Here is a 131,246-nt window from a genome sequence, read left to right as displayed (position 1 = left end):
ACAGCTGGACGCTTTAAAACCGATTGCATTCAAAAAGAGTGATCCAGAAGAAAATTGAAAATCCAGACAAATTAAAGTGGAAAAGGGATTGTCAGCTCGCTACTATTCAAATAGGAAGGCTTAATGGAAATATGGTGCAATTATTCAAAAATATGGCCATCTTCATGATTCAGTCAACTCGATGACGGATTCGAATTTTAACGGCACATTAACCAGTTGATAGTAACAAACATCCCAAAACCAATAACAGATTTTTTATTTTCGTTATATGTTGTTGTTGTAGTAGCAGTGTGTGTGTGGTACACTGAGGCGGCAGCCCTTGCCGATGAAGGAATTTATCGGGTCAATCCGGTACATACAACCGGCTGCCATGGGATTGCTCGTTATATGTTAAGTTTATAATGTTAATGTTAGAAAAATTCTTTAATCACCCGTTCATACGATTAAAAAGTGTGTTTAAATTCTAAATTCATATCTATTTATAAATATTTTTTTTTATTTTGCGTAATAAGAATTCCGTCCTATCAATGTTGTTCTTGTGATTGATTAATTGCAAACAAAAATAAAATAATATAAAATTCCTTTAATTAATATGTAAAAATTTTAATTACGAATCGAGTAATGCTTTAATATTTGTTTCAACAACTATTTTCTAGACTATGATAATAGCCACTCGTAGAGATGGGGAAAGGGGTGGGGTGATTGAGAGAAACTGTCAGCAACACAGATGCTCAACAAATTAAATGTATCACATGTTTACAAAGAGCAACAAAAAGTGTGCATACGAACTTGCCGTACTCTTATTTTTCAAGTAAGCCATGTGTATATTTTATGTGATAGCTAATTATATCCCGGGGGTTTTTTATGAAGTCAGGATCATTCAATACTTTCTGATATGAAGTAACTTGGCGCACAAATTGTTCTCTCCTCAGCTTGAGTTTTCTTTTTGAACTACATTTTTGTCCTTTTGCTCCATTATCAAATTCTTGTATACCAGTTTTTAAATGGTGTTTATCTTCTTTGCTCAGCTTTATTATTTCGTCTAGGGATGGCAAAGCATCTTTAAGTGGCTTTAGGTCTCCAACCAAAGAAAAGGCCTTCCTGCGATTTGCTTCCTCCTTCTGAAGTTGTTTGTAAAGACCTACTTTGTTTACAAGTTTACTTCGCTTCTGGATATACTTTTCCTTTTTGCTTTTTATTGTAGTACTCTTCTCATTATCCAACTGCAGCTTTTTCTCTATTTTGCTGTTATTAAATTTAATTTTTGAATCAGATTTAATTTTCGCCTTCTTGTTAACCTTTCCCATAATTTGTTTGGAAATAAACGTTCCTTTTTGTGTCACGTTATACAAAATAATAAGCAGACAAATCCAATGATCGAAGCCGAGGCCGAGGCAAAAACAACGGCTTGGCCAAATTCTTGACCGGCGGCAGAATCCTCCTCAAATTATCATTTCTCCTGATTTATCGTTCAATTTTGTTGGTGGAAAAATTAAAAAAAGAATACACAAATTCGTATGGCTGAATTATTTAAAGGTTGTCTGATTTGTATAACAACAAAAAAATATATGGAGAAAACACCATCTTGTCATCAAACTGATCGATATTTTACTATTTTTTAGGGGAAATTCCATAAACATAGCTTTAAAACTACCGTTACCGAAAATTTCGGTCGTAGCTTAAATTACATTTTCTTTGCGTAACAGAGTGATGTTAAAGGTATGGATGAATTTATTTTTTTTTTTTGCAACTACGAATGAAAACTTATGTTTTGATCGATCCATGGAACATGTAATAAAGTTAATTGCAATTAAAAACGTTTATTTTCAATACATATGTACTTTATTAGCCCAAAATGATTAAATATCAGGCAAAATGATAAATCTGTGTTTGTTGCCATCTTGTGGTCTACACAACTATTTTCCAGATTTTCCAGTGAAGACATAAATGTCTTGGCTGCAACCGAAAATTTCGTTTAAGGTGCGTACTCCATTTAACTTGGAATGAAATGTTGTATTACTCATGACATAACTGCCATGTAGTGTACAGCTGAGTACAATTTTTTTCTCGCGAAGTGCACTATCTGTCAACGAGTTTTGGCTGTGTGTATGTATTATGGTTAAGAACCACAACTCACACAGAAAACGAAAAATAACTCGAACTAGTACCATACTCAAAATCAGAGTTGCACTAATCACTTTTTTTTAACAGGTAGTGCACACAATATTTTGTTGTTGGGCGACTGCCACTACCTGAAAATGAATATATCTTGAGTAGGAGCATTTGCCCAACAACAAAAAATTGAGTGCAGCGTTGTTGTTCTTCGGTCGGGTTACTGCAACTTGGACTCCATTCTGATCATCAGGGATTGGTTCTGCGGTATCCTCTTCCCCACCCACGTCGGACACTACCAGTTGGGTAAAATGTTCTTTCCATATCCTCAGTATGCTATCTGTGTCAGTACCAGATTTCCTTCTTTGTCTCTGCAGAAGGATGTGCCTGCACCAAAGCCATCGGTTTGATGTTGAATTCTTTGGTAGAATATCCGGACTTCGTTCTGACTCCTATACGTCTCAATTCGCTAACACTCACGCCTTTCCATTTCGTTTTTCTTTCTGCGGAATAGACATCCGGAGAGAGGAGTTTTTTTTCTCCCGATACTTCCTCTTCATCTGGCGCATTGCTACTGATTGCAGGGTTGCCGCTTTCTTTAGTAGCATCTCGACACTCTTGGTCGTACTATGAGTTTTTCGCGGCTTTTTCATCGAGTGGGCAATGATTTCCCACTGCGCCATTATATCATCGGAACAAGGAGTGCTTTTATCAGCAGTTTGGTCAATCGAGTGGAGTATGCCGTTGCCAAGCATTTGACATTTAGGTTTATTGGAAAATCAAAACAAAAAAAAAAATTATTCAGCTGTTCGCTGTAGTGTGCGGCCTAATGTGCGACCCTAGCGACATCTGTTAGCGGATAGAAGACCGCCAGCGCCATCTGATGGTTTTAATTCGCCTCTGTCAACGAAAGAGACAGCCAGCTGACACCAATTGACAATTATGGCTACCACCATATGTTTTGTTGGTGCCCGCTGGAAGTCAAATTTGATGATGGAGGCGAATCCAAGCCAAGCCGGCCGGTGACCCAAGGAAGCTTCTTTCTTTTTCGATTGGGACTTGGCAGCGTACGGAGGTGGAGTGATCAACAAGAAAAATACGTAAAAGAAAAGACCAGAAATAAATTTGGTAAATGTGTTTTATTTAAATCCATATGAATGTGAAAAAAACGGATTTAAACAAAATAAAAAGGACAGTTTTTTAAAAAAAAAAAAGAAATAGAAAATTTGAAATGCCTGAAAAGTGAAGAGACGATACATAAAGAGCCAATTGAAATGGTAACGTAAAAAAAAAGAGAAGAAAAACTTTGTCAAAAATCTGAAATGAAATGAACGTTAAATACCTGAAAAAGGGAATATATTAAAAACCTGAAAAGAAATAGAAATTAAAATTAAAATAAACAAGTGGACATTTCAAAACTAAAAGTCAAAAACATAAAAATCAAAATCCACGCCTCCTCCACCTCCACTGCCGCACAAAGAAGAAGGCTTCCATCACCAACCGCTGCATCAACAACCGCCACATCGGCTACCGACACCCTGGTCACCGCCACACTGGTCACCGCCACATCCGCAACGCACACCATCCACCAGCGAGGGATCCAGACGCTGTTGCATTCCCCAGCGTTCCTAAGGTACTCTTTTTAGTTTCTCCAGACTAGCAAACCAAACTGCTTTACTGACGTTCGACCCTTGGACTGCTTTATTTTTGTTTAAAAAAGGGTTTTTTTGTATTAAAGTATACAATCGAAATAGATTAGGTAGGGGCAACATTAGTGCTTTTTTTTTACTCACCCGTTGTTTGGGTTACAGGCTATAACCAAACATGAGCTCATGGTTAGGTTAGGTAGCAACGCAGTTAAAGGACATTTTCGTCCTCCAATCAGCCGATGTTGGTCCTACGGTGCTAAAAAGGTAGCACAACAAAAAAAAAGACCCTAAAAGAAACATAGAATACTTTTTTAGACAAGAAAAACAGACTGCGACAAATACACTTAAAACTTGACAATACTCACCGAAAACCAGACGGACGGACCGACGAGAACTTGAAGAGACCTTATTGGCCGCAGAGGCCAGCATCAAGGCCGCAGTACCGTTTTGGCGATTCTTGGTCATCCATCTAGAGCTGACGAGGCGACCGACCCATTCTTCTGAAAATAGAGAAAAATTTCAAGATTGTTAATATTGTCTTTGTGAATGGCAATGTGTAGAAGCAGTGTTAACGTTTGCCTTCAAAATCTAATATATTTCATGTTTGCTTGAAAACGATTCTTTATATTCTAAATCTTGTTTTTTTTTGTAATTGAATTTTGCCTTTTTGATTATTTGTTTTTTTTTACATTATTTACCATGTGAATATTCTTTTACTTACTCAATAAAATACTGAAATCTGTACAAGAATGATTATCAAAAACACTTGCCTTGGTGATTTCTAAAGGATGATGGAAGGCTAAAGCATCGGAATATGGGGTAAGTGACTGAGCAGCGGCAAAGATAGACAGGTGATGGATTACGGGGTACCCTTAATATTACAGGACGAGGGGTGCCATGGTTGGGGTGGGCAAAGTCCTGAGGCGCCATGAAGGATTTTAGGCGCCAGGCAATTCCACAGCCGTAATGTCCTCCAGTTCGTTCCAGTGGGTGTTTTGTTAATGTTCTATTGTCGTCCGTTTCGTACCACCGACAGCTGGTTGTTTATTTTGTTTTTTTTTTGTCACCTTGCCAGAGGGTTGGATTGGCAAAGAACCGCGCCCCAAAGACTGAGCCAAAAGCCGGTGCTCGAATGCCAGCGACCAGCGCCCGCCAGTCCGACTCCTCACTCCAACGGCAACGTGGACCCTTGGGTACACGACAAAAAATGGCGCCCGCAACATGGGGCCCGAGCAATCGGGTTGACCGTTTCAATTGTGTGGCTGTTAATATTTGTGTTTGTGGTTTTCTTCTATGTTTTGCGTAAGTCCCGACAGCAGTTTGATTATAAGACAAGCTAGTCGAGTGCGACGTCTAAGCTTGAAGAGGCACTGATACTTTGTATTAACAGAGTGTCGTCCAAAGCCTCCATGGGAAGTAAGTCTGGTGTCGAAGTGGCTGTGAGTCCAGATGAGCCATGCGACTTCCTCGGGAGACAATGGTAGACACTTTCCACCTTCTTCCACAATAGTTTTAAAGCCAATAGCCCAAATTATGACTTTCTGCCTGTCCGTCCGATTCCGAATAAATTTAAATCCTAGCTCCTGTGAGTCCTACATGGTAAAGACTTGCAAAGCTTTATGTAGTCGCCATGGAGCACAGTCCGAAGGCAGCAGTCACGATCCCAATTACCAATCAACAGCAATGGACAATATAGACACCTGAAAATTTCAAGAATGATTAATTTTTGGAGAAATTGATTGTTTTGAGTGTATAGCCATTACCTGTTATGTGTGGAATTGCCAATTTTTATCAACTGTTTATGAAGCCGCAGCTGTAAGTCACTAACCCCATCCGTGATAACATATTTTGGATACGAACCTAGAAGGATATAATAGAAGTTAGTTCTTTATTTTTTGAGTTTTTGGGGTATTATATTTTGAATTTGCATCATTGGATTTTTAGTTTTTAAATGGTAGTCACTAGAGCGAATAGTTATTCCATTGAACCTTCTGTTCCGAACAGCCTTCAAATGGAAACGACAACTACGTCAACAACTACAACTACACAGGCTACAGCCAGCACAACAACAACAAGCGTAGCCAACGCAATGATGGTCACTTCAGCCGTTTCAAGCCCAGCTGTGTCAGTAACACAGGTGTCAGACACATTGAATTCGACGCCAACTACGCCAGAGTTCAGCAGCCTGACAGCCCGAAATATAAACCTGGAGAGGCAAGAGGCGGTAAGGCAAAACCAAGAGGCCAGGCGTGAGACGCATGCAGACGAGCATTTGCAGCACGTTATTGATTCCGCGATTGGTGTAGGCCAAATGGAGATGATTCGTCTGCTCGACGAGAAATTAAGATTATTGGTGCCACAACTGGTACAGCAGAGCATGGCCAACTTAAACAGTGCAGCTAATCGGAATACGTTGCCAAGCCCAGTTCAAGCACGTGCAGAAGCGCAGGTTATCCAGCAAGCCCAGGATTTGCCTAGAGCCCAGCCCGGAGCTAGTGACCACCAGCAACCGCTTAACTACATGGGTTCGAATCAGCAACAGCCAGCGCCACATGCTTATGCACCTCCGTCCCAAGGATGGTCGCAACCCCAATATCAAATGGCATCAAGTAATGCTTACTTGCCGCATGAGCAACCGCTCGACCGATCGAGGCCACTAACGCAAACGATGGGGGTAGGATTACCTCCGTCGCAGCCGGCATATGGGTACCAGGCGCAGGCAGCACAGTCACCTGCAGCTACATACCGGAGTGCAGCGAGAAAGTTCGATGTCGAGAAATGGAGGCTAAAATTTGATGGCACTTCGAAGACGATTGGGGCTGAAGATTTCATGTTCAGACTGGAGCAGTTAAGGGCCGATTACCAATGCGATTGGGAAGAGATTCTGGTGAAGTTTCCCCAGTTCCTAGAGGGGCGCATAAGGGCAAAGATAAAAGTGAAAAAGTCTGAAGAGGAAGTTACATTCTTTTTAATACCAACTTTGGGTAAAGCGTTATACCTTGGTGTTGACTTCATGAAGAAGTTTAAACTAGTAGCCACCATTGAGAGCTTAAGCTTGGAGGAAGAAGAAGACAAGCCGAAAGACCCATCGCAACACTGCTTGAGGAGTGAAGAGAAGCTACGCCTAGACGAGGTCATCTCTATGTTTCCGTCATTTGAGGTGAGGGGCCTGGGGAAGACACTATTGGAGGAACACAGTATCGATACCGCAGAGGCTGAACCCGTCAAACAGAGGCATTATCCCGTATCTCCTGCCGTTCAGCAACTGATGTATTCGGAGCTGGATAGGATGATTGCCATGGGAGTCATTGAGCAGAGTCAAAGCCCGTGGAACAACCCGGTTACCTTGGTGCGCAAGGGCGCTAAAAACCGATTGTGCCTCGATGCGAGGAAGCTCAATGCCCTCACGGTAAAAGATGCCTACCCACTTCCGAATATTGAAGGCCTGCTGAGTAGGCTGGGAGACACGCATTTTATCTCGAGTGTGGATCTGAAAGATGCGTTCTGGCAGATCCCTCTCGAGATAAAAAGCCGGGAGAAGACGGCGTTCACCGTGCCGGGAAGACCCTTGTACCATTTCACAGTCATGCCTTTTGGGCTGTGTAATGCGGCCCAAAGGTTATGTCGATTAATGGACAAGGTCATCCCAGGGCATCTGCGGGAGCGAGTGTTCGTCTACTTGGACGACTTACTCATAGTGTCACCCGATTTCAGGACCCATTTGGAGCTGTTGGCGCAAGTGGCGAAAGCCTTGACGAATGCCGGACTTACAATCAACGTTGCCAAATCGAAATTTTGCTTTCGGGAGCTCAGATATTTGGGCTACATTGTCGGGGAAGGAAAATTGAAGCCAGACCCCGAGAAAGTGTCCGCCATACTGGAGTGTGACTACCCCAAAACTGTGAGGCAGGTCAGGAGATTCACTGGCATGACCGGATGGTATCGCCGATTCATCCCGGACTATGCGACAATAGCAGCACCGATATTCCAAACGCTCAAAAAGAGTAAGACTTTTGCGTTCGGTGAGGAAGCCAGGGTGGCCTTCCGGAAATTGAAGGACGCACTCACCCAAAGTCCCGTTTTACGACATCCTGATTTTGCCAAGCCGTTTTTCGTCCAGTGTGACGCATCGGATGTGGGAATTGGGGGAGTTCTCTTTCAGAAGGACGAAGATGGAGGCGAGCACCCGATTGCCTTCATGTCCCAGAAATTAACACCGGCGCAAAAGAATTACTCTGTGACCGAGCGTGAGTGTCTGGCTGTGGTGATGGCCATAAAGAAGTTCCGACCCTACATTGAGCTAATGCCATTTACTGTGATTACGGACCACTCTTCGTTGAAGTGGCTAATGTCCAACAGAGAGCTCGGTGGGAGATTGGCTAGATGGAGCTTGTTGCTCCAGGGTCACAACTTCGGCATAGAACACCGCAAAGGAAGCCAGAACGTGGTGCCAGACACTCTATCGCGATTGGATTTGGAGGAGCTATGCGAAGAATTTGCCAGCCTTGTGGATCTCGACGCAGACGAGTTCAAAGATGACGAGTATTTGGACAAAATAAAAACTATCTCCGACAACGGAGAATCATTGCCAGACCTGATGGTTAAGGACGGCCTCATCTACAAAAGGACAATCCCTGTGACTGTGGACAGGCCATGCGAGGATTATGTTTGGAAGCTATGGGTTCCATCACGGTTGACGACAAACACCATAGCAAAGGCACATGAACCGACTACGGCGGCACATGGAGGTTTTCATGGAACTCTGAAAAGGTTACGAGAGCTGTACTACTGGCCAAACATGAGTGCACAGGTCCGTGATTTCATAAAGAGGTGTGAGATCTGTAAAGGGGCTAAGCCCAATTATCAAAATATGCAACAGCCTATGGGACCAGAGTACAAAATAGACAAACCTTTTCAGAAGATTTATGTAGACTTCCTAGGGCCGTACGTCCGGTCGAAGGCCGGTAATTCATACATTTTTATAGTCCTTGATCACGTCACTAAATTCGTGCTGTTGAAGCCCATGTCCAAGGCCACCTCGAGAAACGTAATTAAGTTTTTGACCGGTGAGGTGTTTCACAAATTTGGAGTTCCAGAAATTGTCATGTCGGACAATGGAAAACAGTTCGTGGGGAAAGATTTTTCCAACTTCTTAGACGTGCATGGAGTAATTCATTATAAGACTGGACTGTACTCGCCGCAGGCGAACGCATCCGAAAGGGTAAACCAGTCGATTTTGGCGGCTATTAGGTCTTATTTGGATGGCGACCAGAGGGAATGGGACCAAAACCTATCAGCTATAGAGTGTGCTTTGCGTTCATCTGTGCACTCGTCAATTGGAATGACGCCTTATTTCGCGCTTTTTGGCACGAATATGGTGACACATGGAAGTGTCTATCGCTTGGCTAAGCAATTGTCTTCAATGAGGGACCCAGAATTTAACGCTTTGCCCAAAGCTACTCATTTGGAGTTAGTCAGAGAAGAAATTCGAAAGAATCTCGAAAAAAGTTACAAAGAGCGGTCTACAAAATACAATACCCGCGCGCGAGAGGTAAAATTTTATCCAGGCCAGGAAGTATTTCATCGCAACCATCAACTTAGCGATTTTGGGAAAAACATAAATGCCAAGCTTTGCCAGAAGTATTTGAAGTGCAGGATTGTGCAGGCAATAGGCCGTAGTCTATACGAAATCGAAAACCTAAACGGCAAACCGATAGGGGTCTATCACGCAAGAGACTTGAAACAATAATGGCAACGACACATTTTCACACTCTAACACTCACAAATGGTCAAGGGGTTCCTTCTGAGCCACATGTAAAAAAGAGTGAAATTCTTTGGCCAATAGAGGCAAATTTTCGGTTGACAGCTCACACAAGCATTAAATCACTCACCTGAAATTCCATTTCCGTAGCTGGGAGTTTCCAATATTAAGCCATGGTCTAATGTAGGTTTAGTTAGTTTTAGTTGTACCCTATGGGGAAATAGGTTAAGATATGATAGATATGAATTGAATTACATACTCACCTGTGATAGATAGCAGAGGAATTAAGTCCCAGGGATCTCTATAGCAGTAAGGAACAAGCTGTAGAACAGCCGTCGTCTTGTGGTAAACTGTAGCATAAGATGACCTAAATGAATTAGAAGAGAATTTAGATTTGAATTGTATTTTATGATTTATACTTAACTTAAGTGGTGATCGTTGCAGAGGTCCGAATGATTTTTGCCTCGTGCCCATATTATACCTCAGGTTCATCTCGAATGGTGGGTGTGTGTGTGTGTTCAAGGCAGTAGTGGGCAAATATACAAGTGTGCGTATATTTCCAAGCCATGGGCTTACATCCTTGGGCGAGTGCACAAATTGTGCAATGGGGTGTATATTTGCAATTTTTGATTTAGGGTGGCGCTGTAAAAGGGTGTTAATACTTACCATGGACTTACCCGTATGGTCCAGGTGAGGTTGTTGGAGTGGACTCGTGGTCTTACGCTCTCGCGAGTGCTGAACCGCCAAGAGGGGTCCCGTGGTGTGATGTGCGCAAGATTACGCGCTGATTCGTGCTACTTCTCTCTGCCAACCTCTGGGGTGCCTCGACCGCCGGAGAGCTCGCTGTCAACCTCGCAATGGGTGACCCGTCTTTCTATCACTATGGCATCTTGGACATGGAACGCGAGTTGCGGCGGAAGGCGTTTTGTCCGGACGAGAGATTGTCATCTCTCGATGCCGGCCCCAGGAGATCACTCAACCACGGTAGAGCCTCTTGACGACCTCGGTGTATGTCGGGTCGACCCGTCTTTCTATCGCTATGGCATCTTGGACATGGGGCGAGGGATGCCGTGGTGAGTGATGAGAGGCGGCTAGGAGAAGTCATAGAGGATACACCAAGGTGCACCATCTATTTGATACTTACCAGTTCGTTTATCTTGGGCACACCACAGCGTTAGACCACAAATGGCATGGCTCATGCTCTCAAGCGAGGCAGCCGTTGCGAGTTCGCAGGTCCATGACGTGGGTTTCCTGGAAAGATAGACAAGAAGAAAAGATCAAATTAGTTATGAAAGTGGTTTGTTTTGTTTGAAGGATTTTTTTTGGATAAATTTCTTTTTCACTTTAGTGTTTTTTAAGATTTTCTGATATTTTAAAATTCCCTCCTATTGGCCCTGTTTTTTTTGTTTTTCGAATAGAACACGCAATTTTATTTTAGTTTTTCATAAGTTTTTTTTGCTTGTTTTTTTTTTGCCAGCTTAAGGAAAAGACAAAAACTTTTTTGTTCTGCATTTCTATTTAAAATTTTGTTTTCGGCTATATTAATATCGCTCCGTTTTCAGAGAAATTTATTTTTCTTTGTTCCGTTTTCCTTATTTTTATTATTATTTCTTTTCTTTTTTTTTTTTCAAATTTTCACACAAAATTCTTAATTTTTTTTTTGTTTTTTTCATTTTCTTGGCAGAATTTGGTTTTTTCACATTTTTCGTGCATTTTTGTAATTTTCCTCATTGAGTTATTTTCCATAATTTCCCTTCTTATTAATTTTCTTTTGGTAACTTTGCCGAACTAAGTTCACTTTTGAGTTTTTATATCAAGACCATTTTCTTTTGTGTAGAACCATGACACTTTAAATTCAATCACAATAACGTCACTTCACCTTTTTCGTTATGGCCACCGAAAATTTTTGAGGACATTTGGTTTGAAAGTCATTGAGTCACTTCTTAGTACCCCCACCACCATTCATGAATTGAGTGGCTTACACACAGTGGCAGGGGTACCGTACGATCATGTGATTTCATTATAACACACGCACTCATATTCATGGAATCACGCACACTGTCACATAATGAACCGTTTCTTTTACCACGTTGGTTGGAGTTTTTTTAAATTGTGGTTAGGATTCTTTTTTATTTCACCATTCGAACCGCAATTATTTTCACTTTACCTTTTTTTTAAATTTTTTTTCCGATTTGCAAGGCGTTTCATTTGGAATATTGTTTTTTCACCATTTCATTCATGAAATCAGATATACGCCGACGCCGGTGATTGTGTTTGCCGGTTTGTTTCTTTCAATCACACACACAGGGCTCAGAGCACATTTAATTATTTTTGCATTGTTTTTTTTTATATTTTCACTACCACTGGCGACAAGGGGCATGTGGCATTGATGATTTCTTTTCATTTTATTTATTTTGTGGGCCAGTACGTTGTAAAAGGCGTAGTTTTTGTTTTTTTACTTTGCCGTTCATTGGCACACACACACAAACACTTTGGCCCGCCGGTCACAATTTTCTTGTTATTTATTTCTATAATGTTGGGCACGCACTTCGGGACACTGAACAATCATTTTTTTTTATTACTAGCTTTTGATTTAACACATTTTTTTTTTACAATACTTACCTTTTTTTTTTGCTTTGTTGGTGAAAATTATTTCCCGCGTCGTCCGTCTGCTGCAATTGCTTCCAATTAATTTGATGAAGGTATATCCGTAAGGTATAAAAATGGTTAACTCAAGGTATACTAGTTGAGGAAGACTTACACATTATTAATGGGACCTACACACAGTGAGATAGGTTTGGCGTAAGGAGCATATACACTTTATGGCATGGAATACACTGAGAGAAATTGTTATCTTTCTCCCTCCCATCCTTTAACAGTGATGTTCAAAGGATGGTTTGGTTTGTAGTGTGCGGCCTAATGTGCGACCCTAGCGACATCTGTTAGCGGATAGAAGACCGCCAGCGCCATCTGATGGTTTTAATTCGCCTCTGTCAACGAAAGAGACAGCCAGCTGACACCAATTGACAATTATGGCTACCACCATATGTTTTGTTGGTGCCCGCTGGAAGTCAAATTTGATGATGGAGGCGAATCCAAGCCAAGCCGGCCGGTGACCCAAGGAAGCTTCTTTCTTTTTCGATTGGGACTTGGCAGCGTACGGAGGTGGAGTGATCAACAAGAAAAATACGTAAAAGAAAAGACCAGAAATAAATTTGGTAAATGTGTTTTATTTAAATCCATATGAATGTGAAAAAAACGGATTTAAACAAAATAAAAAGGACAGTTTTTTAAAAAAAAAAAAAGAAATAGAAAATTTGAAATGCCTGAAAAGTGAAGAGACGATACATAAAGAGCCAATTGAAATGGTAACGTAAAAAAAAAGAGAAGAAAAACTTTGTCAAAAATCTGAAATGAAATGAACGTTAAATACCTGAAAAAGGGAATATATTAAAAACCTGAAAAGAAATAGAAATTAAAATTAAAATAAACAAGTGGACATTTCAAAACTAAAAGTCAAAAACATAAAAATCAAAATCCACGCCTCCTCCACCTCCACTGCCGCACAAAGAAGAAGGCTTCCATCACCAACCGCTGCATCAACAACCGCCACATCGGCTACCGACACCCTGGTCACCGCCACACTGGTCACCGCCACATCCGCAACGCACACCATCCACCAGCGAGGGATCCAGACGCTGTTGCATTCCCCAGCGTTCCTAAGGTACTCTTTTTAGTTTCTCCAGACTAGCAAACCAAACTGCTTTACTGACGTTCGACCCTTGGACTGCTTTATTTTTGTTTAAAAAAGGGTTTTTTTGTATTAAAGTATACAATCGAAATAGATTAGGTAGGGGCAACATTAGTGCTTTTTTTTTACTCACCCGTTGTTTGGGTTACAGGCTATAACCAAACATGAGCTCATGGTTAGGTTAGGTAGCAACGCAGTTAAAGGACATTTTCGTCCTCCAATCAGCCGATGTTGGTCCTACGGTGCTAAAAAGGTAGCACAACAAAAAAAAAGACCCTAAAAGAAACATAGAATACTTTTTTAGACAAGAAAAACAGACTGCGACAAATACACTTAAAACTTGACAATACTCACCGAAAACCAGACGGACGGACCGACGAGAACTTGAAGAGACCTTATTGGCCGCAGAGGCCAGCATCAAGGCCGCAGTACCGTTTTGGCGATTCTTGGTCATCCATCTAGAGCTGACGAGGCGACCGACCCATTCTTCTGAAAATAGAGAAAAATTTCAAGATTGTTAATATTGTCTTTGTGAATGGCAATGTGTAGAAGCAGTGTTAACGTTTGCCTTCAAAATCTAATATATTTCATGTTTGCTTGAAAACGATTCTTTATATTCTAAATCTTGTTTTTTTTTGTAATTGAATTTTGCCTTTTTGATTATTTGTTTTTTTTTACATTATTTACCATGTGAATATTCTTTTACTTACTCAATAAAATACTGAAATCTGTACAAGAATGATTATCAAAAACACTTGCCTTGGTGATTTCTAAAGGATGATGGAAGGCTAAAGCATCGGAATATGGGGTAAGTGACTGAGCAGCGGCAAAGATAGACAGGTGATGGATTACGGGGTACCCTTAATATTACAGGACGAGGGGTGCCATGGTTGGGGTGGGCAAAGTCCTGAGGCGCCATGAAGGATTTTAGGCGCCAGGCAATTCCACAGCCGTAATGTCCTCCAGTTCGTTCCAGTGGGTGTTTTGTTAATGTTCTATTGTCGTCCGTTTCGTACCACCGACAGCTGGTTGTTTATTTTGTTTTTTTTGTCACCTTGCCAGAGGGTTGGATTGGCAAAGAACCGCGCCCCAAAGACTGAGCCAAAAGCCGGTGCTCGAATGCCAGCGACCAGCGCCCGCCAGTCCGACTCCTCACTCCAACGGCAACGTGGACCCTTGGGTACACGACATCGCATGGCCTCACCTTATAAGTGCATCCTCATGGCGAAACAATTAAAAGTGGTCTCATTTGTACAACAGCCACAAATCATATGGTGCAATCCGCCATCTCGCCATCAAGATGCCATTTCAAAATTGGCATTGTTCTGAACACACCCAAAGAAAATTGCCCTCATGTCATGGCGAAACAATTAAAGGTGGTAATTAAGTCCGTCTTGGGTTGCAGCCAAGACATTTATGTCGCCACTGAAAAATAGTTGCGTAGAAAACAAGATGGCGACAAACATCGATTTATAATTTTGGACGAATTATTCCTACTCCTATGTGCTGTAACTATTCGTTTTTATTTGGAAATAACTTTATTTCATGTTGCCTGGAGCTATTAAATTAAATATTCGTAGTTGCAAAAATAATTCACCAATGCCTATTATGTCACCCTGTTACACAAAGAAAATTTCATTCAGGGTTCACTTAATTCAACTATGATTTCATTTGAGCTGAGCACTTGAAATTTTCGGTAACGGTACTGGTAACGAAAATTTCGTTTAGGATATGTCAATGCATTTCTTATGGTAACGAACATTTCGCCAGAAGTGTAAACTGAACATGTGAAATAAATAATTGCATTTTTTAAGCTAATGGCTTAAAAGATGCACTTAAAAACGACTAATCCCCGTGTGATGTGAATGTTAGATTGAGTTAGTCCAAAAAATTTCATGTAATTATGCTTTAAAATATATTCTGCTTATCCTGCTCATCCTGCTTAGCATTCATATCACCAGCATTTTCCTCACATTTTCTGCATTAATATTCCCTCCACTTTATCAACGAAATCGAGGACCCTGCCGCCCTCTTATCCTCCTTTCCATTTATGGTCACTATTACGGCCAACCACCAACTTCAGAAAAACCACTCACACGATACAAACACTGCTTTTCATTGTGAATGCCGGGCTGACTATTTTGGCCGATGGAAAATTGATTTCGACCATCAAGTGTCCCAAAATACTTGGCGTCACATTTGACAGCTCTAACACATTTTTCCCACATGCCACAGCAATTTGCGATAAAGTCGAAAGTAGTCAGTTGCAATAAAGGATCAAGAAGTCAAATCGGGAGTCGGTTTATATGGGAGCAATATCCGGTTATAGACCGGTTTGAACCGTACTTGACACAATTATTGGAAGTCATAACAGAACACTACATGCGAAAATTTCAGCCAAATCGGAAAAACAATTGCAGCTTGTAAGGGCACAAATCAGGGAATCGGTTAATATAGGAGAGCTACATCAAGTTATAGACCAATTTGTACTGTACTTGTAACAATTGTTGTTGTTGTAGCAGTTTATTGTGTTCTATCTTTCGTCTGACCCAGGAAATCTGCGACTAAGATGGGGTGCGTCCACAGGGATCTGGGTCTGAGTCGAGTGGGTCTGGAGGGGCAGTTAAACACGTGACGTGCATCGTGCGGTCCTGGTTACAATCGGGACATACATCTTGCACGTCGGCATCAATCCTAGCTCTGTGGTAATTGAGGCGGCTGCATCTGCCGGAACGTAATTAAGCCAGAACCACTCTGGTTTGCCGGGGGAGGTCGATTTCTTCGGGTTCAATGGGTGGCGGTCGTTCTCCAAGGACGTTCTCTTGTAGCGCTGAACCTCACGCTCTAGATCATGTAGATCTACCTTAAGGCTTCTGGGCGGTGGGTATTTATCCACAAGATGATGATTTGGATGGTTTCTGCGATAGCAGCCCAAAAGGTATTGCTTAGACAGCATGTAGTTATGTCTTCGCACTGGTGGGATCTTTGTCTCCTGATAGAGATGGTCCACATGAGAACTGAGGAGACACCCCGTCGCAGTTCGGAGCGCGGCATTCTGACAGATCTGAAGACCGAGACCACACTGGCGCTGCATAACTTAACATCAGGTGGGGGGCCTGATGCCATGATCGTACAATCGTCCGCATATGATACGATCTCTATGCCGTCTGGAGGGGGTGGGATGGAGGATAGGTAGAGGTTAAACAGAGCCGGAGATATCACCCCACCTTGGGGAACTCCCTGTTTCACTCTACGGTGTTTCGACTTCCCTATATTCCACAAATAACTGGCGACCACACAGATAATTCGCGACCCATCGTTTCAGGACTGGCTGAAGGGACGTGTTGGCGATGTCCTCAAATAATTTGGCATGGCTGACCCTGTCGAAAACCTTCGATAGGTCCAGTGCCACGAGGACCGTCCTATCACATGGCCTGGGTTGATTAAAGCCACGGCAAATGTGTGTGGTGATGGCATGCAAAGCTGTTGTTGTGCTGTGCAGTCTCCGAAATCCATGTTGATTCTCGGCGAATGGAAATTCTCCTACGAGGCTCGGGAGGAGTAATGCCTCAAGCGTCTTTGCCACTGGTGAAAGAAGGGAGATCGGTCTGTACGACTCCCCCAAACTCGGGTCTTTTCCAGGCTTCAGTAGCGGGATCACTCTGCCCATTTTCCAGACATCTGGAACTATAACAGTGTTCAATGACAGGTTGAGGACAGTGGTAAGGTACTAAACTCCAGGTGAATCCAGATTCTTCAGCATCAATGTAGAGATTCCGTCGGGGCCCAACGCCTTGGAAGATTTGGCGCCAAGGATGATATTCGTAACTTCGCCCACGGTAAATTGTGATGGCTGTTCATCGGCTCGGAGACCACGAATACGGCGAATGGCTCTCCTCCTTGCCCTGTCTCTCTCGGGATGCACAATAAATTGACGGTTGAACAACCAGGCGCATCTCTTCGGATCAGTCACGGTTATCTCGCCAAAAGTGACTGAGGTCCTGTCGTCCCGTCTACCGGGGTTCGAGAGAGACTTAACAGTGGCCCACAGTTTGCCTGCACCGGTGCCTAAGTTACATTGCTCCAACTGTTCCAGCCACAAATTCCGCTTATGTTCGTTGACTACCCTGTTTATTTCCAGATTCAGCTCGCTGATTCTGGGGTTAGCGGGGTCCATAGCCCGAATCCCATCACGCTCGTCTGCGCGTACCACTGCTTGCGCCGGGAAATTGGGTCGCACTTGGGGTATTCGACCGGCTGGTATAAAGCGAGCGGCTGCTGCGTTGATGATGTCTCGGAATTTTCTCTCGTCCACAAGCACATCAGAGGGGGGTGGCAGTTCACTGAAGCGGCGATTGGTATACTCTCTGAAGCCAGTCCAATCGGCCTTCTTATAATTGATGAACGTCCGGCGCTGAGAGGTTATGAAGTCGGGAACAATTGTTGTAAGTCATAACAGAACACTACATGCAAAAATCGGAGAAAAATTGCTGCTTGTAAGGGTTCGAGATGTCAAATCGGGAGATCGGTTTATATAGTATCAAAAGTATCTGGGCAAAATTTCAAGCGGCTTTCGGATTTCGATAGACGGACTAACATGACTATATCAAGATTATATATACTTTATGCGATCTTAGTCGAATAGTTCGAGATGTTACAAACGGAATGACTATATTAGTATACCCCCACTCTATGGTGGTGGGTATAAAAGACTATAAAACACCACGATGCTTCACAATAATAAAAATAATTTGTTCGCCAGATCCACAACTACACGCATCAAGTGTCGGACATATTATACCCGAAATGCTGAGGATGGATACCAACCGATTTCAATATAAAAATATCTTCTTCATTATATGTACCTACACTTTATAGAGACAATTGTGTCAACTACCTGTAGACTAAGGCGTATTTATAAGGTGGCCGCGTCGGCGAATTGCTACAACAAAGCATCTTTTTTGGGAACTTGATATGTCAAAATTTGTTAGACGCGTGCCATTATATAAGGGTTTAAACCATAAAACACAATTTATAAAATATTAATATTTTTGTACGGCGAATTCAAAAATGAGTTGACTTATCAAATTCTCTCAGCTGGGTTGATGCGGCCTTGCTGTAGACTTGGGTTGAACCCACATACTTCGTTCAACAAAGGCAGCAATTAACAAGTAAGGAGGGCTAAAGCCGGGCGAAGCCGGCTTGTTGATATCCTACACCACATTGGATACGCAGGCTAAGTAGGCGAATTTACAATTTTCTAAAATTTAATATTATTTAATAATAATTTTTGAGAAGATCGATTGATAAATGCGTTAGCAAAGGCCTCAAAAATGAGAATCGGGAGATGCATATAACTGAAACAGAACAAATTTCTATGAAACTCATCAAAAGGGTTATAAGAGAAATCTTCCGAGCACGGGATAGCTGTGAACACCACACAGGCTGGAACATTGAGGTCCGATCTGTGTTGTGTTCATTGCTGTCACGAGAAGCTTAGCCGCGAGCTACCGGGCGCGACCACAGGGTGCGGGTGGTGGAATGCTCCATACGGAGTAGCTGCAACGGTAGCCGCGGACAATCAGTCTCAATGAAACTCTTACACATATACTGAGTGCCTATGATGCTAGATATGACAAGGCGAATTATTGACGCCTTTAAATAACCAATGGAGGTGACTCCACATGAAAATGTGGCTACAACAACAAGAGAATAATACATGTGAGCTATATCTCAATCTGAACCGATTTCTATTAAATCAACAGGAATACCGGCAGTCATAAGCGAATTCTTTGTACCAATTTTCGTGCGAGTAGGTTATCAAATGGCCAAATTATTGCAAAATTGGTTAAAATCGGACAAACAAATATATGGGAGCTACTATACCTAAATCTGAACCGATTTCTCTGGAATTCATTATTCATTCATCCTGCAAAATTTCATGAGAATCGGTTTACAAATGACAAAATGATTACAATTTTAGTCCAAATCGGACGAACATATATATGGGAGCTATATTGAAATCTCAACCGATTTTTTCCAATATCAATAGGTTTCGTCCGAAATCAATCAGAAAGTGATTCTGAGTCGATCGGTATAATTATCTATCTCTCTTCCCTCTGGGTGTAGCAATCAAATTCACTAACTTATAATAGCCTGCACCACACGTACACGTACGTAACTGTCTAAGCAATACCTTCTGTGCTGTTATCGCAGAGACCATCCAAACGATCATCTTGTGTATAGGTATTCACCGCCCAGAAGCCTTAAGGTAGATCTACATGATCTAGAGCGTGAGGTCCAGCGCTATGAGAGAGAACTTCTAGATCAAGCGGCATATCAATTGGGTCTAGGCAATATTTATGCAGACACGGAAGCAGATGCGGTGAATAGCTGCCGGGTGAATGTGGTCCTTGGAGAATGACCGCCTCCCATTGCAACTGAAGAAATTGACCTCCCCCGGCAAACCAGTGTAGTTCTGGCTCAATTACGATCCGGCAGACGCAGTCTCCTCATTTCCTACACAGCAAGGATTGATGCCAACGTGCAGGATGTATGTCCCGATTGTGACCAGGGACCACACGACACACGTCACCTGTTTAACTGCCCAGCCCAGCCAGACCCAGATACCTCTGGACACACCCATGTTAGTCGCAGAGTTCCTGGATCTGGACACTCAACAGAATAAAGCAGACGAAAGATAGAACACAACACACTGCTACAACAACAGCAACCCTGCACCAGAGTAGGGGTTGTAGGGTATAAACAGAAGGCAATCACGGTTGAAAAAGTTGACTTGCATTTTTTGGTCATCTATCATAGTGCCCACGCAACACTGTACTAACTAAAAAATTTTGTTAACCAATGAGATCTATATAGTTGTAAAAAGACAAAATATTTTTAAGCAAAACATGTCATTCTGTATTCGCAATTAATCCAGTTAAGTAAAAACGGTTTGTTTTTGCACTGGGCACTGGAGACTATTCTAGATATCCGACCCATTGACATACAGATTAAGTGTTGTTGTTGTTGTAGCAGAATGTGGTACACTGAGGCGGCTGCCCTTGCCCATTGACATACAGATTAAGTGTGAGACAGCCACATGCTATACTTAAGGCGATGGCAAAATGAACAGAGGATGGGAGCAGGTCATACCATCGCTGTATAAGATGACACTTGAGGTCGAGTGCGTGGCACTGCAGAGGCACAGTGTTGGATTGACGGAACTCTGGTATTGTCATCTGGGAGATCATGCTATACAGGTGGATCAAAGCTAGAGGATAGAGTGGGCCTGGAGGTCTACATTGAGAACCCAAGGACTGAAATCGACTGCCTGACCATAATACGATCCTGCAGGTAAAGATCCAGGCGATCACGGAATGCGTGAGGTGTTCACTTTAGGACGTCGAGTGTGAGTATTTTTACGGATAGTAAACTGGCCATAAGGGCAACAACAACCATGGCGGTAAGATCACGAACAGTCTTGTAGGGTAAGAAGAAGATTAACGACTTCTCTGAGAATGGTACAAACCGCATCGTTTGGATGCCGGGGCATGGCAGAGTAAGGGGGAATGAAAGAGCAGGCGATTTGACAGTGAACTCCGGCCTTCACTGTCAAATCGTCCGCTCTTTCTGCCGTCAATAAACTTGGTTAACCCGAAAATCCTATGGGGAGAACCGGACCATGGGAAGACGTGGCTATTACTGAAAGAAAGTAAGAAGGAGGTCCGTATAGCTTTAGGTATTATAACAGGACACAGGACTACCAGCTTACTTATGCAAAATCGGTGCGGCAAGTGATAGCTTGTATAGGGCATGTGGGGAAGATGATGAGACGTTGGAGTATTTCCTATGTCTTTGTCCGGCTTTCGCGGGGACACAATACCAGACATGAACCAACTTAGGGACGTTGAATGGAAAACAATAATGCCTTACTTAGATTTTCTTTTTTGAGGTTACTTTTTAGTATTTAGAGCGCACAACAAGCCGATTACTGGCTTAGGTGTAAGTCCATAGTGGCAAGGGGGGATTAATATCCGCACCCTCTTTTCAACCCAACCTAACCTTACCAAAATCTGTTTTTGAGAGAATAAACAACTTTTCAATATATTGGTTTATTGAATTGATAACCGCTTTAATCGAATTCAGTTTGTCATAAATGGGAATTGTAAAATCAAAATAAAAAAATTTAAAATTTCTTTATAGAACCAATTTCAGGAAGTTTTTTTTAGTTTTGCTGACACAGACAAAGCTGCTCTATTAGACATCTGTCCACTCATCGGAACATCTTACGCCAACTCTTGGTTACAATTCCCTTTAGCAGTAAAAGAACATAACCAGGATTTTAACTTTTTGAAGGCCATGGAGGCATACGAAAAAACCGACAAAGATATTTCAAGAGCAGCTTTACACAGCCGAGATTTATGGTATTTGACAGATATGTCCTGATGGTAAAAAAGAAGACTTAAAAAATATATCGGACGAATTTTGTAGTTACGACCTTATAGAGTAAATCGTGCGATACGTATATATGGAAACTATATGTGAATCTGAACCGATTTTGATCAAATTGAGCAGAGGTGTGAATATATTTAATAAAACAATAGATGCCAAATTTCGTGAAGATCGAAAGTTGTAGCTACTATGGCCTTATAAGTGTAAATGAGGCCATACATTGATATGGGAGCTATATCAAAATCTGAACCTATGTTGATGAAATTTAACCGAGGTTTTCAGATAGGTAATACTCTCCATAGCAAATTGCATGCAAATTGGTTAAAAATTGGGTCAACTACGTGCATTTAAGTGAATATCGGGCTATATATAATATATATATATATATATATATATATATATATATATATAAATGGGAGCGGATATACGGATTCGCGGCCAGACAGACTTGGCTACGTAATTCTGAGTCGATCTAGATATAACTTGTGTTTTATTGACAATAAGTGTCATATAAATGTGTTTTTTGTGCCCAAATAAAATACTAAGGCATAAAATCCTCCAATGGATCCCAAAAAATTAAGTTTTTTCAATTTTGGACGCGATTGCAGCACGTTATACCATTAATCTATTATGATAATTTGTCGTATTTCACTTATTGGGATCAAAAGGAAAAAATGAAGTTTATGCAGTGATGCAGGACCCTCCAGTTGGCATACACCTACGGACATTTGTATATGAATCGATATTCCATTTGATAGAAATATGCATACGATGTAAATTCAAAAATGTTCCGTCGACGACTCAATGCATTCTTGTAATCCGCTAAAAAAGCTTACACATTCAAAAGATTTGATTTTGTAATTAAAATGTACATTTTATGTTCATGGAATACACATCACATATTTTGCATGTATTTCTTGAAGTGGGTATGCAATGTATTTTTTTGTTATAGATTGTAGTTGCTAAGAGTTAGTACGAGATTGCAAGTGTTTAGTATTTCTAAAATATAGTAAACATAGTCATAATCTTATTAAAAAATGGCTAAGTGGAGTTTGCGGGTAGTAAGTCATTGGACATTTGCTGTGTGGGGTTTAGTTTAAAATATTGGTGTGGTGTTGTTCTTACAGTGTTTTATTTAGAAGAAGATGCAGATCTCTTTCTAATGAAAAAGGATAAAATTATTTCTAATAGCGTAATATGCGTAGTTTGTTGTTTTATTATTTTAAATAGGTTAAATATAAAATATTTGGTTAGATCAATTTATGCCTTTAGTTTATGGTGAAATTGAGATCTATACTATATATGTAATATTATATCCTTATGTCTTTACATATACTTTTGTAATTGCTTATATATAGTGAAAAGAATTTAAGAAGAAATTTTGTATTTATTATTAACCACCTTTCGTTATGTACTGAAGTGGTAATTTTGTCTTCGTGTTTGTGTGAAGTTTATCTCACGTCACTTTTTTTTGTTATTGAATAGAATAGAATTCAGTAATTCAGTGTACTATGGGTAATTAATTAAAAATGTCAACAGAGGAAAGGACAAATGCAGTCCCAGCACGTTGCAAATATGGCGCTCGCCACCTAAACTCGGAGAAGCCAAGTTCAGAAGGGCTTCAGCGGTATTTTCTTAGTTTTGTGTAAATGTTAAATATAATACTAGTCTCATTAATGTGTCTTAATTATAAAATCGTCGCCTTTAAAACCGTGCGTAGAATTCCGCTGTCCGCCTCCCTAATATCAGATATCAGCAGTTATTACAGTCTAGTATTAGAAATCAAATTGAATTTTTTTTTTAATGTTTTTACATGTAAAAAGTAAAGAAATATCGAAAATCAATAAAATATTTAGAATAGTACATAAGTATGTAATTGTAAAAACGGCTTATATTAGAGATTAAGTTGGGTTTAGTTTTTCTAAAGTGTATACTGCACGAAAATATAAATGAAAAAATCGAACGAAATGTTAAAAATAGCTTAACTGAGTAACTACCTACGACTACAACTGTATTTTTATATATATATATATATATATATATATATGTATATATATATATATATATATATATATATATATATATATATATATATATATATATATATATATATATATATATATATATATATATATATATATATATATATATATATATATATATATATATATATATATATATACATATATATATATATATATAGTAATGATGATAAAAATTGAAGCTACGCTAATACGGATTTACTTATTTAGCAAAAACATTAAGAGCCTGGGGAAGAAAGAGAATGCAAACATATTCATTAGAACAATAGTCGTATTTGATGGCATGCATTGTAACTGAAAACTTGCCGGAAATTAATGCCTTTATTCGACAATAAGCGATTGCATTCATTGCTATCAGGTAATGGTAGCACATAGTAGTCGCTCTCGGTACTCTAAAAAACAAAAAAGCAATTCAAGCATTGAGTTTTTCATTGCGGATTCATTGTGTGGCTGTACCTGTTCTGTGAAATCGTGTTTGCAGATTTGGGTGCCAACCTTCATATCGGAGAACGGTCCTTTAAGGGCAAAAAAATGTATACTCATTGGAGTTGTGGTTTTGGTTTTCAAAATGAGCTGGAAGAGACAAAAATCAAAGCGATAAACAATATAAACGTGGGGGTGCAGTATACTAACCTGGTAGGTGATATTTCGCTCATTTGATTGATGGGGATCACGTTGACTGTTATTAATTCTCGCCTTGACTACCCATTGGTGGTTGAAGGCCGAAAACCTTGCAGTCTCGTAAAAAAGTTTATGAACATATTCATCTGTACGATAGGGCTTCATTTGTAAATCTAAGTAGAAAAAACGCATTACAGTTTGATTTTAATCTAGAGTTAGAGCATAGGTCGATTGATGGAATTACCGTTAAATATTATTTTCTCATAGCTCAAAAGATCGATCAGCGTGTTAAACATTTTCTTTTCCTCCTTGATTTTGGCATCGTGTGCTTCAAGTGCAGCCATTACATCATATCCGGATTTGTTTGGATGCAAGCAGTTAAGTTCGTGTTCCGAAGCTGTAGGGAAAAATCATAATTAGTGCAGTCGAAACTATTTGATTTTTAATTTTTGGCGTTGTTGTTGTTGCAGCCACATTTAAGGTGAGCAAGCTCGTTCCAGTCCATATAACCGATAGCCGCGGGAAAATGGTGGCCATTGTTTACTTAACCCATTATCGCCTGAGCCTAGATTTCCTTGCCCGATTTTGATGAAATGTCATTTATTCATTATTTAGGGTATTCAAACTGACTTGGCAATTTTTTTTTAAACAAAAATTCAATTTTTTTTGATAACAAAATCATTTTCTTAATTCTTTTGAGGAGATGTTGGCTGTTGGATTATAATATTTTCTTACTGCGCCATAAAAAAATTGACTAACAAGACCCAACGTTTCTATCGAAAGGCATGCTTCTACCGTTACACACTACGCACTAATTAGTGGGTAAGTGAATGTAATCTTTTAGTGGCATCACAACCTGATGAGGCCCTAGTAAGGCCGAAGTCGCAATCGTTGTAGCCTGTCCTATACACTATTGTCGATACTCTTTAAAAGTGTTTTTGTTGTTTTGTTTTTCTATTTGACAATAGAAACACTAACACACATCGTCTAAGTTGAAAGCAAAAGTCCAATAACAAAATGAAACAGTTATTTTTTTAATAAAGAAACCATCGAATGCGATAAGACACTGAAAGGTTTCCATAAACCTCACTCCTAAGAATGTAAAGAACATTTTTTGTTTGATTTTTCTGGATATCAAAAAAATTACCGACCCCCAAAACATGAACTTATACGACGGGAAAAATGTTTGTAACAAGTTTCATTCGACTACTTAATGCCAATCCAAATTTTATTACAATAGAATACCTCTTTCCTTACTCGAGCCAGAATTTTCCAAGACACCACTATCCTAGGGAATTTGTCTACCCATTCGTCGTTAATGGGTTAAAGACGCCAGAAACTCTCCTTGTCATATCACGCATCATAGGGAATCATTGTTATTCCGTGCCGGCCATTTTTGGTGATCAATAAATCCACTTTACAAACAAAATACCTTGGCTAAAAACAACATTTAACGGAAAAAGCTTTGACAACCCAATCTTTTTTATTTTTAATGACTCTGGAAAACTATTTGATGACTCATTTTTAAGACAATTTTGCTCTAATTGGAACCTCTTGAATATCGGCTTTTTCAATGCTCAATCTTTGAAACCTACCCGTCACGCTCATATGGCGCTCGTTTTTTTGCAGATTCCACAGATTCGAGAGAATTGTGTTCTAAAATACGCTCTACCGGCAGTCTTGATTCAGTTATATGTGATAGCAACTGTGATATAGATTCTAGTTTGTTGAATAACTATTTTACTTCTTCTACTTCTAACTACGTACCTGATTTTAGACAAATAAATAGTACTTACTCTGATAGCCGTAACAACACCCTTAATAATGTGCAATATTTAAAATTAAGTCGAATGCTTTGGGAACAGCAGCATATACTACATTTTTTTAATACTATCCTAATGACGAATGTCTTTCCTGTTGCATAGAAATTAGCTAGAGTTACTGCCCCACTGAAAAAAGACACTACCGGTCAAAGTTGTTCTGATTATCGTCCAATCTCCATTCTTCCAGCATTATTGAAGGCATTTGAAGGGATTAACTTAATCGTTTTTCATTGATTAAGCCTTGTGAATCGGGTTTTAGAAAACACCACGGTACCACATCTCTTATGGTCAAACTTACTGATGAGATAAGACGTGCTGTTGATAAAGGCAATCCATGTATTCTGGCCGCACTTTACCTTTCGATTCTGTCGACCATGACATTGTTTTTTTAAAACTCTAACAATTTCAATTTGTCACATACCTCTTGTAGACTTCTTATGTCATTTTTGTCAAATCGCCCGCAGTATGTAGTCTGCCATGATCGTGTTTCTAATGTTAATTTTATTTCTACTGGTGCACCCCACGGTTCTGTCTTGGGACCTGTTTTGTTTATGCTCTATATTAATGACGTTCGTTCTCGTGTACAACATGTAGACTTAGCAATATACATATGCCGATGATTTTCAGTTGTTAAGTACAACCGACTCTGGTACGTTAGAAAGTTGCATTTCGAACCTTGATGAAGATATTGGACGAGTTTGTCAATGGGCTCGGTCGAATAACTTAACAATTACTATTGGTAAAACAAAATGCGTGGTATTCAATGGCTCCCGTCATCAATACTCTCCTCAAAATAATGCTGGCTCATTCGTTGCTGATGCCTCATATGTATGTATGGTGCTGAGGTATATTCCGGATCCAATAGGACTAATCTGGTTAGGCTTCAAAAGTGTTTCCATCGCATACTACGGGTTGTTTATGGTCGTCGTTGTAGACGAGACTACGAATATTTGCGAAACAATTATTTGAATGTTCTCTTGGGTACTTTCTCAATATCAGATGCCTCTGCTTTTTCTTCAATATCCTTAAGTACCGTGAACCCAGTTACCTTCTTCCTTACTTTCAATTCTTGCATTCAACCCGGAACTCTCAATGCTATGGAATACTCTTCCTACTAGTCTTAAAAACATCTCGGTATGTCAACAAACTTTTTAGTCAAAGCTAGTCCAACATTTCTTATAGGCAACTCAACATTGAATTCGTTCTCATCACTGATGATATCTCACATTTGCAGCTTTTTCTTGGTGTTTGAACGGATAATTGTGCGATTTTTTTTTACACTCAATAAATTTGTTAGTTATTTTATTGATAGTATTATATATTGGATTTTAATTTCAAATCTATCATTGTAAAGCACGGGTGGGCGATGTTTGATTATTGAAAACGAACGAATTAAACGAAAAAAATCGCTTCATCCAAAAAATTTCAAAAACATATCGTGTTATCTCTCTATCAAATGTCTCTTACCAAAAGCCAATTAGAGAATGAGACTGGGATGGCGTTTCGATTGTGTTCGTCTTAACATGGATAACACTAAAGGTGTCATCACACTATATGTTCTTGTCTTATGACATTGCTATCGTTAGAGTGGCACACATGTTTGATAGCAATGAAACTAACACATGAAAATCACTCTTCAACATAGCACTGTTATTTTCGATTGGAGTGTCGTTCAATTCCTTCTGACAAAAACATTAAGAAATCTGCTGTTTTTGTTGTAAATTGAATGACAACAACTCCAAATAAAATTGTTTTCACAACTTGAACAATTTGTAGCTATAAAAAAAATCTGTATATCGCAAAGTTTTTAAAGAAAAGTGTCAATGTTTATTTAATATAAACCTTGGCTAATTTTTGCAAGGCCAAGAAAAAGGGTTGCAGGGCCAAGTGAAGGTAGGGTAGAGTGGACACTCGACGAATAATTTAAAAATGAAAATTTCTTGTTTTTGTACCCGCGGAGGGAAACGATGAAAAAAGTTAATTGACAAAATTCTGATATTCCTCCTTTGGAAGACTATGTGTGACCTTAAAAGTCAAATCTATTCTAGTTATTCGGAATAAACACAAGCCATTGTTGAAAAGCAATTTTTTGTTATGTTAAGACCAATTTCTTTATATACTGCGTTCCTTTAAAATGTAGGTATTCCTTGTTTATAGATTAATAAATACCCAAGTTGAAAGAAATCAAATGGTCCTATCTAAATATTTCTGGTAGCGATTTAAATTGGATCTAATTGTATCTGCCACATCCAACTATATTTGTTGCCAGATATAATATTATATCATACTAGATATAATTCTGTCTGGCTCTAAAAATATATTTGCTACATAAAATTATATCCAAAAAGATATGGCCTCAGATATAATGTATCTTACGTCATATCTAACTATATTTTGCTCTGAATTCTATTCTTGAAATGCCATTTCCTACAAAAGTTAAGTGATTTCAAGATATTAGTTTTCGCGGAAACCTGGCTTAAACCTGGCCTCGGTAATACTGAACTTTTTTCTGATCAATATCAAGTTTATAGATGTGATACACTAGGTAGATTTGGTGGGGGTGTTCTTATTATTTTTATGATGACATTGAGTTTTTATGAGTCAAGACGAAATATTTGTGACACATTCCCATTTTAACGTGCTCCCATATTGTACCGAATTCGAAGATAGATCTTTATCTCAGTCATTCGGAATTGATAAGGGAGGCATCGGATTTGCATGTAGATTCCGAACTTGTTTGTTTCAGTGACTTCAATTTACCCAGATATCGTGAGTCTCGAAAGAGAACGCCCTTGGCTATGTGCCTGTTTCATCAACAGTTTGTGCAATCGACTTGGATACATTCTGGGAGAACATTTTTGATCAGTCCTTTTTTCAGATTAATAAAATTCACAATGTAAGGGATAGGATTTGGATCTGGTGTTTACCTTGATCGTGGGCGCTTATTAATGTAGATATTTGTCATTTGCGTTCTTAAAGTTCCCTGAGGATGGATACCATCCGACTTTGACTGTTGAAGTTCAGTTGCAGAGATATTTGGTAAAAAATGTTTCAGTAAGACCCAGGAACTCTGCGAATTGTAATACTTTATTGAATTATACCAGTTATTCGAGAACGAGGGCTCAGGACGATACTGAGAATATGAGATGTTATTCTGATTTTCTTGCCAGAATGAGGAGTTGTCTTAACAGTAATCCCAGTAGCTTTTGTTAGTTTGTGAATTCTAAGAGAAGGGGTTCGGGAGTTTTCTAGTTGCATGAAGCTTAATGCAGCTATACTAAGTTGTCCTCCAGTTGCACCCGTGCTTATGACATTGATAGGTTGAATTATTTCCAACGGATTATTCTTGCTGAGGATGGGGTGCTGAATGGTTTAAAGTGGTTTAAAAAGTTTCAAGGCACCAGGGCCGGATGGTGCACCGGCGATTCACTTCATTCAGGATGTTTTTCTCATTCCTGGAGGTCAAGTTCCTTTACATAAAAATGATAGCAGATGTTTTATTAAGAATTATAGGGGTATTGCGAAATAAAGTGCAATACCAATGCTGTTTGAAATGCTGATTTTTCGAAGGATATCCCATTTCGTCACACCAATTATTTCACCCTACCAAGACGGCTTTGTCAGGGGGAGGCCGACTTTGACCAATCTATTGGAAATGACGTGTCATGTATATGATGGTTTTGTGAGCAGATGTAATTTACACTGACTTTACTAAGGCTTTTGATACTTCGGCGCACGATTTATTACCGTTTAAACTTAAAATGATGGGTTCCCTTCAGTTCTTTTGAATTGGATAACTTCTTACTTACAAGACCGTACACAGAAAGTTTACTTCAATGATATTCTTCTCGTGTTTCACAGGACAGCCATTTGGGTCCATTCTTTTTTACTTGAATGATCTTCAGTCTTCAAGAATTTTAACGTTCGCAGATGATGTGAAACTGTTTCGTAATTTGTATTCTCCGATTCGGCCACTGTGCTTGCAGAGCCATCTGCACTCACTGATGGACTGGTGTAGTGTTAATGGAATGACGCTTAATCTTAAGAAGTTGTCTTTTTTCAGGGCTAGACCTGTTTTAGGCGACTATTATATAGGTTCTTATAAATTGGATAGCGTAGATTCCTTTACTTATCTTGGACTATGGGGTGTACGCATCACTACATAATGGGAGGTGGCCCCCCTCTGCAGGGCGTGGGAGCGAACGCAAAAAAAGGATTAATAATACGCCATGACCCACTAATATGAGTTTCTAGAACTCTGTTTTAAACCTATTATTGAAACACTTTGGAATATAACACTCTAATCAATGTTAATTAATTTATAGAATGCCTTGAACATTGTATTGTATACTACTTTTATTCAAATGAAAATTTTCTATTCATTCTCAATTGTACTTCCAATAAAATACGTCGTTATCAAAATATATTAAATTACAAGAGGTTATGGGCGACCAAAGAAGGGAAATTCCTCATGGAATAGTTCAATTTAATGGAACAAACTACGAAAACTGGAGTTTTCGTGTAAGAATGTATTTGGATGCTGTTAACGTTTTGGAAGTAATTGAATCGACTTTGGAAAGCACCGCTACTAATGACGAGAAAATTAAGTATCAAGAAAAGGATAAGAAAGCAAAATGCATTATAGTAAGCTGCATTTCTGATGATTGCCTGGACTATGTTAGAGAAAAAGCGTCTGCAATGCAAATGTGGAATGCCTTGAAGAATGTATTTACGGTGAGATCATCCACAAATCAAACAATACTGAGGAAGCAGTTAGCAAAATTAAAGTTAACGGAGGATACAAAGATGATGGACCATTTCATGGAGTTCGATAGTCTTGTGCGGCAGTTGAAGTCAGCTGGAGCTAAATTAGATGAATGTGACCTGGTGTCGCAACTCTTTGTAAGTCTTCCTTTAATAACAGCTTTGGAAAATATGAAAGAAGACGACTTAACATTGTCAGTAGTAAAGCAGCGTCTACTAGCGGAAGAGAAAAAACGAAATAATCGAAATGGGGACAACGATAGTGAAAAACCAGGTGCTGTTTTTGTGGCTCGAAAGAGTAATAGAATCAAATTTAATGGAAAATGTCATAATTGCTATGTTATATGTTTTATGGTGAATGCACATGGCAGTGAGTCGAACAAGATGAACTTTATTTTGGATTCAGGATCGAGTGACCATATTGCAAATGATCGAAGCTTGTTCTATAAACTGACGAAAATGAAAGCGCCTTTAACAATTAGCATCGCCAAAAATGGAGAATTATTGACTGCAAATGAAATGGGCGACATACATGGATATACCTTCAACGGCCAACATGTACTTCTTAAGAATGTTCTTTATCTACCAAACTTGAGGGAAAATTTATTATCAGTCAGCAAAATAACTAAATCGGGCTTAGAGGTTGTTTTCAAAAACAATACAGCTGTTATTTTGAACAAAGGTAGAGATTTAGTCATGGCTGAGCCAAAAGGTAACATTTTTGAAGTTAAATTTATTAAATGTATAAACTGTTCTTTATTGTGTTCTCTTGATGATGGAAAGCTTTGGCATTGTAGATTAGGTCATGTTAATCAGAAAAGCCTTGAGTCAATGCATCGAAATGAAATGGTTACAGGTATGGGAAATGTGAAATCTTTTGGTATGTGTGACACATGTTTGAAGGGTAAGCAGAGTAGAGAACCCTTCAAAGGTGTCCACTTCCGCAGCACTCGTGTCTTGGAAAGAATTCATAGTGATGTATGCGGCCCAATATCTACGAAAACACACGATGGTTACAGATATATTGTTTCGTTCGTCGACGATTTTACACATTTTGCTGTGATTTATTTGATTAAAAGCAAACATGAAGTGTTTGAAAAATTTAAACAATATGAGGCTTTTGCAGCAGCTAAGTTTTCCACGAAGATATCCATTTTGCGTTGCGATCAGGCTAACGAATATCGTTCAAATGATCAAATACAGTACTATAAAATTAAAGGAATACAACTTGAAGAAACCATAGCGTATACACCGCAGCAAAACAGAGTAGCTGAACGGTTTAACAGAACGTTGATTGAAAAAGTTCGGACGATGTTGATTGGGTCAAATGCCCCAAAGGAAATGTGGGGAGAAGCAGCTTTATCTGCTGTATATTTGCTTAACCGATGTGAAACTAGAAGCCTTGATAGAGAAAAAACTCCAGCGGAGCTGTGGTATGGAAATAAACCAGATATCAAGAAGGTACGAATTTTCGGCTGCAAAGCATATGTTTGGATACCGGACCAAAAGAGAAAGAAGTTAGATCCAAAAAGCATAGAAGGAATAATGGTAGGTTACACAAACAATGGTTATAGAATCTGGAATGTTGAAACTAGAAAAATAATTACAGCCCGTGATGTTAAGTTTAATGAAGAATTATTTCCTTTTCAAAATACTGTTGTCAAAAATCAGTATTATATGGTTCCAATATGCAGCAATGAGCAAGAGAGGGATGAAGAGAATGTCATAACTGCAAATTTGGACAGTTCAAAAAAGGACGAAAGTGGCGAAAAAATAATGAAAGGAATGTTATATCTGTAAACTTGGATGATTCTCAAGAAGATGAAAGTGACGAAACAAATATAAATGTGGACTGCAGTTTCCAGAAAGATGCAGACGGTAACACCCAAGTAGCAATGTGCAAGACACAATATCAGAAAATGATAGTCAGAGTATATTGAATGCACAGCACGACGAATCTACGTTAAGAAGAAGTTCCCGGGGTCTTATACCAAAGGTTTTTAAAGATTACTTCACATCCTACAATGCAGATATTAGTGATAATATAGACGGCGAACATCCAGATACATACGCAGATATTTTAAAGAGGCAAGACAAGAATAAATGGTTGAAGGCAATAGACGATGAAGTTAAATCTATGGAATACAACAATGTTTGGTCTATAGTCGAAAGGCCTACAAATGTAAAACCTCTAAAGTCAAAGTGGGTATTCCGAATAAAGAGAGACGAAAATGAACGTGTCTCAAGGTATAAAGCGAGGTTAGTAGCAAAAGGGTTTTTACAAAAATATGGTATAGATTATGAAGAAACATTTGCACCTGTGGCTAAACTTACAACAATAAGAATACTTTTAGCAGTTGGAGTTCAATGCGGATACCATTTCCATCAAATGGATGTAAAAACTGCATTTCTTCATGGAGATTTAAAAGAACAAATATTTATGGAAGCGCCTGAAGGAATTTCTCTTAATGACAATGAAGTTTTTCAACTTAATAAGTCTTTATACGGTTTAAAACAAAGTCCTCGTTGTTGGAATGAAAAAATTAATATGTTTCTATTAAAGATTGGATTCGTTCGATCAAATCATGATTACTGTCTGTATGTCAAAAATCACAATTCGAGTGTAGTATATTTACTCCTATATGTCGATGATCTTTTGATTGCAAGTCCCAACAGGAATGAAATTGAATTCTTGAAAAATGAATTATCCAAAAATTTTAGTATGTCAGATAGTGGGGACCTCACATATTTTTTGGGTATTAAAGTAGACTATAGTCAAAAGGATGGAGTTATGAAACTGTCACAGGAAACCAATATTACTAGAATTTTGGAAAAATTTGAAATGATTGATTGTAAACCTGCTGTAACACCCTTTGAAAAACTGGTGCAAATACCGAAATCAGAAAAAACAAACAAACCGTACAGGCAGCTATTAGGAAGTCTTATGTATGTAATGTTATATACACATCCTGATATTTGCTTCCATATTGGCTATATGGCTCGTTCACAAGAAAATCCAACAGAAATTCATTGGAAAATGTTGAAGAGAATTTAAAGATATTTAAAGGGCACGAAACATTTGAAATTGATGATAAAACGAGAAGAAGGCCGTGAACCATTGATTGGATACTCAGACGCGGACTGGGCTTCCGATGTATGCGACAGAAAATCAGTGAGCGGATTTGCATTTCAGATTTTTGGAAATACGATTTCGTGGTCAAGCAAAAAACAAGCTACAGTGGCGACATCCTCTTCAGAAGCTGAATATATAGCATTAAGTGCGGCTACCTCAGAAGCCATATGGATAAAAGGTGTTCTTGAAGATATGTATATTGTTGACCATGTATACTCTGTACCTTTATATGAAGACAATCAGGGGTGTATATTCATGTCAAAAAACACGGAATGCAAAAGATCCAAACATATCGATATCAAACATCATTTCATTAGAGATCATTTGGCTCAAGGAAATATTGAAGTTAGATATGTTAAAACTTGTGATCAAATTGCTGATATTTGTACCAAAGCATTAGGAAATGTAAATTTTCAAATATTCAGAAGTAAATTAAATTTAATAGAGTGAGAGAGGGTATTGAAACACTTTGGAATATAACACTCTAATCAATGTTAATTAATTTATAGAATGCCTTGAACATTGTATTGTATACTACTTTTATTCAAATGAAAATTTTCTATTCATTCTCAATTGTACTTCCAATAAAATACGTCGTTATCAAAATATATTAAATTACAAGACCTATAGATATCTAGATTTGTTAATTGAGTTCATTTTTTATTTTTGACTTATTTGCTTCAGCCTGTTTATCGATGTCGAAAATTAATTCCATTCGAATGGAAGACAGTCACTCTGACTGTATGTTATTTGCAAAAACTTGCGAATTGAGAAACCCATTTATATATCGAAATGCATCCTTACTTGCTCGAATTGCCAGTCTTCGAGATCGACAAATAGGCCATAAGTCTTAAGTTTGGCATTTGAAGACTTATTTTTAACCGAATCAACTGAAATTGGGCAGAGTACATTGACATAAAATTCAAAACAATCAAGTAAATTAGAAGATTATTTTATCTGAAAAACGACATTTTAAAACAACACTGATGTCAGCCTTTGACACCGAACGCTTGGGTTCAAATCTAGGCGAGAACATCAAAAAAAATATACAGCGGTGGTTATCCCCTTCTAGTGCTGTGTGAGATAAATACCGTAGGTGTCGTATGATTGTGGTAGATTGTGGTATGCTGTTGTTCAAACGGAACTCTTACATACACTTCTTTACCTTTATGTCGGCGACCCTATTAACAACGCAAATCGGGGCTCTAGACTATTATAATGTTAGTTAACTCACTTTCATGATTTGGTCCACGCCACTGGCAACCAATGCGCGAATATTTGCAGTTTGTTGGACGTTCAAAGCACTCGTGCTGTTCATGTCGATCCAGGGATTTATATGGAAACTCTTTACTGCAAAACTGTGAAAAGAATAAAAAATTGTTTAATATCAACCATTAAGATGATGAGCATCTATTATTATGGTAGGTAACATTTAAGAACCTGGCATTCGCTGGGAAGCTCGCTGGCAGCCTTCTCCACGGCCAAATTGCGAGAAGCTGTACTTTTCGATATCTCAACGCGACAATTGGGACATGTAGCAATTTGGTCTCTCAAGCTAACTCAAAATAAATTTAAAAATCACTACATTATTTATACAAGACCATTGTAACAATTACCGTCCATCAGCCAGTAAATGAGTAAAGCATGCTGCACACATCAGATGGCCCATTTGACACTAGAATAAATGAAGAAAAACAATTCCAAACATTAGAACAGACTGAGAACAAGATCAATGGAAAATTATGTTTAAAACCTGAAAGTGAAAGAGAAGAACAAATATAAAAATTAGTTTAACACAGTCTCAAAAAAAGGAAGGTGAGTGTGTCCTTCTTCTAATGATGAGGATGAGGAGTTTGTGAATTGTGAGTTGTGAATTTTAAGGGCAATGGTGGAGGGAGTGTGTTTTGTAAAATTTTGAACAAATCTATGCAGAAATAAATAAAAAACATTACTTTTCAATTTTTCAATTTGTCGATATTGCCTTTATTGAATTCTATGTAACATTTAATACAATGTAGTAACTTTTATATATACTATATATATTTATATATATATGTATATGTATATATATATATATATATATGGTTGCTAATAAGTATATAACAGTGGTATGTATAATAGGATAAGTTTTATCTAATAAAAATGAATTAGAACATAACTTAAAGCGTACAAATTATCCAAGAGAAGACATCGAGTAGTCTAGGGCTATACAGTTTTGACACAGTTAATTTAAGAAGAATTTGTATTAAAACTTCACATATATAAAAATGTTTCTCTTATTTCATACTTTTCGGAATGTTTCAATAAAGCTACAGTTACCATACCATGAGGAATGATCAAATTCTTGGATAAAACATTCGAAATTTTTAAAAATAAAATTCCTTTTTATTTTGTAATGCGAAACAAATAAAAAACTAACATATATAATAATATAAAAATTTCGCTGTAGTATACTGTGGATAAAGAGAAGATATTCATTTGAAAATTTAGTAATGCATATATTCTCTAAAATTATAAAGAGAAAAAATATATTTATGTATACACCTTAAAAATCATTTAAGCAAGAGCACAATACTAAATCGCAGAACAAAAATATATGAACATTTTAATTTAACAAGACAATATAAAAAAAAAACATATTAATCGCAATTATCGCGCATGGCTTGAGCTTCCTGTTAATTAATAAAATAATAAAAATATATTTGGTGTGGCATCGTGTATACTATGATCCATTTTCCAATTAATTAAATTCATTTAATTATTTCTGCAATGAAAAAAGCTTCAGATATGGCAATACTATAGATTTAATTTAATTTTGCATTGCCACACACTTGTTTAAGCTCGAGGTAGCATTGTGAGCTTTTAAGAAGAAAAACAACGGGGTAAAGTCGTGAAATTTTTACAAAACCGGTTAAATCGGTTTAAGTTTATATGATGTCAAAATTGAATCTACATATGTCTCTATTGCGGTTTTTGAAAGGCAACATTTTAATACATTATTCTCTAAAGACAAAATTTTAGTATTTTTTTTTTTCAGAAGTCAAAATTTACATGAAATTTCGATAAAATTTTCTTTAAAAACTTCTTTCCAAAAATCTTTCTCTCAGGCAAAATTTCGAAATTTAATTTTTATGTACTCTATTAGAGGTAATACATATTTAAATTTTCTCAGGGTAAAAATTTTCAACTAAAAATTATTCAAAGAAAGATTTTAAGATTGTAAATAAATTTTTAATTAATTTACAAGACAGAAGTTAGTATCCCGAGTAAAAAAATGGATATGGTGAGATCCAAATATATCTGGAATAAGAAAAACTTGTATCTAATTAGATCTGCCATATACAATTATATTATCTGCCATATACAATTATATATAATTATATCTGCCATATACAATTATATATAATTATATCTGATGCTATATATACCCCTATATCTGGTAGTAGATATATAATTGGATATGGGACCAGATATAATTATATCCAAAGGGATATGCTATATATACCTACATCTGGTCTTGGATATAATTATATCTGCTGTAGATATAATTATATTTTGGGCTATATATATGCATATCATGCGCTACAAATAACTGAATTTTGTTCTTTCAGTGTTTTAACGTAGAAAGGCGTATATTTTATTTTAAATTATATAGCAAATATTGGGTTGCCCAAAAAGTAATTGCGGATTTTTTAAAAGAAAGTAAATGCATTTTTAATAAAACTTAGAATAAACTTTAATCAAATATACTTTTTTTACACTTTTTTTTTAAAGCAAGCTAAAAGTAACAGCTGATAACTGACGGAAGAAAGAATGCAATTACAGAGTCACAAGCTGTGAAAAAATTTGTTAACGCCGACTATATGAAAAATCCGCAATTACTTTTTGGGCAACCCAATAGTTTATTCACATTAGCAATCCTAAAGTAATAAGCATTTTACTCACAAAGTTTCGGTTCAACTTTAGATGTCGGTCCCGTACAAAAACGTACCCCCAATTTTTGGTATTTTGGCTCTGGAACCCACATTTTTGTTACAATTTTTTGACACATATATGCAATAAAGTTTGACGTGGTAGTTGTTGTTGTTGTTGTAACAGTGTTTTATACACTGAGGTGGCAGCCCTTTCCGATGAAGGACTCCATCGGGTAAATCCGGTACGTACAACCGGCTGCCATGGGATTGCCGTAGTACTTGTTTTTTTTTAGCTGTGAATATAGCACTACTTGAGTATCGTCTTTTTTAGTATTTTGGCTGTCATGACTTCATTCATAGCTAGGATATAGCGAGACATACCTTAAATTATTGGAAACATTTCAAGCTTTAGTTCAGGTTCAAAAAGTGAAAAATCCCCGTGGAAATAATGGCAACCTGTTCTTACGGCGATCGGTCCTTGAACCGTAACGAGCTGGCTCACCTACTGGAGCTTGACGAGGATCGCCGCCTCCACATGAAAATGTGGCTACAACAACAACATAAATTCTTTATGCTTGTTTTTTTTTCATTTTATATTCTCTTTTCCAAAAAATAATAGTCATAACGAGCTGGCTCACTTACAGGAGCTTGACGAGGATCGCCACCTCCACATGAAAATGTGGCTACAACAACAACATAAATTCTTTATGCTTGTTTTTTTCATTTTATATTCTTTTTTCCAAAAAATAGTCAAATTTTTGGGCAAAATAAAACAGCTGAGGCAAAGCAGCTGTTATCGAAAATTCGGAGTTCCCTCTCCCCAATCAGTAAGAACAGGAGGATTTAGCTCGAGGGAGAAATTAATTCCCTGGGAGTTTATTCCTAAGGAGTTTCCAGAATGGGGCTGATTAGGTTCTTAGCAAACAGACGGAGGCGGCAGGGCATCTCCAATATTATGCCAATGGTTGTTGTTGTTGTTATTGTAGCAGTGTGTTGTTCACTGAGGCGGCAGCCCTTGCCGATGAATGACTCCATCGGGTCTATCCGGTACGTACCACCGGCTGCCATGGGATTATACCAATGGTAATACCCCGTTCTGACGGGGAAGAGGCAATGGATCAAGGGTGAACACCTTTTTGTCCTGTCTGGACACGCTCCACTTCTTCTGTTGTTCTAGAATACTGTATAACCACGAAGTTTCTCTCCTTTCTCTGACATTACACTGCTATCTACACTATCGCATTCCATTTTCTACTATCTAGGGCAAACCCAATTGATTTAAGGTCTCCGAGTTAAAGGGAATCGCCCTTCAACCTTACCTAGCAAACAACTCTATAGTTGGCAGTTTGGCAGTTTTTATAGCATGCACACGGTGTTTTGAATTAATCCGGTAAATGGTACTTGTAATTGTTAATCGACCACTGGTGTTTTGATATTACATGCTGATAGATAAATAAAAGTACCTCTGAGTAATGTATTGATTTGCTAGAATTTAACGCTCATGTCCCATTGATTTTTGAAGAAATCAAGAGACATTTCAAAGAAACCCTCGTTGAAACGTTCTTTAGCATGCAATATACGGTATATAAATAAACTATGTATATATGCAGTGGTGGAAAAAATAATAGGGACATACCGCTTTGTCAAATATTTTGTTTATTTTTTCTTTCTTTAATATTTCACTACTGATGCCATTTAAATTAAAAAAAAAAAAGTTTTGTGCCTCATTGAACTACAAATATATAAACGGATTTTTTTGACATGGGTTCATTTCGTTCGATTTGCAGTCTTTCGCTTCCTTCCTTTATTTTCCACAGGAGTTATTGATTGTTTTGTTTCTCCAAGAAGTCATCATAGATATTTGTAAGTTTCTACGAATAATCTGGTTCAGCCTTGAAAACTTATACATATTTTCTTATTCTTTTTTTGTTGAATATTATTCTTAGTAACTATTGTCCCTATTATTTGTCCCACCACTGTATGTGGTATCTTTGTGTATTTTGTTTCTTATTTGTTACGAATATTAAGAAAGCAGACGGAAACAAAGAAAAGAAAAATTAGACATAACACCTATTTTGCTTCTCTTAGTGGCCTTAGGAAAACATGTACTATTTAGAAAATATGAACAAGTAAAACCAGTTCAACATGTGCAATTCAATGTAATGTGCGCTAGAAAGGCAACATCATTTAGAAACGAAAGCGAGCCATGCGATTGACTTGCGTGTCTATTTTTCTTAGCAATTCATCAAAACTCAAACAGCTGACTTCTTGTACAAGCTTGCAGATGCAACATAGAAACGAAACCTGCCTATTCCCTTCGCTGTTTGTTACCCTTTTACAGGAAATTTTTTGAGAACGTACATGTGGAAGATGTTGCCCACGTAATAGTTACGTATTGAACGTTTTTTTGCGAAGCTTTCCAGAAGAGAAGTGCGAGGTGAAATCACAAGAAATTAGCCGTATTTTGCTAATTTTTAGCCAACATTAGACTCAATCCTAAAACTTAATAGTACTTACTTTTATACTGTAACTTTTTAAACTGTAACGTTTGAACAGAAAGATATGTTTTAAACATTCTTTTAAACTCATTAAAACAACGGCTAAGCAGTTATTGAGAAATTTGGGGTCAAAGTTGAAGTTTTGATTTTTTTAAAGAACGTATCTAAAATTTTTTTTTTATTTTTGCTTTTTTATAGTTTACACTTATTAAAAGAATGTGATACGTTGGTAAATAAAATACTTACAAGAAAAAATATTCACAAATATACAAAACAAAATTGTTTTTTTCTAAATTTTTGAAATTTGTTAACTAATGTATGTATGACCTTCTTTTAATAAGTGTAGACTACGAAGAAAGCAAAAGAAAAACTTGTACATACGTTTTGTTTAAAAAAATGGTAAGTTGTTTTGGTTGGTCTATAACCAACTGAGCTTGTATTTTAAACCTTTTCTTTAAACTTAAAAGGTTAAAAACTGAGCAAAATACGCCTAAAATTTTATAAATATTGATAAACACACCGCTGGCGATTGTACGATCATCACCTTACCTGCGATAGGTTAAACGCCTACCTCAACGAACTTGCCTCTTATTTCTCTGCTAGAGATTTTAAGATATCTGCCAACAAAATTGTTCACTACAAATGCGCGTGAGGTGAATAATGTGAAAGTCGATGAAGAAACGATTCCGGCCATCAAGAGTCCCAAAATACTTGCCGTCACATTTGACACATTCTTCCCACCTACAGCAAATTTCGATAAGATCAAAAGTAGTGAGTAGGTCCTTCCGTCACTTGCCGGCAGAACTTAGGGTGCTTACAAAGAAACCTTGTAACCCTACCTTAGTCGGAGAGTTCCTGAATCTAGATATTCAACAGATTCAACATAGAGTTCCGTACAGGTAAAGAGGGCATTTTCACCTTTTCGATGCTAATACTTCTTGACCGTAAACGGCACAGTTATAAAGTAAATATTTTCTTAAATATAACCCTCCTACCTACATCCTAAAAAATTTGCCAGATATCGTTTAGAGTTTAAAAAATTGCAAATGCAAATTTTGCCCGTGAACATTCCAGTAAGGAACAGGGGCAAACTTCTCACATATCAATGAGTGCAGTGTTTAAGCTCAATGCTAAGGGTCCACCTTTTTATAGCCGAGTCCGAACTGCGTGCCGCAGTGCGACACCTCTGTGGAGAGAAGTTTTACATGGCATAGTACCTCACCAATGTTGCCAGCATTAGAAGGGGAAAACCACCGCTGAAAATTTTTTTCTCATAGTCTCGCCTGGTTTCGAACCCAGGCTCTCAGCGTCATAAGCGGACATGCTAACCTCTGCGCCACGGTGGCCTTTTACACAAAAAATTAAAATACCATAAAATGTCTGGTTTCAGCATTTTGATCCAATTTGTGGCTTTTCGTGGTTTCAACATATTTACTATTGAATGGTATTACAATTTTTGAAAACGGTGACTTTTGGCCAGTGAAATTGAATGCTGCACCACCGTGTGTCGCATGTAAAGAATATATTAGCAGGTCATAACGATATATAGAAGGTAATAAGACAGCCGATAAAGCAGCAACATTGGCGGTTAACCGGCCTCTGTCTCTCATTTCCATTTTCGCAACACAGAAAGTATAAATTGGAAAATGTTGTAAAATAGTAGAATTATCTTCTTCTACAAATACAAAAATAAAAGATCATTTTAGTAAAATGTAAGGAAAGCAAAATTCGGAATGTGGCGACTATATAATATCCTACCCCCAACACTAAGTATTTATTGGGTATCATAACATGCACAATATATATTAATCTATACCGATTTTGTGGACTTTGGAAAAATTTACCATTGGGGCAATAGCGACGAAAGCCTTATAAGAAAATACCGTGCGATATATATATACCATTTTTGTGGAACTTAGAAAAAGTGATCAATAAAACTCGGTGTAAAATATTGTGCAGTTGCGTTGCCAGGAGATAAAACCTTGATATAAAATTAGTATAACGTTGGAAATTGTTGTCAAGTGCAGTCAATATCAGTGTTTTGAACATTCAGTTACTAAACAAATTGTAAAAAAGTATGAAATTCTATAAAGAAATGGAAATTTTTTATAACATATTTGCCTGTTGGCAATGCAACTGAAGTTGGGTTGCTACAACACCAACAACCTCAATGATTTCAAAGTATAAGGCTTAGAACATATAGCGAAACAGTTCTTACAGTTTGAGCGAGCACTATTCATATCTGAACTCATATGAATAATGAACCTAAAAAGCAATTGGTGATTAAAAAAGTTTTCTTACCTTAAAAATCAAAACAAAACATATAAAAATAATTTAAATAAAAAGGAAATATCTAACGTACATTTTCCGGTGCAGAAAAAACCTTTTGTCAGGTAGACTTAAATAAAAAGTTTTAAAATATAAAATAATAACATCTATGTAATATGGAGGCCATCGTAGCGCAGAGGTTAGCATGTCCGCCTTGACGCTGAACGACTGGGTTCGAATCCGCGGTCGTTAACCCCTCCTAATGCTGGCGACATTTGTGGGAAAACTATATCATTCGAAAAAATTGTTTGGCAGCTATGTAAAAACTTTTCCCCAAAAGGTGTCGCATTGCGGCACATCGTTCGGACTCGGCTATAAAAAGAAGGCCCTTCTCATTGAGCTTGAACTTGAGTCGGACTGTTCCTTAATTGAATGTGTGGAAATCATAAACCGATTTAAGATCTTAAGCCCCTAGAAGCCACAATTGTAGTCCGATTTGGTTGAAATTGTGCACGTAGTGTTCTGTTGTGACTTTGAACATTTTTTGTAAGTATGTTTCAAATCTGTCTATAACCTGATATAACATCTATTTAAGCTGATCTCCCGAATAGTCTTATTTTCGATTTTTAACTGATTCGGCAGAAATCGTGTGCGTAATGTTCACATGTGCCCTTCAACTAAGTTTATTTGTAGAATCCGTGCTGGTGGGTTTCCAAATTCGGCCCGGCCGAACCTAGTACGTTTTTATTCGTTATATTCAAAGCCCAAATAGGTACATATATAGAGGCCAATAGCGTTATGTACACGCTTAACAATAAGCTCATTGCTGTTGTAAATCGTGGTTTTTGTTTTGCACGACAGTGTATGCTCCTTTTTTATATTTTTCATACCTAAATTGTTAAATGTTGTCTAATTTATTATGATGAGAGTTTTTTTTTTAGTTTTACATACCTAAACTAATACTCGGTATATAAAATTGCCATAATATTCTTTGTCTTAATTTTTCATTTATGTAGAAGCCCTAAGTGTGGTTTTTATTTATATGTACATACATACATGTAGCAACCAAATTTGATATTTTATAACAATGTTAGGCGTTGAACTTTAATGAAAGCGTTAAATTGATAAGAATTGTCCCTACATATGAAAATTTTACAGATCTTTTTATATACATAGCTATCTGTTAACGAATGCATTAAATTGTATTTTCTTCGCCATTGAAATCCCAAAGTAAGAAAATAAGTATCTCAAATGAAAAAATGTAAACAGAGAATAAAAGGCACAAGGAGAGAGCGAGAGAGAGAGAGAGCAATTCGTTTCAATGAACTGCCCAAAGCAATGTGCTTGTTCTTTCTAATGTCTGTCTTTGTTTTTGTCTTTTCATTTATTACGAAGTAGTGTGAAAAGGACAGAGGGGAACTAGAAACAAAAAGGCAATTAATGTAGGAAATATACATAAACACAATCATATGTTTTTTACATTGTATCTGCAGATACATTTTCTATTTACGAATGGAATTTTTTTTTGTTTTTTTTTTCCGTCATATTACATTACACGAAGGCGAAGGGCAATACGCTGCGACGTCACAGCAAGAGGAAATGAAGTTTAACGACGGACGGCTGCTATATATGTGTGTGTAGTGGTTGGTTGTTGCATTACTACCTAAATATAATGTGGAACAATCAATGGAGTATGTAAATGAAAATCAGTATAGGTTTTGTTATTGTATGCATGTCGAAAAAACTACGTCGTAATGTGATTTTCCCTGTGTTCATTGTTCGTTCGTATCAAATACATATATACGAAGCATATAACAAACTATCTGCTAGGCTATTCTATTTTCGTATATGTTGATATAATTTTTAACTTAAAATTAATAAAACAAAAATCAAAAAACTAAGAGATTCATCTAGGGACCTTTGTTTACAACATGTATACAAATATATGTGCATACATGTGCATGTTCGTTTAAAAAGATAAAGCACCCGTAGCACATAAAATGAAATGCAAATATTTACTAAAACAAGACTTTTTAACAAAGTTATAAACCAGTATATTATGTAACTACTACTTTTTGAAACGATTCCAATATGGATATGGGCGCGCTAATCCCTTTTGAAGCAATGATAATATTTCTGATTATTTGGATATCGATTCATTTTCCAATTCTCTGGTTTTTAATAGTATACCCACACATGTAGCCCAATACATATGTATTTTTGTAGGCATGGCTTATGTACTTATGTATGTACATATGAACACGCTCAGAAATATTTTATACGTGACAAATCGAATAAACAATCAAAGGGCTCTCTATGATCTACTATAAAACGTAATAACAAGTATATTACGTTCCAGTTGGACCAACCACCAACCATGCTGTTAGCCCATTGAAAGTTCTTATTTTTTATATGAATAGAGGAAATAATAAAATGTCAAGAACTGATAAGGGATAACGACATTCTGCCTAAGCGCCTTTAAAAAATGCCTCTTGTATATCCAATTCCACATGTTTTAAACCACCCATGTTTGGGAAAACACTCACCTGATACATAGCGGTCTTGGGTAAATCCAAACAAACCGCACAACACAAAATACCTCCCAAACGGCTCTCTAGCTTTTCGTAAGCAGCCGATGGTGGAACGGACAAAGATGACGAGGTTGAAGGATGGTCCAGCATTTGTTTTTTGGCTGGAGGTTCATCTACATTGGGGGTTGTGGTAACAGTCATGGAAGTGGTAGTAGACGAACTATTATTTGATCCACTGTTTTGCTGACTCAAATTTGAGGTGGAAGCTGTGGCTTGTTGCGCAGCATTATTATCATTTAATATTTCAGCAGCAGCCAGCAAAGGAATAATATGCCCACTCGTAGTCGAAGATGGAGGCTGCACAGCACTTGAAGATTCAACGTCAGCCATCGCTAGCAAATAAAGAAATCAAAATTGGGGTATCTCCAACCAGAAATCTATGATTGCCTGTGGCAACTTATAATTATTGTTTTTATGTGTATTTTACTATTCTTTTTTAACAATAATTTTTTTTCCACACAGATTCGGATTCTGCAGTATTAAAATTCACGGTCGTCTGTTCGTCTGTCCGATAATTAAGAATAAGGATCGACGTTATGATGACGTTGTTGCTGGTTTGATGGTTCCACACACATTAACTACACTTGGGATCCCAAAGTCGAATTTCGACTAATTGACTAATCGATTTTTTTTTGTAAAAAAGTCGAAGTCGACTTTCAAAAAATAAAAAGTCGAAAAATCAGGTTTGAAGTCGAATAGTCGAAAAGAAATATTCACAGAGAAAAAAACAGAGAGCTTTGCTAATGTTGCTGCCACAGACAGTAAATGAATACTAGATAGACCACCGACTATTTTAGAAGACACCAAGTACAACGATTGGAAATAAGCGAAGAAAACTAAGAGAAGAGAGAATTTCAACAGATCTGTGTATGAACGATGAATCCGATTTAGTTAGTTTTCAATCGATTGTGGATACTTTGCTTTTAAGCTTTAAACAATTTTTACAAAACATTTTTTGACTTTCTTATTAACTTTAATTTGTTAATTAACTTGTGTTTTTCCACCGTATTTTTGTTCCTCCAGTTCCTTTTTCACCTCTTTTACGGCTGGTACTATGTTTGGTTTTCAACGGTGAAAACAAATGTTTTTCAAGGTTACTTTTTTGAAATTATACAAAAACTCAGTGATAACATAATACTTTAAAGAAAAATTTTTCATATGTAAAGCCTGGTACTAGGTTTTTTTTGGGAAAATTTTCCCTTATTTACCACATTTGATTTTTTGGGTTTCTTTGGCTAAAATATTGCCATTTACATATAAAAATTATTATGGCACCAACCAATTTATCAGATCACACGAACAGCTGTTAACAGCCGATCAGATTTGACGGTATTAAGATGACAGATTTTTGTTTGCGTTCTCTTTGTTGTTATCTTCTTTCTCGCATATTCTCTGCTTATGTCGAACAAGTATCCACTCACGCATACAAATTTCTTTGTGTGTGTTGGCATAACGTCGATCAGCTTGATGACAAGATGGCGGATTGCACCATATGATTTGTGGTTGTTGTACAAATTAGACCAACTTTAATTTTTTCGCCATGCGAAAGAACGATTTTCGGAATTTTTTCGCAAAAAAGAACGTAGTACCAGGCTCTAGAAAGGGAAAATTTATCTATAACAATCTTGTCTCTGGTTCTTCTTCCTCAATCTGACATTCACTTGGTATGTCAGAGTTTATTAAAAAGATAGTACTAGACACTAGGTCGTCGGCACTATCTATGTTTCGTTTCTTTGACGTATTATTTTGTCTTTGGTTGCTGTTGGGTAGATCGATAATCTATCGATAATCACAACAATCGAAATTTTCGAAATTTCTAATAATAAATATCGATACTATCGTTAATTTTCCTTCACCTATATTACAAACGAAAATAAGAAGTCATAATACAATTAAGAGGTAGTGTCATTAACACAACAAAAAAATACCCTCAATGAATCTACCTTGATTATTGACGTAAATGCTTATGTCAAAATGGTTTTAGAGAGAAACGTTGTTTTACAATTTTTCTTCTTCCCCCGGCACGGGATGAACTTTGCTTTGTTGGGAGCTATCGGGCGGAGAGTGAGAGGCCGGGTGGTACCGGCTCATGCTTAAATAATGAGTGCATATGACGGTCGTACGACAAGGTGAGATATTGGCGCCATTTAATAACTAATGGCCATCGTGTTTCCGCGGCGATCGGTTGTATAGACCGGAACGAGCATGCTCACCTATAAGCAATCTAATGCACCGATAAGCGTTATTTTGGTTGAGTGACAAACCACGCGCCTTTTGCTGCGCACGAATTTCTAAAAATTAGATTATTTATGTCATTTCCAAAGCTAATTTCAATGGAAATTGGCAATAATGTGGTTTAATATGATTTTAATAAAAGAATTTCTCTAATTTACGTACTGCAAAACAATTTTTGAACAATAAACATATCCAATTCAAATGTTTTGCGCCCTGAAACGCGCTCCAAGTTGAGAGTTTGCTAATTCATTCCGTCAGTTGCTTAAGAGCTTTTGTTGTGTAACTCACACAATACAAACCAACCGCTTTTAATTTTTCTGGCATGCTTAAGTGCTGCGCGAGGTATGTAACTTCACCTTAGAGGTGGAGTTACATACTATTCGCGTGCATTAAAACTTTTTAAAATGCAACTCTGCCAGCAAATCTCACAAAAGCAATGCACAAAAGTTAAAGAATTTCCAACTTTAGCTGAGTATCTGTTCAGCTTTTCAAGCGAAATGCGGTCAAACTCCATATAAAAAAACGTAGTATTCTGCTTATAGTGAGCAAAATGACAAAAAAAAGGCAAAGTGGCAAATCTTGAAACCATAACATAATTACCAGGTAGTGTACCGCAAACAGCTGAGTAAAATTTTTTCTCGCGAAGAACACTATCTGCCAACGAGTTTTGGTTGTGTGTGTGTGTATTATAGTTAACAACCATAACATACACGAGCAACGACAAATGGCGCGAACTAGTAACATTCTCAAAATCAGAGTTGCACTAATCACTGATTTTGACAGATAGTGCACTCAATATTTTGTTGTTAGGCAACTGCCACTACCTGTAAATGAATATATCTTGCTTGAAACCAATGCCGGCATCATTTTTGTATGTTTCATTGGTTTCAATGGTTAGGTTTTCTTCATTTATTTGCGAAAAAATAAATTAAATGGAGAAAACAATAAGTGCAGATAAAAAAACGTGTTTTGGTATGGAAACAAAAACATTTGATTGCTGTCAAATTTCGCTTGCGAAACAATTAAAAGTTTCAGCGACTATTCCGAAAGCAAAATGGAATACCAACCCTTTGACCCTAAACGCTTTATTGGGACTCAAGGCGGATTAAAAGAGGTGGTCTCACGCGAACAGCCGTTAACAACTGGCCATTAAGGTGACAGATTTTTATTTGCATTCTCTTTATTGTTATCTTCTTTATCGCATATTCTCTGCTAATATATACAAACACTCACACAGATTTATTTGCGTGTGTTAGCAAAACTACGATCAGCTTGATGACAAGATGGCAGATTGCTTCATATGATTTGTGGTTGTTTCGCCATGATTGCGACTATTGTTAAAAATATATAACACGAGGTGATTTTTAATTTGCAAGTAATAAATTTAGTAACTGAAACTAAATTTCTTTACTATTTACATTAATATGCTGTCGTGTACCCAAGGGTCCACGTTGCCGTTGGAGTGAGGAGTCGAACTGGCGGGCGCTGGTCGCTGGCATTCGAGCACCGGCTTTTGGCTCAGTCTTTGGGGCGCGGTTCTTTGCCAATCCAACCCTCTGGCAAGGTGACAAAAAAAACAAAATAAACAACCAGCTGTCGGTGGTACGAAACGGACGACAATAGAACATTAACAAAACACCCACTGGAACGAACTGGAGGACATTACGGCTGTGGAATTGCCTGGCGCCTAAAATCCTTCATGGCGCCTCAGGACTTTGCCCACCCCAACCATGGCACCCCTCGTCCTGTAATATTAAGGGTACCCCGTAATCCATCACCTGTCTATCTTTGCCGCTGCTCAGTCACTTACCCCATATTCCGATGCTTTAGCCTTCCATCATCCTTTAGAAATCACCAAGGCAAGTGTTTTTGATAATCATTCTTGTACAGATTTCAGTATTTTATTGAGTAAGTAAAAGAATATTCACATGGTAAATAATGTAAAAAAAAAACAAATAATCAAAAAGGCAAAATTCAATTACAAAAAAAAACAAGATTTAGAATATAAAGAATCGTTTTCAAGCAAACATGAAATATATTAGATTTTGAAGGCAAACGTTAACACTGCTTCTACACATTGCCATTCACAAAGACAATATTAACAATCTTGAAATTTTTCTCTATTTTCAGAAGAATGGGTCGGTCGCCTCGTCAGCTCTAGATGGATGACCAAGAATCGCCAAAACGGTACTGCGGCCTTGATGCGGGCCTCTGCGGCCAATAAGGTCTCTTCAAGTTCTCGTCGGTCCGTCCGTCTGGTTTTCGGTGAGTATTGTCAAGTTTTAAGTGTATTTGTCGCAGTCTGTTTTTCTTGTCTAAAAAAGTATTCTATGTTTCTTTTAGGGTCTTTTTTTTTTGTTGTGCTACCTTTTTAGCACCGTAGGACCAACATCGGCTGATTGGAGGACGAAAATGTCCTTTAACTGCGTTGCTACCTAACCTAACCATGAGCTCATGTTTGGTTATAGCCTGTAACCCAAACAACGGGTGAGTAAAAAAAAGCACTAATGTTGCCCCTACCTAATCTATTTCGATTGTATACTTTAATACAAAAAAACCCTTTTTTAAACAAAAATAAAGCAGTCCAAGGGTCGAACGTCAGTAAAGCAGTTTGGTTTGCTAGTCTGGAGAAACTAAAAAGAGTACCTTAGGAACGCTGGGGAATGCAACAGCGTCTGGATCCCTCGCTGGTGGATGGTGTGCGTTGCGGATGTGGTGGTGACCAGTGTGGCGGTGACCAGGGTGTCGGTAGCCGATGTGGCGGTTGTTGATGCAGCGGTTGGTGATGGAAGCCTTCTTCTTTGTGCGGCAGTGGAGGTGGAGGAGGCGTGGATTTTGATTTTTATGTTTTTGACTTTTAGTTTTGAAATGTCCACTTGTTTATTTTAATTTTAATTTCTATTTCTTTTCAGGTTTTTAATATATTCCTTTTTTCAGGTATTTAACGTTCATTTCATTTCAGATTTTTGACAAAGTTTTTCTTCTCTTTTTTTTTTACGTTACCATTTCAATTGGCTCTTTATGTATCGTCTCTTCACTTTTCAGGCATTTCAAATTTTCTATTTCTTTTTTTTTTTTTTTAAAAAAACTGTCCTTTTTATTTTGTTTAAATCCGTTTTTTTCACATTCATATGAATTTAAATAAAACACATTTACCAAATTTATTTCTGGTCTTTTCTTTTACGTATTTTTCTTGTTGATCACTCCACCTCCGTACGCTGCCAAGTCCCAATCGAAAAAGAAAGAAGCTTCCTTGGGTCACCGGCCGGCTTGGCTTGGATTCGCCTCCATCATCAAATTTGACTTCCAGCGGGCACCAACAAAACATATGGTGGTAGCCATAATTGTCAATTGGTGTCAGCTGGCTGTCTCTTTCGTTGACAGAGGCGAATTAAAACCATCAGATGGCGCTGGCGGTCTTCTATCCGCTAACAGATGTCGCTAGGGTCGCACATTAGGCCGCACACTACAAACCAAACCATCCTTTGAACATCACTGTTAAAGGATGGGAGGGAGAAAAATAACAATTTCTCTCAGTGTATTCCATGCCATAAAGTGTATATGTTCCTTACGCCAAACCTATCTCACTGTGTGTAGGTCCCATTAATAATGTGTAAGTCTTCCTCAACTAGTATACCTTGAGTTAACCATTTTTATACCTTACGGATATACCTTCATCAAATTAATTGGAAGCAATTGCAGCGGACGGACGACGCGGGAAATACTTTTCACCAACAAAGCAAAAAAAAAGGTAAGTATTGTAAAAAAAAAATGTGTTAAATCAAAAGCTAGTAATAAAAAAAAATGATTGTTCAGTGTCCCGAAGTGCGTGCCCAACATTATAGAAATAAATAACAAGAAAATTGTGACCGGCGGGCCAAAGTGTTTGTGTGTGTGTGCCAATGAATGGCAAAGTAAAAAAACAAAAACTACGCCTTTTACAACGTACTGGCCCACAAAATAAATAAAATGAAAAGAAATCATCAATGCCACATGCCCCTTGTCGCCAGTGGTAGTGAAAATATAAAAAAAACAATGCAAAAATAATTAAATGTGCTCTGAGCCCTGTGTGTGTGATTGAAAGAAACAAACCGGCAAACACAATCACCGGCGTCGGCGTATATCTGATTTCATGAATGAAATGGTGAAAAAACAATATTCAAAATGAAACGCCTTGCAAATCGGAAAAAAAATTTAAAAAAAGGTAAAGTGAAAATAATTGCGGTTCGAATGGTGAAATAAAAAAGAATCCTAACCACAATTTAAAAAAACTCCAACCAACGTGGTAAAAGAAACGGTTCATTATGTGACAGTGTGCGTGATTCCATGAATATGAGTGCGTGTGTTATAATGAAATCACATGATCGTACGGTACCCCTGCCATTGTGTGTAAGCCACTCAATTCATGAATGGTGGTGGGGGTACTAAGAAGTGACTCAATGACTTTCAAACCAAATGTCCTCAAAAATTTTCGGTGGCCATAACGAAAAAGGTGAAGTGACGTTATTGTGATTGAATTTAAAGTGTCATGGTTCTACACAAAAGAAAATGGTCTTGATATAAAAACTCAAAAGTGAACTTAGTTCGGCAAAGTTACCAAAAGAAAATTAATAAGAAGGGAAATTATGGAAAATAACTCAATGAGGAAAATTACAAAAATGCACGAAAAATGTGAAAAAACCAAATTCTGCCAAGAAAATGAAAAAAACAAAAAAAAATTAAGAATTTTGTGTGAAAATTTGAAAAAAAAAAAAAAAAGAAATAATAATAAAAATAAGGAAAACGGAACAAAGAAAAATAAATTTCTCTGAAAACGGAGCGATATTAATATAGCCGAAAACAAAATTTTAAATAGAAATGCAGAACAAAAAAGTTTTTGTCTTTTCCTTAAGCTGGCAAAAAAAACAAGCAAAAAAACTTATGAAAAACTAAAATAAAATTGCGTGTTCTATTCGAAAAACAAAAAAATCAGGGCCAATAGGAGGGAATTTTAAAATATCAGAAAATCTTAAAAAACACTAAAGTGAAAAAGAAATTTATCCAAAAAAAATCCTTCAAACAAAACAAACCACTTTCATAACTAATTTGATCTTTTCTTCTTGTCTATCTTTCCAGGAAACCCACGTCATGGACCTGCGAACTCGCAACGGCTGCCTCGCTTGAGAGCGTGAGCCATGCCATTTGTGGTCTAACGCTGTGGTGTGCCCAAGATAAACGAACTGGTAAGTATCAAATAGATGGTGCACCTTGGTGTATCCTCTATGACTTCTCCTAGCCGCCTCTCATCACTCACCACGGCATCCCTCGCCCCATGTCCAAGATGCCATAGCGATAGAAAGACGGGTCGACCCGACATACACCGAGGTCGTCAAGAGGCTCTACCGTGGTTGAGTGATCTCCTGGGGCCGGCATCGAGAGATGACAATCTCTCGTCCGGACAAAACGCCTTCCGCCGCAACTCGCGTTCCATGTCCAAGATGCCATAGTGATAGAAAGACGGGTCACCCATTGCGAGGTTGACAGCGAGCTCTCCGGCGGTCGAGGCACCCCAGAGGTTGGCAGAGAGAAGTAGCACGAATCAGCGCGTAATCCTGCGCACATCACACCACGGGACCCCTCTTGGCGGTTCAGCACTCGCGAGAGCGTAAGACCACGAGTCCACTCCAACAACCTCACCTGGACCATACGGGTAAGTCCATGGTAAGTATTAACACCCTTTTACAGCGCCACCCTAAATCAAAAATTGCAAATATACACCCCATTGCACAATTTGTGCACTCGCCCAAGGATGTAAGCCCATGGCTTGGAAATATACGCACACTTGTATATTTGCCCACTACTGCCTTAAACACACACACACACCCACCATTCGAGATGAACCTGAGGTATAATATGGGCACGAGGCAAAAATCATTCGGACCTCTGCAACGATCACCACTTAAGTTAAGTATAAATCATAAAATACAATTCAAATCTAAATTCTCTTCTAATTCATTTAGGTCATCTTATGCTACAGTTTACCACAAGACGACGGCTGTTCTACAGCTTGTTCCTTACTGCTATAGAGATCCCTGGGACTTAATTCCTCTGCTATCTATCACAGGTGAGTATGTAATTCAATTCATATCTATCATATCTTAACCTATTTCCCCATAGGGTACAACTAAAACTAACTAAACCTACATTAGACCATGGCTTAATATTGGAAACTCCCAGCTACGGAAATGGAATTTCAGGTGAGTGATTTAATGCTTGTGTGAGCTGTCAACCGAAAATTTGCCTCTATTGGCCAAAGAATTTCACTCTTTTTTACATGTGGCTCAGAAGGAACCCCTCTAGGAACTGGGGAAACTTCACCAGAATCTCTTCCCAATCGCATTGGTAATCGGCCCTTAACTGCTCCAGTCTGAACATGAAATCTTCAGCCCCAATCGTCTTCGAAGTGCCATCAAATTTTAGCCTCCATTTCTCGACATCGAACTTTCTCGCTGCACTCCGGTATGTAGCTGCAGGTGACTGTGCTGCCTGCGCCTGGTACCCATATGCCGGCTGCGACGGAGGTAATCCTACCCCCATCGTTTGCGTTAGTGGCCTCGATCGGTCGAGCGGTTGCTCATGCGGCAAGTAAGCATTACTTGATGCCATTTGATATTGGGGTTGCGACCATCCTTGGGACGGAGGTGCATAAGCATGTGGCGCTGGCTGTTGCTGATTCGAACCCATGTAGTTAAGCGGTTGCTGGTGGTCACTAGCTCCGGGCTGGGCTCTAGGCAAATCCTGGGCTTGCTGGATAACCTGCGCTTCTGCACGTGCTTGAACTGGGCTTGGCAACGTATTCCGATTAGCTGCACTGTTTAAGTTGGCCATGCTCTGCTGTACCAGTTGTGGCACCAATAATCTTAATTTCTCGTCGAGCAGACGAATCATCTCCATTTGGCCTACACCAATCGCGGAATCAATAACGTGCTGCAAATGCTCGTCTGCATGCGTCTCACGCCTGGCCTCTTGGTTTTGCCTTACCGCCTCTTGCCTCTCCAGGTTTATATTTCGGGCTGTCAGGCTGCTGAACTCTGGCGTAGTTGGCGTCGAATTCAATGTGTCTGACACCTGTGTTACTGACACAGCTGGGCTTGAAACGGCTGAAGTGACCATCATTGCGTTGGCTACGCTTGTTGTTGTTGTGCTGGCTGTAGCCTGTGTAGTTGTAGTTGTTGACGTAGTTGTCGTTTCCATTTGAAGGCTGTTCGGAACAGAAGGTTCAATGGAATAACTATTCGCTCTAGTGACTACCATTTAAAAACTAAAAATCCAATGATGCAAATTCAAAATATAATACCCCAAAAACTCAAAAAATAAAGAACTAACTTCTATTATATCCTTCTAGGTTCGTATCCAAAATATGTTATCACGGATGGGGTTAGTGACTTACAGCTGCGGCTTCATAAACAGTTGATAAAAATTGGCAATTCCACACATAACAGGTAATGGCTATACACTCAAAACAATCAATTTCTCCAAAAATTAATCATTCTTGAAATTTTCAGGTGTCTATATTGTCCATTGCTGTTGATTGGTAATTGGGATCGTGACTGCTGCCTTCGGACTGTGCTCCATGGCGACTACATAAAGCTTTGCAAGTCTTTACCATGTAGGACTCACAGGAGCTAGGATTTAAATTTATTCGGAATCGGACGGACAGGCAGAAAGTCATAATTTGGGCTATTGGCTTTAAAACTATTGTGGAAGAAGGTGGAAAGTGTCTACCATTGTCTCCCGAGGAAGTCGCATGGCTCATCTGGACTCACAGCCACTTCGACACCAGACTTACTTCCCATGGAGGCTTTGGACGACACTCTGTTAATACAAAGTATCAGTGCCTCTTCAAGCTTAGACGTCGCACTCGACTAGCTTGTCTTATAATCAAACTGCTGTCGGGACTTACGCAAAACATAGAAGAAAACCACAAACACAAATATTAACAGCCACACAATTGAAACGGTCAACCCGATTGCTCGGGCCCCACGTTGGGCGCCATTTTTTTGTCGTGTACCCAAGGGTCCACGTTGCCGTTGGAGTGAGGAGTCGAACTGGCGGGCGCTGGTCGCTGGCATTCGAGCACCGGCTTTTGGCTCAGTCTTTGGGGCGCGGTTCTTTGCCAATCCAACCCTCTGGCAAGGTGACAAAAAAAACAAAATAAACAACCAGCTGTCGGTGGTACGAAACGGACGACAATAGAACATTAACAAAACACCCACTGGAACGAACTGGAGGACATTGCGGCTGTGGAATTGCCTGGCGCCTAAAATCCTTCATGGCGCCTCAGGACTTTGCCCACCCCAACCATGGCACCCCTCGTCCTGTAATATTAAGGGTACCCCGTAATCCATCACCTGTCTATCTTTGCCGCTGCTCAGTCACTTACCCCATATTCCGATGCTTTAGCCTTCCATCATCCTTTAGAAATCACCAAGGCAAGTGTTTTTGATAATCATTCTTGTACAGATTTCAGTATTTTATTGAGTAAGTAAAAGAATATTCACATGGTAAATAATGTAAAAAAAAAACAAATAATCAAAAAGGCAAAATTCAATTACAAAAAAAAACAAGATTTAGAATATAAAGAATCGTTTTCAAGCAAACATGAAATATATTAGATTTTGAAGGCAAACGTTAACACTGCTTCTACACATTGCCATTCACAAAGACAATATTAACAATCTTGAAATTTTTCTCTATTTTCAGAAGAATGGGTCGGTCGCCTCGTCAGCTCTAGATGGATGACCAAGAATCGCCAAAACGGTACTGCGGCCTTGATGCGGGCCTCTGCGGCCAATAAGGTCTCTTCAAGTTCTCGTCGGTCCGTCCGTCTGGTTTTCGGTGAGTATTGTCAAGTTTTAAGTGTATTTGTCGCAGTCTGTTTTTCTTGTCTAAAAAAGTATTCTATGTTTCTTTTAGGGTCTTTTTTTTTGTTGTGCTACCTTTTTAGCACCGTAGGACCAACATCGGCTGATTGGAGGACGAAAATGTCCTTTAACTGCGTTGCTACCTAACCTAACCATGAGCTCATGTTTGGTTATAGCCTGTAACCCAAACAACGGGTGAGTAAAAAAAAGCACTAATGTTGCCCCTACCTAATCTATTTCGATTGTATACTTTAATACAAAAAAACCCTTTTTTAAACAAAAATAAAGCAGTCCAAGGGTCGAACGTCAGTAAAGCAGTTTGGTTTGCTAGTCTGGAGAAACTAAAAAGAGTACCTTAGGAACGCTGGGGAATGCAACAGCGTCTGGATCCCTCGCTGGTGGATGGTGTGCGTTGCGGATGTGGCGGTGACCAGTGTGGCGGTGACCAGGGTGTCGGTAGCCGATGTGGCGGTTGTTGATGCAGCGGTTGGTGATGGAAGCCTTCTTCTTTGTGCGGCAGTGGAGGTGGAGGAGGCGTGGATTTTGATTTTTATGTTTTTGACTTTTAGTTTTGAAATGTCCACTTGTTTATTTTAATTTTAATTTCTATTTCTTTTCAGGTTTTTAATATATTCCTTTTTTCAGGTATTTAACGTTCATTTCATTTCAGATTTTTGACAAAGTTTTTCTTCTCTTTTTTTTTTACGTTACCATTTCAATTGGCTCTTTATGTATCGTCTCTTCACTTTTCAGGCATTTCAAATTTTCTATTTCTTTTTTTTTTTTTTTAAAAAAACTGTCCTTTTTATTTTGTTTAAATCCGTTTTTTTCACATTCATATGAATTTAAATAAAACACATTTACCAAATTTATTTCTGGTCTTTTCTTTTACGTATTTTTCTTGTTGATCACTCCACCTCCGTACGCTGCCAAGTCCCAATCGAAAAAGAAAGAAGCTTCCTTGGGTCACCGGCCGGCTTGGCTTGGATTCGCCTCCATCATCAAATTTGACTTCCAGCGGGCACCAACAAAACATATGGTGGTAGCCATAATTGTCAATTGGTGTCAGCTGGCTGTCTCTTTCGTTGACAGAGGCGAATTAAAACCATCAGATGGCGCTGGCGGTCTTCTATCCGCTAACAGATGTCGCTAGGGTCGCACATTAGGCCGCACACTACAATGCGTCAATGTCATTAAAATTTAAAAATTATTGGGTTGCCCAAAAAGTAATTGCGGATTTTTCATATAGTCGCCGTTGACAAATTTTTTCACAGCTTGTGACTCTGTAATTGCATTCTTTCTTCTGTCAGTTATCAGCTTTTACTTTTAGCTTGCTTTAGAAAAAAAGTGTAAAAAAAGTATATTTGATTAAAGTTCATTCTAAGTTTTATTAAAAATGCATTTACTTTCTTTTAAAAAATCCGCTATTATTTGGGCAACCCAATACAATTTCTACCCACATCCCCACAGGGTTGTATCGTTTAAATGTAAAAATATTAACAATATGTTAAAAAAAAAACTTTAAAATCTAATCAAACCGTTTGACAAAAGATTCTATTTGGATACAACCAAGATATATTCATTTAAAGGTAGTGTCAAAGGCTTGATATCACAGCTGTGACATATATCTAAATCTTAAAAGCATGTTCTATTTGATCCGATATTCCACACATAAGCAACACAGCAGTGTTCTATTGATGAAAATACAAATAAATATAAAAAAACATTTGTAGAAGATAAGTTGTAAAATAAAGTTTATTTCTAAACCCACTCTGACATTTCAATTTACAGCATTTGCCACTCAAGGTAGTTTCGTTGGGGGCAGTTTTTTGTTGTTGTGCTAATGACCCTATCTCTTAATTGTACCATGGAGCTACATACTCAGCTTAATTTAATGCCTCAATCGAACACTGATAGCAAAAAATCATTATCATAGACAGATGTTGTTCGAAATATATAAACATCTTGCACGAGGGAAAACTGGCTAAGCGTGGACAATAAATTATAGAAGTGGTATTCCAATGGCTCCAAAGATTATCAGTCTGTTAATGAATCCCTTTTGTTGGTGGATGATACTACAACAGCCAATGTTGTTGTTGTAGCCTCATTTTCATGTAGAGGTTGCGATCCTCAACAAGCTCCTGTAAGTGAGCAAACTCTTTCCGGTCCAAAGGACCGATCGCCGCGGGAACAGTGTGACCATAACCGCCAACAACCCGTTGTCACATCGAGCATCATAGGCACTCAATATTTGTGGAAAAATCGGTGCTGCCCGGCCTCTCGCTCCGCTCGATATCGCTGATTGTCCGCGACTGCCGTTACAGCTACCCCGTATGGAGCATTTTACTATCCGCAATCTGTGAACGCGACCGGTAGCTTGCAGCTAAGCTTTTCGTGGCTGAAATGAACACCACACAGATTGAACCTCAATGTTCCAGCCTGTGTGGTGCTCACAGCTATCCCGTGCCGGGTAAGCTTAAGATCCTTTTCTTTAATTGCTAAACCTTTCTTTTATCCTTTAGATGCTTTCAAATTCGATGATCATCAAACTCTGGCTCGAAAGATAATGACAAAAATTAAGACAAACCAACTGCTGACGATATCATCGACATTGTGTTACAAGCGGCTTACAGGCTTTTAGGAGCAGTCACACAGTCTCTCCTTTCTCGACATCCTCATAGACATATGTTCCAGCCAAAGTGGTAGAACTCTTCCACCTTCCGGGGACATGCGTATATTCCGAAAGCATATGTCCGGCAAGGCAATACGTTTTCCAAACCATGGAACCTATTGTGGATACCATGATAAAGAGAAAATCGGGCGAAATATTTATTTGGGAGCTACAAGAGAGAACCTCTAGATCAAGCGGCATATCAAACAGGTCTAAACAACATTCATGCAGACACGATAGCAGATGCGGTAAATGGCTACCGGGTGAAAATAGTCCTTGGAGAACGACCGACTCCCATTGCACCTGAAGAAATTAACCTCCCTTGGCAAACCAGAGTTGTTCTGGCACAATTACGTCCCGGCAGATGCAGCCGTCTCAACTCCTACAGAGCAAGGATTGATGCCGACTTGAAAGATGTGTGTACCAATTTTAACCAGGGACCGCAAGATACACGTCACTTGTTTTACTGCCCGGACAGACCCACTCGACTCAGACCTAGATCCCTGTGGACGCACCCCATCTTAGTCGCAGAGTTCCTGGGTCTTGACACTCAGCAGAATCAAGCAGACGAAAGATAGAACACAATAAACTGCCACAACAACAACAACTAACTTGATGCCATTTGTCTGTGTGCTAAAAAAGTGATATTGATCTGAGACCCAACAAAGAATATATACTCTTGATCGGTATTACACGTCGATCTATTCATGTCCGTCCGTACAATTGCCCAGTTCTCTTAGTTTGTGTTTCTATTTCTCTCATTTTGCCTGATATGTACACACACAAGGGCAAGTTTCTTTGATTGTGTTGAGAACAATGTCATTTTTGAAATGACATCTATGATTTGTGGTTGTTGTACAAATGGACCACCATTAATTGTTTCGCTATGCACCTATTTTAGCACTGCCCTTATATTGCGGGGGTAGGACTATGACACACAGTCCTCTCTCGCTCTCGAATACTATAGGGGCTTAACATGGCCCTTTTTGAATCTTTGTTTTCGATGGCGACCCCTTGGACCTAAGTTCCCTGAGTGAAGCTGATAGCGATTGAGGTTTCCACTGTATAATCTAAGTTTAAGAACCATAACTGCGGCAGACAAAACCAATTTATAACATTTTTTAAAGTTGTTGCAAATTGCACATTTTGCCCATGAACATTCCACTAAGGAACAGGGGCAAACTTCTCACATATCAATGAGCGTAGTCCGATTCAAATTAAACTCAATGATAAGGGGCCTAAAGCCGGGTCCGAACGGCGTTCTGTAGTGCTACACCATTTTGGAGAGGTTTTTACATGGCATAGTATCTCATGAATGTTGCCAGCATTAAGAGGGGAAAACCAACGCGGAACATTTTTTTTGATGGTCTTGCAAGGATTCGATCTCAGGCGTTCAGCGTCATTGGCGGACATGCTAATCTCTGCGCTCGTGGCCTCCTGAATATATTCACCCTTATTCCGGTTGGCGATGGCGTAGTCGAATGTCGCAATTTTTACAAAATGATATTATGGTTGTTTCGGACGTTAAGACCGAAACGAGCTTGCTCGCCTACAAGGATCAGCACCGCTACATGCAAATGTGGGTACAACAATAACAACAACATTGAAAGGGGGAAAGTACTGTTTATTTCTTGTCGCCTAGATCAAATTAATGCAAACTATCTTTAATCAAGATAAAAAAAAGTAAATGCTTACTCCTCATGAAGGAAACTTATATAATCTTAAAAATAACATTTTTTATCTGCATTACGAAGTGAAGAGTAGATATTTAAGTTTTTTTGTATTGAATAGACATTAAAATATTTTATATGTATGAAAGTGTATTTAAATTTATTTCATGGGGAATTAGATATATCCATGTTGTCCGATTTTTCAACGCTGACTGATTTTCGAAATTTTGTATCGGCACTCGGTCTAGTGTTTTTGACGTCCGTATCTTCAATAATAGGTTTTAATTTACGATCAACTGGTGTACGTGATCGACGCTTTGAGGAGGATGAATTGTTATTAGACGATTTAGAATTAGGTGGTACAATATCTTTGCCGCGGCTAGAGCGCGAACGAACGGAAGCTGGCGAAGGAGAAATTGAACAGCGCTTACTATGTGAACGTGAAGAACGGGACGTTCTTTTCTCTTCGCGTGTGCGGTGAGAACGCTTGCGATCACGAGAGCGAGAACGTTTTGTGCGCGAGCGGGATCGCCGAGAACGAGAGGAGCTTCGACGATGTCGAGAACGTGACCTTTTACTCCGACGATCTCTAGACCTTGAACGCTTGGATCGGGAACGCGAACGGCTTTTGCGTCGTGATCTTGAACGTTTATGAGATCTAGATCTTTTACGAGACCGAGATCGCCGAGAACGTGAACGGGACCTACGTTTAGATTTACTGCGTGAACGCCTACGCGTGCGAGAACGCGACCGCTTTCGTGACCGTGAGCGATGGGAACGGGAACGACTTGTGCGACGATCTCTGGAACGCGAGCGTGAACGAGAACGACGCCTTTTATCTTTAGCCAACATACCAATTACTGGATCAATTGCAGCGGATATCATATTCTGAGCTTCCTTTACAATTGTCATAGCTTCTTCGATTTCTTTTTGAGCTGCTTCGTTGGATTTTGCTTCAGGCTTAATAATGGCATCCGTCGAGTGGTATACGCTTAAAAAGCCCCCTTTAAACTCGTGCCCATGCATTTTCAAAGCGTTAATAACACTCGGCTGTTCACAAAACTCAATCATGCAATACGTTTTATTATCCTTCTCTGCCCAGCGTGCATATTTCACTTCTCCTGCTCTTTGGAAACAATCCATTAGATCGTCTAAGCGCCATTCATTCTTGACGTCGCATACAGTTATTGTCCTGCGAATTTCCTCTATCTTGCGCGAGTCATAAAATGATGGCAAAGCTGGATACTCCGGGAGATTATTCTCCATTAGCTTTGGGTCATATGTCTTAATAACCTAAAAATATATAAACTGCATTGAAAACTTATTCGATAGGCATATTTAACGCTTACGTACTTGCTGTGGTGATTGCCCCTCAATACGATTTATTACCTCGGGCGGAAGTTTAGAATCGGGTTTTTGTAAGCCTGGGACAATTGTACCATTTTTTGACATTTCCAAGGCTCTGTACTCCTCGGGAATGGCCAAAACTGGTATTACAATCAACGCACGGTCTATAAAAACCGTGTTTGTTAGATGCTGAGCCACCGCAACGCAGCTACTCTCCATGTACTTAACGTAGCATATGCGAGATTGAACAGGACAAGATACATCGCGGACAGTAGGGTATAGACGTATTTCCTCTATTTTTCCAATATTACCAAACAAGGCTTGCATCTGGTCTTTTGTAGCCTGCGGGGCAATATTCGTGATTTGTATCACGCGTGGCCCGTTGCCACCAGCCATGTTGACAAGGCTCTGCAGCAAAAGTTCTCTTAAATTTTCCTTTAGTAAACAAAAGACTTGCACTCCACACCCAAACGAAGATTCGTAGGAATGTATAAATCCTAAGTCCTCTTCTTTCCACCTATTACTTAGAAAAAGTAAAGTATTACCAAAACTTATTCCGATAATTGCAAATATCTATCTAGAGTATTTTCTCTGCCCCAAAAGATCAAAGTCGCTAGAACAGGGATTTAGAAATTTTTAACGACGCCGGTAAAGAGTTGCAGGCAACGGCCTATCTAACATATATAGGCAAGATTTAAATAAAAAGCAAACAAAAATATTGTAAAGAACTAAAGAGGTTCAATTAGAAAATCCAAATTATATAAATCTTTTCATAAATACTTCCTAAAAACCGAACTTTAATTACCTTGCCTGGATTAAGACGTCTAATTCAAAGTTGAACTCTTCTATAGAACGCCGTCGCTAATAAGCATCATACCAAACGCCATTTTGCTTGAAGGTTTTACCATGTTACCATATCACATACACATATATTATTCGTAGATATGAAGGAGGGCTTCCATTTTCAGACTAATCGCTAAAGCTCCCATTACATGTCATATATCCTTTAAAAAATACCAGCTCTGAAAGTTGTACACATCGTGTGATATGTACGAAGATTTTAATATAATAAATAGATATTGCAATATGATAAATAGATATTTCGTAATAGTAGTGAACAAAACCATGACATAATTACCAGGTAGTGTGTGTGTATTATAGTTAGAACCATACCACACACCAAAAATGAAAAATGGCGCGAACTAGTAAAATTCACAAAAATCGGAGTTACGCCAAATACTGATTTTGAGAGATAGTGCACCGAATATTTTGTTGTTGGACAACTGCCACTACCTGTAGATGAATATATCTTGGTTGGACGTACCGGATTGACCCGATGGAGTTCGTCATCGGCAAGGGCTGCCGCCTCAATGTATAACACACTGCTACAACAACAACAACTGTTTAATGAATTTCCTACTGTGTAAAATCTGGAATTTTTTTCGCTTCAAAATCTTTAATCTAAAAAATGCAATTACACCAGAACTCGCCGAAAATCGATGATTCGACTATTTTTTCGGTTATCTCGTTGTAGTAACAGACTCATATATATATTATAGAAATGTTTACGATCTGGATTTAACTAAATCCACAAATAAATCTTGTCCGTTTACACTGCATGGTTGGGGATTTAAGTGACATACACAAGCGTACACGTGTATGCATGAATGTGCATATCACACACATACATACACAACTCTTGAAAACAATTGCATATTTTGGTACCTTAATCGATTATTCAGCCATAAAATCGGGTTTATTTAGGATTTAAGAATAAATCATGCAAAAATTAGACTTAATTTTGTATGGTAAAACCTGCAAAAAAACAGAGGATTGAGCACTTCAATCTCGAAAAAGTCATAAATCGGGATTTATGGCCAAAGTAAACGTACTTTTACGATTTGATTTGAGATTTTTTTACTTTCTTTTTTAAAACGCTCTATTTCACGTTATTTTTGGTAATTTTCCCTGCATTTGAATTTTCGATTGTTTTGACTTCAAAGTCGATTATTCGACTTCTTTAGGCAGTGAAAGTCGACTTCTAGTTTTCGACTGACTTTCCCAAAAAGTCGATTAATCGATTAGTAGAAAATCGACAGTCGACTTTTAGATCCCTAGAATAAATCGACTTTATAGTTTAACTTTAATATAGGGCTCGACTTTTTGAGTTAAAAATTAAATCCATAACCCCTAAGTGAAGCGTAAGGGGGTATTATCTCAATTACCACTTCTGCACTTCTTTTGCAAATTGGTTTTCGAAAGGAATTTTGTGAAAATAATTGACAATATATATTCATATTTGCATACATGTGTAGATAGGCATTGTGGTATTGTGTATTGTCTTTTTTTGTCATAACAAAAACATGTCGGATCATGTAGTCAAAGCAAAATGTTTGACCAAAAATGATTCCGTCGAAGCAGCGTCCACGTCGACAGCTAAAAACCAAAATTTTAAGACGTCCCAACCGCAAGAAAATAATGTCTGCAATAAAAACAATGAAATAGAAAGTGAGAATGTGGGGAGCAGACCATTTGTGGCAATGCGAAAACTTAAACCCTCTAGTAATACATCACCCTCTAAGAATATCTCACCCAGTCTTGCCAACGATTCGGGTAATCCGACGTCACCAAGTTCCTTGTCTTCATCTTCGCCAACATCCCCAACAACGCAGGATGTTTGTGGATCGGCAGAGATGCGTCAAATGAAAAAGGATCCACAGTTTTCTCGTTTTGCGGACTATTTTGTGATTTGTGGTTTGGACCTAGACACTGGTTTGGAGCCTGATCGCTTTGCAGGTAAGCCATCTCTGTCCTACATCTAGGCTAGTACTGTGTTCGTGATTAGTTATTTAAAGCCACCAATAACTCGTCTTATCATATCGAGTATCATACGTACTCAGTATTTAGGCAAGTGCCGGTGCCGCCCGACATCTCACTGAGACACTCCACTCGATATCGCTCATTGATTGCGACTACACTTTCGGCTTCTCCGTATACGAAACTTGCCGCTATACGCAACCTACGGACGCGCCCGGCAGCTCCCAGCTGAGCTTCTCGTTATGACGATGAACATCATACAAATCGGAGCTCATCCGTGTGGTGTTTATAGCCACCCTGTGCTAGGAAAAAATGGCAATGATAACTAGAGCCCGTCTAAGTCCGACCATTATTGCCCTTTTTATTGGCTAATAAAAGGCGTGTCTATGGCCTGATTTTGCTGAAATTTTTAGCAGTGGGTTGTATTAGAGCCCTCACATTGCCATATTGACCGAGCTGCCGAATAAATTCTCGCCTCCTAAAAAAGCAAACTTTTCCAAAGCCATAATAAAGTTGTTTGAAATCCTTATCATTATATTAAATAATAAGAGAGAATTTCTTTATTTTATTATGCTTGCTTCGAACATATAAAAATAATTTACTCTGCTCCTCGGATATCTACCGTATTAAGAATAACGTATTCTGGAATCTTGTCGTTGTAGCCACATGTGGAGGTGGCGACCCTCGTCTAGCTCCTGTGTGAATTAAATCTTAAATGTCGCTTTATTTAATTTCTGATGAACTTAAAAACGGGAGCACGTGAACTTTGATCTGTTAGAATTCAACATTACTACTTTAATTTGTAAACAATCATTTTTAATAATTGTTCTTTGAATCCATACTTTTTCAATTTGTATAAAATATTTTTCATTCTCTTTTACCAAATCTTTGGAATATTGATTTATTAGCGTACTCTAATAGTTTTTCGGTCATCGTTGTTGGTCAAGACATCGTTTACGAGGTTTAACATCTAGCTGATAATTATCATCTTTGGAAGTATAAGACAGGGAGAGAAGATGGCGCTTGGAAATGTATTATCGAGCCAGTTCCTGGGCAAATAATGAATGGGAGAAAAGTTACGAAAATGCCAGAATATTAATCGTATTATCTGTGGAGGACAACCAACTTTTGCTCATCTGAAAGACTACTACGATGAGGGAATCATGGAATATTTTAATATCGCATCATGAGGAGGCTACTCTTGGTAGTAGTGTGAGAATTTTGAGGAAAATTTTTAGTATATTTGTATTCAATATGGAGAATACCATGGCTGACCATATATCTGAAATAAAAATTGTATTCGAGAAACTTGAAGCAGAGAAGGTTAGGTTAGGTTAGGTTGAAAAGAGGGTGCAGATATTAAACCGCCCCATTCCACTATGGACATACATCTAAGCCAGTAATCGGCTTGTTGTGCGCTATTAATACAAAAAAGTAACCTGAAGCAGAGAAACATTTTCGGAACGTTGGGTGGTTGCAATGTTGCTCAGTAGTCTATATCTTCTTTTGATACGTTAGTCACAGCATTAGAAGCATGAAAAGTGGAAGAATTGACTGTAAATGTGGTAGAAAACAGAAATTTTCCGTAGCTTCAATTAGCCCAGGCCATGTGACAGGACGGTCCTCGTAGCATTGGAAGGCATTCGGCACGGTCAGCCATGCCTGAAACGCTTGGTCGCGAATTATCTGTGTGGTCGCCAGTCGTTTGTGGAATATAGGGACAAGAAATCGAAACACCGTAGAGTGAAACAGGAAGTTCCCCAAGGCGGGGTGATATTATCCTCCATTCCATGGTTGCGGAGTGACAATTCCGACCATCAAGTGTCCCAAAATACTTAGTGTCACAATTAAAGGGGTATAACAAATCCTCCCTACATGCCAAGCAATTTGCTATTAAGTCAAAAGTAGAAACAAGATTCTCAAGTCACTTACCGGCAGCACAGGGGGTGCTGACATAGAAACCTTGTTGACCATGTACAATTCAATGAGCCGTTCTGTAGTAAGTTATGCAGCACCAGTGTGGTCCTGTCAGCTCTGTGACACGCAGTGGAATAATATACAGCTCTGTCAGAATGCCACTCTTCGAACTGCATTGGGCTGTCCCCTCAGTTCTCACGTGGACAACCTTTATCAGGAGACAAAGAACCTACCCGTGCGAAGACATAACTATGTGCAGTCTAAGAAATACCGTCTGGGCTGCTATCGCAAACACCATTCAAATCATTATCTTGTGGATAGAAATCCACCGCCCAGAAGCCTTACGGTAGATCGACATGATCGAGAGCGTGAGGTCCAGCGCCACAACAGGGAAACACAGACACGGTAGTAGATGCGATGAATAGCTACCGGGTGAATGTGGTCCTTGGAGAACGACCTCTTTCCATTGCACCTAAAAAATTAACCTCCCCCGGCAAACGAGTGTAGTTCTGGCTCAATTACGATCCGGCAGATGCAGCCGCCTCAATTTCTACAGAGCAAGGATTGATGCCAATGTGCAGGATGTATGTCCCGATTGTGACCAGGGACCACACTTCACCTGTTTTACTGCCAAGCAAGATCCACTCGTCTCACACCCAGATCCCAGATGGAATGAAGTATGCAAAAAAACTACAGCTGAACAACGGTTAGCAGTGTTAAGATTAGAAAAATATCACCCCGACAGAAGCTCAAGCAATTGGAGGACACTTGTAAAACATATTTCTAAGCTCTACGACAACAGCGGAGAGCAGGATGGAAACAGTTCTGTGAGGAGATAAATAGTGACATTTCAGCGGCTTATCTTTGGAAAAAAGTGGGGCAATTCAAAGGATGGAAAACGGCAAAGCAACTTATTAAGGAACAGATACTTGTCTCTTCATGTACTATATATCCGGCCCTCCGGAGCTACACGAGAACCCATATTGTTTCAGGGTATTCTGGATTTGAACTATGACCCCCTTTCTCCTACAACGAACTTAAAACAGCAATTAAAACTTTAAAAAAATACAGCCCCAGGACATGACGAAATCCGTAATGGTCCTATTAAATCATTTAGCTCAGGGCATAAACACTCCCTTCTTCAGATGTACAACGACATCTGGACAACAGGCTACATTCCAGAGAACAGGAGAAAATTCAAAATTGTTCCCGTTTTAAAGAAAAATAAACCACCGCAAGAACCAACGTCATACAGATCAATAGCCCTAATTTCGTGTCTAAGAAAAATTTTCGAAAAAATTATTAAATCCTTATTAAACACTAAAACACTCCTTAGAAGGCAATAAAAAGCTAAATAATAATCAGAACAGCTTTTGCATCGGACGTAGTACTTCTGATATTAAAAACCCGTTTGAAGTGGTTAACATCAACATACTGATACAAAAGGTAGAGCTAATTGGCGTTTCGGATCATACCAGATGTATTCTCCGAAATCTTTTACTGGCGCCAATTAAAGTTGTAGCAGGCGATCTTTTAGGATAACTCCTCAAAGGTTTACCTTAAGTCCCATTCTTTTTAATATATACCTAAACGACATATTCCGTGATTTGACTACAACATTCCTGGCATATGCAGATGATGCTGTAATTTTGTACATCACACCATGACCTATGGCCTTGGGAGAAATACAAAGAAATCTAGATATTGCCACATCGAGCTTAAATTTAATCGACTTACATCGGGTCAGTCCGGTACGTACAACCGGCTTCCATGGGATTGTATAGAATACGCCTCAACATATAACTTTTTGGGTTTTACTCTTCATGAAAACCTTAATCACACAGAACATGTGAAGAACATTAAACACAGCTGCTATCAAGTTGTAAATATCCTCGCGGTCCCTATGTGGTGTAACGCGGGGTTCCGACCCCCAAAACATTCTAAAGATTTACTTCGCAGTTGTCATTCTTCAAGACTGCCCGAAACACGTTCTCTGACACTTCAAAGGATTCAATACAAATGTATAAGAGCTTTGTATTCAACACATGTTGTTAGCTTCGAACTCACCGAACTACCCCTTCCGGATAGATTCTCATCCCTAGGAAATAGTTTTGGTAACAAAATATTTTCCCAACCAAATCATGCAGCTTTAAAGTATGTAAAAACATTCTTAAACAAGGGTTTTAGAAACACCCGATATGGATCTAACAAATGCAACAAAAACTTAGAAATGATGTTATGATTCACATCCAAAGTTGGAAGATGGAAAGACTTTAAACATATATATATATATATATATATATATACAGACGGATCCAAGACACACCAACACGTGACATCCGCCTTCTGATATCCACACATATAAGCCGAAAAGTAATTTAACTTACCAACTTTTCCACGCTTTTTACAGCAGAGGCGTATGCGATTCTTCAAGCATTAAATTCAACAAAACTAAAATTCTTGATAATTTCAGATAGTCGATCATCATTTGGGGCAATACATTTATTTTTCAGAATAAATACCACCCATTCATCTTGAAGATAAAAAAGGCATTATTTGAGCTACTCACAGCTGGCAAAATAGTATCAATTTTTAATGAATTCCAAGCCATTGTGGTACAGAAGAATACGAAAGAGCAGACCTTATTGCTAACAACCATAAAATAAAAGAGATATGAGCCAGAGCGATAGAAAACAAGGAAAAGAGGTATGACAACTAAAGTAGGTTTCCAGAGTGTACGGAAGAACGCTCTAACAAATAGAACCTAAGGTCAACATTTCACCATGGTTTAAGGACACATTCCTGCCAAGCAGCACCATTAACAGACGACACAACCAGCTTAATTCACATCTATATAGAATAAATTTATCAGCTACTAAACTATGTGACTGTAATACGATTCAAAATATCGACCACATTGTTTTCGATTGTAGTCTAGTAAATACCCACCACCGATATGAACTTTTCACAACCCTATGTAAACTAGGCATATACCCGCAAGATGTCAAGGATGTATTGAAGACAAGGAACATACAGGCACATAAGCAGCTTCAAACATTTTTTGTTGATTCTAATGTACAAATTTAAAACTAATAATTTACATTGTATGTATTCATTTAAAAAACGTTAATATCAACTATTCAAAAAACGAATAGATTAATGCCCATATTCACAAAACTTATTGCAGTTTTAAATTAGGTTTATTTGACAGTTCTATTGAGGAAATCTGTCAAATAAACCTACTTTAAAACCGCAACAAGTTTTGGGAATATGGACATTAATCTATTCGTTTTATTTTTTTATATTTAAATATGACATTTCATCGAATATGTCAGAAATAAAGAAGAAGTGTGTGGTGTAGGTATCACTGGCTATACGCATAACAGCGCTGGCACCATCAGCCGTTGGCTAATCACAGTTTCAGAGATCAAATAAGTTGGGCAAGTTGTGTATGTTTGTTGCTATTGGCATTATTCGATACGCTTGATTTCAATAAGGGAAGTAAGATTTTATTTGTCTTCTATTGCGATTGTGCAGCAAGTAGTCTTTAAGAACCCTGTTCAAATTGAGATGTGTGCTAATTGGGTTGGTAAATAAAGCACCATCATTCCATTTGACGGATCCTGCTGATGAAGATTCATGGCGAATCGGAAATTGCGATACGGGTGGGCGGTCAAATACTTTTTAGCAACATCACAGAGTTTGCCTTACTTTTCTAAGAGTTTCAAAATGTCCTATACCCGGACAATATCCTGCAATGGGATCTCAATTAGATTTTAAGACCAAAAAAAAGAAGAGACATTTTATCTTAACATTAAAAAATAAGTTGTTTTTCACACACAAGAGTAGTTGTTCAATGAAATTTTTTCTAATCGGCATCATGTGGCTTTGAATTACGTAATGCAAAAACAATATATATGTATGAAAAATATTTTGAAATATAGTTATGATTAAAACTATCCGTATATATTCTTTTCAGGGGATAATTTACATTGCTCACCATTAGATCGAGCTTACAAAAGCAAACCATTGGCCCATTATCCAGAAAATGTCCCGTGGAACCCTTTTGATTCACATGGTGTTTGTATGGTAGGCTCCTCATTGCATGAAGTAAAACTTATTCCTTAAATATACAGGCTTAATTCAGAGATCTTTGGTTATTATATTGGCAATGATACATGCATACATCATCATATTTTGTTTTCATATCCAGCTTTCTTTGCCACAAGGACTACGTTTTCGAACTCAAAAGCATAACCTCGATCCGAAGTTTCATTCTTTTGCAACAACTCGAGAGGATGGAAAACGTTGTTATGGTTTTAGTTTAGTGTTTTATGAAGAAATACGCAACCGCAACATATGCAGTGCAATGCATACATTACAAGTAAATTAATTGTTTTTTTTTCCTATTAATGTGTGCGGCTTAAGAAAGAGATTGTCTTTGCAGTCCATGTTCATTACTGAGTTGTCCAATGGCCAACAGACGCATTCCCTATCACGTATAAAGGATAGCCCTGTAAGTCGTTCTTTGCCTCGTCATTTTAAAGTTGCAGGTCAAGCACCACAATCGGCGCAAAGTTATTATGATATTACCAAGGATAAACTCTACGTTGCAAAAAGTATTTCGCTAATATGTCAGATACCATATGCATACGCCGCAGAGGTATTCTTAAAGAATTTGTACAAGTAAGTTTCGTTGTTTTTCGCAAATTTTCGATGAGCTAATTAGTTGCTTTTTCCAGATGTCTTCCTCGTCAACCGGGTCCAGGCATTAGTCTCGAATCATATGTGTATAATATATTGTACGAAGTAATGCTTCCCCAACCAGGTAAATCTATTCGAATTTATTTGCCACCTCCGGAAGCACATTTGCCAGCCATAGCTTTAACATTACAACGACCTGAAATACAGTCGGAATTACCGCTGCTTGATTTTTCGCTTCGATTACTTTTTACGTACCTTGGAGTTGAGTGCGTTATACAACTTCTTACGTGTGTATTATTGGAGAATCAAGTGCTGTTACGTTCAAATGGTAAATTATTATCAATCTTACAGAGTTTTATTTTAGATGATTATTCTAATTGTTTTTTTTCCATTAAAATGCTCATGTGATAATGGCGCACACTATCCAAAATATTTGCCTTTATTTATTTGTATACCCTACACCACCACTGTGGTACAGGGTATTATAATTTAGTGCATTTGTTTGTAACACCCAGAAAGAAGAGAGATAGACCCATTGATAAGTATACCGATCGACTCAGAATCACTTCTGATTCGATTAAACTGCGTCCGCCTGTCTGTCTGTCTAGGTTAATTGGTGTACATATATTGTTTTTGGCGTAGAGACGAAGCCTATTGAAATTGGGAAAAATTTAATTCAGATTTGGATATGGCTCCCATATATATGTTTGTCCGATTTTGAGAAATATTGCAATAAAGTGCTCATTTGTTAACGGATTCTCTGGAAATTTGGCAGGAAGGATTTTCTTATGACTCTTAATATTACTGGTGAATTTCATAGAAATCGGTCCAGATTTATATATGGCTGCCATATATGTATATCGCCCGATTTTTACTTCTGGAGCCCCTTCAAGCGCAAAAAATCCAAAAAATCCGCAACGATTTCCTCGACGACTACCACAATATCCATAGAGTTTGCTTGAAATTTGATACGGATTGTTTAATAACCCATCTGAAAACATCCACCGGGGTCCATGAAATTGGTTCAGAATTAGATATAGCTCCCACTTTGTACTTATAGGATAGGTGTAGGATATTTTACAATCGGCACCGCCCGACTTTTGCCTTTCCTTACTGGTTTTTTTCATTTGTAAATTTATTTATTTACTTCTATACATTTAATTTTAATGGTTATTTTTTTTTTTTTTTAATAGACTACCAGAAACTAATGGTTGTTGGAGAATGCATCACTTCCATTTTGTTTCCTTTCGTATGGCCGCATGTTTATGCGCCAATATTACCGGCAGCTCTGCACCATTTTCTAGATGCGCCAGTACCTTTTGTTATGGGTCTTCACGCTGAATGCGAAGCTGCCAACAAGATTGGCTCCGAAGCAACACTTTGCTTCGTAGACATCGACAAAAAAATCATACAACTTCCCGAAGAATTGCCGGCATTTCCCCATAAAATGGACTTCATGGCTGAAATTATTTCAATACTGGATAAATTTGAGATAGAGCGCGATCGAATGTATGAACCAAGTTTGAGAAATGGATATTCATCTCGCGAACAGGATGTTATGATAAGTAGTTGCACTTTACCAAGCGGGTTGCAAGCGGCGCGGCGTAGTAAGGAACGATTCCAACAACTGCAGGAAACCGTTTATACTCTTGGCACTTCCCCAGAAAATAATTCACATACCAATTTACATTATCAACCTTTGGTCGCTCATCCGTCGAAAATTGACCATGTGCCACGTATCGCGGACTTTCTTCGCAAGAAAGGTGTCCGTAATTCATCGCCGGATTGTGTTGATAGTGCGGCTCCTTCATCACCCACTCGATCTCGCCACAAAGATATTAAACAGCAACAACCAAAGTTATCATCAGAAGAGAAATACTACCAAGATCTCCGAATAAACAATGCTTTGCGTGAAATTTTCTTAAATCGTTTTGTGCATATGTTTTTTGCTTACGAATTTTTCGTTATCTATCCCAACCAAGATAGAGAGGAATGGTTAAGCAATCGCGAAACATTGCAAAATTTTGATAAATCATCGTTTTTATCAGACCAGCCGGAGCATCATAGACCATTTTTATCTCGATTTTTAGAATCTCAAATGTTTGCAACTTTAGTGGATAACAAAATACTCTCTGTATGGGACAAGGAGGACCCCGACGCTAATCTTAAAATTTTTGATCAAAGAGTTAAACTTTTAAGGTAAGATTATTTCATACGAATTAGTTCTATTCGACCTTTAACTTTGAACTTTTTAATGAATAATTTAGCTCGAGGTCAATGTTGGTTGTTCACACATACGAGTATTTCACATAAACAAAAGCTTACAAAGTTATAATAATCAAACGTCTTAAAAAGACAGCAATTTAAATTGAACTAAGAAGTAATTTTTCTCTTATTTAAAATATGCCTATAGCTCCGCACAGAGTCTCGCTATTGATGTTTTTTGAAATAGAAATTCAACTCAAAAAACAGCATCAGCGACCCACTGTGCGGAGAGTGGATATAAACATTTAGCGATAATTTCGTTAGAAAATGTATTTAGTTATACAGCTGAACGTGCAGATATTAATCCGCCCCATGCCACTATGGACATACACCTAAGCCAGTAATCGGCTTGTAGTGCGCTCTAAAAACTATAAAGTAACCTCTAAAAAGGAAATTTTAAGTTAGGAATTCCGTGCTACTTACAAAATCCTTAATTGTTTTCAATGCCACTCCCCAAAGTTGGTTCATGTCTGATATTGTGTCTCCACCTAAGTACCGGTATCTGTTGGATGCGAAAGCCCGGCAAATACAAAGGAAATGCTCCATCGTCTCATCATCTTCCCCGCATGCCCTACACATGCTGTCACTTGCCGCACCGATTTTACATAAGTGAGCTCGTACTCCTATGTGTCCCGTTATGATACCAATACGGACCTCCTTCTGGATCTGGATCCCCCATAGGATTTTCGCCGTCCTACCGACCGTTTCGCTTTTCCACGATTTACTAGGCGTGTTTGGATAATGATGGTACATGGCGTGATAAATATTAATTCTTAGACTTCAAATGTGTTAATTATTAGGGTTGGGGTCAACAATAAGGCTTATTACAAATATTAAAGGTCGCCGTAGTGCAGAGGTTAGCATGTTCGCCTATGACGCTGAATGACTGGGTACGAATCCTGGCAAGAACATAAGAAAATAATTTTCGGCGGCAGTTTAACTCCTAATGATGCCGACATTTTTTAAGTATTTTGCCATGTAAAAACTTCTCCCCAAAGAGGTGTCACACTGCGGCACACCGTTGGAACTCGGTTATAAAAAAGGGTTCCTTATCATTGAGCTTAAACTTTAATCGGACCGCACTCATTGATATGTGAGAAGGTTGCTCCTTTTTCTTAATGGAATGTTCATGGTCAAATTTGCATCTACAAATATAATATATATAAACCAGCTAGAGAGTTTCGTGCTGAACAAGTTTGTTACGGGGTGTGATGGACAAATCTTTGAACACCTTTATAAGGAGGATGAAACTTTAAGCCTGTAGTCCACATTAAAAAAGCCCTGACGATAGAATCAAAGCCCAAATCTCTACAAAATATTGAGTTTAGATACGTTAAAAGAAATGATAGCCGAGCAACGAGAAGGACCAAAAAGGGGGATAAAAAAGAGAAGAATAAGATTGCTTCTAGAGAAAACAGCAATAAATTAAAAAAAGTTTTCTCATTCCGGATGGGAGAACCACCAAAACGACAAATGTCGATAAACGATAAACCAAGTGATATAATTGCAAGAATGTTGGGCATGATGCTACTCGGGAGAGTGACGGCGGCTCAGCAGAAGACTTTATCGATACTACAGTCGAACTTCATTATAACGAACTTCTCTATAACGAATAAAACTTGAAAACACAACTTTTTCAAATCCTTTTTCGCCTCCATAACGAACTTCTCAATAACGAATACTTCTCTCTAGCAATTGTTTTTAAAGCGCAAGTTGCTTGTGTAAGCACCTTATCTCTCATAACGATTTTTTTGGCAAACTTGTTTTATTAAAGTTCACACAAAAAAATGGGGAACAAAACTTGAAATACTCTTTACAGACAGTGTCGCCAACAACGAAGAGAGACTCAAAATGCAATCGAAAATTTTTCGTTTTTTTGTAGGCTGGGACCATTAAGAAAAAAAATATAAAAATTTTTTGGCAATATTTTTCATGATCTATAAGCAATTTAATCCAATGAAATAAAATGTTTTTTTAATGTGAAAAATATCAATTTTTTTATTTAAACAGTAAAAACGTTATTTAACGTTAATGGTTAATGTATGGTTTATTGAGCCAATAACCACTTTAATTGTATTTTTGAGCTTATCATAAATCTAAATTGCAAAATTGGTAATCAATAATACAATTTCCTTTATAGGTCCGATATCAGTAAAATTTTTAATTGAATGTACGATTAAAATCGGCAATTAATGAATATTGGTAGATGTAAAATAAACTTTGAGTTGTTTACTTCGTTGCAGGTAAACTATTTTTATTTCAAATGTTATATGCCTAGAGCACGTACATATTGTATATGGGAGTTTTAAAAATGACACGTATTCCTTTTGGCATAAAGCCGATAGCGACAATTTAGTTCCGCAGGATTTGTCTCTGGGCCGTGAGTTTCTGGAAATGCTGAATTATTACTCAAAATTCATTGCGAACTTTGGTGGCCTCACTGCATGAATTATTGAGAAAGAACATGCCATTCAGGAGGACGCCCGATAACATTTAAAAAAAAAAATAAACTTTAATCCTTAACTCCCTAAGGTCCTGTCGACTGATGCTTCAAACGAAGGTATGGCGGGCACATATATATCCAAATGGGCTAAAATTACAGATAGCCTTAATTTCTAGGACCCCTACGAAATCTGAAAGGAATTATAGTACAATACAGAAAGGGGCGATTGCTATAGTTTTTTGCGTGACTAAATTGGGACGATAATTATTGTTGAGTCCGAATGCAGAGGTGGGCTTTTATTTTATCCGGTTTCAACTATTACCTATAGTATAATATGTCACAATACTGTTGACCATGTTTCTAGATATGTGATCAAAAGGACGACTCTGTTTATGCCAATTTTAAAGCTAGAGTAAATCCCTTGAAGATAAATTCTTTTGGATGCTGCAGGAGAGACCGGCTGCGATTCGAGTCTATAAAAAATGAAAGGTTTCAAGGATGTGAACTTTTAGTTTATACAGTGGGAAGCAAAACCGCGTAGATGTTTCTCTTTTTATATTTCTTTCGAATATTAAAAATCAAAAATAGATCAAATTAACTTACTTTTTTTAGTCGAATACTTTTTCAATACTCTTACTGAAAATTTAATAAATAAAAGAAAAATCCACACAAAAAATGCATTAACTTCAAAGCAGCCACTGAACACAGAAAATTGTAGACCTAAATTAGACCAATTTAACATGGTATTGACTTATAAAAATCTTTCTTCCTTTTACACATATGTAATGCTGAACGCAGTGCGAATCAATGCGAGTCAATGATATGTTTCGCTTCTATTACATATATACACAAAGTGGCGTGTCTAGACAAAAAAAAAATATATAGAAAATTAGAAGCGTGGTTTTTATCTCTAAATAAAATTTAATTTTTTTATTTTAATTTTAAAGTAAAACAAATTTATTGTAAAAAATGTTGCGTTGAAATAGTGGAATGTAGAAAAATGCCAGATGTTGACATAGAATGGATAAATTCCAAATATTGGTGGACATTGTAAAATGTAAACGTGATATTTATAAATACATTTTATTAATAGTATCTTATTTTTATATTTAATATCCGTATATAGATCTACATCTGGATCTAGACTTCATGGTTTTGCACGCAAAATGCTAAGGTTGAAAAAGCAACTACAAAAAATTGGTTGCCGAAAAAATCCAATTTTTAGCAACTGACAATGGCAATGTAAAATTGTCAACCGACAACGCAATTGAACTATGGTAGTCATCCATAATCGAGCCATAATACTATGTTTAGGCCAAAGTCCTTTTGACCAAACGCTTTGAAAACGACTCGTTTTTCCTCTAGAATTTATAAGGGCAAAACGACTCATTTGCAACAAAAACGAGTTGGTCACAGCATATGTAAAGCAAATAAACGCCTAAATTGTGCTAAATAAACAAAGCCCTGAATAATGTCAAAAAATAAAAATTGAATTTTTACCAAAAAAAAATATATATATTGAATAAACATTTTACAGATAAAACAAGAAAAAATAAACCCTAACAATAGTGCATCATAACATATATGTTGGAGTGTCAATGTAGACATAGCATATCTTTCGAATTCCCTCTCGCACTGGCTTGGCACTCCGTCAGCTGTATAATACTGATATGGCATTGCCGAGGGAGATTAAGATAAAGCCAGTCCATTCATTAGTAATGGCGCACATATTGTACTGCCTTGAAGTTTATTCCGGTACATCCGCTTCAAACATGATCAGAGTTAGATTGACAATTAATAGAGTAGTACCTTACCGTTAGTCTCTTCGATTTATGACAATTTCCGACTTTGTAAGCTTTTGGCTTTTATTCCTAATTTACAAATTTTACAGACTTCATTCACCACTTTTTCTGCCGGATTCTTTTGTAGTTTATCATTCCAGGCGCCCTTACTTATTAATGAGTCCAAGGTTCGTCCCATACATTGCATATTCGTTCTTAGTAAGAACATCTCTTCCAAATGATCTAAGAGTTTTTATCATTTCTTCACATACTAACCGGAAAAGCCTTCTTTGTTATTTTACGGAGAGTTAATAATTACGACTAAGGTTTCTTTAAAGCTAACATTCCTCAATGAAATTTTTCAAGAAACGACGCAGTGTGATATTATATTATAGTATTTTTTTTTTCTTCTCTGTATGAACTTACTATAATAGTTGGGCGGTTTTTCAACTATTAACAAAAACCAATAATACATTAGAGTATTTGCTTAAACCTATTAAATTTTCATACACGTTCGTAAGACTCGTCGTCATTGGGGTATACAATTTTAAATAGAGTTAATCAAGACGAAATGACCGACTTAAATTTTCCAACTAATTGGTGAACATATATTTAATTTTTTAATTTGATTTATTCACGAATCTTACAAATTTTCCAAATGTTACTGAATTTTTATTTTAGAAAACGCCATGGAGAAAACATGATTTGCGCCACCAGCTATGAACCCTGTGTGATTAGTCAAGAAGCCCAACAGATTTTTGAAAAACGGCTTAGTTGCGTTGATATTGAAGTAACACCGCCGAGTGAAATTTTATCCAATCGGGCAGCTTACTTTCGCAGCTTTCCCATTCTTGAGAAGACAGTATTGAATCAAGAATGTACATCGAGGTAGATTAAACTTTTCCATATTTCTATATATCTCAAAATAATTATACTCAACTTAACAAACCAGAAATACTAATAGAATGTCAGCAGCTGGGCTATATGTTGTGTATAGCCATGTTTTAGAAAAATGTTGTACAATAATTTATGTTAATGCAATACGATATTATTTTGAATCGAATATTTTCGGTTTAGTTATTAGAAATATTAGTTTTTATTTTGGTCCAAATGTAGCCACTAGTTTATTAATTTTTCAGTAATATGTTATATATTTTTACAATATTTATTTAAACTTTGTTTTGTCTTCCACTTAACTTTTATGTTGTACAAAAACATACAAAATAGAATAAATATTTAAAAAAAAGCACTTCTAAAGGTCATATTTTTCTCAGACATTGAGTGGGAAGAACGATGATCCTCATCCATACATATTCTGAGTACTTCGCAAGTTTATCTTATTTGTAGCATGTTTTTCTCTACAGTGCTTGTTGTTAGCATTGAAAGGTGGCACACATTAGTTTTTCTTGTCTCCTTCTCCATTTTCTATTTTCCACAGAGGAAATAGCTTGAGACGGGTAAAAAACGGCAATAAGTGGAGAACCAAAGAAATCAACTTCGATCAGAAACCTACAACAAACATTGCATTAAATCGGCTTTCGGCAAATCTTACCAATACTGAACTAAGTCCTGCACTAATAGCTCAAGCTAACTGGACTTTCGTGGAGAGATTACTCAAGGTTATTGTCATATTTGCAAATTAATTTCATTATAGAGTAATGTACCTGAATCATACTTTCAGGATATTAAAAGTAAAACAAAACGAATGTTACTGGAGAAAATGGGCACTGAAGCTGTGGCGCTAGGATTGAATAAAAATGATGGTATTGAAGAAAATACTCTGATAGCGTCTCTTTGCGATTTGCTAGAAAAAATATGGTCTCATGGCTTGCAGTCGAAACAGGGCAAATCAGCATTGTGGTCGCATTTGCAAGCCTATATTGAACTGCAAGAAAGTCGCTCTTCCAACTCTAACCCGAATAGCAGCAGTTCAAGTTTAAATTCCAGTACTCTGTCTCCAAAAGCATCGGGAGGCAATAAGGTTGGAGGAATAAATACTAATTACGTTGCAGCTCCCACATTGGCGTGGAATGTTATGCGAAAGCGCATGGATTGTAAGTATTCTAAGAGCTGAGGTAATTTTTAAATATTTATCATCCATACAGAAAAGGTTAAAAGAAGTTCCGACATCTACAGTGATACATATAACTTCTTCATTGCATAACTTAGAAAATTCTTCAGATTCAGTTTGCCACATACTGTGTGCAAATGTGAGGGTTAAACTTGTGTTAATTAATATGGTTGGTTACATCCTGTACTTAATGTATATATATTGGGTTGCCCAAAAAGTAATTGCGGATTTTTCATATAGTCGGCGTTGACAAATTTTTTCACAGCTTGTGACTCTGTAATTGCATTCTTTCTTTTGTCAGTTATCAGCTGTTAATTTTAGCTTGCTTTAGAAAAAGGTGTAAAAAAAATTATATTTGATTAAAGTTCATTCAAAGTTTTATTAAAAATGCATTTACTTTCTTTAAAAAAAAAATTACTTTTTGGGCAACCCAATATAATCAACAAATAAGGGGGCCCCCATTCATATTCAGTACAATGCTTTGGCGAATGAAAGATCCGGATTGGGAGGGAGGAAAAAGGGAGTAGTTTTTACTCACATCTGTCTCAAACTTCTGAAGGTCATAGTTTTGTAGCAAGGATATTAGCCGGAAGTCAATCCCACAGACGAAAAACGAGTTTTCGCGATAATGTAATGTTCGGTCATCTAGCCAATCGATTGCAAACTCGTGCTACTTTTCGAAAAATCTTGTATTCCAAAGAATTTTTTGTATTCATTTAATTTTTGACGCTTAGAAATACCTAATTATATGCAAAGAAATGTTGTTATAGGGTTGTTGTTGTTGTAGTAGTTTGTTGTGTTCTATCTTGCGTCTGCTTGATGCTGTTGAGCATCGAGATCCAGGAACTCCGCGACTAAGATGGGGTGCGTCCAGGGAGATTTGGGTCTGAGTGGAGTGGGTCTGGCTGAGCAGTTAAACAGGTGTTGTGTGGTCTCTGGTCACAATCGGGACATACATCCTTATTCATTTATGATATATGTAAAAATTGCACAAAAAGTTATTTTAAACTGAGAAACATTTGGGTATTTTATTTACCAATCTAGCGGATTCGATAGATTTTGTATAAAAAACGCTCTTTCCGCTAAATGCATTGTATTTAAACGTTGGCAATACTAAAACACATCCGAAATAATTTGAGATGGGCGATGAGTAAATACCCAAAAATTATTTATCTGCTGGTTAACGCTATTTGATTTGTTTTTGGGCTAACAAAATGTGTCTAATGTGAATACAAAATCAACAATGTACGAATTTGACAATAGGCCCACTAATTAATGTTAAATGACCTATAGACAAACGTAAATGCAATAAAAAGCTTACTCTCAATCAAAAAAATCTGCTGGCTTATAGGATTTAACAAAAATCTGTCCTATTTCAAACACATTTCCTTACTTAGGGAGTTTGAAATTTTTGTCAACAGAGAATTTGATTTGTGAAATTTCGTCAAGTTTTTCGTTCATAATTTTGTGGATAGTTCGGCTTGAGGCCATGTAAAATCATTAAAAACAGATTTCGGCATTTTTTATTGCTTTGTAGTTTATACATTCGTCAGTTGGGGTGTTAATTATGTGCAGCATTTCTAATGTGTATCTTCTTTTGTAGTTAGTTTTGTAGTTTATACATTCGTCAGTTGGGGTGTTAATTATGTGCAGCATTTCTAATGTGTATCTTCTTTTGTAGTTAGGTTCTTGGGCTAATAAAGGGTGATTTTTTTGAGGTTAGGATTTTCATGCATTAGTATTTGACAGATCACGTGGGATTTCAGACACGGTGTCAAAGAGAAAGATGCTCAGTATGCTTTGACATTTCATCATGAATAGACTTACTAACGAGCAACGCTTGCAAATCATTGAATTTTATTACCAAAATCAGTGTTCGGTTCGAAATGTGTTCAAATTTTGACAAATTTTGTTCAGCGATGAGGCTCATTTCTGGTTGAATGGCTACGTAAATAAGCAAAATTGCCGCATTTGGAGTGAAGAGCAACCAGAAGCCGTTCAAGAACTGCCCATGCATCCCGAAAAATGCACTGTTTGGTGTGGTTTGTACGCTGGTGGAATCATTGGACCGTATTTTTTCAAAGATGCTGTTGGACGCAACGTTACGGTGAATGAACACATTTCGAACCGAACACTGATTTTGGTAATAAAATTCAATGATTTGCAAGCGTTGCTCGTTAGTAAGTCTATTCATGATGAAATGTCAAAGCATACTGAGCATCTTTCTCTTTGACACCATGTCTGAAATCCCACGTCAAATACTAATGCATGAAAATCCTAACCTCAAAAAAATCACCCTTTATCTTGACTTCCTTGAAATTTGGCACATGTCCTCGAGTTGCACAGTTGGCTGCGAGGCTTATCCTTTGCCTTTTGATCCGATTTATGCGCGGAAACTCTTGCCTTTAGTTTTTGTAGTGCCAATATATGCCATTGAGCATAAGTTGGGCTTGTCCCCATCGCAGCTTACCTGGTATACGACGTTCGACTTTCCCTCTTTCCTTATCCTGGTTTTAGTCTTGCTAAATAGGCTGTTGACGGTATTGCCGCTTTTTAGTGCCAGTTGGTGCGAGTCCTTGTTGTAAATGTTGGAGTTACCAAATCTCTTCGAAAAGCCTGAAATATATGTTGTCCTTTTATAAATTCTTGGTGCAAGTTCCTTCGTATCCGTGTCCTTTTTGTTCTTCGCGTGTGGCAGTGTTGATTTTTATCCTCCTTGGATGCTTCGAATAGAAGTTAATGAATCTTCCGGATGCTGCTTCTTTTTGGTACCAATCGAGCTTTAATCTATTGTCTTTCCTATGGACTACTGTGTCAAGGTAGGATAGCATGTCATTTGTTTCGCATTTCATTGTAAATTGGATCTGTTTATTGAATGAATTCAATATTCGGAGTGTGTTTTCGACTTCATTCTTGTCGATTATGCAAAATATGTTATCTACATATTTTGTCAAAAATCGCGGTTTGCTTGTCAGTTTATCAATACAATTGTCTAGTAGTTCCTCCATGAATATGTCTGCTACAATCGGCGATAATGGAAACCCCATCGGCATGCCCTTTTTGCCCTGTTCATAAAACCTGTCGTCATACATAAGCATCTGGAATCCTTTGTACATAAGTTTACTATCTCTATAAGCGTCAAAGTTGAAACTTTTTAAACTTTTCCGCGTTGCTTTGATGAAAGAGTTGCATTTTTGCAATGCGACGCTTAAAACCAAAGCTCAACGCGTTCATTCTGTTTTGGCTTCAAACTACCCAGCTCTTAAGAGAGGTGTAAAAAGATAAAAAGCTCTTAAGAAATCTTCCTACAGTCCGGCTGAGCGAACATGGCCAATGAGAGGTTGTAGGGGAATTTCCGCGAAAGGGAAGAATCCCCCTACGATCCGAGCTAGTGAACAAGCTCCATAGCAATTTGTAGGAAAACTATAAGAACTACTCTTTCAACGTCCAACTGTGTGAACAAGCTCAAAGGAGGGGGTCAGAGAAAGGTTCACAATAAATAAGAAGGAACGCAAAAGATTTATAACACGCCGTATGTAAATTTAAACTACACAAAAATTTTGAAGCAAAATGTAAAGAAAAAGAGAAATAATACCCTTCTATAAGAAAAATTGCAAAAGCTGGTTTTTAAATGTAATTGCTATGATGATACATTGAATATCGTGTGGTAAATTATTTCAAAGACGAATGCTGCCGATATAAAACTGTCTCTCAGACATCAAAATCCGTCTTCTGCAGGGCATTGGATTTTTTCCTCTACTAGATCGAGCAAACTCTAGTCTCTCAATATTTAGGTTTCTTTAACGATAATCTGACCCAACCAAGCCCATTTTCTCTTTCGGAGCTTAAATCGGACTGCGCTCATTGGTATGCGAGAAGTTTGCCCCTGTTCCTTAGTAGAATGTTCATGGGCAAAATTTGGAATTTACAACAGCAAATTATAAGCATCTACATATGCAGATAATTACGCAAAAATAATTTTATCAAAGACCTTATCTATCGCAGATAACATTGAACTCGGTCTAAAGTCCTCGATTCCGACATAACCCTTCGACTTTGGTACTGGTATAATTCATTGAACTTTAAGTACATCTGGATAACTTGACTCCAGTAACATTCTATTAAAAATCGTGCTTAGTATCTGAGATATCGCAAACTTTCTCATTAATAACATTCTAGCAGTAATTTTATTATATCCTGACGACTTATTCACATCCAAACTATCTAAATGTTTTTCGATTTCATCAGAGTCCACTGGTTAAATATCAAATGTCATCAGTGTCTTTTTTGCTTGGACAATCTAAATTATCTTGCCCAAGTCTTCTTTTGAGTAGTCTTCTGAATTTTTTTCAGTTAGTTTTCAACTTATTAACTTATTAATGAAGCGATGGTCAGAGCAGGAGAGCTCCATGGAGACCCTCCAATCCAGAATCTCATCGATTAGATTTTCCAAACATTTTGTCAAATTTAAAACCTATTAACAAAGGTAGCGCATTACCAATACTAAGTGTTATTACGTTGTTAGTATGCAAGAATTCTGCTAGGGCTTGGCCCAGCTTATTAAAGTTGGTACTAACCCCGAAGTATGGTGAGAGCTCGCATCGCACCCTATTAGTACCTCATTTCCTGCTTGGTTCGCCTTCCTCACCATCCGTTGCAGTTCTGACGTGGGTAGCGGTGTCGGCGAGTCGAAAGGTAGATAAAGTGATGCCATGTATGCTATACCATCACTGTTGCATCCGTCGTTGACAACTCTGGGGAAAATATAAAATGTAAATTTTTATGACAAATAACGCAGGTCCTCGGCCGAGTACCAGTGTTAACATAGAATATTTGGTAGTTCATGTCGGAGAAGGATGTGGTTAAGTGTACAGCGTTAACGTCATCAGACGACAAAATATCAATATTTCCACATCTCCTTTTATCAAGTTATCAAGCTAATTACCACTACTAAATACTACATTTTCAATAATATATACTACATTTTCAATAATAATATAATATCAATGAGTGCAGTCCGATTAAAGTTTAAGCTCAGCGATAAGGGGCCTCTTTGTTTATGCCGAGTCTGAACGGCGTGCAGCATAGCGACACCACTTGGTAGAGAAGTTTTAACATGGCAGGATACCTCATAAATATAGCAAGCATTAGTAAGGGGATAACCTCCGCTGAAAATTTTGCCTATTTTCACGCCGTGAATTGAACCCTGGCGTTCGGCGTCATAGGCGGACATGTAAACCTTGGCCACGGTGGCCTCCAATGACATTTCCACTACATAGATTAATAACTACTGATTCTTTGCAACAACCCAGTAAACCAAACGTTCAAAATTCGGTCAGAAGTCTGTTCGGAGTTGTTAATATGACTTCGGAAAGAAATGTCGGAGGTAAATCTGATGTTTCTGACAGAATTCTATTAAGTCTTAATCAATACGGATTCAATTTTGGAATAAAATTCTTTAGAATTCGAATGTACATTCCCAATTGTCTTATCGAATTCCAACCGAATTCTAAAAGAATTCTTCTACGATAGAATTAGAAATCTGCTCTCGCCAAGTCCGAACGGCGCGCTGACACCTCCTTTGGGGAGAAGTTTTTACATAGTATAGTGCCTCACAAATGTCTCCAGAAATAGGAGGGATGATGTTTTGACGTTCTCTTCAGGATTTGAACCCAATCACAAAAACTTCCGATACGGAGTTCAAAAGTCCTTGAGAATTCCGAACTATCGGAAGAAAAATGTAAAAAAATGACAGGACGTTCAGACATCGTTTAAAATTCTTTCAGAACTGTCGGGACAAAAATTCCCTCGGAATGTCGAACAGAATTCGGAACGAACTCAGTAAGATCTTTTTGGAAGACTTTAGAATTTTATTTGTCTGACATAAGACATTTGGTTCGTTAAGAATAACTTTATGCAAATTTGGTGTATTTGTTATCAGAAGAAAATGCGTGAGAGCAAGTGAAATGTTGAGAGTTTGGTAATTGAGAGATTGCTAAGTTCTGCTGAAGGGTTTTCCAGCAGCAATTTACAACATCGAACAGATGTTTTTTGAAAACCAGTTGTTTTATTCAATGATAAGGGGCCTCCTTTTTATTCCCGAGTCCGAACGGTGAACCGCAGTGGGACACCTCTTTGGGGAGAAGTTTCTACACAGCATAGTACCTCCCACTAGGAGGGGCTAACCACCGCTGAAAAAATGTTTTTCTGATGTTCTCGCCAAGATTCGAACCCAGGCGTACAGCATCACAGACGGACATGCAAACCTCTGCGCTACGGTGGCCTCCGACCTTAAATTGAATTGGACAGTACTCATTGATGTGTGAAAAGTTTGCCCCTGTTTCTGAATGGAACGTTCATGGTCAAATTTGCGTTTGCGATTGTTTCGTTCAAATAAATAGCAAAGGCTGTGGTTACTCTCCTGCAAATTTGTAACGGCAAAGTTTTACTAGAGAAGTGCGCAAACAGACCTAATAGCGCATCGCAATTTTCATGGAATCATCTTGATATTTTGAATGGACATTAGCTTTGATCCAGAGACGGTTCAGATTTATGTGTAGATCCCATTCATACATTTTTTTATCCGAGTTAAGCTTTTATTTAGCAAATTTACCAACCGACCTTTACGAAACTTAACAAATCAGATTATCTTACGACTTTTGGCATGACAGGGGAATTTCACATAAAAATCTGTTTCGATTTTGATATAGCTTCTATTATAAAACTCGCGATTTTCATTTCATTGCCATAGAAAGTGAATTAATCGGCCCAATATTGTTTTATATTATTTCAAGATAGCGTTTGGTCGAAATGCAAGAAGTCTTCTGTCTGTTTATTATATTACACTAAAGAATACTGCCGCATTTGGCAACGTTTACGCCACAGGGATATAGATAAATCCATTGTCCAACAGCCGTCCCAACCAACAAGAATAGCGGCCGCCGCCCGGAATGTCGATTAGATATTCAAGTTCTAGCTGCATAAATGTAGGTCTTTACATAAAGCAGCGTATCAGGCAGACCACCACGACGTAGTCGAAGCAAACCTCTATATTACTCACTTACGTAGTTCTGCTCAAGAACGATCCGATAGATTCAGCTACCTTAACTCCTTTTGGCAAGGGAATACGCCAACCTCTACCAGATCACTCTGAAAGCATCTCATTTTAGCCAACGATTGTTGGATGAGGACGGAAAGTTGTTAACACACAGACATTTCGTGATAGACTGTAGGCCATAGTTGTGCACTATCAAAATACAAAAAGTAAAACAAACTTTACAAAAGCAACACTATACATGCTTGTAAACTTTCTTACAACCTTTATAACTTCTTTTTGGTTGTTTTTCCTTTAAAGTTCTTTTTTTCGAAAAAATTATAGTAACATTTTTAGCCAAAATAAAACAGCTAAAGCAAAACAGCTGTTTTCGAAAATTCGAAATTCCCTCTCCCAAATTTTTCCTCTCCCCATTCAATCAGAATAGGAGGATTTTATTCGAGGCAAAAATTAATTCTGTGGGAGTTTATTCCCAGGGAATTTTCAGAATTGGGCTGAATACGTAGTCTACGGAGATATTGGAGAAGAATAGAAGAAAAAAACCTTAAATAATTGTGTTTTAATGGACCTATAGCCGATGCAATACAACAAAATTGAAGAAAACTAATAATATGGAAATTATTATGTTTTTCAGGATAATTGGAAAAAACCCACTATTTATATTAAATAGTATAAGTTTAAAGAATGCAGTATGGATTAGAGTTCTGTGCTCTCCTTCAAGACGGCTTTTGTTAACCAATTTCATTTTATATACTTTTCGTTCTATGTAATGGAATTCCATAAATAACCACACTGTGCATATAAAATTGTGCTGCAACTTTTAATTAGATTTGTTTTCCTAAAACTTTTTTTTATAGATTTGTCTACATTCCAAAGTGATTTAGATAATCCACCCAGTCCAAATCGCAGTCGATCCAGGGATCGCAATAAGTTTGTTGGTTTGGAACAGTTGTGTCCTCTGCCAGAATCTTTGGAATTTGACGTGAGGTAAGTTCAAAGGTGGTGTAAACAGAATTTTGTCCATGCCTAATTAATTTGTATTTATTTTAAGAAATGTTATGGCAATGGCCGATATTAAAACGCAGATCGGTTATACTAGAGCTTGGGTTCGATTGGCGCTCGAAAAGAAATTGCTTTCTAGACACTTTCGAACTCTTCTATCAGATGATTCATTGTTGCGCTCATTGTATAAACGTTCTGCGTTTTTAAGGTGCGATGAGGAAAAAGAACAATTTTTGTATCACATTTTGACGCTTAACACTGTAGACTACTATTCGTTTACCAACACGTATCCAACTACAAGTAAGTGTGTACTACAAGCTTCATTGCTCTATATTCTGTGACCATTTTATTTCTGTCATTTCAGAACTTCCTTATCGGGTTGTTATATTTCCCTCTCGGAAATATGGTTCATACCATACATCAAGTAATGTTTGGATTGTTGTATCAGGAACACTAAATGAAACTCAGAAAGTTCCAGTGCCAAAAGGTTCCCTAGAGTTTATATTTCACGTAGGTCTTAAGCTTCAGACAGACAACCTTTCGAGTATAACATATGTATATACATTTATTTACTTTTTATTGAAGTATAAAAATTTGGGACTAATAACAACAATCCGAATTGGCCACGACAACACCGGTCCCTCAAATAAATGGCTGATCGAACATGTTGTGATGCGTAACGAAGTTACTGGACACACCTATAAGTAATTGTTATGATCCATATTTTGAAAGTGTGTTGATGCCAAAAAATGTATGTACGTGTATTTCAAAACAGATTTCCTTGTGGGCGTTGGTTGGGCAAAGGAGTGGACGATGACTCTACGGAACGATTATTGGTAGGTCAAAAAATTTCAACGAGCGTTAAAAGTGCAGAGTTGGATCAGACAAACCACACTCCGCCTCGCACTCGAAGCCCCAGTGTTCAGCGTGGCCAGGATTTACCACCACCTTCCGAAATACAACACAAGTTGGGTAACTGTGTTAATGTCATTGTCAAATGGCATTATAAACCAAGTCGTGATCGTGACGTTGGCACACTAACCAATTTACTTTGCGGTGATGAAGGTCTGGTCAAATGTTTGGAAAACGTTTTTCTGTGTGGTTTTCGTTCTACTAGGTTTTTTGGGCGGAACCTTTACATCTGGGACTATTTTAGTAAGTATAAGTAATGATATTCTTGTGTGTCTTTTTTTTAAGGGAAAACGTTTTGCTAATGCTGCGTTACATTTTTATACCCCCCACCATAGAATGGGGGGAATACTAATTTCATCATTCTGTTTGTAACTCCTCGAAATATTCGTCTTAGACGCCATAAAGTATATATATTCTTGATCGTCATGACATTTTATGTCGATCTAGCCATGTCCGTCCGTCTGTCTGCAAAAGTACAGACGAAGGAGTAAGGCAGCCGCTTGAAATTTTGCAGAAATACTTCTAATTAGTGTAGGTCGGTTGGGATTGTAAATGGGCCATATCCATCCACGTTTTGATATAGCTGCCATATAAACCGATCCGAGCCGCTAGAGGTCACAATTTTTTTTTATTACGACTTCCAACGACTATGCTGAGTATGGTTGAAATCGGTCCATAACCTGATGTAGCTATCATACAAACCTATCTGGGGTCTTGACTTCTTGAACGTCTAGAGTGCGCAATTCCTATCCGATTTGGCTGAAATTTTTCACGACGTGTTAAGTTATGACTTCCAATAACTGTGCCAATTATGCTTTAAATCGGTCCATAACCTGATAAAGCTGTCATATAAACCGATCTTGAATCTTGACGTATTAAGACACTAGCTGGCGCAATTCTTATCTTATTTGGCTGAAATTTAGCATGGGGTGTTTTGGTATGACTTCTAACAACTGTGCCAACTCTGGTTCAAATCGATCCATAACCTGATTTAGCTGCTATTTAAACCGGTCTGGGATCTTCACTTCTTGAGCCTCCAAAGGGCGTAATTATTGTCCAATTTGGCTAAAATTTTGTGCAACATGACCTTCAACATATATGTCAAATATGGTCCGAATCGATCTATAGCCTGATACAGCTCCCATATAAACCGCAATTCTTAATCGAATTGACTGAAATTTTAGGCATTGGCTTCTACTATGGTCTCCAACATTTAAATCAATTATGGTCCGAATCGGACCATAACTTGATATAGCTCCAATATTATAACAATTCTTTGCTTTTATCGTTCGTTTGCCAAAAAGGAGATATCGGGAAAAGAACTCGACAAATGCGATCTATGGTGGAGGGTATATAAGATTCGGCCCGGCCGAACTTAGCACGTTTTCACTTGTTTTATATGCAATGTAAAGAGACGTAGTCGTATTTAAAATATTATGTATGCTCCACGTTTCCTTGGCCTAAGCTCTGAGTATGTTGTTTATACTCGAGTTGTGAGGGTCATCACGAAACTTGGTGTCAGAGATTGTGGAAGGAGAGCCGAAAATCTGGGCGCTTGTAAGTTTATTCTAAGTTTGGCTAATGGAAGAAATGTTCTCTCATAGCCAATTAAAGTAAATTATATACTTTTTTATTTGGATTCCATTGCAGGATATTGTCCGGCTATAGACCATTTCGTTCAATGCTTTCTATTCAAAGAATAGCACAGCGGAGAACTTTCAAAAGTAAGGCAAAATGTGTGATGTTGCTTAAAAGCATTTGACCGGCAATCTGCATGATATTGTTTTCTTTGCCTTATTTTTTGAAAGTTCTTTGCTGGGCTATTCTTTGAATAGAAAGCATTGAACGAAATGGTCTATAACCGGACAATATCCCGCAATGGAATCAAAATAAGATTTTAAGATCAAAAAGAGAAAGCACAAACAGGTAAATTATGTACTCGTATTTTAATTGATTTTGCTCTTTTTTTTTTTTTTTTTTGATCATTTTATTACTGAAATAATACAAAAGTGACCAATCCATATCTTTTTGTCTTAAGGTAAAATAAGGGAACAGTTCGAACAATGTTTATTGCAAGAACAGCAACAGCAATTTGACGATACCGGATCAAGTTTGGATTCCTCTATAAGTGGGGGTAGTGTTGGCGATCACCAACGTCGAGAATTAAGTGCCATTTGGCGATACTATATTCAACTTATAGACGAAATTAATAAGGTTGGCAATACATTGGGCAAGGATGGGAAGTTCCAGCTGTTGATATGTTTGAGTTTAAGGTAACTATTGCTTTCAATTTATGAATTTGCCATGACTTTTTTGCCCTTTTTTCTCTCAACACAGAGAGCATTTGCTAACGCGCATGATCAAACCGATGTCCGAATTGAAAGTAACACAGGAAATGTATGAAGAGGAAAGTTTTTTGCGGCGAAAAAACCTTTTAACATTCTTAATACAAATTTTGGAACCACTCGACGATTGTCATATAGTATTGGAAAATTCAATAACACAAGGCATTCCCTCACAGTGTTAAGATATATATGTTCAACTATGCGAATCTCTATAACAAAATACTCATTTTAAAAGTAGATCTTAAGTGCATGTATGTTAAAAATAACTCAAAATAAGAGCCAGCCATGCGATAGCTTAATGTTTTCCCTTTGCGTGCATTGGTCCATTGCATAAGCATCGTATATACGAACGTATTGTATATATCGAATATGAATAATAACTAAACCAAAGCTGCGAGGGAGGAGAAGTAACATTTCCAAACCAAAGCAAAAAAAACCGATGTTCTACATGTTACATACATCCATCCTACGCATCATTTCTGTGTGCAATTAGAGTTGAATGGCAACTAGATTTAGATTAAGGTATATATACTCGATAGCAGTCTAAGAGCTATGCAGATACAGAGAAAAGTGCATCCACTATGTTCTTTACACATAACTTGCCAAGGTAGCTTTTTTTTTACTAAATAATTTCACCAAAGATTGTTTTTATACAAATTTTATTTAATTTAGTGCAAAGGTTTTATTTTGTCCCATTTTACAAAAATAATATAATTCGAATTGTAATTCAAAATTAAAGAGGTTGGAATATATTATATGCATACACAAATGTTTTTTTTTTTTTTTTGAAAGTGGTAATAAATCTGTTTCATGTTATATAATTCTGTTTTGAATGTAACCTTGATGAGAGTATTTTAAAGGAAGTTGGGCATCTTATTGGTTTTTGCTGAAATCGTGACAATTCGATCCTCCAGCCAAAATAGGGGATGAACCCCAATAATAATTCAAAAACACAAATCTGGGGCTGGAAGATTTCAAATGGGAATGAAAGAACTAGGTCAGTAGAGCAAAACCCTAAGGTAGTTTTGAGTTCTTTGATCAAACTTTTATAGGACCCTTTTAATATTTCATTTCATGCTATGCGAAGTCATCAGGCCTATAAACCATTACACTATGAATAAGAAGTAGAACTGGCAAACTATCGGTTATCGCAAAATTCGACAGTTTTTATAATAAATATCTATAGTATCGATACTATCGTTATTTTCCCATCTCCTATATTTCTAACGAAAATGAGAACTTAAAATCAAGAGATCGATTTATATAGAAGCAATATCAATGCACAGACTAAATAAAACCAAGATTAATAAAGTCAGTTGGAAGTCATGAGAGAAATCATTGTACCCAATGTTAGCATAATCGGATGAAAATTGCGAAAATCCATCGGGGAAAAATATCAATCAATAATCAGCCAAAAAATATTGATAGTGCCATCAATATTTTGCCAGCTCTAATAAGAAGTACAGAAGTACTTTTCGAACATAAGCAAAAAAAAACTATTATTCTTGTTCAATTTTTAAAATAAAAAAAAACTTTGGGTCGATTATGGATTGGGTGTGAATGGGTAGATTAGTCATAAAATTTTCCTTTTCTGTATTGATTTGCTTTTTTTTACAATTTGCTTAGTAGCTGAACAGCCTACATCAGGCGGAATAACCTCTTAAAAACGAGTTAAAAAAGACCAACTTGAATAAAAAATAAATTTTAAAATGGTTAAAACAAACACTAAAATAATTAACAATAATATGTGCTATAAAAAGACACTCCGAGAGGCTATATAACTTAGTAAATGTTGTTGACAATTTGACACAAAAATCAGAAGCGCTGAAAGTGTAAATCAGACGATTGAATCCCCGCACGGGAAAACTATGAGCATCACACAGGCTGGAGCTCCAATCTGTGTGGTGTGGTCCACAGGTTGCGGAGAGTAGAATGCTCCATGCGGAGTAGCTGCAACTGCAGTCGGGGATAATCAGCGGTATTGAGTGGAGTTTCAGTGAGAGGCCGGGTTGCACCGGCTCTTGCACAAATACTGAGTGCCTATGATGCTCGATATGACAAGGCGAATTATTGGCACCTTTAAATAACCAATGGCCATCATGTTCCAGAGTTGATCAGTCGTATAGAACGGAACAAACTTGCTCGCCTGCGAGGATCGCCACCTTCACATGCAAATGTGGTTACAAAAACTATTTAAGAAATTGTTTAAATTTGCAGGCAACGAGTTGCAAAAGGTGATTTTTTAGCAATTATCTTTTTGGCAACAATTGTTTAAACAGCTCACGCACGTTTCGTGTTTTGTTTCACTGTCAAACATCCCTAGTTTGGTCTATAATTAACCATGAATCGTCTTACAAACGAACACCGCTTGCAAATTATTGAATTTTATTATCAAAATGTGTGTTCTGTTAAGAAAGTTCATCGCGCGCTTCTTGTATTCAGCGACGAAGCTCTTTTTTGGCTCAATGCGTACGTTAATAAGCAGAATTGTCGATTTTGAAGCGAAGATCAGCCAGAAGCATTCCAAGAGTTACAAAGGCATCCAGAAAAAGTCAGTTTGGTGCGGTTTATGGGCTGTTGGCATCATTGGACCGTACTTGATGATATCCAACTTTTTTATCCCCAAAATGCAAGAGCTTGACTAGCATTACATGTGGTTTCAACAAGACGGTGTCACATGCCATGCAGCAGGCGTAACAATGGACTTATTGAGAGGCGAGTTCGGTGAACATTTTATTTCACGTTCGGGACCAGTCAATTGGCCGCATAGATCGTATGATTTAACGCCTTTAGAATATTTTTTGTGGAGCTATGTCAAAGCTCATGTCTATACAAAGATGTATTTATTTACAGGTGGTGGCAGTTGCCCAACAACAAAATATTGTGGGCATTATCTGTCAAAATCAGTGATCAGAGTTACACTTCTGATTTTGTGTATGTTATATGTTCGCGCCATTTTCGTTGTTTGTGTCTGCATGGTTCTTAACTATTTATAATCCAAACACACACGCAACCAAAACTTGTTGACAGATAGTGCACTTCGCGAGAAAAAACTGTACTCAGCTGTTTACGGTACACTACCTGGTAATTATGTCATTCTACCTGGTAAATTTGTCATGAGTCATTCATATGACTATAAAAAACTTTATTAAAACGAGTGTATAATATTGGGTTACGGTATGCAATATTTTATCTCAGGATGCGTGGCGTAATAATAGCGGATATTATATATGTATATGTTTGCCAAATTTGGCTGATTGTCGCAAACTTGTCACTCGGAGACCCAAGCGGCTGAGAGTTAGTATTGCGGGTACATCGGCTATGGCAACAGATCCTTCAAGGCCGCCCTTTGCTCTTAACTTGTTACCTCTCGTAACTTCTGCGGAGCGAACGATCATCAACTCCACCTCCCATTCCGCAACCACCGTAAATATACCAACCATTTTAAATTTAACCATACACATTTTTATCATATTTTATTGCTTTTTTATAATATTCTATGTACTTTAACATCTTCCTAGGGCGCAAGTTGTTGGTGTGTCCATACTTCCAACTAATAAACAAGATTATTAATTTACCACATATGTGTGTATAAACATATGTTTATGGTCACCAAAGCTAATAACGTTGTGTTACAATAATGTTCTCAGCGATCCCGTTGTTTTTGCTTGTTTCATAGCGACTGTGATTGTGCTTTCCTTGGACGTTGCTCAATGTCAAATTTCCAATAATTGAAAAACCAAGTTATGGTGAATTGAAAACATTTCGGCAATTTTTTTTTTCACTTTTTTATATGGATTTTTACCGCGAAAAGCGAACGTAGTACCACCCTTAAGACACAACAGTGGACATACATACGACGAAACATGTGGTGGTCGTAAGACGAGATGGAGAGACGCTCGTTTCCATTTCCGTGCTAATAACTGTCGCAAGAAGAAGTATGGACACACCAACAATTTGTAACCTAAGAAGAAGTTGAAGTACATTATAAGTTCAAGACTATTATAATACAAGAAACAAAAAATGATAAAAATATGTTTGGTTAAATTAACAAAACATTATCCTCGCTCATGTACTTGAAGAGGGACATACAAAACTCAAAAAATAATTTTTTTGAGTAAATAATTTAAGAACCTCAAAATGAACTTTAAGAACCTTAAACCATAAAGGTTTAAGGTTCTTAGAGTTCATTTTGGTCTTTGTTAACCATTTGCCGGTAGTTTTATCGGCATTGACTTTTCCATTTACAACAAACCCTATTTTCTTGGCCTGTAATAGTAGTGCAGCAACTTCAGCGGACTTCTATGCACAAAATATTAAAATAGAAATTTTGGAGAGTAATACTCTCTCCAAATTACAAATTTTGCCCATGAACATTCCACTATGGAACAGGGGCAAACTTCTCACATATCAATGAGTGCAGTCCGATTCAAGTTTAAGCTCAATGATAAGGGGCCTCCTTTTTATAGCCGAATCCAAACGGCGTGCCGCAATGCGACACCTCTTTGGATAGAAGTTTTACATGGCATAGTACCTCACAAATGTTGCCAGCATTAGGAGGGGAAAACCACCCCTGAAAATTTTTTTCTGATGGTCTCGCCAGGATTCGAACCCAGGCGTTCAGCGTCATAGGCGGACATGTTGACCTCTGCGCTACGGTGGCCTCGTAATACTCTCTCCAGGCATCGAATTTCTGGGTCAATTGCTCGACTTTCGTAGTAAAATTCAGCGATAACAGAAAATTTAAAGAATTTGATATTCAGAAGCTACTTTAAACGATAATCGCAATCGTTAAAATTAGCTGTTTTCGCCATGGAATTTCTATTCGTTGACTTAACGACGGACAATTATTTGGTGTTTACTTTATCGGAATAATAAAGATGAACATTTACGATTACTTTAAAGTATTTTTCTCTATTTTTTTTTTCAATATTTCGGAAATGTATGTGTACAATTAATATATAAGTGTGGTAGCGTGTGTTTCTCAATATGAAAAAAAACATGTCCGCTGAAGTTTTATACGAATAACTCATTTTATTTTGTTTTGTAGTGTTTTTAGGTAAATAAGAGAAGAATTTCTGGCTATGAGAGGAATTATTTATTATTTTTGTAAATTCCTCTTTGTGTTTTTCGTTTTTTGGGTAGAGTTGCCAGAGAAAAAAATAGATAACGATTTCTGTTAACGAGGAATAAGACATATTTAACTAAACCATGTTCGTTATAAGTTACAGAAATGCGGTACAGCTATGGTTTTTGTGGCAATGACAAAGCTACGCTACGAATGTGAAACTAGAGCAACAGGCATCTTAATATAAAAACCATCAAATCTTATATGTGAATCATGTTTTTTTAAATACATTCATTCCAATAAATACCATAATTAATGAAACATATTCCGAAAAATCATGGACCCAAACTTAAACCTCAAATTCGTGTTCCAGGAGTTTTGCATATGTGAACCATGTTGCATCGAAAACGAGGCGCGCTTTTCGCGAGAGTTTTAATTTAAAATATGAATATTTTCAATTAAATTTTTAATTCATCCAATTAAAAATTAGTTGAAAATGTCAAATGTTAATTGAATATGCAAAAATTTTAATTGAAAATTTTTTCAATCACCTTTTTCTAAAACTTTGATATATAGTATCATATTCGTGATTGAAGCGGTTTCAATAAAAAAAATGGATTGGATCAATAAATTTAGTGCTTGAAATCGATGTTTATTTTTTTCTGTGTACAGAGCAAGGATTGATGCCAACGTGCAGGATCTGTGTCTCGATTGTAACCTGAGATCACACGACACATGTTTTGCAGAGTTCCTGGATTTGGATATTCAACAGAACCAAATAGACGAAAGATAAAACAACACAACACACTGTTACCAAAGAGAGGGTTTCTGCTTTGTCTTCCTAATACCGCAAAAAACGAGCAAGAAAGATACAACATGTTCCAAGTATTCCAATTGGATTCACATTGAGAGTTGCAACATTTTCGAGTTTATATGTTTTGTTTCGGACATTTGTTCGAAAATTTTTTCGTATTTTCCTTTTATTACTTGCTGGCGAATGTTGGTATAAAAGAAAATACGAAATATCGTTAGCAAATCAAACATGTTGTGTCTTTAACTTTTGTCATTTATGATTCTGTAAATCGGGCTAAAGCCAACTTTTTATATGTTTTGTTTCGGACATTTGTTCGAAAATTTTTTCGTATTTTCCTTTTATTACTTGCTGGCGAATGTTGGTATAAAAGAAAATACGAAATATCGTTAGCAAATCAAACATGTTGTGTCTTTAACTTTTGTCATTTATGATTCTGTAAATCGGGCTAAAGCCAACTTTTCTCCTTCTTACCCCTCTTTGGTCAAATCTGCCGATTGAAAATTGTAAACAAAGAATGAATGTAAAAAGAACAAGTTGAAATCCTCAATGTCAAGTATTGCAAAAAATTAAAAAAAAAAAATGTATGTCGGCTGACCGCTTGGCTTAACCTTATTCAGTGAATCCTGTGTTGATTAAAGCTTTTGCCAAAAACGGTACATCGATTTTTTCTTTTCTTTGATTTAATTTTCTACACTTTTCTTCTTTTTTTTACTCTATTTTGGACAGAACGTGTTTTCAATATCTGTCAAGTAATGATTAAACATTTCTGTGTAAACGGTAATCGATAGACGCCAATCATCGAGGAAATTGTTTTGGATTTTTCACTCACTGATGGTTATGTGTACATATGACACATACATCCTTATTTTCACCAATACTTGTTGTGTTTTATTTTAGTACTGGATAGAAAAGCCGTGAAGGGCAAAAATAAAACACTGAAAACTTTTCAGTGTATGTCAGCTAGTTTGCCAAGAAGGGGTAACGCCATTTGCCGACTGTCAAAACAATGCGAAGAAAAAATTGCAAATATTTGTAAAATTTACAAAACATGTGTGGGCATAGCAATCAAACAAAATTTATTAGGTTTTGTACATGCAATTGTATAAATATTGGTTTTAATTTTTTTTACCATTCACTATAGAGGTATTTCTGCAAGTGGGATTACTGTTTTGAGGAAAACATATCATGGCAATCCTGACAACAGATGTTCTACTCTACATAAGCCTGCACTGGTAATTTATCTAGAACTTCGATGTCCTGGATAGATTCAAATTTCAGTGCACTGTACTATATAGTAATATATAATATAGACTAAAATATATATATAAAATATTCATTTACAGGTAGTGGCAGTTACCCAACAACAAAATATTGAATGCACTATCTGTCAAAATCAGTGATTAGTGCAACTCTGATTTTGTGTATGTTTCTAGTTCGCGCAATTTTTCGTTGTTTGTGTGTGTTTAGGTTCTTAATTAGAATACATACACACAACAAAAACTCGTTGACAGATAGTGCACTTCGAGAAAAAATTTTACTCAGCTGTTTACGGTACAATACCTGATAATTATGTCGTGGGTTTACCCCTCTTAATGCTGGCAACATTTGTGAGGTACCAAGATATATTCGTTTACAGGTAGTGGCAGTTGCCCAACAACAAAATGTTGAGTGCACTATCAGTCAAAATCAGTGATTAGTACAACTCTGATTTTGTGTATGTTACGTTCGCGCCATTTTTTGTTGTTTGTTTGTAGTTCTTAACTATACACACACACGCGACCAAAACTCGTTGATAGCGATAGTGCACTTCGCGAAAAAAAATATTTCCTCAGCTGATAACGGTACACTACCTGGTAATTATGTCATGTGAGGTACTATGCCAAGTAAAACTTCTCTCCAAAGAGGTGTCGCACTGCGGCACGCCGTTCGGACTCAGCTAAAGGGTGATTTTTTTGAGGTTAGGATTTTCATGCATTAGTATTTGACAGATCACGTGGGATTTCAGACATGGTGTCAAAGAGAAAGATGCTCAGTATGCTTTGACATTTCATCATGAATAGACTTACTAACGAGCAACGCTTGCAAATCATTGAATTTTATTACCAAAATCAGTGTTCGGTTCGAAATGTGTTCAAATTTTGACAAATTTTGTTCAGCGATGAGGCTCATTTCTGGTTGAATGGCTACGTAAATAAGCAAAATTGCCGCATTTGGAGTGAAGAGCAACCAGAAGCCGTTCAAGAACTGCCCATGCATCCCGAAAAATGCACTGTTTGGTGTGGTTTGTACGCTGGTGGAATCATTGGACCGTATTTTTTCAAAGATGCTGTTGGACGCAACGTTACGGTGAATGAACACATTTCGAACCGAACACTGATTTTGGTAATAAAATTCAATGATTTGCAAGCGTTGCTCGTTAGTAAGTCTATTCATGATGAAATGTCAAAGCATACTGAGCATCTTTCTCTTTGACACCATGTCTGAAATCCCACGTGATCTGTCAAATACTAATGCATGAAAATCCTAACCTCAAAAAAATCACCCTTTATAAAAAGAATGCCTCTTATCAATGAGCTTCAAGACTTGAATCGGACTGAACTCATTGATATGTGAGAAGTTTACCCCTGTTCCTTAGTGAAATGTTTATGGCATTTAATATTACAATGACCCCGCATAATGATGTTCAATGTAAAGTCCCCATTAGAAATCGAGTTTTTGATTTAATTCACAGGGTATTAATAACGACCCGTGGTTAACATTTCTAGTGAATAATGGAAGAAAAATGAAAAGAGTTAAAGAGACGATTACAGATTTTACTACTCTCTCTTACTTTTATAGACGGCGTTGAAAAAATGTTTGGAACTTTGAACTTTAAAATTGCTATATAAATATACTAGTCAAAACTTGTGAATTTTTCTTTTTTTCCTGTGAACAACTATTCATTTATAAGCTACGATTAACGGGATCGCGAGCGTCAAGGATATATAAGGTATATATATTTTATGAAGCGGAATCATTTGCTCTTCAGGAATTTAATAAACTTCGTCGTTCCAACTTTTGAGTGTTTCATAGTTAGTGTATATGTTTTCACTTTTGGTTCAGCATATCTTTGAAAAGATCAACAGCGATTCGTTAGTGTGCAGTTAAAATTATAAATAATTTTGGCAAGTTAACATCCGAAAAATATACAGTGAATAATACATAACATCGTACGATATATAAGTGCAGTCATTTCCGAACACACATACATACGAACATTGATTTTTAGCCAAAAGTACTTTGATTATGCTGCTTAAAAAGGTAAGGGGATGTATGTCATGCTGCTTGTATAACATTCTAACATCCTCCATAATGCATCACCAGATTATTTAGTTTGTGTATCAAATATTTAATTGGTTCAAATTTCCATGCTTCGTCTTTTTATACGCTTTTCCTATGGCATGACGACATGCTTACTCTCTTTGACTGCAATCATGTAATTTCTTCTCTCATTCTTCGTTATGGGTGACGTGACATTGTGATTCTCAAATTTTCAAGTTTTACTCAAAGGGCGAATGGATGTGTACTTTTATTTCTATATTTAACATGTCGATACACTTGTTCCTTGGAATCGTTTCTGTAATTCAAATACCAAATATACGTGTGCATCAGCATTTATAAATATATATATTTTTTTAACATATGTGCCCTAAAAAGTTTGCCCGAACATCAATGTTTTAGGGCTGGTTAAAGTTATTCCTCAATGTAAGTAAACAGCTGTTCTCTAACCAGATCTAATTTCTTGTGCAATGTGAATGGGGTTATGGAACCTAAGACATCCAATACAAACATAATTATACAGTGGATAAAAGCGACCATAGCTTTGTTATGCTCGGATTTGATTTCAGTCGTTCGGCGTCTTAAGCGGACATGCTAACCTCTGGGCTACGGTGGCCTCCGTGGCATACCAGCCATGTAAAAAGTTCTTCCCAAAGAAGTGTCACATTGATGATATAATAATATCAATCAAATCAAAATGTTCAATTAAAAAAAAATATTGAATTTTTTCAATTTTCCAATTAATTTTTTAAAAAAAAATATTGAAAATTTTTGAAATTTGTTATAAATTTTTAATTTATCCAACTGAAAATTTCGGACTTTACAATTAATTTTTAATTGATACAATTAAAAAATATGAACATATGCACACATTATATTAATTTTTTCACGAAGAGATGTTCTTGTTGTTATTGTAGCCGCATGTGGAGGTGGCGACCCCCATCCAGTTCCTGAAAGTAGGCAAGCTCGTTTCGGTCCAAAGGGCCGGTCGCCGCGGGAACATGGTGCCCATTGGTTATTTAAATGCCTTGTCATATCGAGCATCATTAATGCAAGAGCCGTTGCCGTCCAGACTCTCGACGAGACTCTCCGCTCGATACCGCTGATCGTCTGCGACTGCCGTTGCAGTCCGTATGAAGCCATCCACTATCCGCAACCTGTAGACACATCCGGGAGCCCACAGAAAAGCTTCTCGTGGTAGCCATGCACACTACAAAAATAGGACCAATCACAGGGCAGCCGGTTGTATGTGCCGGTTTGGCCCGAAGGAGTACTTCATCGGCAAGAGCTGCTGTCTCAGTGTACAACATACTGATACAACAACAACAACAACAAAGACCAGACCTCAAAGTTCCAGCCTGTGTGGTGCTCACAGCTATTCGGTGGCGGGCGAAAAGATCGCTGGATAGGGCGCATCCTCGATTTCGATGCAACACATAAGTTAAGCTCCTGGAACACGAATTTGAGGTTTATATTTGGGTCCATAATTCCTAAGACAAATCCCAGTGGATTTTTCTAAAAATTGCGGGATGTCGAAGATATAGATTTGATGATACACTAAAATTAAATTTCCCATGAACATTCCATTAGGTTAGGTTGAAAAGAGGGGGCAGATATTACCACGCCCCATGCCAACATTGACTACACCTAAGCCAATAATCGGCTTGTTGTGCGCTCTAAAAACTAAAAAGTAACATCATAAAAGAACATTTTTAAGATAGGAATTCCGTGCTACTTAATTGTATTCCATATCACTCCCCTATATTGGTTCATGTCTGGTATCGTGTCCCCACCTAAGTGCCGGTGTCTTTTAGCCGCGCAATGGCATAGGAAATGCTCCAACGTCTCATCGTCTTCCGCACCGATTTTGCATAAGTGAGCTCGTAGTCCTATGTGTCCTGTTATGATACCAATAGCTATACTTACCTTACTTCCTTTCAATAATAGCCTCGTTTCCTCACGAGCTGGACCCCCATAGGATTTTCGCCGTCCTACCGACTGTTTCTCTGTTCCACAGTGTTGCCTACGCCCTTAAATCGGACTGCGTCGACCCGAAAGGCTTCATGTTAACCAAGTTTATCGACGGCAGTTCTCTGGCCTTCACTGCCAATGGGATCTGCGTCTAAGACTTGTGGGTCTGGCTGGGCAGTTAGGCAGATGACGTGTGGTCACTGGTCACAATCGGGACAAATATCTTGCACGTCCTGAACCTCAAGCTCTAGATCATGTTTACTTATGAACATAAAAATAGGTGCACGTTTTTTTTTGTCTAACAGAAACTTTCATAAAGCTCATAATAAACAATTACATCTTTTTGACGTGGTCAGTGAATTAGGTGCGTCTTGTTTAAGTAGTGAAATCTCAAGTTGTTTTGTAATATTTAAAAAAAACAAAAATAAGTAGTTGGGTGATTGGGAATACATGTAAATTAAAATTTACATGGAGAGGAAATGTCCTTGTATGGACAAAGACATTTCCGAGAGTCAAAAGAAAATCCTTTCTGCCAAATTTCAAGAGAATCGGTTTACAAATGACTATTTTATTGAATTATTACTGAAAATCGGACGAACATATATATAGGAGTTATATCCAGATCTGAACCGATTTTTTCCAATTTCATAGGCTTGAAGACGATCGGATGAAAACTGCGACCTGTACTTTGTACACAAATTAACATGGACAGACGGACGATCGGTATACTTAGCAACGGGTCTATCTCTCTTCCTTTTGGGTGTTACAAACTAATTCACTATGTTATAATACCCTGTACCACAGTAGTGGTGTATTGTATAAACATTCAATTTGAAATCAGCAGACAGAGCTTGCTGATGTCACAAAATAATGGCCTGACCTAAACCATGTTTCTCGGAAACGTTTTAAAAAAAAAAACTTTTCGTAACTTTGACAAAAGCTTCAGTTTTTTGTATCTTTTTGTTTTACCGTTGCTGAATAAATAAATAAAAATAAAATATATGTTGGTAGGTATATGCGTAAAAATCGTTTTGGTTCAAATAGCGGTGACTCTTCGGCAGATGATCGGCATATTGTTTGTTAGATAAACATAATATTTTGCTTGTGCGATTTTAAAGAAGCTTTCGTAAGGTATTATTCTTTTAAGTTTCTATTCACGTGAGCCAAACCACGATAAAAAAATGTGTGACGTATATAAGTCTGCTTGAATTACTACTAATGAATGTGATACGCGTGGCCGTGTCTATGTATCTACGTACTAATGTTTGGGCAAATAGCCCCTCACCACAAGTAAGAATCATTCATGCTCTTCGTTGGACAACGCGGCAATAGTATAAAAATGGCACAAAAAGCAAACACGAATGACTAATATGCTTGTGGCCTTAGTGATCAACGTATGGCGTGTTTTCTATCTTTTCACTCATTACAGGTTTTGTGTTGTTGTGTAGCTGTTTTCTTGTCTCCCTTTGGACTTTATATATTCGCTTTATCATTGGGTTCAAATGACCTCCTAGAGGAAACCAAATATGATTTCAAATAATCATCTTTTTTTCCCCATGTCTTTGCCATGGCTTTTGAGAGTAAATAAAACAATCGACGACATTTTCGAAGAATAGACACACTCATATTCACATGTGTATTTTTGGAGGAACTAGAAGGTAGTCATCTTCTGCTAGTAAGTGAATCTTATGAATAGAAAAATTAATATTCCTTAGATCTTGATAGCGTTGATTAAGGTGCCTTTAAAAAGCCTTAAAAAGGCTTGAATATCATAGAACATGCCATTGAAGTTTGCTTCATTGCATGTTCTATGACTACGGTGAAGACTCTTTTTCAAATCTACAATTAATAGAATCATAAAAGTTTAAGAAGTGTAAAAAGTCCTAACCTTAACTTTGCAATTGGCATGGAATTTTATATACGATACGAATATAACACGTAAATTTTGGTCAAGTGTCACCAAACCAAAAGCGGATACATAGCGAACATGTCAAAGGAAGAGACCCTTTAGTTGCTTGAAAGTCTTTAGACCCACTTTTCAAAAGGTATCTAGTCCAAAACATATTTATTTGGCAGAATTTCGTAATTTTAAGCCACACGGCCCATTTATAAAATTACGATACAACTACACGTCTATATTAGACTACTATCTAAAAAATATAATATAAAATATTTCCATGTTATTTGTTTTGTTTCTCAAATGGAACTCTTTGCCAACATCAACCATTTTTTGTTTTGAAATTGTAAAGAAAATTCAGGGAATTACTTAGTACGTAATCAAATGCTGTACACACAAATTGTATGCTATTAAAATTGCAAAGTCTTGTTGTATGTGAAACCATTATAAATCAAATGAATTTAAATAATTTTTTTTATATAGTTGAATTCCTAAAAAAAATTAACAAAGGAAATAATGTAAAAGTTTTTGTGTGAAGAAACATGGGAAAAATTGTTGAAAATTATTGACTTCCACTTTTGTTCCCGGGATAACTAACACAGGCTGGAACTTTGAGCTCCGTTTACCAGGCCAAAGGTTACGGATAATGAAATGCTCCGTACGGAGTAGTTGTAACTATAGTCGTGGAAAATCTGCGGTGCGGTGGCTACAACCACAACAACAACCAGTAGTATCGAGTGGAGAGTCTCAGTGAGAGGCTGGGCGGTGCCATCTCTTGCCAAAATACGGAATGCCTTTGATGCTCGATATGACTAGGTTTGTTTTTGGAGTCTTTAAGTAACCAATGACCACTACGTTTCCGCGGCGATCGATTCTTTGGACCGGAACGGCTTGCTCGCTACCCCCGTATGCAAATATGTGGTTACTACAACAACAACTTTCTGGGCGGGTGTGCTTAACTGCACCCGTAAATAGGTTTTGGCTAATTTGTTTTTTAAATATCTGGAAGTGGGCCAGATTAACAGACATTAATTGATTTGTTTTGAACATTTTTATCGTAGCATTTTTAAAGACCTACAGGTCCTTCCCGTGTCAACATCACACCAAAATAAAGTACAAAAATTATCCGCCCCTCTCCGGTTAAAAAAAAATGAAGTTCTTGAGTCTATGCTGAATGAACAAACAAAGCTCTTTGACTTTTGAGCATAACTTAAATTGACTCTTGAAGCACCAAATACCATTTCTGTTAAAATTAAATATTGTACGAAGTTGTTACTTATTTTTTCAGTGTAACCATTCCGACATAGCGTCTATTTTTAAGTATTTAGCGCTGGATGTTTGTAGAAGAATTTTGGCGTTTTCAAATTTATTAAAAATATTTAAAATATGAAAAGAAAAGAAACAGACATACTATTGTTGTTTGTTCAAGCGTGTTTTAAAATAAAAAGTTATGCAATTATGCACGAATAAAAACAACAAAATAAAAATGTAATTACTTTTTTCTTTTCAGAATATTTCGTTTGCTGGAAATATTGTCGATTCGCCAAGATATTGAAAACGGATTTGGATATTTTTTAGGGACATTCTGGAAGAAAAACTAAATTAAAAACGAGAAGATATAAGTTTTTCTCGTTTGCCAAGTTGGCTGTATTTTTTTTTTGTTCCGTAATTTTTTGCTGGCCTTGAACGCATTGCAATGGCATCATCCTCAATAATTTCAAATAATCCAATATCAACACATAGCAAACCAGCAAAAACCGTTAATGGTACCAAAGCAACTTCAACGACAAACGCAACACATTTGACACGCAAACGCTCATACGAGACCGCTTTAACAACGGCGTCAAAGAATACAGCTACCACAACGGAGACGGAAGTTTTTGAATCACAACAGCAAAGCAAATCTATGAAGCCTCCTTCATCCAATGAGAATTTGTTGTCCCCAGAGGATTCTGCACGAAGTGGGACCCCATCAAAAGATTTTACGCGCACAATTTCACAACACGAACCAGAAGAAGCTGGAAATGACATATTGGCAGCTGCTGCCAAAGCCATTGCCGAAACACCCAGCAGTCCTGTGAAAAAGAAATATGTGCCGCCTAAATCTTTACAAAATATTCCCAGCGTTAGCAGTGGTAGTTCCGACATACAGGTAAGCTATCCAGCATTGAAGATGCTTCAACATTGAAATAACGCAAAAGTGGCAGCTATATCTATATCAAAGCTTCTAATTTTTGTTGTAGCCACATTTGCAGTGGCAATCCTCGTCAAGCCCTTATTGGCTAGCAAGCTCACTCCGGTCTACACGACCGATCGCTGCGAGAAGATGATGGCCGTTGGTTTTTTAAAGGCGCCAAAACATATTTATTAGGAACAGTGGGATTTATTGGTTTTGTAGAACATAATCACAAAATCGTTGAAGGAACAACCAAGAAACTTTCTAACCAACGGGGATAAATAATCGAATAACCTACAAGAAAAAATGTGACGTACTACTCTATTTAAAGCAAGTTCAATCTGTAACATATTACTTGCAGTGGCACCAGAATATACCTCACGGGAGCACAGTAAATATAGTATTATAAGAGCATGGAGCAATCGTTCCCTTATATATCGAAGTAATACTAAATCAGTAGGTTAGGTTAGGTTTAAGTGGCAGCCTGCCATCAGACTCACTTAGACGTTTTCCATTGTAATACCACAGGAACAGAAGAAGGAAGAAGCCTTCTAGTTTCTTCCGTATAACCATCCTGATCGTTTTAAAAAGCCCAATAACTTGCGAATGTTCACATCCGCTAAATCAGACAGGTTCTCAAAGAAATGAGAATCTAAAGTGGAACTCATTGTGACTGTTGGTGCGGGACACAAACACAGATGGTGTTCTATAGTCTCTTCTTCTTCGATGTCCTCACAGCTTCTGCAAAAGTCGTTGTTGGCAACCTTCAGTCTTTCAACTTGTTTTCCGACTAGAAAAGGACCTGTCATGACGGACACAATGATTAAGACGTCTAAGACGACGGCATACCTATAGGGTAGTTGCTAGTCTCGCATGCTCGTCCGCTTTACAATTCCCTGGAATATCTCTGTGGCCCGGCACCCAGAACAGGTAAATTTGGAACTGTTCAGCCATCTCGTTGAGAGATCTGCGACAGTCGAGGGCGGTTTTGTGTTCAGAAATACGTTCTCCAGGGATTTAATGGCTGCCTGGCTGTCTGAGAAGATATTTATGCCAATCGTCGTAACGACGTTATATCTTAGTCATTCCCCCACTTCCACTTGATACACACTGCAGTGGTCGGGTAACCTTTTCGATATGACCATTTCTTGATCTTTAGAGTACACTCCAAAGCCCACCAGGTCGTTTAGTTTGAGCCATCCGTAAATAAATCTATGTAACTTCTGTTACCAGGGATATCGTAGTTCCAATCGATTCTATCAGGAATAGTGGTACAGTTTAGGTAGGGTGTAATCCACACTGTCTGGAACATCGGATATTGTACCAAGTATAGCATAGTGTCCGTAGCCGCCACATGACCAATGAGAAGGCTCACTTAACCTCGCGGCAGTGGTCGCTGCAATTTGTCTAGTCACAATGTCCAGAGGCATAAAATGGAGTCAGTGCGTCAGATGGTGTCGTCCTTAGTGCGGTTGTGATGCACAAACACGCCATCCTTTGGATCCGATTAATTATTGAGCAGTAGGTCGACTTTTGAAGCGCCGTCCACCAGACCACAACACCATGTATTATAGGTCTGACAACTGCAGTATATATCCAATGCATGACACGCGATCTAAATCCCCAACTTTTGCCAATGGCTCTCTTGCAGGTGTATAGGGCAAGAGTTGCCTTTCTTCCCCTTACCAAAATGTTGGATTTGAAGCTCAATTTCCTCTCCAGCAAAACACCCAATTATTTTACGCTTTCTGTAAATGGAACATTCTCTCCTCCGAAGGAGACATGTTCCACTGTTGCCAACTTGTATCTCCTGCTGAAAAGAACTACTTCTATTTTGCACGAATTTATACCTAGACCACTTTCGGTAGCCCACTTTGCTGTTGCACGTAGAGCTTCCTAAAGTATATCAACTTCCCTTAACCGCAATAGCAGCATATGCGACCACTTTTGCACATGTTTCTTTCAGAGACAATAATATATTGTTAATGGCTATATTCCAAAGAAGAGGAAACAGTACACCTCCTTGAGGTGTTCCTCTGCTTACATATCTTTTTAGATCCACAGATCCCAAGCCGGCTGTAATGCATCTTTTTGTAAGTTAGTTATTAATAAACATTCTTACGGTTGAGTTGATGCCAAGAAACACCAACTCTTTCATGATTGACACCAACTCCTTCATGATTTTACATTATTGAATGTCAAGAAATGCTACCATTGTATATTCCTTGAAAGCGAGAGAAACCTCTATGTAGCCGACTAGGTCGTGAAGGGCTGTTTCAGTGGACTTCATTTTCTATATGCATGCTGCTGCTGCGACAGGCGATCTCCAGGAATCGTTGTCCTAAGGTATGTTTCTATCAAGCTGTCAAGAGCATTCAGCGTAAAGGATAACAGACTTATAGGACGAAAATCTTTCGCCTTCGTGTGGTAGGGTTTTCCTGCTTTCGGAATGAAAATGACCTTCGTGTCCCTCCATCCTACAGGTATATGACATGCTGATACAAGCAGAGTATATCTTCCTAAGCCAGGGATATGTTTCTATCAAGCTGTCAAGAGTATTCAGCGTAAAGGATGACAGACTTATAGGACGAAAATCTTTCGCCTTCGTGTGGTAGGGTTTTCCTGTTTTCGGAATGAAAATGACCTTCGTGTCCCTCCATCCTACAGGTATATGACATGCTGATACAAGCAGAGTATATCTTCCTAAGCCAGGGATATAGCTTGTAATTCAACCGGTGATACATCTCACGGCTTAGCGACTTAAAGAAGTCGAAACTTCTTTTCGCCCAAAGGATTTCCGGCTCACACACAATTTCCCTAATAACCTCCGACGAATGCATGCCAGTGGCAAACTTTTCTGACGCCACGTTGACCATTGGAGAATTCTACCCAGGATTTTTTCTGAGCCTTTCTCAGCTCGCCTTATAAATGTCCCAATCATGTGGTGCTCTAGTGGCTTTTATCTTGTTGAAGACTTTTCTTCAGTCCTTCCTTAGACCAACCAGCTCTATTGTCCACTATGGCGGTCGCTGTGTGCTCCTTGGCATCCGAACTTTCCCATATCTGGTGATGTGCATTAGCATCACTTCCTACAATGAGGCTCGTCTTCCCTACAGAAGCTGATTCAACCAGCGACTTAAGGTTTGAAGGCGGCATCTCTGAATCGTGTGCCACGTATAGAGAAGCCAGCCAGCAATTAGCCAGTTTATTTCAAGGTTGGCTACTACTTAATCTTCAGCGACGAAGAAGAAAAACATGTACATGTACACGAACCATTCCTTCACACTCCCATTGATCCTGGATAAGAACCACGTCAAATCCCTCTGCCTTCAGGAGGACCTTTAGTGCCGCCGAAGCGGCCTTAGTTAAGTTAGGTTGAAAAAAGAATGCAAATATTAATATGCCCCATGTCACTATAGACATACACCTAAGCTTGTTGTGCGCTCTAAAAACTAAAAAGTAACCTCGAAAAATAAAATCTTTGTTTGGAAAACCGTGCTACTTACAAAATCCTTAATTGTTTTCTATGCCACGCCCCTAAGTTGGTTTATGTCTGGTATTCTGTCCCCACTTCAGTGCTGGTATCTGTTAGACGCGAAAGCAATGACAAAGGAAATGCTCCAATGTCTCATCAGCTTCCCCGCATGCCCTACACATGCCCGATTGTACATAAGTGAGCTCGTAGTCCTGTGTGTCCCATTATGATACTAATACCTATACTGACCTGCTTCTTACTTCCTTTCAGTAATAGCCTAGTCGTCTCACGATCTGGATACCCCCATAGGATTTTCGCCGTCCTACCGACCGTTTCGCTGTTCTACAGGGTTGCATGCGCATTCATCACCCGAAAGGTTTTGGGCTAACAAAGCTTATTGACGGTACTCCTTTGGCCTTCACAGCCAAATCGTCTGCCCTTTCATTCCCCCTTACTGCGTTATGGCCCGGCACCCAAACGATGCGGAATTTGCCATCCTCAGAGAAGGCGTTAATCCTCTTCTTACACTGCAAGACTGTTCGTGACCTCACCGTACTGGTTGTTATTATCGTTATAGCAATTTAACTGTCCGTAAAGATGTTCACACTCGACGTCCTCGCGTTAGCACCACACCGGATCTCCGCCTGTAGGACCGTTTTATGGTCAGGCCCTGGGTTCTGAATGTAGATTCCCAGGCCCAATCTGTTCTCTAGCTTTGATCTATCCGTGTAACGTGCTCTTCCAGATGGCAATACTAGGGTTCCGTTAATCCACTCGACCTTATGGTTCATCTCAGGTATCCGATCGGAAACCTCTTCCCTTCCTTCCAGGTTTCCTATCGTCGCCTCGATTATACCGCGATGGTATGAGCTGCTCCCATCCTCAATCCATTCTCCCATCGCCTTAAGTCACATAGCCGCAGTGGCTGCTTCCTTTTAGAAGAGTTATAACATCGTATGCGTAGCAGAGGGGTTAAAATCCCTCCTCAGTCAGCATTCGTAATAGGTCATTTATAGTGGTCACCCCTAGGAGTGGCGATAAAATGCCCCCTTTGGTGTGCCTTGTGCCATTTTCTCCCTTATATTGACTAGTCGAGGTCTGTAAGACAGCCGGAGTTTAGTCGGTGGTTGAAGGATTGGGATTACATTCCCTTAGTCTTCCAAGTATCGATTAAGGATGTGAGGGAATCCTTGGTATTCAAGCATGCGGCATTTGTCGAGAAGGAATATATTCCTTTGCAAGTTTTTGACAAAAAGTCGAAACGTCTATTTTTTGCAAAATCAACTGTTGCGATCTTTTATAAGTCTAATAGTCAACTTTTCGTCTTAAATTAGGATCCCTTCTCAACAACGACTGAAACAAAGAAAATAAGAACACATGTGACTTGTCATCAACGCTACCGTAAAGGGCTGGGCATCGCTGCTTAAAATACAAAATATGATTGGCAATTATTTTACGCACTTCGACAAAAACACATAAAATACCTCAGCGAATTCAAGGGAGTGATTTAAGTGTTGGTCGTTGAGGTTTCAAGCGTCAACAACGATTGCTGGCGTAAGGCCGGGATGTAAAATACTAAATTTTAAATAGTACTAAAAACGTACTTTTTAGACCGAAAAAGTACTTTTTTGTTTTGCATAAATATTTGAGTGCAGAAATAAAAAAAATTCTCTCTGGAAAAGTTGCTGCCTTACCGATTACTGATAACACCGTACAACAGCATTCTAAATATAACCCTAACCAAAAACGAAAGGTCCCCATCTTTTTCGTTATATCCAACATATAAATTATGAGCTGTGGGTGAGCCGTTTAATTCGAATTTTTGATTGTACATTGATAGTAACCCAAAAGCGGTTTTGAGTGAAGTTCCTAAGTGGGAAGCCGCAACCCAAACCGACATGCAGACCAAAAGGTACAATATGGCAACTAAATGAAAGGTATCTAGAAGTAGAACACGCCTCTTATATACAAATTGGGTTTCAAGTGTCAGGGGCCCACCTCTCTTAAAAAACAAACTTTCTAGAGGCTCAATAAGTCATACAAGGCGACTCGGATTCTAATGTGAGCAGATGTCCCATTAAAATGCCAAAAGACGAGCATACTGCAAATTAAACCCATTGGATGGACATGATTCGATCGACTAACAAGTGAATATTTCTATTTTAACGTGATGCGTTATGACATACATTTCCAACGTATAACGCAAACGTCGAAAACTTCGTAACCCAGCCAAAAAAAAAAAAAAATAGTTTTTGACAGAGTTAAAAAATAATAAGGAAATCTTACAACCATTTTTAAACATCCAAAATACCTTCTATTTAAGCCCCCATATGGCCACTTGCCCTGAAAATAGTTTCCAATTACCTTTTATTTGAGTCCAATGTTGCCGTTCAATTAATAAGTCCAGTTCTGTGAGTGGGGCGTACCCAAAATACCTTTCATTTGAGACCGATTTTGCCATGGTTGTTAAATGTCTCGTTTAAAGGGATGGGGCTTCTCCCAAATGCTTTCATTTGTATCCCATATGGTCAGAATACCCTCACATAATTTAGCATTTTCAATTAAAATGCATCGTTTTCATTGTACATGGGGCATTTATGAATTAGGGGTTGATATAAATAGTACCAAAGGGATGGGGCTTCTCCCAAATGCTTTCATTTGTATCCCATATGGTCAGAATACCCTCACATAATTTAGCATTTTCAATTAAAATGCATCGTTTTCATTGTACATGGGGCATTTATGAATTAGGGGTTGATATAAATAGTACCAAAAAAAGTTTCGCGAATGTATCATAATTCTCTGGTCTATAGTTTATTAAAAATAATTTATTAGAATGGAGTCAAATTGATTCTAATAATCATTTGAAAAATATCAACAATGGACTGCGTCAATTATAGCAGAAACAAAAATCAATAACCTCAATGGAACTTGGATTTATTCATTTTCAAATAAATTTCAATAGTTCTTAATTGATAAATTGATTGACATGCCATATTCACTCTATCATGGGTACAATATAATACAGACTTACATACATATATTAAAGTTCGAAAAGAGAAATGTATATAAGTATATTGAGTATATATTAAAGTAGGAAAAGAAAAATGTTAAATTATATTCGAAAAAAACTTTATATTCAAATTAAAAGGACGGCTGTGTGAAAGAGGGCGTCTATTTCACACACTTTATTGATCTAAATATATTGGTACATACAGTATCTGCTAAAAAATGAATTCGATAGCATCATAATTTCTGAAAAAGAGATACACAAGTCATTTACTGTGTAACTCGCCGAAAACGTTGTACAATATATTAACTTTGAAATGCAAATTAAAATGAAAAAAAGAACGGAAAAATTCGCCACTAGTTTCATAAATATCCATTCAAAGTTTTAATTAGCGAAGCTTTATAAGTAGGTTAGTTTATGTTTAGACTCACTTAGACGTTTTCGTGATTTATAGGTAAATAGAGAAGCGATAATATTAAGTTCTCAGAACCATGGATTCCAACAAAGACTTACACAAATTCCATGTAAATTTTCATTAAAAAAACATATAACTTTTGAATGAAACTCATAGAAGCTCACACAAATAAATCGGAAAATCGGTTTGCATTGCAATCAAAAAATTCAAATGTCTATTTGTGACCCTGTATTGGTGTTTGGGGGGTGGAAGCGTACCAAATTTTAGCAAAATGCAAGTTTGCCAACGAACATTCCATTTAGGAACAGGGGCAAACTTCTCGCATATAAATGAGTGCTGTCCGATTCAAGTTTAAGCTCAATGATAAGGGGCCTTCTTTTTATAGCCAACTTCGAACGGCGTGTCTGTCTTGGGGGAGAGGTTTTTCCATGGCTGCCATACCATTTTTTCATCAAATGACATAATTCCTCACAAATGTCGCCAGTATTAGGAGGAGATAACCCCGGCGCTAAGCATCATAGACGGACATGCTAACCTCTGCGCTACGGTGGCCTCCATTAATTATAATATATTCCATATTTTGGTCCATTAGTTTGGACAAAAATTATATTTGTGCTCAAGACAAAATTGGCAAAGAAAGTTATCAAATAAACATGAGCAGAGCAAAAAAATTGTTTCATGTAACCACTAAATTTTATGCGAAAGGATGATTTTCCATGGAAAAGCTTTTTTTATCCAATTTTACATTGTTTAGTGGCTGCTATTCTCCATAGGCCTGCCCGAAAAGAAAGAAAAATATTTAAGAGGCACCGTTGGCTGTAATTAAGGCGGAGCACAGTGGCGCGGTTCGAGTTTTTCGTTGCAAAAATCATATCTTTTGAACCGAATAAGATAATCAGCCAATGAAATAAATGTTTAAAAAGCATGCTACGCCTTTTATGTGATCCTGGACCTTCTATTGTCTCCAAATTTTGCATACTTATTGGAAACATCATTCACTATATCGAGCTTCGTGTAGATATCTCTTTCTATTCAAATGTTATAGAATTATTCTAATGATTTTTCGACTGTGGGACATGTCCTTCAAACACTTCTTAAACCATGTCTTTTTACATCTTTTTGTCCCTCATAAACGAAAATGGATCTATTGGGTTGCCCAAAAAGTAATTGCGGATTTTTTAAAAGAAAGTAAATGCATTTTTAATAAAACTTGGAATGAACTTTAATCAAATATACTTTTTTTACACTTTTTTTCTAAAGCAAGCTAAAAGTAACAGCTGATAACTGACAGAAGAAAGAATGCAATTACAGAGTCACAAGCTGTGAAAAAATTTGTCAACGCCAACTATATGAAAAATCCGCAATTACTTTTTGGGCAAACCAATAGTACGGGCAGCAAAACTCTTTTGAAATATATTAAGGGACTATCAAAGAGAGTTTTTTGAAAATGCGAGGGTATAAAGAAGATATTTTTTATTTTCCAACAAACTCTTGCAAATGGACCAAATTACCTAAAAATTTTAATTTTTTTTTTTTTTGAAAACCCAAAATTGGTCAGCTTGAACGATCATATCTACTTAACTAAAAATTTGGCATTTCTATACGTATCATTTTTTAAATCGTTGGAAAATTTTACATAAATTAGGTTCTTTCCAAATTTCGTAGGTGCACATGAATTTTTTCATTTTTCGCACCAGTTTCCTTTGTTTGCGCCATTGTGCGGCTTAAGCCAAATATTTTTTTGTCCTCGTTATCCCAAAATGAGGCCACCGTAACGCAGAGGTTAGCACGTCCGCCTATGACTTGATATGTGAGAAGTTTCCCTTGTTTCTTAGTGGAATGTTCATGGGAAAAATTTGCATTTGCATGCCCATGAACATTCCATTAACAGCGGCGATACTTCTCTCATATCAATGAGTGCTGTGTGATACAAGTGTAAGCGTAATGCACAGAAAAAAACAAAACACCTGGTTTAATTACGAAATTTGTAAACTTAATTAAAAATTTTGTTGAAATCAGTCCTATAAAGAAATTTGTATTATTAATATACGATTTTGTAATTTGCATTTATGACAAACTTAATAATTTAACTAAAGCGGTTATCAGCCCAAAAAACCAAAAATCGTTTATTCTCTCAAAAACGTTACTTACTTAATAGAGAAAAAAAATATTAGAAAAATGGGAGGAAAAATTGGAATAAATTTAAACCTGTGAAAAAAAAATTAAATGAAGGAAAAAAAAAATTATCGGAAAAAATGGAAAATTGCCTGTTGCCAATTATTAATAGTGGGGAGAAAAATTGCAAATTTTGCGCATGAACATTCCACTAAGGAACATGGGCAAACTTCTCACTATCAATTAAGCCCGATTCAAGTTTAAGCTCAATGATAAAGAAAATATATAGTCCTACATTTCGCTGTCCGATTAACCTTAAATTGTCCTATTTTAAGCGCTGACAAGCTTTAAAACTCTTTCCGACGTTTGTCTATCTATATCTATTTTTCAGCACTGTTTTTTTTTTTTTTGTTTTGATCGTTTTCACATTTGATATTGCCAAATGAGTCCGTTGACACTTCAAATAAGTATGCTTAGTGCGGGCGTACTTGAATTTTCAAGTACAAATTCAAGCTTAAAATAAGAATTTTAAGATCAATTTTGGATTTTTTTATTCGCCGAAAATTTTTTCTGATGTTCTTGCCGGAATGAACCCAGGCGTTCAGCGTCAAAGGAAGACCACGGTAGAATATAAAAATTTAAGTAGAGGGGGAAATATCACTGGAAATTAATTCGTAGCAAATTTCTTCCCTCTAGTTAATTTTTATTCTAAGTAGATAGGGATAAAAACCTCCTACGTGTTGATTCCCACCGAGTTTCCTGAATTAGGCTGTTAATTTTAATTTAATTCATAATATAGACAGATAGGGTACAGGCAGATTATACAACTTGATATTTTAATAACTTAATGGAAAGGTTATAAAGAATTGCGCTACAGTTAAAAGCAAATAAAAAAATATCTTGTGAAAACCACGAGTTGCGTATTTGCGGTAAGATTCGACGGAGATGTACAATAGCGTGGGCCGAATATATTACTATCAATCAGAAGAGGAGAGAAAGAATTGCATACCACTCCGTTCGGCTTAGCCGAAATAATGAATCTTAAATGGTGAAATTTTCATGTGTCTTTTCATCTTTCTTTGAATATTTTTCATTTAATAGAATTAAACGATAAATCATCAAAAAATGCAAATTTATTCAGCCGCCGTTTTGAATTTCTGAATCGGCACGATAAGCCGCTGCCGCCGATCAAAATTTGGCCAAACCTTCGCGCATCAAAAGCCTGGGCTTTGTTCAGGAGGAGGAGGGACCTTCTTTTTATAGCCGAGTCCAAACGGCGTACTGCAGTGCGACACCTCTTTGGGGATAAGTGGCATAGTACCTCACAATTGTCGCCATCATTAGGAGGGCAAAACCGTCGGAGCGTTCTATTAAAGTTGAGAAAATTTGCTGGTTTTCGTATTGGGATTGGTGGTTTAAAGACCTTTGTAAAGGCGCTATGGAGATGTATCTAAGCCATTCATAGGCTTTGCTTTCTGTGCGCTATAAATCATAAAAAATCAATCGGATAGTGGAATGCTACATACCGAGCAGCTGCAACGGCAGTGGCGGATAATCAGCGGTATCGAACGGGGAGTCAGTAAGGGCGGACGGCACCGGCTCTTATAATTCTGAGTTATGATTTTATTTTTTTTTAAACTTGATTTCACACATTATTTCATTCAAAATAAGTATGTATATGTTTGTTATTCTTTTTTGAACCGGATTTTCAGTTAATTACTATCGCCACTATTTTAAAATGGAAACTGAAAATGTTGCCAGAACGAAACGAAAATCCGTCATAAAAGTTGTTTACATACTAATCTAGAACGCAAAATTTTAAAACAGCATAATTTTTGGCTGCATTTGTTTTTTTTTTATTTTTATTTGATGATTTCTATTGATGAGTCAAATCTTCTTCCGTTGGTGGTCACCAGTTTTTTATGTATATAGGAAATGTCCAGCATTGCCCATTATTGGACTATTTTATGTTTTAGTTGGGTTTCGGCAGAAAATAAAATAAATACCATATACAACACGTATTTCTTGACGACCTAAGCTAATGTTTAGATGTATCTATAGCTTCGGCCACAAACCTTATAAAGAATAATTTCTTTTAATTGGAACAGAAATAGAGGAAGAATCAATTACTGAAGAGAAGATCTCTGTTGTTGTCGAAATCACAAACACTGAGTCCCAAGTAAAAGAAACTGCAATATCATAGGTATTCTCATTTATTTGTAGGGAGCACAACGCAAAGCATTACAGTCGCGAACGCTTCAAATTAAAATCGGTTGAAAGTGGCAATTTGAATCCTACTTTTCAATAAACACGTTTCGGCACAAGTGATTTCACAATGACGGCCACGATAAAAACTTTACCCCTACATATGGACTTTGATGAATATGTAAATATATGTATATATATATATATATATATAAATGTGTTTATTATGATTATCAATGAGCAACAGTGCTTCTTTATGTATTATATCATCGTTTACATTCAATATTAGTGACAAGTTTAAAAATATTTTCTATATACTCGTATTCTATATGTGACACAATTGTAATTAGAACACTCACCATTGGATAACGATAGAAGGGAGTTAAAAATCTTCGATTTCAAGGATCTCTTTTAAGTATCGTACGCCAAATGAGGTATTTCTTCGGTGGCGAGTATAAGCGTACAACAAACAAAGAAATATTTCTTTCACAGGTGTCACTTAATGTCTTAAAATTAATTAAGTGGTCATTGGCAGATCCCTTGATTCTAAGACCGATAATTTGTCTAAGCGCTTCTACTCCAATTGTCGGTTGCACTTATCTGCTTTTACAAGACACGTAAAAGAGCACAAACATATATTATTAGTGCTTTGTTGAGCTTTAGTTTTGTCCGTCGATGGTTTGGTTTGATGTATTCTACTTAATAAATGGATATTAAGTAGAATAAATTATGGTGGTCCGTGGAACAAAATGTGTTTTTTTTGGCGATAAAACCCTGCCAAAAGACTATATCGAAACTATGAAAAGAAAATCTTGTTTTAGAATTGAGGCCGTTGCAATAATGTATTGGATATTGTTTTGCGAAAGGTATTTAATGGAAATACGATTGTAATGTAATTTGTTATCGCGGGGGCAATTCATCGGCGATGGAGTGAGAATACACTTTGAAATGCTCCCGAGATAACAAATTACAAATCACTTTTGCTAGTGCAGCGTTTAGCATTCTAAAGAAATTAAACACAACCATAAAAGAAAATTTGAAACATTTTTATTGCTTTGTCTGTATGCATTGGCAGCATCAGCCGGTGGCTGAACTCAAAATTGTGTTAGTTTGTTGCTATTGGCATTGTTGGATAAGTAGGATTTGAATAAGGGAAGTAAGAGCCCTGTTTAAATTCAGATGTGTGCTTTGTAACCTACTCTGGTTGGGTTGCTATGCAAAGCACCGTGATCCATTTGACAAATTTCTGCTGATGATGATTCTGGCGAATCAGAAATCGCGATACAGAAAGCCGGTCAAATGCTTTTGAGCAACACCACACATTTTATCTTACTTTTGAAAGTTCCCTGCTGTGCCATTCTTTGAATACAAAGCATTGAACGAAATGGTCTAAAGCCGGACAATATCCTGCAATGGAATCTAAATATTATTATTTCTTGTAGACCATATGTAAACCGGCACCTTTCTCTACCGATGAAGAAGCTGTATGTGAACGGGAAAGATGTGACTACACTCAAAAGATTACCTACCAAATGGCTCGCAGCGGTCAGGCTAACAGAAGAGTCCGAGTTTATGCTGATGGTATCTATGACTTGTTTCATCAAGGACACGCAAGACAATTAATGCAGGTATGTATCAAGTTATTGCATGTTTTTTTTTTACTATGAACGTCGATTATGTATGTATATGTGCATCCTACTTTCAGGCGAAAAATATATTCCCTAACGTTTATTTAATTGTCGGCATTTGCAATGATGAACTGACGCATGAGATGAAAGGCAGAACAGTAATGAACGATTTTGAGCGTTATGAAGGTGTTCGACATTGTCGATACGTCGACGAGGTAAATCTACGTTTGCTCTACGATTTTCCATTTTTTTCCTATTTAAAATCACATTTGTATCAAATTTAAAGATTGTCGCAGATGCACCGTGGACACTGTGTGATGAATTTATAACTGCCAATAAAATCGATTTCGTAGCGCATGATGACATTCCATATACGGGAGAAGGTACTGATGATATATATGGGTGGCTGAAGGCTAAAGGCATGTTTGTTGCTACCGAAAGAACCGAGGGTAAGATTTTTTCATTTCATTATACGTGATATTTAATTTTTTGAATTAATATTGAGCAAAAATGCCCTATGTCGGATATGTACTGAAGGTTTCATCAAAAATGTATTTCAGTTTAGTGAGTTGTTGTTGTAATGTGGTTGTGTGCATGTGGAGGTGGCGATACTCGTCAAACGTTGCCGTCTATACGACCGATCGACGCGGAAACACGATGGTTGCTTGTTATTTAAAGACGCCAATAACTTCGCTTGTCATATGGAGCATCATAGGCACTCAGTATTAAAGCAAGAGCCAGTTCCGCCCGGCCTCTCACTGAAACTCTCCACCCGACACCGCTAATTGTCTGCGAATGCAGCTACTTCGTTTGAAGCATTCCACTATCCGCAACTTGTGGACACGCCCGGTACCTCCCAGCGAAACTTCTCGTGATAACGAAGAACAGCACACAGATTGGAGCTCAAAGTTTCAGCCTTTCATTTTGTTGTGGTTTTAGCAGTGTGTTGTACACTGAGGCGGCGGCCCTTGCCGATGAAAGACTTCATCGGGTCCATCCGCTACACACAACCGGCTGCCATGTGATTGCAATGTGGTGCTCATAGCTATTCCGTGCCGGGGATATCTTGTTTCTTGCTTTGCGTTTTCGAATGCCGCAATTCTCGTCAAGCGAATCGCTTCTATTATTGCATATTTGAGGTTTATCTATAAGTATTTTTTTACTGTTATTTTTGGCAATACACTAGTGTGTTCGTCATGGAAGAGGCACATCCCGGAGTGCCTTCTCTGCACGCTTCTGGTCCGTGCAGGGATTGAAATGAACCCCGGTTTGCCACAAACGCCTCGATCATCGGTCGGTGTCTGTGAGGTGTAATCGGTGCATGGAGTGGGTACATTTCCGATCTTGCTCTGACCCTACATCACTACCGGAGTATAGTCCGACTGAATATGTTGCAAGGTGCTGTGCGAACATAGACGGCAGTGGGTCAAATGCGTCGTCGTTATCGCCTTCTGCGTCCTTGTCGTCGGACTATGTGAAGGCTCCACGTATTGCACAGTGAATGAGGATGCCCCCACTAGCATTACGAAGAGGTGTAGGATCTCACCAGACATTTCAATTGCATTCCCTGATCTCATGAGTGACGTATACTGGCAAGTCGTCATTTCTTTGGGGTCAGACCACCTCCCCATTCTCAGCATCGACCGACCATCCGACTTCATAACCTCTGAACGCCAGACGTTTATCAATCAGAAGAAGGCCGATTGGGTTGGCTTCAGAGAGTACACCAATCGCCGTTTCAGTGAACTGGCACGTATTGCACAGTGAATGAGGATGCCCCCACTAGCATGACGAAGAAGTGTAAGATCGCACCAGACATTTCAATTGCATTCCCTGATCTCATGAGTGACGTATCCTGGCAAGCCGTCATTTCTTTGGGGTCAGACCACCTCCTCATTCTCACCATCGATCGACCATCCGACTTCATAACCTCTGAACGCCAGACGTTTATCAATCAGAAGAAGGCCGATTGGGTTGGCTTTAGAGAGTACATCAATCGCCGCTTCAGTGAACTGGCACCCCCCTCGGATGTGCTAGTTGCCGAGAGGAAATTCCGAGACATCATTAACACAGAAGCAGCCCGCCGAATACCCCAAGTGAGGCCCAAATTCCCGGCACAGGCAATGGTTCTCGCGTGATGGGATTCGCTGTCGGACCCAACTAAGCCCAGACTCAACGAGCTGAATCTGGAAATAGACAGGGTAGTCAACGAACATAGGCGGAATTTGTGGCTGCAACACTTGCAGCAATGTATCTTAGGTACCGGTTTAGGCAAGCTGTTGTCTACTGCTAAGTCTCTTGAACACCGGTAGACGGGATGACAGGACCTCAGTCACTTTTGGCGACGTAACCGTGACTGATCCGTCAATTTATTGTGTCTCCCGAGAGTGATGGGGCAAGGAGGAGAGCCATTCGCCGTATCCTTGGTCTTCAAGCCGATGAAAAGCCACCACAATTTGCTGTGGGCAAGGACGCTTGAGGCATTACTCCTCTCGAGCCTCGTAGGAGAATTTCCATTCGCCCAACATCAACACGGATTTCGAAGAGTGCATAGCACAATAACTGCTTTGCATGCCATCACCGCACACATTTGCAGTGGCTTCAATCAGCCCAGGCCATGTGATAGGACGGTCCTCGTGTCACCGAACCTATCGAAGGCATTCGACACAGCCAGCCATGCTAAACTATTTGAGGACATAGCCAACACGTCCCTCCAGGAATAAGAAGCCGAGACACTGTAGAGTGAAACAGAGTTCACCAAGGCGGGGTAATATCTCCGGGGCTGTTAAACCTCTACTTATCCTCCATTCCACCCTCTCCAGACGGCATAGAGATCGTATCATATGCGGACGATTGTACGATCATGGCATCAGGCCCCCACCCATTGATGACATCTGCGAAAGGTTGAACGTCTACCTCAACGAACTTGCTTCATATTTCACTGCAAGAAATCTGAAGATATCTGCCACCAAATCTTCAGACACATTGTTCACTACAAATATGCGTCAGGTGAATGCCGAGCTGACTGTGATGGTCGATGGAGAAATGATTCCGACCATCAAGTGTCCCAAAATACTTGGCGTCACATTTGATCTCTCTTACACCTCCCCACATGGCATAGCAATTTGCGATAAAGTCAAATGTAGGAACAAGGTGCTCAAGTATCTTGCTGGCAGCACTTGGGGTGCATCAGCTTGTGGATAGATATCCTCCCCCCAGAAGCCTTAAGGTAGATCTACATAATCTAGTGAGGTTCAGCGCTACAAGAGAGAACTAGATCAAGCGTCATATCAAGCAGGTCTAGACAACATTCGTGCAGACAAGGTACAAGATGCGGTTAATAGCTATCGGGTGAAGTTCGTCCTTATGGAACGACCCTCTCCCATTGCACCCCAAGAAATTGACCTCCCCCTGCAAACCAAAATAGTTCTGGCTCAGTTACGTTCCGGCAGATGCAGCCTCCTCAACTCCCACAGAGCAAAGATTGATGCCGACGTGCAAGATGTATGTCCCGATTGTGACCAGGGACCACACGATACACGTCACCTGTTTAACAGCCCAGCCAGACCCACCCAACTCAGATCCAGATCCTTCTGGACGCAACCCATCTTAGTCGCAGAGTTCCTGAATCTTGACACTCAACAGAATCAAGCAGACGAAAAATAGAACACAACATGATGTATGGAAGATATGCCATGTTGCTGCCTAAACAGTTTATGGCATCGTGCTTGCCTCCGTATAGCAATCTCTAACAGCCCTTGTGCCTTTGCTGTCATTGCCTGTCGTTGCGTTGAAGATCGCATATCATAGCAAAATGAATTTTTTTTCGACAGATGGCATTAATAGAGGAAAATGCGACGTTTGCAGGCCTTTAGTGTCAAACAAAAATAAATCATCCAAAATCATAAATTTTTTAAACCAAAAATAAATCATCCAAAATTTAAAATTGATTGTTTATTTAAGGAAAAATGGGCTGTAAATTGTTTGTGAATACGATAAATGTACATTTTACCAAATTTCCCTTTATAGAACTGTTTTATTTTTTGTATGAATACGGCTGTAAATATATAACATTTGCTTGTTTGTGTCACATGGTTAATGTCGATGTTTGTTTAATGTGGAAAAGAATATTTATACTTTATTTCAATTCATCTTCAATTACTTTGAATTTATTGCAGGTGTGTCTACTTCTGATATCGTAGCTAGAATTGTGAAGGATTACGACTTGTACGTACGACGAAATCTTGCGCGTGGATACTCGGCCAAAGACCTTAATGTGTCGTTTTTGTCTGAAAAAAAGTTTCGTTTGCAAAATAAAATGGATGAGTTAAAGGATCGTGGTCGACGTGAACTGACAAAAGTCAAAGGAGACATAATAACTAAATGGGAAGAGAAATCGCGCGAATTTATTGATGCTTTTCTATTGCTCTTCGGAAGGGATCGTCTAAATCATTTATGGAACGAGTCGAAGGGAAAGTTGATTCAGGCACTTAGTCCACCTGGTAGTCCCAGTGGATCGGTTAATGGTGATTTTCTCGATTACGACGATGATGAGGATGATATCGATGACGACGAGGCTTTGGAGGATGATGTAGCCGCCTCAAGAGGTTCAAGCGATAACAATGGTTCTGAAAGTAATATGCACATGGAACATTCTCCCCGTGGTAGACGTACATACCATCGACGTGTCGTGGACAGTCCCACGATGTTGAACAAAAACCTTCAGCACTCTCCGGAAGACGATGATGAGGACATTGAAGTTGAGCGTATAACTAATTGAATTCATATTATTAGATTAAACAATTCCACTGAGAATAGAGTTTATTAAACAAAATAAATTCAAAACAATCCAAATCGCCCTCAATGCGTTCTCTTTTCAATTTTTACTGAGAACGCCTATTTATTATTTATTATAATTAGAAAAAGATTAAATAACTGTTCCTCACCTATAACGTGTTAAGCCAGTTCTCCCCTTCTCGATTGTAGCCAATATATACCTATTGAAAGTTGTTTATGTATGTGCTACAATCAAATTATAAAAACGGATAATTTTTTATGATTTTGAATATATAGTACTTGAGTTTGGAACTACTATTACTTTTATTATGGAGTTTATTTATATTTTTAGTAGATACATTTACATATATACATATATATAAATATATATAACATGTTTAGTAAATAAAATATATATATTTTTTCTATTCTAAATCCGAACCTTTTATTTAGTTTGAACTGTTGTTTAATTCTTTTTGTTACTTTCAAATTTCAACTTTAGATTTTCAATTTTAACCCAAAAAATTTAAAGGCATCAATATAATATAATAAGTAAACCACTGACACCATTTGTATTAATTTTATGCTGCAATTGAAGCGGAGGGTATGAAGGTTATTAATTCGCCATTATGGCATATTATTCCTTGTTTTGCAAATTATTTAATTTGAAATTTTCTTATATAAATCTGACGATTCTTAACGATTAGAAGCTTTTCGTTATTATGGCAATAAAGGGAAAGTTATTTCTATATAGTTAACTATATTGGATTGGAAAAATTTCTTCAACTCAAATTATTTCACGGGGACATGCAATTTCGTTTTCACTTATGCTTTATTGTTTAATTCTTACGCTTAACTGAAAATTGCGAATAAGTCGATAAATAGATATGTTCTCAATATAAACCAAATTCTTGATCTGCCAATCGATCAAAACTCTTAGAATTAAAAAAAGAGGCATGAGAAATCTCTTGGTTTTGCCTGCTTTTTTCTTTGATTACCTTGGAGTTGTGCCTAATGAGTCCTTTCCAAATGATTGTGTGGTTTATTAGATGGTTGCAAAAGTAATACGAATAGGGGCTGGGATTGCAGAACGTTGGAACATTTTCCTGTTTCAAATCGAAGAGACTTGGGAAGTGTTGCATTTTGGGAGTGGATGACATTTGGAATCTCCGCCAGACTGCCAAAAACGATGATATACATAATACAAATTTCAACTCAACGTTAGTTGCTATCTGTAATCAACACATAAATCTACAAATAATTTTGTAATTGTACAACTTGACACTTTTTTAATGTCTCTCGACATAGAGGGCATTCATATCGTTCGTCCAACCAATCCAACAAACAGCCCCAACAAAACAAATGTCCACATGGGGTTAGGGTAGTATGCATTCGTGGCTCTAGGCACAATATGCACGAGCTCGAGGCGTTTCTTTGTCCTTCAATCTGCTTTGTATAGTTATCTCTATTAATAAAGCGTTTAAGGGATTTTGTTATTTCAAACTGTTTTCGTTTGTGCTCCTTCCATGTCTCAAATGCAGCTATAGCAACGGAAAATGTTACTTGTAAGAATGTCACAACACCCAAGATTTTGTATCCATACAATGAGAACTCCGGTTGCAACCAATGCCGTATTAGCACATAATTAATGCCTGTGCAGCGTTTTGAAATTTGATATTTGTCAGAGCGTAGGTAAAACAAGGATTTGTGCAAAGCCTTAATGTACGAAGGAGAAATAAGCATACATTTTACAATTGATTTTAATTTTGATTTTGCCTCTGGTACTATATCATCATTGTCCTCAATATGCCTATTTAGTTTTTGCAATACTTTGATATACAAGGCGTCTCCTCCAAACTCCAGTAGAATTGCCGATATTTGCAGCTGTGAAAACAAAAAATGTTATTATGAATCCATTAAGCAGCTACTTGACATAAACTGCGTACTAATCTTGAAGGAATTTGTTTGTAATCAGCATCGACTTGTATGATTCCCGTGTATTCCTCACCAAGAGTTTGTAAATTGTTTAAAGACGCAAATCCATGATATGTTAATTCCGCCATCAGCTTCGTGAACAAATTGTATTTGATCCAGTTCCGCGGTCCTGTCAACCTCAATAAATCCGAGAAGTCTTCCGAAAGTTCATTGGTATATCTTGAATCCTTTTGTATAGAACGAACAATTTCTGGCTGCCGTGCACGGGCATTTCGAAAATTCATATTTTTGACATAAAATTTTACGGTTTATCAGTACTCGGCCGTGAGCAAAGTTCATTTGATAATGAGCAACACAACTGTCATGCAATGTTTAATTTAATTTTTCAAATGCTGTCTTTATAAAACTTATTTTGATTATAGAATTTTGCATACCATTAAAATAAAAAGGTAGAGTGCTTTTTCGACTTTTTTGTTCAGCTAAATTATTTATTTTAATTATGGCTTTTTAAAAATCGAATAGTCGATTATAAAATCGAGTCATCTATCTTATGACACTTTTAGACGGCACATCATGATCGTATTCATCGTGTGTTTATTACAGCTTTTGCCAAAAGCGGCACATCGATTTTTTTTCTTTGGTTTTATTTAATTTTTCATACTTTGCTTCCCCTTTTATAACTCTATTTGGCACAGAACGTGTTTTTCAATACCTGTCAATTAAAGATTACACATTTCTTTGTAAACGTTAATAGATAGACGCCATTCATAGAAAAAAAAATCAATTGATTTTGATTTTTTCAGCCATGGCTGATGGTTATGTGCACATGTGATGAATAAATGAATGCTTTGAGACTTCTTCTTACTTTGTCAAAATATGTATTAGAATGCCTCAGGTAATTGCCCCAAAGCCATCGGGCCTGAAAGTAAAATGTTACACTTGTCGTTTGATGGCGTTGATATCCCCATTAAATCAAGCATTAAATACGTGGGAATCCACTTTAATTAGTTGCTGAATTTTAATCACCATGGCCAAACAATATTGCAGAAGGCACAACGGATAACAGGAATGTTCTCATACTTTTTCAACAACAAGTATTTACCAACAAATAGAAAACTTCTTTTGTATAAAGTTGCCATTCGACCTATTTTGACTTATGGATTTCCGATCTGGCTTACTATTTCTCCAATAGTAGCCAAAGGATTGGAAATATTTGAAAGGAAAATCCTACAAAAGTGCATAAACAAATATTATATAAGTTCAACCAAGAAATACTCCAATACTTATATATATAACACCGCAGGAGTCCAGCCTTTCTGTATGTACGTGATGCACCTTCAACCCCTTTTTTTGCATTCATTTTATTTTTAAACATTATGTTCAAAGTTCTGGAGAGGCATGTAGCATATCTACCTTTTGTATTAGAACAAGACGATTATAGTTCTAAGAGTTATGTCAACAATTCGCGATAACACATTCTCATTGTAACTGAAAATAAGAAGACTCAAATAAAGTATTTACATACTACTTACTTACTTTGCCAAAATACATTAGACTTGTATATCGAATGGTTAAACCTTAGGACTATTTATGCTCAGTTTACATGACACATCTGATGAATGGTCATTGTCATTGCTGAAAACCAAGGCGGATTTAATAAGGTGGTCCCATGATATAAGTACCAGGTAGTGTGCCGTAAACAGCTGAGAAAAATTTTTTCTCGCGAAGTGCACTATCTGTCAAACAGATTTGGTAGTGTTTGTACAATTTATTGCCTCTGGAGATCGATCTATATAGCGGGTATATATAACTAAAATCCGATTTTATGAGATCAGAGGGTCAGGTTTATACAAAATATATTCATTTACAGGAAGTGGCAGTTGCCCAACAACAAAATATTGAGTGAACTATCTGTCAAAATCTGTGATAAGTGCTTAGTGATTAGCTTTTAGAGCGTTTCAAGACATTCTTTAGAGTTGGGTTATCCCGGCTAACTAAACGGATCGGTCTTTTCAGATGCACTTCTAAAAATGAACTAGTTCCATCCTTTAGTTCCATAGCTTCTTTTGGATCGGGATTATTATAATTTTAGATAATCCCATATTTCGAAATTTTTTCAGCTCCATATGAAAAAAATGCATAATTCGCAAATTTTAACAAAATCATTGATATATAAAAAAATTCCAACGAATTTTATTAAATGTTTCGAAAATTAATTTGTTGTTGTTTTTGCTGTAGCAGTGGGTTGTACACTGTATTTATTATTACTTAGATTTAGTGGTTAAATTAGTAGTTTAACTATTCAGGTAATTTTTAACTTCACAGATCGATTTTGCCTTATAAATATCGGGTTAAAGTTTTTTTCGCAGAAAACTATATAAAAAATTTCTTTGCTTACTTTAGAAGACTTCAAAAGAGTTCGCCTTTCGTTTATGATTTGTCCTGTTGACGAAAAAATTCTTTCGCATAGGACAGATGTTGCTGATATACATAATCTTCTTGAATCAAGTTGGTATTCTCGGGGATGTATGTTTCTTCTTTCTTCCCACCACGATAAGGGGTCAGCTGTGCGCGTAATACAATCTTCATGTAGGTATTTATCAAGCTCATTTATAGCTGCTACTGTATTATTTTCCGGGCGTGATATCTTTGTAAAGCTGACATCGTAATAGTTCCATACTTTAGAAGTACTTGGAATTTCTATTTGATCGGCGATACTCTATCTCTCAATTGCTTTATGGCCGTTTGATAAGCAATGACTGTTTTAAAGGCATGTAGGTTAAATCTTGGATCCAGGAAGGCACTATCTGCATAAAGGCAGTTTCGCTCATATTCACCAAACCTGGAAATTAATTCTAATCAAAGCCACTATTTTATCGTTTGTTGAAATAGAATTGTTAATGGACCATTGCAAGAGGTTAGTGAGAATCATCACTTTGAAAAGCGTGACATTTTTTTCTGCAAATATCTCAACGGTTATTTCATAAAAGGGTTCTAAAATTGGTATAATATCTTTTATGATGAGGACGTATTAAAGACAAGGTGGTGACAACGACATCTTTCATAGTATAAATGAGCTGAAGCATTTCATATGTAGAATTCCGCCGGGTAATAACATCTTGTTTCAACTTCATGACTGATGGACCCATTTGCTGTTGCGTACCAAACAGATTTTTAAGGCAATTGTGCTTTTTGTCCAACCGTCTGTTGTAAGGCACACAGCTGAAGCAGTTTGAATATTGGTTTTAATTTCTTCCTTTAGTGTAGCATATTTGTTATCCAGCATATTTTTTGATTGAGTTGGCAAAAAATATCCAGGTCAAGTAGATATAAGACTAACAAGTTTTTTTAAATGCATGATGACCCTTCATTATCATTTTTAAGACTCGCTCGTCTACTTGCATGACATTTCGAATTGGTGGAGGTTTTCGCATGAATTGGGATATTTGGTTGGGATTTAATGGCTTGTGTACTGGAAGATGGAAGTTTACACCTTAAACCATTTTCGTCCAAATTAATAATTTCACTGAGACTCTTCGCTCGATACCGCTGATTGTCCACGACTGCAATTGCAGCTAAGCTTCTCGTGATAACAATGAACACCACATAGATCGGAGCTCTAAGTTCCAGCCTGTGTGGTGCTCATAGTTATCCCTTGCCGGGCTTTTGGTCGTCCCGGTTTGCGTGTTCCATCATGTTTGCCTCAAAAGACTGGACTGGCTGGAGCTTCTTCATCCATTCTGACAACAAGACCTAGCCAACGCAGCCTTTGTATTTGCATACCAAACTCAGACATGGCTTGCAATATCTTTAAACGTAAAGGGGTTTTATAAAGCGGCTTTGTAGTCAACAAAGAGATGCTAGGTGTAGATTTGTCATTCTCGGATGTTTTCCAGGATTTGGCACAGGGTACATATCTGGTCTAAGGTGGATTTACCAGGTCTAAAGCCGCATTGATAGGGCCTAATTATCTCGTTGAATTCAGGTTTTTATCTTTAACACAGTACGTTCGAGAGTATCTTGTATGCGATGGGGAGGACGTATTCCTTTGTAGTTGCCACATAGTATGCTGAGGTTCCAATCATCGGGTATTCGTTCTTCTAGCCAGATTGCGCAGACAAGCTGATGCATACGCCCTATCAGCGTTTCGCCTCCGGTCTTAGAAAGCTCAGCGGGTAACACTTCGGCTCCTGCTGCCTTGTTATTCTTCAGTCGGGTCATTGATACTTAAACCTTATTCTGAATAGGAGGTAAACATTCTATACCATCATCAGGGGTTGGTTCGGCGGCATCCTCTTCGACGCCAACATCGGACATTAGCATTTGGGTTAATGCCTTCTTTGTCTCTGCAGGAGGATGTGACTGCACCAAAGCCATCGGTTTGATGTTTAATTTTTCAAGAGGATTCGACGGAGGATCTATTACCGGGCTCGTAATAAGGCTAAATCTGTTATTCGAAAAGAAAAAAGACATGCTCATGCTTCTTATTTTGATAACGAAAGTGATGCAAGGACTTTATGGAGTAAGAGCAGGAATTATTGCTTATTGGATGTTGCTCGGGATGGTTGTCATGGAATAGATGTTGATGAGTTGAATGCAAGATTTATTGGTTATCAACTTCACGACCCTGACAGTATTGGAGATTTGTTGGCTTTTAATGTTTTTGACGGCAGTTTCTCGTTTGAGGTTATTCGTTATTTGTTTGATGCATTTTATCCAATAAAATCCAATGCCGGAGAAGATGGTTTTTCATTAAAATTTTTTAAATTAGCTTTCCCACATGTTGCTACTTATTTTTTGCGTTTGCTTGACTCAATTATATCGTCAAATTTTTCTTCCGATTGGAAGGTTGAGAAAATTATTTCCCTAGAAGCCAATTGTTATATCCTTTGATAATTCAAGGCCAATATCTACTTTGACGATTG

General features: G+C 37.7%; 5 protein-coding genes and 5 long non-coding RNA genes across 14 annotated transcripts; 5 read left to right on the top strand and 5 right to left on the bottom strand.

The window, feature by feature from the left end:
- Window positions 1-3,773: 3,773 nt before the first annotated feature.
- On the bottom strand, window positions 3,774-4,472 carry LOC131998572 (uncharacterized). Its single transcript, XR_009398807.1, has 3 exons — window positions 4,127-4,472; window positions 3,906-4,048; window positions 3,774-3,811 (listed from the first exon to the last, which is right to left on the bottom strand). It is a non-coding gene; the product is annotated as an uncharacterized LOC131998572 (long non-coding RNA).
- An 8,802-nt stretch (window positions 4,473-13,274) lies between these two features.
- Window positions 13,275-13,978, bottom strand: LOC131998570 (uncharacterized). Its single transcript, XR_009398805.1, has 3 exons — window positions 13,628-13,978; window positions 13,407-13,549; window positions 13,275-13,312 (listed from the first exon to the last, which is right to left on the bottom strand). It is a non-coding gene; the product is annotated as an uncharacterized LOC131998570 (long non-coding RNA).
- An 8,597-nt stretch (window positions 13,979-22,575) lies between these two features.
- LOC106095829 (zinc finger TRAF-type-containing protein 1 homolog) lies at window positions 22,576-46,117 on the bottom strand. Its single transcript, XM_059371051.1, has 10 exons — window positions 45,337-46,117; window positions 35,727-35,785; window positions 35,551-35,665; window positions 35,345-35,468; window positions 24,635-24,787; window positions 24,403-24,563; window positions 24,226-24,342; window positions 24,076-24,161; window positions 23,930-23,995; window positions 22,576-23,767 (listed from the first exon to the last, which is right to left on the bottom strand). Exons 1-9 carry the CDS (start codon window positions 45,709-45,711, stop codon window positions 23,968-23,970), a joined length of 1,218 nt encoding a protein of 405 aa, XP_059227034.1. The 5' UTR covers window positions 45,712-46,117; the 3' UTR covers window positions 22,576-23,767; window positions 23,930-23,967.
- Window positions 46,118-49,491: 3,374 nt separating this feature from the next.
- LOC131998571 (uncharacterized) lies at window positions 49,492-50,780 on the top strand. The gene is made up of 3 exons (XR_009398806.1): window positions 49,492-49,881; window positions 49,960-50,103; window positions 50,197-50,780. It is a non-coding gene; the product is annotated as an uncharacterized LOC131998571 (long non-coding RNA).
- A 5,329-nt stretch (window positions 50,781-56,109) lies between these two features.
- On the top strand, window positions 56,110-57,391 carry LOC131998573 (uncharacterized). The gene is made up of 3 exons (XR_009398808.1): window positions 56,110-56,493; window positions 56,572-56,714; window positions 56,808-57,391. It is a non-coding gene; the product is annotated as an uncharacterized LOC131998573 (long non-coding RNA).
- A 1,083-nt stretch (window positions 57,392-58,474) lies between these two features.
- On the top strand, window positions 58,475-59,797 carry LOC131994078 (uncharacterized). Its single transcript, XR_009396418.1, has 2 exons — window positions 58,475-58,989; window positions 59,042-59,797. It is a non-coding gene; the product is annotated as an uncharacterized LOC131994078 (long non-coding RNA).
- Window positions 59,798-60,793: 996 nt separating this feature from the next.
- On the bottom strand, window positions 60,794-62,928 carry LOC106095855 (probable splicing factor, arginine/serine-rich 7). Its single transcript, XM_013263262.2, has 2 exons — window positions 62,214-62,928; window positions 60,794-62,153 (listed from the first exon to the last, which is right to left on the bottom strand). Exons 1-2 carry the CDS (start codon window positions 62,601-62,603, stop codon window positions 61,026-61,028), a joined length of 1,518 nt encoding a protein of 505 aa, XP_013118716.2. The 5' UTR covers window positions 62,604-62,928; the 3' UTR covers window positions 60,794-61,025.
- A 1,388-nt stretch (window positions 62,929-64,316) lies between these two features.
- Window positions 64,317-92,287, top strand: LOC106095835 (DENN domain-containing protein 5B). The gene is made up of 16 exons (XM_013263229.2): window positions 64,317-65,003; window positions 70,921-71,030; window positions 71,155-71,325; window positions 71,389-71,627; window positions 71,684-71,973; window positions 72,839-73,844; window positions 78,816-79,022; window positions 79,573-79,753; window positions 79,816-80,188; window positions 88,117-88,246; window positions 88,311-88,561; window positions 88,626-88,771; window positions 88,847-88,965; window positions 89,037-89,416; window positions 91,212-91,446; window positions 91,511-92,287. Exons 1-16 carry the CDS (start codon window positions 64,571-64,573, stop codon window positions 91,698-91,700), a joined length of 4,461 nt encoding a protein of 1,486 aa, XP_013118683.2. The 5' UTR covers window positions 64,317-64,570; the 3' UTR covers window positions 91,701-92,287.
- Window positions 92,288-100,259: 7,972 nt separating this feature from the next.
- On the top strand, window positions 100,260-124,464 carry LOC106095830 (choline-phosphate cytidylyltransferase B). 4 transcript variants are annotated; one of them, XM_013263219.2, is made up of 6 exons: window positions 100,260-100,389; window positions 106,097-106,738; window positions 119,425-119,610; window positions 119,688-119,825; window positions 119,897-120,059; window positions 123,789-124,464. In XM_013263219.2, the coding sequence occupies exons 2-6, from the start codon at window positions 106,283-106,285 to the stop codon at window positions 124,388-124,390; spliced, it is 1,545 nt and encodes a 514-aa protein (XP_013118673.2). In that variant the 5' UTR covers window positions 100,260-100,389; window positions 106,097-106,282; the 3' UTR covers window positions 124,391-124,464. The 4 variants fall into 4 exon arrangements, with proteins under 4 accessions (XP_013118673.2, XP_013118674.2, XP_013118676.2 ...); XM_013263220.2 differs by lacking the exon at window positions 100,260-100,389 and adding an exon at window positions 100,427-100,700; XM_013263222.2 differs by lacking the exon at window positions 100,260-100,389 and adding an exon at window positions 100,972-101,144.
- Window positions 124,465-125,199: 735 nt separating this feature from the next.
- Window positions 125,200-127,541, bottom strand: LOC106095832 (peroxisome biogenesis factor 10). 2 transcript variants are annotated; one of them, XM_013263223.2, is made up of 3 exons: window positions 127,187-127,541; window positions 126,333-127,033; window positions 125,200-126,270 (listed from the first exon to the last, which is right to left on the bottom strand). In XM_013263223.2, the coding sequence occupies exons 2-3, from the start codon at window positions 126,603-126,605 to the stop codon at window positions 125,638-125,640; spliced, it is 906 nt and encodes a 301-aa protein (XP_013118677.1). In that variant the 5' UTR covers window positions 126,606-127,033; window positions 127,187-127,541; the 3' UTR covers window positions 125,200-125,637. The 2 variants fall into 2 exon arrangements, with proteins under 2 accessions (XP_013118677.1, XP_013118678.1); XM_013263224.2 differs by lacking the exon at window positions 127,187-127,541 and having other exon boundaries at window positions 126,333-126,679; window positions 126,756-127,117.
- Between the last annotated feature and the right edge of the window lie 3,705 nt (window positions 127,542-131,246).

Source organism: Stomoxys calcitrans, chromosome 1 (genome assembly GCF_963082655.1).
Source record: "Stomoxys calcitrans chromosome 1, idStoCalc2.1, whole genome shotgun sequence".
NCBI classification, from domain to species: domain Eukaryota; kingdom Metazoa; phylum Arthropoda; class Insecta; order Diptera; family Muscidae; genus Stomoxys; species Stomoxys calcitrans.
Note: the sequence above shows the minus strand (reverse complement) of the source record. Positions and strands in the feature narration are given on the sequence as shown.

What these genes read in the sequence shown, in the direction of transcription:
- LOC106095835 (XM_013263229.2), top strand. Translation starts at nt 64,571, where the DNA reads ATGTCGGATCATGTAGTCAAAGCAAAATGTTTGACCAAAAATGATTCC. An exon ending in TTCTTAAAGAATTTGTACAA is followed by an intron (nt 71,628 to 71,683) that starts GTAAGTTTCGTT and finishes TGCTTTTTCCAG; the next exon opens with ATGTCTTCCTCGTCAACCGG. An exon ending in AGTGCTGTTACGTTCAAATG is followed by an intron (nt 71,974 to 72,838) that starts GTAAATTATTAT and finishes TTTTTTTAATAG; the next exon opens with ACTACCAGAAACTAATGGTT.
- LOC106095830 (XM_013263219.2), top strand. Translation starts at nt 106,283, where the DNA reads ATGGCATCATCCTCAATAATTTCAAATAATCCAATATCAACACATAGC. An exon ending in GTGGTAGTTCCGACATACAG is followed by an intron (nt 106,739 to 119,424) that starts GTAAGCTATCCA and finishes TATTTCTTGTAG; the next exon opens with ACCATATGTAAACCGGCACC. An exon ending in ACGCAAGACAATTAATGCAG is followed by an intron (nt 119,611 to 119,687) that starts GTATGTATCAAG and finishes TCCTACTTTCAG; the next exon opens with GCGAAAAATATATTCCCTAA.
- LOC106095855 (XM_013263262.2), bottom strand. Translation starts at nt 62,603, where the DNA reads ATGGCTGGTGGCAACGGGCCACGCGTGATACAAATCACGAATATTGCC. An exon ending in AGGGGCAATCACCACAGCAA is followed by an intron (nt 62,154 to 62,213) that starts GTACGTAAGCGT and finishes ATATATTTTTAG; the next exon opens with GTTATTAAGACATATGACCC.
- LOC106095829 (XM_059371051.1), bottom strand. Translation starts at nt 45,711, where the DNA reads ATGGCTGACGTTGAATCTTCAAGTGCTGTGCAGCCTCCATCTTCGACT. An exon ending in AGCTTCCCAGCGAATGCCAG is followed by an intron (nt 35,469 to 35,550) that starts GTTCTTAAATGT and finishes TTCTTTTCACAG; the next exon opens with TTTTGCAGTAAAGAGTTTCC. An exon ending in AACACGATTTCACAGAACAG is followed by an intron (nt 24,162 to 24,225) that starts GTACAGCCACAC and finishes TTTGTTTTTTAG; the next exon opens with AGTACCGAGAGCGACTACTA.
- LOC106095832 (XM_013263223.2), bottom strand. Translation starts at nt 126,605, where the DNA reads ATGAATTTTCGAAATGCCCGTGCACGGCAGCCAGAAATTGTTCGTTCT. An exon ending in AACAAATTCCTTCAAGATTA is followed by an intron (nt 126,271 to 126,332) that starts GTACGCAGTTTA and finishes TTGTTTTCACAG; the next exon opens with CTGCAAATATCGGCAATTCT.